Source organism: Sus scrofa, chromosome 3, assembly GCF_000003025.6.
Source record: "Sus scrofa isolate TJ Tabasco breed Duroc chromosome 3, Sscrofa11.1, whole genome shotgun sequence".
Classification (NCBI taxonomy): domain Eukaryota; kingdom Metazoa; phylum Chordata; class Mammalia; order Artiodactyla; family Suidae; genus Sus; species Sus scrofa.
The window spans coordinates 8,290,889-8,429,274 of NC_010445.4; the positions used below are offsets into that span (position 1 = coordinate 8,290,889).

At 49.0% G+C, this 138,386-nt stretch overlaps 8 protein-coding genes and 1 pseudogene across 32 annotated transcripts; 5 read left to right on the forward strand and 4 right to left on the reverse strand.

The window, feature by feature from the left end:
• Nucleotides 14,886-31,845, forward strand: PILRA (paired immunoglobin like type 2 receptor alpha). 4 transcript variants are annotated; one of them, XM_021086220.1, is made up of 7 exons: nucleotides 14,886-15,141; nucleotides 15,456-15,845; nucleotides 27,311-27,508; nucleotides 30,084-30,114; nucleotides 30,981-31,030; nucleotides 31,236-31,267; nucleotides 31,438-31,771. In XM_021086220.1, the coding sequence occupies exons 1-7, from the start codon at nucleotides 15,069-15,071 to the stop codon at nucleotides 31,558-31,560; spliced, it is 897 nt and encodes a 298-aa protein (XP_020941879.1). In that variant the 5' UTR covers nucleotides 14,886-15,068; the 3' UTR covers nucleotides 31,561-31,771. The 4 variants fall into 4 exon arrangements, with proteins under 4 accessions (XP_020941879.1, XP_020941878.1, XP_020941881.1 ...); XM_021086219.1 differs by having other exon boundaries at nucleotides 14,927-15,141; nucleotides 30,871-31,030; nucleotides 31,438-31,845; XM_021086222.1 differs by lacking the exon at nucleotides 31,236-31,267 and having other exon boundaries at nucleotides 14,927-15,141; nucleotides 31,438-31,567.
• On the forward strand, nucleotides 22,200-25,962 carry LOC110259880 (annotated as a pseudogene).
• Nucleotides 27,795-65,307, reverse strand: ZCWPW1 (zinc finger CW-type and PWWP domain containing 1). Of its 7 annotated transcripts, none has more exons than XM_005661906.3 (18): nucleotides 64,843-65,307; nucleotides 62,448-62,548; nucleotides 59,537-59,591; nucleotides 58,041-58,291; nucleotides 57,426-57,504; nucleotides 56,279-56,393; nucleotides 55,616-55,773; nucleotides 55,283-55,402; nucleotides 47,823-47,939; nucleotides 46,588-46,708; nucleotides 45,898-45,973; nucleotides 45,347-45,451; nucleotides 44,498-44,581; nucleotides 43,528-43,594; nucleotides 43,013-43,119; nucleotides 34,150-34,210; nucleotides 33,367-33,501; nucleotides 27,795-28,291 (listed from the first exon to the last, which is right to left on the reverse strand). In XM_005661906.3, exons 3-18 carry the CDS (start codon nucleotides 59,562-59,564, stop codon nucleotides 28,242-28,244), a joined length of 1,674 nt encoding a protein of 557 aa, XP_005661963.1. In that variant the 5' UTR covers nucleotides 59,565-59,591; nucleotides 62,448-62,548; nucleotides 64,843-65,307; the 3' UTR covers nucleotides 27,795-28,241. The 7 variants fall into 7 exon arrangements, with proteins under 7 accessions (XP_005661963.1, XP_013850891.1, XP_013850885.1 ...); XM_013995437.2 differs by lacking the exon at nucleotides 27,795-28,291 and adding an exon at nucleotides 28,407-28,850; XM_013995431.2 differs by lacking the exon at nucleotides 27,795-28,291 and adding an exon at nucleotides 32,284-32,821.
• Nucleotides 65,714-70,910, forward strand: MEPCE (methylphosphate capping enzyme). Its single transcript, XM_003124352.6, has 4 exons — nucleotides 65,714-68,444; nucleotides 69,690-69,908; nucleotides 70,082-70,208; nucleotides 70,324-70,910. Exons 1-4 carry the CDS (start codon nucleotides 66,771-66,773, stop codon nucleotides 70,374-70,376), a joined length of 2,073 nt encoding a protein of 690 aa, XP_003124400.1. The 5' UTR covers nucleotides 65,714-66,770; the 3' UTR covers nucleotides 70,377-70,910.
• Nucleotides 72,117-87,463, reverse strand: PPP1R35 (protein phosphatase 1 regulatory subunit 35). 11 transcript variants are annotated; one of them, XM_021086225.1, is made up of 8 exons: nucleotides 85,053-85,154; nucleotides 83,961-84,051; nucleotides 77,846-78,053; nucleotides 74,475-74,560; nucleotides 73,846-73,964; nucleotides 72,688-72,940; nucleotides 72,467-72,603; nucleotides 72,117-72,362 (listed from the first exon to the last, which is right to left on the reverse strand). In XM_021086225.1, the coding sequence occupies exons 5-8, from the start codon at nucleotides 73,957-73,959 to the stop codon at nucleotides 72,189-72,191; spliced, it is 678 nt and encodes a 225-aa protein (XP_020941884.1). In that variant the 5' UTR covers nucleotides 73,960-73,964; nucleotides 74,475-74,560; nucleotides 77,846-78,053; nucleotides 83,961-84,051; nucleotides 85,053-85,154; the 3' UTR covers nucleotides 72,117-72,188. The 11 variants fall into 11 exon arrangements, with proteins under 11 accessions (XP_020941884.1, XP_013850879.1, XP_013850878.1 ...); XM_013995425.2 differs by having other exon boundaries at nucleotides 73,846-74,056; XM_013995424.1 differs by lacking the exons at nucleotides 77,846-78,053; nucleotides 85,053-85,154 and adding an exon at nucleotides 86,657-87,463 and having other exon boundaries at nucleotides 73,846-74,056.
• LOC110259879 (translation initiation factor IF-2-like) lies at nucleotides 97,550-99,980 on the reverse strand. The gene is made up of 2 exons (XM_021086226.1): nucleotides 99,455-99,980; nucleotides 97,550-98,209 (listed from the first exon to the last, which is right to left on the reverse strand). Exons 1-2 carry the CDS (start codon nucleotides 99,803-99,805, stop codon nucleotides 98,117-98,119), a joined length of 444 nt encoding a protein of 147 aa, XP_020941885.1. The 5' UTR covers nucleotides 99,806-99,980; the 3' UTR covers nucleotides 97,550-98,116.
• On the reverse strand, nucleotides 100,057-115,352 carry LOC100514038 (TSC22 domain family protein 4). 2 transcript variants are annotated; one of them, XM_013995454.2, is made up of 6 exons: nucleotides 114,675-115,288; nucleotides 113,200-114,227; nucleotides 110,714-110,880; nucleotides 105,422-105,470; nucleotides 102,499-102,825; nucleotides 100,057-100,519 (listed from the first exon to the last, which is right to left on the reverse strand). In XM_013995454.2, the coding sequence occupies exons 2-6, from the start codon at nucleotides 113,944-113,946 to the stop codon at nucleotides 100,286-100,288; spliced, it is 1,524 nt and encodes a 507-aa protein (XP_013850908.1). In that variant the 5' UTR covers nucleotides 113,947-114,227; nucleotides 114,675-115,288; the 3' UTR covers nucleotides 100,057-100,285. The 2 variants fall into 2 exon arrangements, with proteins under 2 accessions (XP_013850908.1, XP_003124405.1); XM_003124357.4 differs by lacking the exons at nucleotides 100,057-100,519; nucleotides 102,499-102,825 and adding an exon at nucleotides 104,333-105,011 and having other exon boundaries at nucleotides 114,675-115,352.
• LOC110260075 (translation initiation factor IF-2-like) lies at nucleotides 114,339-115,562 on the forward strand. Its single transcript, XM_021087973.1, has 2 exons — nucleotides 114,339-115,074; nucleotides 115,213-115,562. Exons 1-2 carry the CDS (start codon nucleotides 114,339-114,341, stop codon nucleotides 115,560-115,562), a joined length of 1,086 nt encoding a protein of 361 aa, XP_020943632.1.
• Nucleotides 117,810-127,611, forward strand: NYAP1 (neuronal tyrosine phosphorylated phosphoinositide-3-kinase adaptor 1). Of its 5 annotated transcripts, XM_013995448.2 has the most exons (8): nucleotides 117,959-118,174; nucleotides 118,545-118,675; nucleotides 119,209-119,360; nucleotides 120,860-121,209; nucleotides 121,663-123,180; nucleotides 124,000-124,218; nucleotides 124,412-124,521; nucleotides 125,018-127,610. In XM_013995448.2, exons 3-8 carry the CDS (start codon nucleotides 119,293-119,295, stop codon nucleotides 125,273-125,275), a joined length of 2,523 nt encoding a protein of 840 aa, XP_013850902.1. In that variant the 5' UTR covers nucleotides 117,959-118,174; nucleotides 118,545-118,675; nucleotides 119,209-119,292; the 3' UTR covers nucleotides 125,276-127,610. The 5 variants fall into 5 exon arrangements, with proteins under 5 accessions (XP_005661966.1, XP_013850902.1, XP_013850904.1 ...); XM_005661909.3 differs by lacking the exons at nucleotides 117,959-118,174; nucleotides 118,545-118,675 and adding an exon at nucleotides 117,810-117,938; XM_013995450.2 differs by having other exon boundaries at nucleotides 117,959-118,675; nucleotides 124,003-124,218; nucleotides 125,018-127,611.

A 138,386-nucleotide genomic window follows, 5' to 3' on the forward strand; every position in this document is an offset into this window, starting at 1 on the left:
ACTGCTCTGGCTTGGGTTTCATCCTTGGCCCTGAAACTTCTGCACACCATGGACGAGGCCAGGGGGAAAAAAGAAAAAAGAAAAAAAGAACTGATCTGGCAGATTTGGGGGGGGGGGAAACACAAATAGAAACTGAACTAATGTAAAATATAAAAATTCAAATAAAAAAGTAAATGAATAAAATAAATAGGAAGTTAATATAGCTGAAGATAGAAGTAGTGGGTTTGCTTAAGAGAGGTCCAAAGATAGTGTCAGAATGAAGATGAATCCATAGAAGGAAAAATATAAAGAAAAAAAGTCAAACATAAAAGAGTAGGAGTTCCCATCGTGATGCAGTGGTTAATGAATCCGACTAGGAACCATGAGGTTGCAGGTTCGATCCCTGGCCTTGGTCAGTGGGGTCGAGGATCCGGCATTGCCGTGAGCTGTGGTGTAGGCTGAGCTATGGTGTAGGTTGCAGACATGGCTCGGACCCCGCGTTGCTGTGGCTCTGGCATAGGCCGGTGGCTATGGCTCCTATTAGACTTCTAGACTGGGAATCTCCATATGCCACGGGAGCGGCCCTAGAAAAGGCAAAAGACAATAAAATAAAAAATAAAAATAAAATAAAAAAGACAGTAAAAAATCTGACCTGTCTAATAATTGGACTTCAGAAAGAGAGACTAGAGAAACTGGGAAATAAACATTATTTGATGAGATGATGAATTTTCTAGTGTTGATTCAGGATGTCCCCAAATTCCAAGCATAATAAATAAAAATAAGTCCACAGCTGGAAACATTCTAGTCTAACTGTAAAATACCAAAGACAAAGAAATGCTAATAGTAGGCGAAATGAAAAACCAGTATATACAGAAGAGCCGCAAATAGACAGCTAATCTCTCAATAGAACTCAAAAGACAGTGCACGGGGGAAGGGGAGGGAGTGGGATGGACTAGGAGTTTGGAGTTAGTAGATGCAAACTATTGCACTTGGAGTGGATAAGCAATGAGATCCTGCTGTACAGCACGGGGAACTATATCTAGTCACTTGTGATGGAACATGATGGAGGATAATGTGAAAAAAAAGAATGTATATATGTGTATAGCTCAGTCACTTTGCTGTACAGCAGAAATGGAGAGAACATTGTAAATCAACTATAATAGAAAAAAAAGAAATCTTTTAAAAACACAGTGCAATGCTATCTTTGAAGCATTAAGAAAAATACTATATCAGCCTAGAATTATGTACCCAGCCAAGTTATTTTCAAGAACACTAGCAAAATACAGACATTTCCAGACAAAATAAAAGTAAGGGAAAGAAGTAAGGTCTGAGATGCAAAATGGAATGGTGAGGGGGAAAAAAGAAGCAGGTAGGTAAATCAACACTAATACTGAGCTTATAAAACAATTACAATGATGCCTAATTTGTAGGATTGAAAATATCAAGGTAGGAGTTCCAGTTCTGATTAAAATGAATACACACACTCCATCCTATCTCTCCCCCACAGATGAGAACCAAACACACGAATCAACCATCTCAGGACTCTGAAAATAAGAGCAGAGAGGTTGGAGAGAGAAATCAAAACTCAGTGAAAGGGAAGACAAACAAAAAAAAAACAAAATGGAGTTCCCGTTGTGGCTCAGTGGTTAACAAATCTGACTAGGAACCATGGGGTGGCAGATTCGATTGCTGGCCTGACTCAGTGGGTTAAGGATCCGGCGTTGCCATGAGCTGTGGTGTGGGTTGAAGACATGGCTCAGATCTGGCATTGCTGTAGCTGTGGTGTAGGCCGGCAGCTACAGCTCCGATTAGAACCCTAGCCTGGGAACCTCCATGTGCTGCAGGTGTGGCCCTAGAAAAGACAAAAAAAAAAAATTCAGTGAAAGAGGAGTTCTTGTTGTGGCTCAGGGGTAAAAAACCCGACTAGTATCAGTGAAGAAACAGGTTCAATCCCTGGCCCCACTCAGTGGGTTAAGCATCTGGCATTGCTGCAAGCTGTGGCATAGGTTGAAGATGCAGCTCAAATCTGGTGTTGCAGTGGCTGTGGCATAGGCCAGCATCTACAGCTCAATTAGACCCCTAGCCTGGGAAATTCCATATGCTGCGGGTGCAGCCCTAAACAAGCAAACAAACAAATAAACAAAACCTCAGTGAAAGGTATGGCAGCAAGTTTATGGCTTTATTTTGTTTTTTTATCCTCCCACCTCTCTTAGCTCCAACTCAGAGCTTCCTGAATCCCAGAACTGCCCAGGAGGCTCAGGAAGTAAAAGCTCCAACAGAAACCCTCTTTTCTTCTCAGAAGCCTAGGACAGAGTAAGAGGAGAATTCCGGCTTTATTTGTAATTCCACCCAACCCTGCCCTGCAGCCAGACCCACAGATGCCCCATCATGGCAGTAGTGGCAACCAATCATGATCAGCCTGATGGAGCAGCTAGGAGAGAGGAAAAAACCCTCTTGCTGACCGCAGACTAGGAAAGGGAACCCTTGTGGTTGAAAGAGCCTGGGGAAAATCTCCTTGCTTTTCTCTCTCCCCTTTCTCTCACTGCTCCCCCTAAGAGACAGAACTCAGTCATAGGAAGTATATGCAAGAAGTGATGAGGAAGCTAAAACCTCGGCTTTCTATCTTTAAGAGGAAAAAGTGACCAAGAGGGAGTCCTTCAGCTGCATTTGGAGCCCACATCCAAGATACATGTACATGGACTTGATCCTAAAAACACGCTAAAGGCTTTGACAACTAAATTGTGATGTAGCACCCCACTCAGTCCCAGGATGACTCAGGGAAGCGTGGGGGGTGGGGTGAAGGAGAAGAAGGGAGGAGTACACACACAGGACAGATGCAAACTCCACAGCCAAGTTTCTGGAAATGGAAATGGCTTTGGAATCACAGCCCATGAAAGGTATGTTGGGACTTGGGGTCTGAACTAAGAGAAACAAAGAAATGAACACTCTCCAAAATATTTTAATAGGGTCCAGCCTGGCATAGAACAATAATTAAAAGGTCCAGGATATGATCTAAAATTAATTGACATAGAAAGAAATGAGAAAATCTCAACAACCCACAAGGCAAAAGACACCTGCCGTGAGATGACACAAAGGTTGGAATTGTTAGGCAAAGACTTAACACAGCAATTACAAACATGCTCCATAAAATAAAGGTGAACAGTCTTGAAATAAACGGAAAGATAGACATTCTCAGCAGAAAATAAAACCCATAAGAAAGAACCAAATAAAAATTTTAGAGCTGAGAAAACATGAAATTGCTGAAAGAAAAGGTTAACTGGAAGAGTTCAGTAGCAGAATTGAGATGACAGAGGAAAGAGTCAGTAAACTTAAAAAGAGATCAAAAGAAATTATCCAACCTGAATAGCCAGGAAAAATAGGATTTATAAAAATGAACAGAGCCTTAGACACCCAGGAAGTGATATGAAAAGGTCTAACATATGCGTCCCTGGAATTCTGGAAGAAGAGGAGATAGAGATCCATGCAGAAATATTTGATCAAACAATGGCTACAAATTTCTCAAATGCTTGAAAGTGATAAAGATTTAAGAAGCTCAGTGAAGTTCTTAAACTCAAAGAAAACCATGTCCTGACATGTCATAATCAAAGTAATAAAAATTAAAGATGAAGAGAGAGAGCTTGAAAAAGAATCACAAAGCATTCCACACAGGGAACAATGATTCGAATGACAGCAGATTTCTCACCAGAAACCTTGGAGGCCAGAAGGCAGCAGAACTACCCGTTTAAAGTGCTGCAAGGAAAGAACTGTCCACCCAGATTTGACATCCAGCAAAAACATCCTTCAGTAATGAAGATTAAATAAACATTCTCAAATGAAGGACAACTAAATGAATTCACAGTCAGTAAATCTACTCTAAAAGGAATGTTAGGAGTTCCCTGGTGGCACAGGGAACTAAGAAAATGGCATTGTCACTGCTGTGGCTCAGGTCTCTGCTATGGCACAGGTTTGATCTCTGGCCCTGGAACTCTATCTACATGCTGCAAAGGCAGCCAAAAGAGAGAGAGAGAGAGAGAGATGCTAGAGGAAGCTCTTCACAGGGAAGAGAAGTGATACCACATGGAAACTTGGAACTTCTGGGATGCAGGATAAGCCACAAAAATGCTAATTATCCAGGGAGTTCCCATTGGAGCTCAGCGGATTAACAACCTGACACCTGTCTCCGTTAAGATGTGGGTTCAACCCCTGGCCTCGCTTACTGGGCTAAGGGTCTGGTCTTGCCACAAGCTGTGGCATATAGGTTGCAGATGCAGCTCGGATTTGGCATTGCTGTGGCTGTGGTGTAGGCCTGCAGCTGCAGGCCTTTACCCTGTTTGGCTCCAGGAAGCACAGCTGAGTAATGCTTTGAGATTTGGTACCTTTTCCAGATTTTGGAGTCAGACTGTTGGGACAATGACTTCCCTTCCCTAAGCCTCAGGTTTCTCATCTGTAAAGTGGGGGTAAGACCAGTACCTCCCTTGGAGGGTCTGAGTACGGATAGAATAAGGTAGCACAGATTATCCTGAACATAGCCTGGAAAACTACCTGGATCTTCACCCTGATACCCGTCCTTTAAAGATCTCTCCTTCCTTCTGTAAACATTCAGTGAGCACTGACTGCCTAACGTACTCTGCCACATGACAGGGACTCAAATCTCCATAAGTCAGTGCCCTAGTCACTCCTCAAGCATCTCCCTGTGTATCAGGAAGACAACACAGGAAAGGGAAGCCTTGGTGTTACTGTGGTCAGAGGGTGTTGACCATTTTCACTGCATGGGGAAGTGGTCAGGAGCACGGGCCCTGGGCTGAGACCCAACACCACAGCAAACATTTGCATATAATGTGAACTTGTCCAGTCTCATAAACTCACTTGGGGCCTGAGTCTCTTCTTGCATAAGATAAGGGAGCTTCGCAGACCCTGCCTACTTCCTGGGGTTGCTGGGAGAGTTAAGAGCTATTTTAAAATATAACCTGGATTTGTTTTAATTATGCATGGTAAGACACACAGACATGAAAATGATTGTTATGAAGCCAGCAGTTTATATTCATGAATCCATAAAAAAAGAGGGCACAGCACTCCACACAGGGCCATGCACAGAGGCACCAGAATCAGTCAGGAGGCAGAGGGAGGGAGGGGGAAATGCGGGCAGGAGCCTGCCTCTCTTGTAGTCTCCACAACAAAAGTAAGGCTAATATTTTGTTGAGGATTTATGCATCTATGTTCATTAGTGATATTGGCCTATAATCTTTCCATGATATCTTTGATTTTGGTGATTGTCAGGCTGATGGTGGCCTCATAGAATGATCTTGGGAGTTTTCCTTCTCAGCAAGTTTTTGCAAGAGTTTCAGAAGAGTAAGTGTTAACTCTTCTCTGAATGTTTGACAGCATTTGCCTGTAAGCCTTCAGGTCCTGGACTTTTATTTTTTGGAAGTTTTAAAATCACATTTTGTATTTTAGTACTTGTGTTTAGTCTGTTCACATTCTCTATTTCTTCCTCATTCAGTCTTGAAAGATTGCCCCTTTCTAAGAATCTGTCAGTTTCTTCAATGTTGTCCATTTCATCAGCACAGAGCTGCTTATGAGAGTCGTCTCTAATGATCTTTTGCATTTCTGTGGTACCAGTTGTAACTTCTCCTTCTCCATTTCCTTTGGTTTCACTCATCTTCTCTGTTGTTTTTCTTTGTCTCTGCTTCATTTATTGCTGCTCTGATCTTTATGATTTCTTTCCTTCTATTAACTTTGGGCTTTGTCCTTCCTTCTCTAATTGCTTTAGGTGTAAGTTTAGTTGTTGATTTGAGCTTTCTCTTGTTTCCTGAGATAAGATTGTATTGCTATAAACTTTCCTCTCGGAACTACTTTTGCTGTGTCCCATAGGGTTTGGATTGTTTCATCTGTTGTCATTTGTCTCCAAGCATCTTTCGATTTCCTCTTCAATTTCTTCTGTGATCCATTGGTTGTTCAGTAGCATATTGTTTAGCTTCCAGGAGTTTGTGGGTTTAGCTATTCTTTTGTTCTTGTAGTTGGCTTCTTGTCTCATAGTGTTGTGGTTAGAAACAATGCTTTATATAATTTAAATTGTTTTGCATTTACCAAGGCTTGATCTGTGGCCCAAGGTGTGATCTATCCTGGAGACTGTTCCATGTTCACTTGAGAAGAAAGTATATTCTGCTGCTTTGTACTGGAATGTTCTATAAATAGTTAAGTCTCTCTGGTCTAGGGTGTCATTTAAGGTCTGTGTTTCCTTGTTTTCTGTCTGGATAATACGTCCATTGATATAAGTAGGATGTTAAAGTCCCCCACTATTATTGTACTACTGTCTCTTTTATGGCTGTTAGTTTCATTATATGTTGTGGTGCTCCTTTGTTGTGTGCATATATATTTACAATTGTTATATCTTCTTCTTGGATTGACCCTTTGATCATTATTGACAGATGGGATTAAGATGTGGTACATGTATACAATGGAATACTACTCAGCCATAAAAAGGAATGGAATAATGGCATTTGCAACAACATAGATACAACTAGAGATTCTCATACTAAGTGAAGTAAGTCAGAAAGAAAAATATCACATGAGATGATTTACATGTGAAATCTAAAATAAAAATGAACATATCTACAAAATTTAAACAGACTCACAGACATGGACAGCAGACTTGTGGTTGCCAAGGGGTAGGAGAGTATGCTGAACTGTGAGGTTGGGGTTAGTAGATGCAAACTATTACCTTTAGAATGGATAAACAATGAGGTCCTGCTGTATAGCACAGAGAACAATATCCAGCCTCTTGGGATAGAACATGATGGAAGATAATATGAGAAAAAGAATGTATACACATATATTTGTATGTATGATTGAGTCACTTTGCTGTACAGCAGAAACTGGCACAACTATACTTGAATTAAATCAACTATAAAATCAACTATACTTGAATTTGAAAAAAAAGAAGAAAGAAAGAAAAGCAAGGCAAGGTAGAGCAGGCAGGTTAGATGGTTTGAATAATATCTGCAGGTTCTGGGGATCAGGGGCTGTCCTTAGTTGCCTGGTTCCTGGCCCTGGGGTGAAAAGGAACATGGGCCTCCCAAAGCACAAGACCTAGGTGGTCGGGAGTGTGGGCTCTGGACTGATTGGTTTGCATATTAAAAAGCGAGCTTCTGGGCAAGTCCATTTCTCTAAGAATTGACAACCCTGGGAAGGACAGTCTCTCCCTTTTCAGTGAGGCCTTGATTCTTGAGCATCAAGAATACAGCAAGTAAGGAGGGCCCTGGTGGCCTAACAGGTTAGGGATCTGACATCATCACTGGTGTGGCTTGGGTCATTGCTGTGGTGTGGGTCCAATCCCTGACCATGGAACTTCCACATGCTGTGGGTGTAGACAAAAAAAAAATTAAGAATACAGCAAATAAGAAATCATAGTTAATATGAATGCAAAGCACCTGGCACACATTTAGTGGGGGATGTCATCGGGCTTGTTTCAATACTAATATTTGTGGGGCCTGGGTCTCCTTCTACTTCTTTCACATGGTGAGTCTTCCCTTCCCAGCTGGACTCTAATTCCTGGGGGGCTCACTGCAAGCCTGCTACCCAACCAGGGCAAGGCAAGCTCTCTCTGGGCCCCTTCTCCCTTGGAAAACAAGAGGAAGTAAACAGAGTGCTAATGTCAGCAGAGGCCCCTAGTCCCTGGGAAAAGAGTGGAAACCAAGACCTTGGCCGGCCCTTGTCTCTCCTTTCCTGTCCCTCAGAGAACCCCTTGATATCTTTCCACACCTCATGTATCCTGCCTCATCCTAGGGGCCACACTCACACCCCTCCTGCCTTGGTTGCCCAGACCCTGATAAGTGGCCAGCTGAATGAAGCATGACAAGTGACACCCTCTAGGATGGGCTGTGGGAGGAAGGGGACGTGAGGGGGGTTAACTGTTGGTGGGGAGGGGCAATCATTTGGGTAAGCACCAAGCTCCCAAGGCAGACAGACCTGAATGTGGTTCAAATCCAGAGCCGGGCAGTGGAGGGAACTAGAGAAAGTGAGGTAAGCTCTTCTTCCTCTGACAAGTGGGAATCAGATTCCTTTATCTCACATGATGTCTGTGAAAAGTAAAGTAACACACAAGGCTGGTTCTCAGTGTGTGTCCTTGCCCTGGGCAGGGGCTCTCAAACTTCAGCAGGTTGGGCTGGGACCTGAGAACTGGCATTTCCCACAAGTCACAGATTGATGCTGCTGGTCAATGCTGTGATACCTCTGAGTGGTGTGACTAGGTCATATGGTAGGTATGTGGTCAATTGTTTAAGGAATGGCCATTTCACATTCCTACCAGTTGTGTATGAGAGCTCCAGCTGCTCCACATCCTTGCCTAAAGTTCTTATGATCCGCCTATTGATTTTAGTCATTTAATAGATATACAGGAGTTACCATTGTGGCTCAGCAGGTTAAGAACCCACCGTAGTGTCCACGATGCAACAGGTTCAATCCCTGGCCTTGTTCAATGGGTTAAGGATCTGAAGTTGCCACAAGCTGTGGTGTAGGTTGCAGATGCAGCTCTGATTTGACTCCTAACCCAGGAACTTCCATAAGCTGAAGGTTCAGCCCTACAAAAAAAAAAAAGAGAGAGAGAGAAAGATGATGGTAGGGTAACTCATTGTGGTTTTTATTTGCATTTCCCTATTGACTAATTATACTACACATCTCCTCACATGGTTGTTATCTGCATATCTTCTTGATAAAGTATCTATTCACATCTTCAGCCCATTTAAAAATTTTTACTTTTATTTCTTTATTTATTGCTTTTTAGGGCCACACCTATGGCGTATGGGAGTTCCCAGGCTAGGGGTTGAATTGGAGTTAGAGCTGCTGGCCTACACCCACCACAGCCACAGCCACGCCAGATCTGATCTTTGTCTGAGACCCACACCACAACTCATGGCAATGCTGGAACCTTAACCCACTGAGCGAGGCCAGGGATCGAGCCCACATCCTCGTGGATACTAGTCGGATTCATTTCCACTGTGTCACACTGGGAACTCCCTAGTTCATTTTTTTAAGTGGAATTTTGTTTTCTTATTAAATTTTAAGCATTTACTGTATTTTCTAGATACAAATCCATTGTCCATTGTGTGATTTGCAAATATTTTCTCCCTGTCCATATCTTGTCTTTTTGTTTCCTTTATAGTATCTTTTGAAGAACAGAAGTTGCTAATTTTGATGAACTCCAATTTTTCAATCTTAACTTTCATGGGTAATGCTTTCGATGTTGAATCTAAGAAATCTTTGCCAAACCCAAGGTCACACAGATTTTCTCCTATGTTTTTTTCTGGAGTTATATAATTATAGGAGTTACATTTAGGCCTATGATTCATTTTGAGTTCATTTTTTAATATAGTTCAAGTTCTTTTTTTTTTTTTTAATAAATATGAGATTGTTCTAGTACCATTTGTTTAAAAATCTATCATTTCTTCACCAAACTGCCTTTGCATATTTGCTAAAAATTAATTGATCATAAATGTGTGGGCCTACTTCTGTACCCTCTATTCTGTTCATTGATCTATTTGTCTATTTTGATGCCAATATATCTTGATAACAGTAGCTTTATAATAATAAGTCTTGAAGTCAGGAACTCTCCAAATTTGTTCTTTAATTGCAAAGTTGTTTTGTTTTGTTTTTGCCTATTCTCAGACTTAAATTTTTTTTCTTTTTCTCACGTGGAAGTTCCCAGGCCAGAGATCAAACCTACTCTACAGCTGTGGCCTGTGCCCAGCTGCAACAATGCTGGATCCCTTAACTTGCTGCACCACAAGGGAACTTCTTTTTTTTTTAGGGGCCACACCCATAGCATATGGAGGTTCCAAGGCTAGGGGTGGAATTGAAGCTGTAGCTGCTGGCCTACGAGACAGCCACAGCAATGCCAGATCTGAGCTGCATCTGTGACCTACAACACAGGTCACGGCAACACTGGATCCTTAACCCACTGAGCAAGGCAAAGGATCGAACCTGCATCCTCATGGATGCTAGTCAGATTCATTTCTGCTAAGTCATGCCGGGAACTCTTTTTTTTTTTTTTTTTTCTGTCTTTTTAGGGCTGCACTGGTGGCATATGAAAGTTCCCATGCTAGGGGTTGAATCAGAGCTGTAGCTGCCAGCCTCTGGCACAACCACAGCAACGCCAGATCCAAGCCTTTGCCTGTGACCTACACCACAGCTCATGGCAACACCAGATCCTTAATCCACTGAGCGAGGCCAGGGGTTGCACTAGCGTCCTTATGGATACCAGTCAAGTTTGTTACTGCTGAGCCACAAGGGGAACTCCCACACAAGGGAACTTGTAAAAAAAAAAACAAACAAACAAAAAAACCGGAGTTCCCGTCGTGGCGCAGTGGTTAATGAATCCGACTAGGAACCATGAGGTTGCAGGTTCGGTCCCTGCCCTTGCTCAGTGGGTTGACGATCCAGCGTTGCCGTGAGCTGTGGTGTAGGTTGCAGACGCAGCTTGGATCCCGCGTTGCTATGGCTCTGGCGTAGGCCAGTGGCTACAGCTCCAATTAGACCCCTAGCCTGGGAATCTCCATATGCCGCAGGAGCGGCCCAAAGAAATAGCGAAAAGGCAAAAAAAAAAAAACAAGGGAACTTGTGATACTTAATTTTCTATAGGAATTTTAGAACTGGCTTGTCAGTTTCTACAAAAAGAACCCAAAACCTACTGGAATTTTGATTGAGACTATATTAAATCTACATGTTATTTGGGAAGAACTTACATATAAGAGTATTGAGTCCTCTCATGTATGAAATCATTTATTTGTATTTTTTAATCTCTCTCAACAATGCTGTAATTTTTATAATCCGGGTTTTGCACAACTTCCATCAAATTTATTCCTATATACTTCATATCACTGATAATATTGTGTATAGCATTGTTTTCATTTCAGTTTTCAATTCTTCGATGTTAATATAAGGAAACAGAATGGAGGAGTTCTCTTGTGGTGCAGTGAGTCAAGGATCCATCATTGTTACTGCAGCAGCTTGGGTCACTGCTATGGCACAGGTTCAATCCCCGGCTTGGGAACTTCCATATGCCCTGGGTGTGGCCATAAAAAAGAAAAAAAGAAAGAAAATTGATTTCTGAATATTGAGCCTGTATCTTGCAACCTTGCTTAACTCATTAATGGTTCTAGCAGCTTTTTTGTAGAGTCCATCGGATCTTTCTTCTATATAAACAACCAAGTCGGAGTTTCTGCTGTGGCTCAGTGATAACAAACCCGACTAGTACCCATAAGGACATGAGTTCGATCCCTGGCTTCGCTCAGTTGGTGTAGGTTACAGATGCGGCTCAGATCTGGCATTGCTATGGCTGTGGTGCCCGCCAGCAGCCATAGCTCCGATTCAACTCCTAGCCTGGGAACTTCCATATGCCATGAGAACAGCCCTAAAAAGACAAAAAAAAAAAAAAGATCATCTGTGAATGAAGATAGTTTTTACTTCTTCCTTTCCATCCAGATGGCTTTTATCTCAATTATTGTACCTGCGGGACTTGAATTTCAGGAGGTGACTGAGTGATGACTCAAGAGAGGTTAATGCCATTACAGGAAGATTTTTACTACTTACATTTCCCAAGGGGAGGGGGTATGTCACCCTTATAGGTGAGGAAGCACAGGAGGCAGAAACAAGAATGAGCATAAAGCAAGCACAGTCTTTATTACGTTTTCTGCAGAAAAAACAAGGCAGGACAGGGAAATAGCTTAGGATTGGCTAGTTAAAATAATTCCGGTGGGCTTCGGGCTATAGATATTGTCCCTAGCTGTCTAGCACCTGGCCCTGGGTTGATTTAAGGCAGGAAAAATATTGGCTTGGTATGGGGAAGTTAGATAAAGGAGATAGGTTAGAGTATGAGCCTTGGGGTAGAGCGTCTGTATATGAAAAGCATGTTCCCAGGAAAGTCCTCTGCTATCTACCTCTAGAAATTAGCTAGATCTGGAAGAGGCAGTAACTCCCTGGTCCATGAAGCCCCTGATGTCAAAGCATTAAGAATTCAGAAAATAAGAAAATATAGTTAGTAGAGTTGGCCAAGTGGTGAAAGCCAAACCTAAATACAGCATCTAAGAAAATATAGTTAGAAAAATTTTACTTCTGGTTCTTGCCTGATTGTATGGGCTAGAACCTTCCATGAATAAAGGTTGGGAAAACACATGTCTCTGCCTTATTCCTAATCTTGGGGGAAAAGCAGGAGCAGGATGAGGTGCCATGCAAGAGGAAGAGGCTGGGGCAATGGTGGATGTGTTCCATGAGGGAGGAAAAAAGGATGCTTGGTAGAAAGTGGGGAAGATCTAAGCCAGTGGTTCTCAAAATGTGGTCCATGGCTCACAGCCCTCACTCTGCCTCTGCTCTTAGTCACACCGCTTCTGACCTCTCCCTCATGGCCACCTGCTGAGCTAAAGTGCTCCACTGAGGCTCTACCCATCTTGAACCACAAAACCCAGGGCTTCCTCCCCCTAGAAAGCTCCCCTGTGAGTAGAGCCACAGTCGGGGTGATTCCCAGGCCCTCCCATTCCTGCTCGGGAAGGGAGAGTGAACAAACCAGGAAACCACGTGCCATCCCTGAGCAGAAATCACACCTCACAAATCCTAGCTCATGGAGGTCCAACAGGGTCCAGGGATTTGAACATGAAGTGATATGTCCAATGTGTGTCTAGGGAGACCTACTGGGGAAGCAGCAGGGTCTGAGGGCACCTGGACAGGAGATACTCTGCAGAAGTTACCCAGAGCCTGTTTTGTAAAACTTCTGTGGTGTCTCCTAGTGGGTGGCCTGGCAAGGAAAAGACCTTCCAGGTGCCAAGCCCAAAAGGCAGGAATGGAACCCAGATGTCACTCCATACTTGGGAGGCCCTGAAAAGAAGCCAGTAGGTCCCTGTCCTCCTCTGCCCACCATTCCAGCTGTTACCAATTCATCCCAAACATCTTACACAGCCCAGAGGACTCCATGGTATTAAGGCTCCGTGCCTCAGTTTCCCCCTGGGTAACATGGAAATGAGCACACATTCACCACAGTATGCGGTAAAGCTGAAAATGAGAAAATGGGTGAGGTCGGACTCTATAAGAGGGTTCCATGAAAATGCAGACTCTCTCCTCTCAGGCCTGGGAGGAGGGGTGAGAAAAGCAGAAACACATAGAGGTTGGGGGCTGCCTAGCTGGCCGTGAGAAAATCACAGAAGAAAACTATAAAAATTGGGGGGGGGGAGTTCCCACTGGGGCTCAGCGGTAACGAATTCGACTAGTCTGCATGGCCTCACTCACTGCATTAAGGATCTGGCATTGCCGTGAGCTGTGGTGTAGGTCGCAGACACGGCTCAGATCTGATGTTGCTTGGGAGCTGCCATATGCTGCAGGTACAGCCCTAAAAAGACCAAAAAAAAAAAAAAAATGGGTGGGCGGAAACTGAGAAAAGGAGAAAACAAGTCAGTCAATTCACTTCCACTTCCAGAACTAAGGCCACTTCCTCTGATAAAATCATGTCCCCACACACTCCTGGTCTACTCAGAAAGCCAAAGCCAGCTTCAGCCTGGGGAGGGGGAGAACAGAGCCTCCTTCGCAGCCAGCCCTGTGGGTCACCAAAGGTCTCTCAATCTCTCACCCTTTCTACCACCAGTCACAGGCTGGCAGTGCCTTCTGTCAGAGATGGCCCCAGGGACTGCCATCTGGATGGCTCATTACTGCTCTTTCATATCCCTCTGTTCAGGGAAAGCTCTGGTTGAGACAGGGTATCACAGCTGTGGATGGAATCCTCTGAGCTGTGTTATAAAAATATAGCCCCTCACAGAGTTCCCACTGTGGGCCATTGGGATCAGCAGCATCTCTGGAGCAGCGGGACATATGTTTGATCCCCGACCCAGCACAGTGGGTTAAGGATCCAACATTAACAAAGCTACTGCATAGGTCGAAACTGCAGCTCGGATCTGATCCCTGGCCCAGAATTTCATATGCCTCAAGTTGACAAAAAAGAAGAAAAAAATAAACACACACACATATATATCTATCCCCCAGAGCTCCCTTGTGGCACAGCAGGTTAAGGATCTGGTACTTTCACTGCAGTGGTGCAGGTTCTAACCCTGGCCTGGGAACTTCCACATGCCTCAGGAGCAGCCAAAAACAAAAAACAAAAAAACGAAAACAGACTTCACTCCTCAGAGCTCTGCAATTAGAGATTCTGGGGTGCAAACTGGAGGAAGCATCCAGAAGAACCAGAAGGCTCTGTGGGCTCAACAGCCTGGAGTTCAAGTCCTGGTCCTGCCACTTTAGAGCCCAAGATGTGGCAACCGCTTCTCTGAATAGAGAAGTGTAAGGACAGAGGGCCCTTCAGATCCAGTCTTGCATCTGGGGGTGGAGGCATGGCCGCCAGAAGGCCCACTGGCTGGGGAGGTGGGCATGGGAGCCCACCCCCCTCCTAACCTTGGGGAGGTGGTGAGACTGCACACAGGGAGCAGACCAGGGCAGGAGGGGGCCTGGCAGGCCTCAGTTCTGCCTGGGGACTGCAGTGGGAGGACTTCAGGGGAGCCCCTGCCTGAAGGGAAAGGGACCGGGAGCAGACTGGGTGCCCCTAGGCCTGGGCTGGGGGCTGGGGCTCGGACCACCAGCAGCCCCCTCCTCCTCCTCTCTGAGGGGCAGGAGCTGGGCAGAGACTCATGGCTGCCAACCCCTCCCTCAAAGAGCCTGAGCTGGTCCTGCTGCCAGTCCTTCCCCTGGGAGGAGAGACACAGAGACTGACTCCTAAGGTGACGCCGAGGGGTGGCAGAAGCAGGGGGCTGAGGGGACAGAGGACACGCCCCTCAGTGGGAAGATGGGGGCTGAGAGCCCTGGGTCACGGCTCCCTTTGCACTGACCACAGGGAGGACCTTTTGAAATACAAGAAAAGAAGAAGCAAGACTGATAAAGGAAGTGACGGTCGCCATGGGGGTGGTGAGTTTGGGGAAGGCTGTCACCCCCCTCGGTCCTCTGAAGGAGCCTGGTCCTCCCTATCCTGGGGCCCACACTCTCCCCAGCAGCCACCCCAGAGGCCTCTCCTCCAGCCTCGAGGGCTCTGCTTGTCTTCTCATCCCCGGGAGGAGAGCGAGGCCATGGAGCTGCCCCTGCTGCTGCCCCTGCTGCTGCCGCTGCTGCTGCTGCTGCCACCAGCATCTCTGCAGGGTGGTGAGTGGCCAGAACTGCCCGGCTCTGCCCAGGACCTGGGGAGGGGCTGTGGCCAGCTGGCTGTGGAAGGGGTCCCCTGGGGAAGCCGGCCAGGCCTCCCACCCCCAACAAATAAAGAGCTGGTCCCACAGTGCTGGGGCCCCAAACCCCTCACCTGCCTCCCTGCCCCAAGCCTGGAGAGGGGCGCATCCAGGCCGGAGGGCCAGTCCTACCATCTGTCACACTAATGCCCCTGGTGCAGGTGCCAGATGGTCTGGGGTCACCTTCACTGTCTCTCCTGGTGGCTTCAGAGTCTCTCCCTCTCCCTCTTCTAGATCACTGGGCACAACCCAAAGCACGCTTTCACTCTGGGATGAACCAGCAAAAACAACTCTCAGCCCCTGAGGGTGGCTCCATCCGCATCCCCTTCTCCTTCGACTACCCCTGGGACTCAGGCAGGGTTTCCAATGTGAAAATATCCTGGAGATGGAAACACTTCCATGGGGATTTCATCTACAACATAACCCCCCCATTCATCCATAATAACTTCAAGAACCGGCTCCTCCTGAACTGGGAAGAGGGTATGAAGAAAGGCTCCCTCCAGATCTCGAACCTGCGGAGGGAGGACGAGGGTTCGTACTTCTGTCGGGTGGAGATGATCACAGAGAAATACGGTGAACAGAAGTGGCAGTCCATCCAGGGGACCGAGCTCACGATCACACACAGTGAGTCCAGCTGTCCTGCCTGACGCTCCTGGAGGCCACGGGTGCCTCAACCCCAGGCCTGGCCCCTCTTCCTGGCTCTTCTCGCAAACTCCTCTCCCTGCCCCTCCAGCTCCTCTCTAGGCCTCTGCCAACCTTCCCCTTTTCCCCTGCATCTTCCCCCAAGCAGGGCTGCCTTCCTTGCCCATCCCCCGCAGCGCCTCCAGATCCAGCCCCTCCCCCAGCCCCAGTCCCCAGCACCTTCCAGGCCCCCAGCTCTCCTCCCTCCTGCTGCCCCTGTCCTCGCCCCAGTCCTCCGAGTGGACGGGACACCTTCAGGATGCGGCTGCCTCCCCCGTCACGAGTTCCTATGCGGAGGCCCAGTTACCCCATGTCTGTGTCTCCCCCACAGCCCTGAGCTCAGCCTGGCACACAGAGTAGGTACCCACCGGTGGCCTGAGGAGCCCCATCTCCTGGCCACTCCCCATCACCTGCCTTCCCAACCTCCCCCGCTCTGCCCCCAGAACCGGCCCTCAGCGCTCCGCCCCCAGCCCCCCTCTCCCCTCTCATCTCCTCTCCCCCGCCTCCGTCCTCTCTACCCTCCTTGCCTCTCACTCCCCCCACCTCTCCCTGGGTTGTTCTAGTCACACTGTCCCCCTCGTCCAGCCTGGCCTTGCTCCTCTGTCCTGGTCATGAAGCGGCAGCAGCAGCAGTAACGACAGCTCCCGCCGACTGCGCTCTGCGTCCTGGCTGGACAACAGGGGGCATCGCCCCAGCTAGCCTTCCCCACGACCCCCAGTGACAGTCGGCACTGCTGCCACCCTCCTGTTACGGGAAGGGAAAGTGACGCCCGCAGAGCAAACTCCTACCCAAGGTCACTCCTGGTCACTACTGACACCCCCCACCACCACCCCGTTTAACCCCAGAGCCTCCTCTCTCAACCACTGGCTGCTCAGCCTCACCTGCTGACCTGATCATCTATCTTGACCTATTTTAACCTGCTAATAGATGTGTAGCATCAATAGATCTTCCTCTGTCACTCAGTGAGGCATCAGAACTTGAATCTTAATTTATCTGTCTCCAGAGCAGGGGGCAGGGGGTTTCTCCCAGGCACAGGCAATAACCAGGTGTGTTTTCTGTTGATAAATTTCTTTGAAAATTAAAAATTGATTAAGTTGGTTTGATTTTTATAATCACTCGTGCTGGCAAGTTTAAACAGCATCACGCTGGATTACTGCTCCTGGCCAGGAGAGACCCTCTCCCTGTCTCCTCCTTGGAAAACCCCTGCCCCGTCTTGGCCACCATGCTGGTTTGAGAGCAAAGAGACAGTGACTCACAACGTACGTGAAGCAAGACAGACGTGCATTAGTATTTCCTGCACCTCCTGCATATTTCCTTAAGTAACATTTTTTGGGCGACTCTGGTTCTCCTTAAATCCCTCCTCTTCCTTGCCTAATTCTTCCTTCCTTTTCTCATTTCTCTGTTTCAATCACATTTACTATGAGTTTTTCCATCAATAAGTTGTCAATTAATTGAGCATCTGTCTGTGTGTCATGTGGCGGTGAAAAGAGAAAAGGAGGGGAGCAGAATCAGTGGAGAGAGGTGCTGGGGGTGCCGCTTTGTTCAGATGGAACCGGGAGGGCCTCTGGGACAGCTGCTCAAACAGGGTAAATGAGGAGAGTTTTGAGGGGATGCAGGGTACGGAAACCAGTCAGGGACAGGGAGACACCTGGAAGCAGCCACAAGCCTAAGGAGCAGGGGAAGAAGTAGGTCCTGGAGCCCAGAAAGGAGCCGTGGGCTCTGAGGAGAGAGAGTCCGCATGCCTGTGACAGCTAGTTTTATGTGTCCACTCAGTTGAGCTAAGGGACCCCCAGATCGCTGGTAAGACATTATTTCTGAGTAGGTCTGTGAGACTGTTTCCAGAAGAGATGAGCAGTAGGTGGGCACCGTCTGGTCCCTTGAGGGCCTGGACAGAACAATAATGGAGAGAAAGGGCACGGCTGCTCCCCCCTTGAGCTGGGATAGCCAGCCTCGCCTGGCCCAGACCTCAGCGCTCCTGGTTCTCAGGCTTTGGGAATAAGACAGGGATTTACACCCTGGCCCTCCTGGTTCTCGGGTCTTTGGGTTTGGACTAGAACTACACCACCCACCTCCCCCCCTTCAGATGCAGACGTTGAGACAGCTCAGCTCTCAGAGTCACGAGAGCCAATCCCTCACAAGAAAACCCTATTTCTCCATCTGTACATATGGTATTGGTTCTTGTTTCTCTGGAGAACCCTGACTAATACAACGCCCATCAAGGAAGCATCCAAGGGCTAGGCTCTGACCTGCATCTCCCTTCTTCTCCGGCTGGTGACTCCCACTGGCCAGCAAGGCCAGAAAGCCCACAGCTGGACTCCACCAAGACCTGCCTCCACGGGCACAGAGCACGATGGAGAAGAGCTGGGAGGGGACCTGCAAAAGCCAGCAGAAAAGTCCAGCCGAGGCACAGATGTGTAGGAAGTGAGAGAAAGTTCTGAAAAAGAAGTCCCAGTCAAGAGGTAGCAGCAAGGGCCAAGGCCGTGAGGTGGGACAGGTGTGGCTGAGCAGAGGAAGAAACTCAGGTGACCGGAGGTGAGGGCAGGACAGGCAGGTCCAGTGTGGCTTTGACAGCCAAGGAGAGAACTTGCCCTCTGAGGATGATGGGGCTGGTGAGGCTTTCCTGCAGAGGAGCCCCGTCATGCGATTTATGTCCTAACTGTGTCCCTCTGGCTGTTGTGTGAAAAATAAGACCACACAGGTGAGCCAGGTCACAGCAGGCAGACCAGTGAGAGATGGTGCGGCTGGATGAGGGTGACAGCAACGGCGGGTGAGAGGTCACCAGAGGCTGGTTATATTCTGAAGACAGGGCAGACAAGATGTGCACATGATGGGAGAAGGGCATCCTGAAGGAGAGGGTTTCACTTACTGAAAGTGGGAGATGGGGAGGAACAGGTTTGGGAAGAAATCCAGAGTTCTGTTCAGGACGTCTTCCATCTGAGAGGTTACCAGACAGACAAAAGGAGGCGTGAGTAGGCAGTGACACATGACAGTCTGAGGGCTGGGGGAGAGCCGGCCAGATGTGTACCTTTGGGGGTTTTCTGCATATCGCTGGTGGTTGATGCCATAGGAGCGGATAAGATTACCTGGGAAGTGAGTGTAGAGAGAGGAGGTCCCAGGACTGAACCCTGATGGTTACAGGTGGGAGGATGAGAAGGAATCAACAAAGAAGACTGAGAAGGAGCTGCTAGTGAGGCAGGACAAGAGCCAAGAGAGACAGTGGTCCAGATGCCATGTGAGCAGCCCCTCTCATGAAAGGGAGAGTATCAAACGCTGAGACATTGAGCAAGTTGAAGACAAGGGGTGTAAGAGACCCAAATCCTGGATTTCCGTAGTAAGAAATGACCAGGTACTACCTAAAGCAGCAGAATCACGGAACAGCAGGAAATGCCTGTGATCAAGAAATATGAGGTTAATGCCAAAAAAACAGCCAAAGGGCCTGAAAACAGTTGCCTCTGGGGAGTGAGAACGAAGTGAGGAGGCTTCTGAAAGGCTGCTTTTATAAGCTGTGTGGAATTCGATACTTCTTTGAATCTGTGCCCATACAACTCATCTAAAAACACATGCTATGTTTTAAAAATAATAAAGGTATAGGAAATACATTCTTGCACATAGTCCAAAAAATGGTCAAAAATGCAGATGGGAGTCAGATGAAAAGTTCACTCCTCTCTCTCCACTTTATCTCTCAGCCACCATCTCTTTCTGCAGAAACGTTCTCTTTACAGATATAGATGTGGATACAGATATCCAGACACAGATCACATAAAATCAAACTGCATACTTTTTTGTTCCTCAAATTGCTATTTTTACTTCCTAGACTTCAACTGTCTTTCCCCTTCAGGACACACATATCTATGCCTTTTTTTTTTTTTCCCCACTGTACAGCAAGGGGTTCAAGTTATCCTTACATGTATACATTACAATTACATTTTTCCCCCACCCTTTCTTCTGTTGCATCATGAGTATCTAGACAAAGTTCTCAATGCTATTCAGCAGGATCTCCTTGTAGATCTATTCTAAGTTGTGTCTGATAAGCCCAAGCTCCCGATCCCTCCCACTCCCTCCCCCTCCCATCAGGCAGCCACAAGTCTCTTCTCCAAGTCCATGATTTTCTTTTCTGAAGAAATGTTCATTTGTGCTGGATATTAGATTCCAGTTATAAGTGATATCATATGGTTTTGTCTTTGTCTTTCTGGCTCATTTCACTCAGGATGAGATTCTCTAGTTCCATCCATGTTGCTGCAAATGGCATTATGTCATTCTTTTTATGGATGAGTAGTATTCCATTGTGTATATATACCACATCTTCCGAATCCAATCATCTGTCGATGGACATTTGGGTTGTTTCCATGTCCTGGCTATTGTGAATAGTGCTGCAATGAACATGAGGTTGAACGTGTCTCTTTTAAGGAGAGTTTTGTCCAGATAGATGCCCAAGAGTGGGACTGCGGGGTCATATAGAAGTTCTATGTATAGATTTCTAAGGTATCTCCAAACTGTTCTCCATAGTGTCTATGCTTTTCTTTTTAAATGACAGCATGGTCTCCCACTGTAACAATGTATCATAGTCTATTTCATCAGTCTCCTTTTTAAAAAATATTTAGGTTGTTGCCACATCAGAGAGCACAGTTAAATATTAAATTCAAAGGCACTGGGGAGTTCCCATGGTCGTGGCTCAGTGGTTAAGGAATCCAACTAGGAACCATGAGGTTCAATCCCTGGCCTTGCTCAATGGGTTATGGATTCGGCATTGCCATGACCTGTGGTGTAGGTCACAGATGCGGCTTGGATCTGGCGTTGCTGTGGCTCTGGCATAGGCCAGTGGCTGCAGCTCTGATTGGAACCCTAGCCTGGGAACTTCCATATGCCGCAGGAGCAGGCCTAGAAAAGGGAAAAAGACCAAAAAAAAAAAAAAAAAAGGCACTGGCCTTTGAATATAGGGCCCAGTATTTCCTAGCACAGAAATCACTGGGTCAAAGGGCAGGGATGACTTTTTTTACTTTTTTCTTTTTTGTCTTTTTGCTATTTCTTGGGCCACTCCCACGGTATATGGAGATTCCCAGGCTAGGGGTCCAATCAGAGCTGTAGCCACCGGCCTACACCAGAGCCACAGCAATGCGGGATCTGAGCAGAGTCTGCAACCTACACCACAGCCCACAGCAATGCCAGATCGTTAACCCAATGAGCAAGGGCAGGGACCGAACCTGCAACCTCACAGTTCCTAGTCGGATTCGTTAACCACTGCGCCACGACAGGAACTCCACTTTTTTACATTTTGATAGATATTCCCAAATGCATTCCCCAAAGCTGTGCCAACACATGCTCCCCTTGTGCCAACACTGGGTATTTTCTTCCACTCAGATCAATGAAAGAAACAGACTTTTGTTGTTTTAATCTTCATTTCTAAAAATTATGAACAGATATTAGCATCCGAGTTATGTCCTCATTTTATGAAATGAGTCAGATTTGCAGTGTTTTTTGTACATTTCTCTTCTAAAATCTTCTGAGAATTACTTGTTTCTTAAATTTTTGCAAGAATTTATCTTTAACTATCCTGAGCTTAGGCTCTTTATGAAAGGTATTTCTTTACAATAATGTTCTCACTTCTCAGTCTACCTATCAGTTAAAGTTTACAATGTCTTAAATCCATTTAAAAATTTTTTTGTTAGTATCAGAAAATCATCCATTTCACAGAGGTTTTAGGTTAGCAACGTGTTACTGAGCACACACTCCCAATTTCAACAGACTCTTTATCCTTGTTGTTTACAAGAACTTTGCTTTCTTGTTTGTTTTTTTCTATAAATAACCACTTCCTGCATTTATTATTCCTTCTGCTCTTTCATTTCCTAAAAAACTTATTCCTACACAGGATTTCAATACTTTCAAACTATGGGTTTATTTAAAGCTGGTTCCTCTCTGTTTGGCCTTTTTTTTCATTGGAAATTCACTATTTCATTCATTTAAAAAATTTCTTCCCATTTTAAATAATAAAAGCATTTAATACTATGAATTTAGCTTAGAGTGTATCTTCAGTCAAATTCCACAAGTTTTTTTTTACACGCAATGCACCTGTTTTCTTTTTTCTTTTTTTGGCTTTTTAGGGCTACACCCACAGCATTTGGAAGTTCCCAGGCTAGCGGTCGAATCAGAGTTACAACTGCTGGCCTATGCCACAGCCTCAGCAATGCAGGATCTGAGCCATGTCTGTGACCTACACCACAGCTACAGCAATGCCGGATCCTTAACCCACTTAGCAAGGCTAGGGATCGAACCCACATCCTCATGGATACTAGTTGGATTGGTTACCACTGAGCCACAATAGGAACTCCTTGTTTTATTTTCCAAATAGCATCTTATTATATATATTTCTTTGACTAAGAATTTAAAATTTTTATCTGATTGATAATAATTCATTATTACTAATTTCTAGTAAGAATGGACAGAATTTGGTCCACACTAAACCTGAGGATTTTATTGGAGTTGGTTTTTCGGTATGTGGCTTAGCATTAAGTCAATTTTTTAATGATGTCTTAAACATCTACAAAGATAATTTTTCTTGCAGGACATAAAGTTCAATATATAGTCATTTAACCTTAGTAATATACTTGCAACTTATACTAGGTGCTTCACAAATGTCTTCTCACTTACTAAAACAATCATGTAGAATAGCTGCAGCTGGCACTGGGCCCACCTGGAATGCAGGAACAGGCTGTGCACCAGGACTTTTATGGAAACTTGCTGCTGGAGACGGTGGCAGCTGCCAGAGGGTTCACAGTGGATGGAGCGGTGGCAGCCAGAGCAGCAGGACCCCTGCCCACACACCGGCGCCTGATGCACGCAGCCTCCCCTCACGCACTCCGGACCTCTGTCACCACCTCAGGGCGGGTGCAAAAAATTACAAAGCTTCATAATCACCCCAAGGCCACAGAGAGCAAATATGAATGTTATTTCCCAAAAGGCTGAGTGAGATTAAAGAAATGCTTGCTTCTGACAATGAGGAAGAGGTATCTTCTAAAGTAGAAAAGGCTTATGTCCCAAGGCTAACAGGAACTGTTAAAGGTAAATTTGCTGAAATGGAGAAACAAAGACAGGAGAAACGAAGAGAATGGAGGAGAAAGGAAAAGGCAGAATTGAGCAGGATGTGTTAGAAAAGAGGAAGACTCAACATGAATTAGCAAAAAGGACCAAGCTGAACGATACAGAACTGATTCAGCACCAGAGGAAGGAGATGATTCACTACTCCTAACAGTGGTACCTGTCAAGTCACACAAAACATCTGTAAAAACAAAAAGGAATTTCCAAGATCTAGAAAGAGAGCTAGAAGAAAAGGAAAAGGTCAAGTATGAAGAAGATAAAAGAATAATATACAAAGAACAACACTGATCTCTCAAAGAAGCCAGTGTCTTTCGTTGGTCATGGATGAAGAACTGGAAAAGGAGGCAAAAAAAAAAAAAAAAAAAGAAGAAGAATCGTTTTCTCCTGAAAAATTGAAAATGACTTTGAAGAATCAGAAAGACAAAGATAAGAAAACCGAAGGAAGCAAGCTGAGGAGGAAGCAAGAAAACCTTTAGAAGAGAGGTGTGCTTTTGAAGAAGCAGGGAGGCAAATGGTAAATGAAGAGGAAGAAAACCAAGACACAGAAAACATTTTTAAAGGGTACCACAATGGTACACTCAGACTCCGTTCTGAAGAAATAGACAAAGGAGGGAAAATGAAAAAAGGAAAGCAGAAGAAGAAGCCAAAAGCAGAACAGAGGAAGAAAAGAAGGCATTTGCTGAAGCAAGGAGAAGCAGGGGAGTAGATGATGACTCCCCAGAGATATAAAACATTATCTCTCAAGAACCTCTTACACTGGGAAACCTGGAAATTAATTTTGACGAACTATTAAAACAAAAATGGGGAGCTCCCATCATGGCGCAGTGTAAATGAATCCGACTAGAAACCATGAGGTTTTGGGTTTGATCCCTGGCCTCGCTCAGTGGGTTAAGGATCTGGTGTTGCAGAGAACTGTGGTGTAGGTCGAAGACGTGACTTGGATCCTGTGTTGCTGTGGCTGTGGCGTTGGCCGGCAGCCTAGCTCCAATTTGACCCCTAGCCTGGGAACCTCTATATGCTGTGGGTGCGGCCCTAAAAAGAAAAAAAAGATAAAAAAAAAACAAGAAGAAAGAAGTTGAACAGAGTAGGAACAGAAGCATAAACTAGTGATGGAAAAATAGGAGTATGAACAACTGAGGCAAGAAATAGGTGAGAAAAGAGGAAGAAAATGAAACTTATGAACTGAGCAGGGAATATGAAGAATTAAAAAGGAGTGGCTCTATTCAATCTAAAAATCTAAAAAGCAAGTTTGAAAAAACTGAAACCATTGTCTGAAAAAGAAATACAGCAATAGAAGAACAAGCAAGAAGAGTGACTGACCTTGAAATTAAAAAATGAGAAGCAGTGGAGTTCCCAGTGTGGCTCAGCTGTAACAAACCCAACTAGTATCCATGAGGTTGCAGGTTAAATCCCTGATCCCGCTCAGTGGGTTAAGGATCCGGCATTGTTGCCAAGAGCTTTGGTATAGGTTGAGACTGAGCTCAGATCTTGTGTGGTAGACACAGCTCTGACTCAACCCCTAGCCTGGGTACTCCCATATGTCGCAGGTGCGGCCTTAAAAAAGAAAGAAAGCGGTGGGGGGGAAAGGGAGAGAGAGAAGCAGAAAACTTTCAAGACCAAGATGTTGCTATTTCAAGACCAAGATGTTGCTATTAAGCCTGAAAAAAAAACAGTGAGGCTCCATTTACTCATAAAGTGAGGATGACAGCTGGACTTGAATGAATGGCTAAGGCAAGAAAGAAGAACAAAGAAGGATTGAAGAGCAAAGGTTACTATGCATGCAGTTTGAACAAAAGGAAACTGCTGCAGCACTACAAAAGAAAAGAGGAGGAAGAAGAGGGTAGCACCATGAATGGCTCCACTACCGAAGATGACGAAGATGACGAGCAAACCAGAGGAGGAACTCTGTGGCTTAAGAAATCTCTAAAACACACAAGGACTGTAGACAGTGAGCCAGTGAGATTTACTGTTAAAGTAACAGGAAAACCCAAACCAGAAATTATTTGCTGCTGTGAGGAGAGATAGTGCAGGATGGAGAAGTTTATTGAAAGAGAAACTTACTGCCTCTATTTACCAGAAACTGTCCCAGAAGGAGGAGATTAAATACGCAAAGCAGTGAACAATAAAGGCTCTGCAGCTGGTACCTGTATTCCTACCCTGAAAGTAAGAATTAATCACTCTTTTAATCTGGAACTTTTATTCTATTAAAAAAAATTTTTTTTTCCTTTAAAAAAATCACTTTTCTTCTCTTTTTTAGTTGATGACTACTAGGTCCCCTTCTCTGTCCCTGGAATGAACTCCCCCTCTCCCTCTCTCCAACTTTCTCACCACATCCATCTTTTCTGGGCAGGGCCAAAAAAAAAAGGAAACCAAAAGTGCCACTAGGTTGACTTCTTATTCCATTCCCTAACAGTCTTCGAAACAAACGCTCATGTGATTACCAAAGTCTTCCTTTTCAAATGAACACCAGATTCATCACCATATTATGCAGAAGTTAATGTGTAATTTAATGGGGCAAAGTGGGAAATTCACTCAGTTATTCTATTAGAGCCTGTTACAAAGGCTATTTCCCATGTTTACAGCAATTGTTTTTAAAAAAAACCACAGACATATTATTTTGAGTGAAAGAAGACCATTTATGAACTATTCACACCTAAAAGTAGTTTAAAAGAGCTGAGACTTAATGAATTTGGAACCTATCAATTTCATTGGGTTTTTTTTTTTTTTCTCAGTACTATATCATTTTGGTTGCTGCAGTTTCAAAGTCTTTCTGAAGCAGAGACATGAGGGAGTAGGGGTATCATTTCTCCCTCTGTGTGGAGGGAAAAAAGTTAAAAGACGTTTAAGAAACAACTACCAGAGTAAATCTGATGGAAACCACTGCCTATTACCCTTTTATATTTTGTCTTTTTTAGGGCCACACCAGTAGCATATGGAGGTTCCCAGGTTAGGGGTCGAATCGGAGCTGTAGTGGCCGGCCCACAGCAACACGGGATCTGAGCCACATCTGTGACCTACACCACAGCTCACCGCAACGCGGGATCCTTAACCCACTGAGTGAGGCCAGGGATTGAACCTGCATCCTCATGGATGCTAGTCGAGTTTGTTAACCACTGAGCCATGACGGGAACTCCCACGGCCTGTTACATACAGAGTTCTGAGTGCTAAGAACATTAAACATGTACTTTTCAAATGTTCATCATATTAAAGGTTATAAAGCACAAATTTATGTTGTGACCTTGTCTGAACAAACTATATTTTAATGAGGAAACTTTGTATTAATAGTTCATGCAAGAGAAAACACTTCCAACATAATCAAAGATTTCAAGATCCAAGCGAATTAGATTTAGGGAAAATGGCACAATCTTAAATTTTAAGTTTTTAAAGTCAGTTTGTAAATAATGAACTACCATGTTCTGTTATCGAACTGTTTTATATTTTAATTTTCTGGGAAATCAATTTTATTTTACAATGTAAACCCATAATAAAGTAACTTCTGTGTTTTGAAAAAACATGTAGTAGTTCCCATCGTGGTACAGTAGTTAATGAATCCGACTAGGAATCATGAGGTTGTGGGTTAAATCCATGGCCTTGCTCAGTCGGTTGGGGATCTGGTGTTGCCGTGAGCTGTGGTGTGGGTTGCAGATGCAGCTCGGATCCCGTGTTACGGCTCTAGCGGAGGCCAGTGGCTACAGCTCCGATTAAACCCCTAGCCTGGGAACCTCCATATGCCATGGGAGTGGCCCAAGAAATGGCAAAAAGACAAATAAATAAATAAATAAATAAAACATGTAAAGGACAAACACTGTTTGAACCCACTTCTATGAGGTACCTAGAGCAGACAAATTTTTAAGTTTCAGAAAGAATGGTGGCTTCCAGGGGCTTGGGAAGGGGAACGGGGAGTTAGTGTTTAATGGGGATAGAATTTCAGTTTGGAAAGATGAAAAAGTTCTGAAGATGGGACGGTGGTGATGGCTGCACAATAATGTGAATGCACATCATGTCACTGAACTATACACGTAAATGTGATTAAAATGGTAAATTTTATGTTATGTAGATTTTACAATTAAAATTGTTTTTTGATTCTGTGATTGGCTGCTCCCTATTTGTAGGTGATGAAATGAGGTTCTGAGGTCACAGCGCTGGCTAGCGGTAGAGTCAGGATTTAAACAGAGTGAAGTAGATCCCAAGCTTCCAGCATTTCTCCTTGTGGGAAAGCCTCAGAGACTTGCTCCCCTCCAAACTAGCAAACAGCTGTCACCCAGATACCTCCAATCTTTAAATGGATAATTTTATTTTTTCTTATGTCTTCCTAGCCCAGACAACCACCCTGGGCTCCACCACCACTGCTGCCACCACCACTGCTACCACAGCTGGCCTCGGGACCTCAGAGAACCAAAGGCATTCGGGGTCTTGGCCCCTGAGTACGGAAGCTACAGTGGGGATAGCAGGCGCTGTGCTTGTAATAGCAATTGTGGGACTGATTTTGTGCCTCTGGTGGAAGAAGAGGAAAGGTAAGTGGTCCAGGACCCCTAATCTCTCCCTGAGATTCCCAGCTGGGAGTTGCTCAGAACCTACGTGCCTCAGAATGAACCAGGTGTACTTAAATAAAAATGCAGATCCCTGCTGGGCTTAAGGTCTGGGCTTGGGAACCTGCATTTTGGTTCATGGGAAGGGCAGAGTCTGCACCCTGGAAAAAGGCAGGAGAGAGCAGAAGGGAATAGGAAGTTGGAAACACTCAAAGAACACTGGTTGGGTGCCCATTTTCCAGAGCCTGGCTTATAACTGGAGGTACAAAAGTATGTAAAGCACTGCTTTATTCCTGCTTTCAGGAAACTCAGAGGGAGACCGGGGGTAGGGTGGGAGTAGGGGGACAACTGCCTCAAGGGCTGACTGACTCACTTGGAAAGAGATACAGTAGGCTGGGAGGAAGGAAGGATAATCCAGGAGGACTTCGAGAGGAACAGACATCTGCAGAAACTCTCAAAGGATGAAAAAGAATTAGCCAGGTTGTATGGGTGGCATAGAAGTCACTGTCCTTCAACGGGAAGGACACCATTCTGGGAACTTTGAGTAACTTATTGCTGTGTCGGAGGCAGGAGATGACAGAAGAGCTTGTGAATCACATCTGAAAGCCTCTGCTCCCAGAGGCAACGCGAAGAAGCAAAGTGGCAAACTTGGCTTGGCCTTGCAGATATATGCCAGTCAGCGATGCAGGGGCCAAAGATGAGCCAGGCTGGAGTCAGTCTAAAATGGTTCTTTTAGCTCTGCAGGGCAAAAACCACAAGGCTTGTCTCCTGAGAGAGAGGATGAGGGTTAAGAGAGGAAGAGAAAATGTGACAAAGGCACTGAGGAAATACAAAATGGTATTTGACAATCAACACGAATGAGAAGCCATAGAACTGTAAAGGCATTATTCACATGGTTATGTTTTTTCCCAGCAGCATTCCACCATGCAGGTTTAGAAACCCTTAGAAATTGTTCGTCGGAGGTTGTATTCAGCTGCTAGCATCAGAAGGTAACAGTGTGGTAAACAACACAGAGGGCTTTTCCTTCCTCACCGAAAAGGATCCGGACAGAGTTCTCAGTGGCTCAGCAGGTTAAGGACCCAGCATTGGCACTGCAGTGGCCTGGGTCACTGCGGTGGCCTGGGTTCCTTCTCTGGCTCAGGAACATCCACATGTTGTGGGTATGGCCCAAAAAACTTAAAAATAAAAGGACTGGAGCCAGACAGCAGAGGCCACTTAAGCACGCAGGCTCCTACCTTTCTGCTCACTGGGCCAGATACCGGCTTCTACCCTGAATGTTGCTCCACGCTCAAAAAAGCTGCTGGGACTCCCGCTGTTATTTGAGAATCTAAGTGGGAAAATGGAAGAAGGAGGCATGGTCAAAAAGACTATGCCCCAGCTGTCTGTCCTGTTCCAGAGCCTCTCTCCAAGTCCTACCCACAACTTCACCTTACTTCTTACTGGCTAGATTCAGTCATAGGTCCCACATCACCCTACAGAGGGGCACTCTGACATTCCCAGTCAAGTCAAGGTTCCGCAACTGGAAAAGAAGTGAATGGGTATTGGGTAAGCAAAGCGCATTCCCATCCAGGACTGGAGATGCGTCAAGTAAGTGTGACAGAAGGACAGGGGAACACAGAAGGTCAAGGAGCCAGTGAGAGGGCCCAGATGGAGAGTAGAGGGCTCAGCAGGGAGTGTGGATCATCTGAAAGAAAGTAGATCCTCAAGGGACAAGAGTTCAGTGAGGTCAAAGCACAGCTACAGAGGGATGGTGACAAAAATCAGCTGGAAGGAAAGACAGTGGAGCCTAAAAATGATGCTAGTATTTACTAAGTCAGAGTTCTCAGGCTCGGTGATTTTTTTTTTTTTAAGCCTAATTGTGGAGTGGAGGTCTCTGGAGTTGGCAGGGTGGGGAGACAGGAGAGTCCAGTGTGTTCAGAGGGTCATTCCCATGAATGATGCGATCTCCCAGGGTGGTGCTGGCTGGTGGAGAAGAGGTGTGTGAACCAGGGGCCAAACCTTTGGGAAATGCTGCGGAGACTTGAGAAGGATGTAGAGGGAGAGGGCTGCGGGGAGACAGCACAGGTTTCAAAGGGTACAGAGGAATGGGCTGCAGGGCCAACACGGATTCCAGCCAAGAGGATCACAAAATGGATAAGTACAACAGCCGCCACTCAGAAGGGCAGCCAAAGAAGCTGGCTTATGAGGACAGGAGGGAGCAGTGGTGCCTGTGACAAGGGGGCAGGGGCAGGTCTCAGCAGAGGAAGGACCAGGTTGGGGGATGCCCTGGACTCCAAGGAAGGGAGAGGAAGCAACGGGAAAGCTCAGGAGAGAGCAGGTGAAGGGGCTCAGGGTGCAGGGAGGGCTGCTCTCCCGATTGCTGCCAAGGACAAGGCAGGACAGGTATGGGTGGCCTTAGGGTGCCAGCTGGGTCCGGCTCTGAGTCCCAGGTCCTTCCCAGGTGGGTTTCAGCAGCTCTGGTCCCTCCAAGGATGGACTCAGAGTGGGACGGGGCAGGGGAGGCAGGGAGGGCACAGGCCTCCGTGGATGGCACACTGACAGGCTGTCCGTCCCCCTGCAGGTCTGCAGACTAAAGCCAGAACCCCCGCCAGGTGAGCACTTGTCCTCCAAGGGGTGGGGGCGGGGGGTCTGATTTCCGGAGCCTCTCACAGCCGCTGCCCTCCTGGCCGCTGCATCCCCTGACCGGCCAGGCCCTCCCCTTCCTGAGCTGCCACCTCCTTAAGAAATCAAGAGCAGTGGACCAGCACTGTCACTGGTGCTGTCCCGGAATGGCTCCCCTTGTCCTCCTCTGGTCCCCGTTTCTCAGCTTTCCTCCCTTTCCATCCTGGTTCTCTCAGCCTTGAACGTCACCCCGCCTGGACACACCACTTCCACTCCTCCCACTCTGGTTCCTCCCTCCTGCACCTCTTCTAACCTGTCCTTTCCCCCTGTGTCGTGGCAAAGGGCCTCTTCCTTTCCCGAGCACGCGCCCTCCTCGCCCACCCGCCCTTCTCCTCTCTGCCCCCGCCCTCCACCTCCACTCTCTTCCTTCTCACAGCCCCTCCCTCCTCCTCTCCCTCCTGACTCTTGCCAGCTGCCCTCCTCCCAGGATGCTGCCTCCTCCAGGGACCCTGGCCTGAGCACCGCCCACAGACCCGGATTAGCTTCCTGGGTTTCATCCTCCACTTGGAACCGAGGCGCTGCAGCAGAGAGGACAGCAGCTCCCCCCACCCCATTTCTCCTCCCTGTGCCCCTCAGATAAAGCCATTTCCCTAGAACAATCCACCTTCAGTCAGCTCACAGGGACGGGGCTACACCGCAAATGGCCCCTCAACCCCGGCCTCAAACCTCTGCCCTCATCTTCTCAGTCAGTCCAGGAGGTCACAGAGCCCCCCACAAGGAGAACCAGCCCCAGGTGGGTGTGAACTCTGTCCTGCCCAGCCTCTAACCCATCACCCACCCTCCTGTTCCCATGCAGAGGATCCTTCCAGAATCTGGAGGAGAAATACGAGAACATTGGGAACAAAGGTAAGTCCCGCCACCATGGTTCCTGCTCTCCACCTGGGCCTTCCTTCCTCCCCACACCCCCTCCCCACACACCTGCCCTCAGCATCCTCCTCTCTCCCCTGCCTCACCCACCTTCCCCCAGACGACCTCACCCCTGGAACCCCCTGCCCATTTCTCTACCCTGCCTGCCAGCCCACCTGACCCCAGACATTTTCACTTTTTCCAGTGCAACAGACAAACCCCAAGCTGGACCAAAATGTAAGCAGCTCAGACTTGGCCTGAAATATTACAGGGAAGTTTGGAGAAGGTGGGGTGGAAGGAATAGAGGGACTGTGGTGTGGGCAGGGCACTCGGCATAGGATCCCTACTCTGAGAGGGGACAGCCCCCACCCCCTGTCTAACCCCCTTCCCTCTCCATTCTCACCCAGAATGATGGCATCCTCTATGCCTCCCTCACCCTCCACAACCTGCCCTCACCAGCCGCACCTCCATGCCCTCCCGCCCACGGGGGCCCCCAGGAAGAGACCGTGTACTCTGCCCTGAAGACCTAAGGACTGGGACGAGTGATGACCTCCTTAGGGTCAGCCATGCACGGGGATCTCACTTCCCCATAATCAGAGCCAAACAGAGACCACTCAGAAGCCAGCAGGTGCCGAAGGCCACCGAGGACCTGAGCACCTACCTGCTCCAATTCCTCTTCGACTTCCCAGCCCTTGACCACACGAATAAAAGTGCCTGTATGATTTGCCCGATTGCATCTAAGGAGAAAGTGGTGTCACCCGTAACTTCTGTCCCTCTGTCCAAAAAGGAACCATAATATACAGCTCACACCCAGACCCCTGCCCTTGTTCTTTTGCTCAGTGACTGCTCAGGCCAGGGACCAGTACGTCCCCAGCACTAGTAGCCCATCTGGAACCCACGTCTGCCCTCCTGATCTGACCATTCTACTTCCCTTATGATAACAACCAGCATGTACTGTGTTTTACAAGCATCCCCCACGTAAGCATCATCAACAGCCTCATATGGCACTGGATGTGCCCTTGGAGGCAGGATAACAAGGACCTGAACAGGTACAGGGCCTTTCCCAAGGCCACGCAGCTAGTAAGTGGCGGAGCCAGGATGGGACCCCAGAGCCGCCCTCTCAATGTCCTTCTCCCGGGACTCGGGTGTCATCACCTTCCCAGGTTCCCATACTGACAGGCCTCCCACCAGAAAGCACAATGGGCTACAGTGACATGGAGGAGGATGGGAAGAAGCCAAAAGAAAGCATGTGGTTAGAGGTGAACCAAACCCACTAAATCAGTAACCTGGTTTATTAACACATCAACTGGACAACTCTGCCTTTCGCCATTTAACCTCATTGTGAACGAACAACCCCAACACTTCTCAGGCTCTCGGGGACCCTGGGAGAGCCGGCCCTCCTGCTCCCGGGGAAGGGGTGAGAGCACAGGGAGGAGGTGTGAGCACACGGCTATTCCTCAAAGAAGGCCATGGCGAGCTCCCCTGCGGCGTCTCTGCGCTGCGGCTCCTCCCTTGGCTCCGGCTCTTTTCCAACATCCTCCATGAGCTGCTCCAGGTCCAGGTCCCTGGAGGCTTCATCGTCAGAGGGGACACTTCCAGCCTCCAGAATCCGTGGCTCCTGGGGTTCAGGCCCCTCTTTCCCCACCACGGGACAGGCCCCACAAGGAGCTGGTGGAGTCAGCCCCTCAGACGCTATTCTAGCTTCTTTTTCCTCAGACGAGCTGCTTAGTGAGACCTTGCTTTGGGGACCTTTAAATTTTTTCTTAGGGCCTAAATGAAAAAGTGACAAAACTAAGAGTCCTGTTTGGCCATCTGTTCTCACCTTTTACAAGTCAAACTCCTAATTTTTTTTTCAAGCAATCTCTAGGAAAGATGACCTTTCTCAACAGAAAGAAAATGGGCTTTGGAATCAGAAAGACCTAAATTCAAGCCATGAATCAGTCATATGGTAGACATGGTTCTTGAGCACATTTTAAACCTTTTTAGCCTTAGTCTCCTATCTCTAAAACGGCTAATATTCAGTCATAGAGCTATTGAAAGAATTAAAGGGAATAAGCGTAGAAGTATCTATCTAGCCAGCTCATGGAAAGATCAAAAAATGTTAGTTCCCACCTCCTTACCATTCTCTTACCCCTGAATCAAATCCAATAACAACCATTACATTTCTGCAAAGTATGTTGCTTTCTACAATTTGAAAGATGCCCTTTCGGCCTAATTTTAATTTTTTCTTAAAGTAATAAAAAAAACTGTAGAATTGTTAAGAAATGACACAAGGAGGGGAAATGTGGACATGAACCTCACTTTCCCCACAGTTTTTCCCAAGTCTTGAGCCTTACCTGGCTGCTCTGGATCTGAATTCCCAGGCCCTTCCTTCCTTCTCATTAAGGGTACAGGAGGAGCTGCAGCTTCATTTCCCCGAGATCTCTTCACTCTCTTCCTTTGCAGGGTCGCATCTCCTCCATTTGCTACACCTGCATCACCCCCACCCCCCAACCAGGAAGGACGATGGTTTACTTCTCCCTGAATGACAGCAGAGCTAGGATCCAGAGAGTTCCCACATTTAGTCTCTGCTCTCCATCTTCCACTCATCCACAATCTCATGAGCCCCCTCAGTCCCTTTCTTTTTCCCAAATATTTCCTTTTTTTTCCTAGGTCTTCTTCTTTTGTTTTTTTGTTTATTTATTTATTTGTCTTTTTAGGGCCACACCTGTGCCATAAGGAGGTTCCTGGGCCAGGGGTCGAATTGGAGCTGCAGCTGCCGGCCTACACCACAGCCACAGCAACATGAGATCCGAGCTGCACCTGCGACCCACACCACAGCTCATAGCAACGACAGATCCTTAACCCACTGACAGAGGCCAGGGGTCAAACACGAATTCTTATTGATACTAGTCAGGTTCTTAACCTGCTGAGCCACAATGGGAACTCATAACCTAGGATTTTATAATTCAACACACAGAAATGAGAAAGTTCCAGCTTCCCTGATGACACTAGCATGAGTCTTACCCATCTTCTCAGGTTCTGGAACTGACAGCCAGTAAGGCCCACCTATCTGCAGACCCCTCCCACTCTCTCCTGCCCTGCCTTAACTGTGCACATGTCCCATTTATCTTGCTTACCTCTTGCCTTAGGCTTTCTGGTTTGAATTTTGGCTGGCTTCAGACCAGGCAAAGTTGGATCCTGAGAAAAATAAGGAGAGAAAAAAAATAAAATGTAAATGAAGTCACAAAATTTTGAATGTAATAGAATAGGATGGTACAGAAATGATGGGTGTACTTAAGGAAGTCAAATTAGGTTCTGTGAGCCTAATACAACTTAAAACAATGACAGCAAAGATAAAAATGTTCATCCTTCTTATTCGATTTGATATTAGTCAATGCAAAGCTCTACGCACGAGAGAAGGAAATAAAGCTAGGCTACAAACATGATAAAAATTGGTAAATTAAAAAATAAAAGAGAGCGAGTTCCCATTGTGGCAAAGCAGAAACAAAACTGACTAGTATCCATGAGGATGCATGTTCAATCCACTGGCCTCGCTCAGTGGGTTGGGGAATCTGGCGTTGCCATGAGCTGTGGTGTAGGTCTCAGAGGCAGCTTGGATACTGTGGTGCTGAGGTTGTGGTGTAGACCAGCAGCTATAGCCACAATTCAACCTCTAGCCTGAGAGCTTCCATATACTGTGGGTGCAGCCCTAAAATCAAAAATAAAAGAGAAAATAAAAAAGAAAGTGAAACATACATTTCAGAACTTTCAGTTTCCACTTCTACATGTAAGGAGCTAAGTCATAACTGTTCTAACGACAATTTTTTAAGCTGAACAGGAGTTCCCACTGTGAAATAACAGGATTGGTGGTGTCTTGGGAGCACTGGAACACAGGTTTGATCCCTGGCCCGGCACAGTGAGTTAGGGTTCCGTCATTGTAGCAGCTGCAGCTTTGGTCACAACTGCAGCTCAGATCTGATCCCTGGCCTTGGAACTTTATAATCCGAGGGGCAGCCAAAAAAGAAAAAAAAAAAAAAAAAAAAAAAAAGGCTAAACAATGTGCAAAATCAACATCTTTTTTTGGATCCAAAAGACACAGGGCAAACCTCTGCCCTCGAAATTGAAAATACAGAGGCAAATATATATTGGCTTACCAGAGCAGACTCAAAAGCAGAAACTACCAGGAGAACTATTGCCAGGACAAGAAAACCTCAATAGTAATAAATGAATTACTCAGTTTAGACAAGTCTGAGAGACAGAGATACCCAGTCATGGGGCGGCAGTGGGGGGCGCTTCCAGACTTTTGTGAGTTTTACACCTCTGAAAGCCCAACCAGATTCTCCCAGAAAATATCAGAGAAAAATTCCTTCATGCTTCCAGCAGGGAGAGGGAAGGGGAACCATTCTGAAATACACCAGAGTACTCTCTTCTTCTTAACAAGGCTTGCCCTCAGGAGAAACTAGTTAACCAGAACCTAATCTATTAGAGTGTGAACAGAACCTTTGGGTCTGGGCAGTAAGGAAATAACCACTATAACCATTCTGTCCCACCTAAGGGGAGAAAAAAAAAACTAAAAATACTGGGAAGTTCACTGTCTAAAGGAATAGGTCCATTTACAGACATAGACCTAGAACACTTCCCCTCCCTCAAACCTTCCCAGCACATTACTAAAGATATATTTACAGCAGTTCCTTTTACTTGGTACATCATGGCTGTCAATCAAGAAAAAACTACAAGGCATATCAAAAGGCAAAAACACAACCTGAAGAGACAGAGCAAGTATCAAACCTAAACATGAAATGGGTATCTCAACAGAAACCTTCAAAACTGAACATCAGGAGTTCCCGCTGTGGTGCTGCAGATTAAGATCTGACATTGTCTCTGTGGTGACACCAGTTTGATCCCCGGCCCAGTGGAGTGAGTTAAAGGATCTAGCACTCCTGCATCTGTAGCGTAGGTCCCAGCTATGGCTCAGATTCAGTTCCTGGCCCGAGAACTTCCTTGCACCATGGAAAAAATTGCCATAAAAAATTTTTTAAAAAACCTGAAAATCAAAGAGCCCAAAAATTGAAAAAAGAAAAAAAATGAATACAATATCCAACGATTATAGGACAACCATAGAACACATATGTAACTGGAATACCAGGAGGAGAAGAAAAAGAGAAAGGAACCAAAGAAATATTGAAAACAAAAATGACTAAGAATTTCCCAAATTAATGTCAGACACCAAACCAGAGATCCATGAAGTTCAGAGAACACCAAGAAAGAGGAATGCCAAATAACCACACCACAGCATTTTTCAAACTACAAAAAAAACAAAGATAAACTCCTTAAAGAAGATTTAAAAAAAATCTTATATGATAAGCTAACAAAGGGAAGAAAATGGAATCATATAAAATGCTCAATCAGGGAGTTCCTGTCATGGCTCAGTGGAAATGAATCCAACTAGGAACCATGAGGCTTCGGGTTCAATCCCTGGCCTTGCTCAGTGGGTTAAGGATCCGGCATTGCCGTGAGCTGTGGTGTAGGTCGCAGACGTGGCTCAGATCTGGCGTTGCTATGGCTATGGTGTAGGCTGGCAGCTGTAGCTCCAATTAGACCCCTGGCCTGGGAACCTCCATATGCTGCTGGTGTGGCACTAAAAAGCAAAAAAAAAAAAAAATGCTCAATCAAAACTACAAAAGAGAGGTAAAGAATGGAAAACAAAAATAGGAAGAGGAGTTCCCATCATGGCACAGTGGTTAACGCATCCGACTAGGAACCATGAGGTTGCGGGTTCAATCCCTGGCCTTGCTCAGCGGGTTAAGGATCTGGCGTTGCTGTGAGCTGTGGTGTAGGTTGCTGACGAGGCTCAGATCCCGAGTTGCTGTGGCTGGGGTGTAGGCTGGCGGCTACAGCTCCAATTAGACCCCTAGCCTGGGAACTTCCATATGCCCCGGGATCGGCCCTAGAAATGGCAAAAAGACAAAAAAAAAAAAAAAAATAGGAAGAAAGCGGGTTCCCATTGTGGCTCAGCAGGTTATGAACCCAACTAGTATCCATGAGGATGTAGGTTCAATCCCTGGCCTTGCTCACTGAGTTAAGGATCTGGAGTTGCCATGAACTGTGTTGTAGGTTGAAGTGAGTTAAGGATCCTGAGTTGCTATGGTTGTGGTGTAGGCTGCCAACTGCAGCTCCAATTTGACCCTAGCCTAGGAACATCCAAATGCCACAGGTGCTGCCCTTTAAAAAAAAAAAAAAAAAAAAAAAAGGAAGAAAGAACAAGGGCAACAAATAGAAAACAGTAGGAGTTCCCGTCGTGGCGCAGTGGTTAACGAATCCGACTAGGAACCATGAGGTCGCAGGTTCGGTCCCTGCGCTTGCTCAGTGGGTTAACGATCCGGCGTTGCCGTGAGCTGTGGTGTAGGTTGCAGACGCGGCTCGGATCCCGCGTTGCTGTGGCTCTGGCGTAGGCCGGTGGCTATGGCTCCGATTCGACCCCTAGCATGGGAACCTCCATATGCCGCAGGGGCGGCCCAAGAAATAGCAAAAAAAAAAAAAAAAAAGAAAACAGTAGCAAATACTGTAGATATAAATCCAACTGTATTAATAATTACTTTGAATTTAGACAGTCTAAATAAATGTCTAAAATGACCAATTAAAAGGCACAGATTGTCAGAATGGATCAAAAAAATAAGACCTAACTATATACTGTCTATAAGAAACCCACTTTAAAGCATATATAATGTATATATAATAAATGGATGAAGAAATATATTAAATGGATGACAAAAAATATACCATGCTAACACTGATCCAAAGAAAGCAGGAGTAGCTAATGTATTAATTTCAGACAAAGCAGACTTCAAAACAATGAAAGTTAGGGAAGAAGGGCAGTACATAATGATAAAGGGGTTAATTCTCTGAGAACACATAACAATCCTAAGAGTTTATGCAGCTCACAATAGAACACCAAACTACATGAGGCAAACAATGACAGAATTGGAAAGAAAAATAGTTGATTCCACTATCATAGTTGGAGACTTCAACACCCTTCTATCAGAAATGGACAGATCCAGCAGGCAGAAAATCAGTAAGGACATAGCTGAACTAAACACCACCACCAATTAACTGAATATGATTGACATCTTTAGATTATTACTTCATCCAACAACAGAGTACACCTTCTTCTCAGGCTCATATGGAACATTCACCAATATTGACCACAGTCTCAGCCATAAAACACAACTTAATTTCAAAAGAATAAAAATCCTATTATATCTGCTCTCAGATCCCACTGAAATTAAACTAGAAATCAATAACAAAAAGGTAACTGGAAGGAGTTCCTCTGTGGCTTAGCAGGTTAAGGACCCAGCATTGTCACTGAAGCAGCTCAGGTCACTGCTATGGTGCAGGTTTGATCCCTGGCCTGGGAACCTCCACATGCCACAAGCACAGCCAAAAAGGAAAAAAAATGGAAACTCCCAAAACATGTGGATATTAAACACCACATTTTTTTTCCTTTTTCTATCACCCCCACGGAAGTCCCCAATCCAGGAATTGAATCCAAGCCAGAGCTGCAACCTTCACCACAGCTGCAGCAACACAGGATCCTTAACCCACTGCACAGGGCCTGGGATGGAACTAGGCACCTCCACAGAGACAAACCAGATCATTAACCCACTGTACCACAGCAGGAACTCCAAACGACACTTCTAAATAACACATAGGTCAAAGAAGAAATCTCAAAAGAAATTTTTTAGTGTGTTGAACTAAATGAAAATGAAAATACAACTTACTAAAATATGTGAGATACAGTGAAAGCAGTGCTTAGAGGGAAATTTATAGCATTGAATGCATATATTGGAAAATCAATCACCTAGGAGTTCCCATTGTGGCACAGTGGAAATAAAGGGAAGAAATTATACCAATTCTGGAGTTGCCGTCGTGGCTCAGTGGTTAACGAATCCAACTAGGAACCATGAGGTTGTGGGTTTGATCCCTGGCCTCGCTCAGTGGGTTAAGGATCCGGCATTGCCATGAGCTGTGGTGTAGGTTGCAGACGTGTCTCGGATCCCGCATTGCTGTGGCTCTGGCGTAGGCCAGCAGCTACAGCTCTGATTAAACCCCTAGCCTGGGAACCTCCATATGCTAGCCTGGGCCCTAGAAAAGGCAAAAAGACAAAAAAAAAAAATTGTACCAATTCTCTATAATCTGTTTCAGAGACTAGAAGCAAAGAGAATATTTCCTAACTTATTTTATGACTATCATCTCAGTTCCTATTGTAGTTCTTGGTTCTTACTGGAGCAATTTCAGAGAATAGCAGGTTCCTTTTCTTTACTCTCCTTTCTTCCTTGTGTGGATATTAGGATATTCACTATTTTATTTCCTAACTCATTCTATGAGGCCAGCATTACCCTAATACTGAAACCAGACAAAGACAATACAAGAAAAGAAAATGATAAGCCAATATCTCTTAGAAAGAGATGTAAGATGTAAAAAGTCCTCAACAAAATATTAGCAAATCAAATCCAACAATGTATAAAAAGAATTATACACCATGAACAAGGGGGATTTATCTAATGCATGCAAGGCTGGTTCAACATTTGCTTTTTTTTTTTTTTTTAGGGCCACACCCATGGCATATGGAAGTTTCCAGGCTAGAGGTCAAATCAAAGCTATAGCTGCTGGCCTACGCCATAGCCACAGTAACTCAGGACCTGAGCCATGTCTGCAACCTATACCACAGTTCATGGTAATGCCAGATCCTTAACCCACTACATGAGGCCAGGGATTGAACCCTCGTCCTCATGGACACTAGTTGTGTTCATTACCACTGAGCCACAACTCCTGGTTCAACATATGAAAATCAATTCATGTATTCCATCACATCAACAGGCTAAAAAAAAAAATCATATGATCATATCAATAGATGCAGAAAAAGCATTTGACAAAATTCAACACTTATTCATAACAAAAATTCTCAGTAAATTAGGGATACAGCTGAACTTCCTCAACTTGATAAAGAATATCTACAAAAAGGCTTCAGCCAACCTCATACTTAATGGTGAGAAACTAGAAATCAGACACAAGGCAACAATGTCCCCTTTTGCCACTCCTTTTCTTTTTTTCTTTCTTTTTCTTTTCTTTTTATAGCTGGACCTGTGGCATATGGAAGTTCCCAGGCCAGGGGCTCAATCGGAGCTGCAGGTGCAGGTTATGCCACAGCCATGGCAATACCACATCTGAGCTGCATCTGCAAACTATGCCACAGCTTAATGACAATGCCAGATCCTCCACTGAGCCAAGCCACACAGAGACAACACTGGGTCCTTATCCTGATGAGCCACAATAGGAACTCCATCACCACTCCTTTTCAACATCATACTGGAAGTTCCAGCTCATGCAATAATATAAAGGAAACAAAAAGTATAGAGACTGAGGATGAAGAAATGAAACTGTCTTTGTTTACAGGTGACATGACTACCTATGTAGAAAATCCAAAAGTAACAAATAAAAACTCCAGCAGCTAATAAGCAATTGTAGCAAGTTTGGAGGACACAAGATTAATATACCAAAGTTAATAACTTTTCTATATACCAGCAATAAACAAGTGGAATTTGATATTTAAAAGCACATTTAGGGAATTCCCATTGTGGCTCAGCAGGTTAAGAAACTGACATAGTGTCTACGAGGATGCAGGTTCCATCCCTGGCCTTGCTCAGTGGGTTAAGGATCTGGCATTGCTGCAAGCTTCAGCATAGGTTGTAGATGTGGCTTGCATTTGGTGCTGCCGTGGCTGTGGTGTAGGCCAGCAGCTGCAGCTCTGATTCAACCCCTATCCCAGGAACTTCCATATGGTGCAGGTGTAGTCCTAAGAAAAAAACAAATAAATAAAAAGCACATTTATGGAGTTCCCGTCATAGCGCAGTGGTTAACGAATCTGACTAGGAACCATGAGGTTGCAAGTTCGATCCCTGGCCTCGCTCAGCGGGTTAGGGATCTGGCATTGCCGTGAGCTGTGGTGTAGGTCGCAGACTCGGCTCGATCTCGCGTTGCTGTGGCTCTGGTGTAGGCTGGCAGCTACAGCTCCGATTCAACCCCTAGCCTGGGAACCTCCATGTGCCGCGAGTATGGCCCTAGAAAAAGACAAAAAGACAAAAAAAAAGAAAAAAAAAAGAAAAAAAGCACATTTATATACCATTTATATTAACACCCTCCAAAAATTAAATACTTAGGTATAAATCTAGAAATATATATACAAGATATACATGAGGAAAACTACAAAACTCTGATGAATGAAATCAAAGAAAAACTAAATAGATGAAGAAATGGTTCATGTTTGTGAGTGGAAAGACTCAATATTTTCAAGACGTTAGTTTTTCTCAGCCTGATCTATAGAATCAATGCAACTCCAATCAAAATCCCAGGAAGTTATTTTGTGGATATCAACAAACTGATTCTAATGTTATACGGAAAAGCAAAATACCCAGAATAGCCAACACAGTATTGAAGGAGAAGGACAAAGTTAAAAGACTGACCCTACCCAAATTCAAGACTTACTGTAAAGCTACAGTAATCAAGACCGTGTGGTACTGGTAAAAGAATAGACAAATAGATCAATGGAACATAAGACAGAACCCAGAAATAGACTTACATCAACAGAGTCAGCTGATCTTAGACAAAGAAGAAAAAAGGCAATAAAGTGGAACAAAGATAGTCTTGGGGTAGGGACTTTGCCCACAGTATGCAGAAGTTCCCAGGCCAGGGATCAAATCTGCTCCACAGAAGCAACCTAAGTCACAGCAATGACAACAGAGCCTTAACCCACTGAGCCACCAGGGAACTCTCACAAAGATAGACTGGTTTTTTTGGTTTTGTTTTTTTTTTTTAGGGCCGGATCCTTAATCCACCGAGCGAGGCCAGGGATCGAACCCACAACCTCATGGTTGCTAGTCAGATTCACTTCCACTGCACCATGATGGGAACTCCATCAGTTTTAAATAAATGCACCATTCTGGTGGGGGATATTGATAACGTGGGGCAGGGGGATATGGGAACTCTTTGTACCTTCCTCTCAATTTTCCTTTGAACCTAAAACAGCTCTTAAAAGTCTTTAAATATGAAAAAATATATATATTTCATATGCATGAAAACACTCAGGAAATAAACTAATGAATATCCTAATATCCACACAAGGAAGAAAGGAGAGTGAAGAAAAGCAACCTGCTATTCTCTGAAATTGCTCCAGTAAGAACCAAAGAACTACAATAGGAACTAAAATGATAATCAAATAAGTTCTGGAGTTTCCATTGTGGCTCAGTGGTAACAAACCCGATAGTATCCATGAGGATGCGAGTTTGATTCCTGACCTCACTCAGTGGGTTAAGGATCTGGCGTAGCAGTGAGCTGTGGTGTAGGTTGCAGATGTGGCTCAGATCCCATGTGGCTGTGGCTGCGGTGTAGGCCAGCAGCTGTAGCTCCGATTTGACCTCTCCCCTGGGAACTTCCACGGGCCACCCCCTAAAAAAATAAAGTTCCTAGAGATGTGAAATATTAGACTGAGTAAAGAGGAGACTCTCCTTCCCCAGAAACCCCTAAGAAGATAAGACCAGCCAGTCAGGATGACCCTGAGGCAGGGGCCGGACAGTTCCTTAGTAAATATAAATCCGGAGTTCCCATATCATGGCTCAGTGGTTAATGAATCCGACTAAGAACCATGAGGTTGCGGGTTCGATCCCTGCCCTTGCTCAGTGGGTTAAGGATCCAGCGTTGCCATGAACTGTGGTGTAGGTCGCAGACGCGGCTCGGATCCTGTGTTGCTATGGCTCTGGTGTAGACCGGTGACTATAGCTCCGATTGGACCCCTAGCCTGGGAACCTCCATATGCCGCAGGAGTGGCCCTAGAAAAGGCAAAAAGACCAAAAAAATTAAAAAATAAATAAATAAATATAAATAAATCCATGCTAACCAGATGCCCTACAGCAATCTCCTAAAAGGAATCCCCAAGATCAATCTTACTTTTTTCTCTTGCTCCTCCTCCACTTCCTCCTCCTCCTCCAACTCTGACTCTTCCTCTTCCTTCTCCATGCAGGAATCTGAACTGTTAGCCCTAGAGAGCATTAAGTCTACAACAGGAATAAGAAGGAAAGGCTAAAAAAATTATCCAATAAAAAAATTGATTCATTAGTGGAGCTGATTCCAAAGAATCAGTTTTCAAACTTTTTCATATCCAAGTGGTATTTTCTCCATAAAACACGATCCTAGATCATGGTTCCACCCCTTGCAAAGACCTGTCACTATGCAACATGCACCCTCCCTCCTTACTCTCTTTTCTCCTCCACTTCTCTCTTTACCCCTCTGTCTATCCATACATCCCAGATACTTGGTCAATGGCATCCATGGAGAACCTCCTATTATAGAATTCAGAACTAGGCTGATGACATTAGATACACAATAAAGAAATGTTTAAGTTGCTGCCCTCATGAAGGAATTCCTCTCCACCATCTCTAGTCCTTAACTCCTACTTATCCTACCTTTTCCTTCCCCACCATGGTCAGATCCACTGTATCGGCTCCAGAAACCAAACAAATTAACCCGCTCCTGAGGGAACCAAGAAACAAAGGCATTATCCACTACTCTCCCAGGAGCTATTTGTGCTTTCTTGTTTTCAAGATTTTTTTGTTGCAGAATTTTTATACATATTCCACACCATTTTCACTTTAAATTTCACATTAGGGAGTTCCCGTCATGGCTCAGTGGTTAACGAATCTGACTAGGAACCATGAGGTTGCGGGTTCAATCCCTGGCCTTGCTCAGTGGGTTAAGGATCCAGCGTTGCCATGAGTTGTGGTGTAGGTCGCAGGTGCGGCTCAGATGTGGCGTTGCTATGGCTGTGGCACAGGCCAGCAGCTACAGCTCCGATTAGACCCCTAGCCTGGGAACCTCCATACACCGCGGGTATGGCCCTAGAAAAGACCAAAAAAAAAAAGAAAAAAGGAAAAAGAAAAATAAATTTCACATTAGGTTTATCTATATTTTTATGGAGATTAACCAGTATAATATATTACATTATAATACATAATATTATTATTATTTCTTTTTCTAGTTTGTTTACAGTTCAGTTAATAACTGGAAAGGGGAAATGCACTATTTGTAGTGCTCTGCCCCACCCAAAGGCACAATTTGAGAGTAAAAACTGACTCCACATAAAAGAACGGATAAGATACATACAACTGAGACCTGAAATTAAACAGGAAAGTAAGATGCTCCCTACCACAAACTGACTCTGCCTGGGTTTAGAAAAGATCCCATTTGTCCAAATATAAGGAAACGAATGGACAATTTAAGGAGTCAAGGGAATCTGGCCTGGGAAGAAAAGACTAGTAGTTTTAAGATCAACTATAACGGATAAGAACAAGCCAGTTTTCTATAGTAGGGGATGTATGGTTTGCTTTGTGTCGCAAGTCCCAAAAAGGAGCAGGTATGTGATCTAAACTCTCCCACCTGAATACTGATCTGCTCTGCCTCTTGAGCCATCATCAGGGCTGCCCCAAGTTTCTGGCTGCAGTCCTTATTCCTGCACTTTTTCTGAAATAAAAGGAGATTAGAGTCAATGATAAATATTAGCTGTGAGCTAAGGTGTAGGTCGCAGATGCAACTCGGAGTCTGTGTTGCTGTGGCTGTGGTGTAGGCCGGCAGCTGCAGCTCCGATTGGACCCCTAGCCTGGGAACCTCCATATACTGCAAGTGCAGCCCTAAAAAGACTATGCATATTTTTTTTTGAGAGGTGACCCCAACATACTGCTACTCACCAGACGTTATCTTTACAACCATTTCCAGTTTCTGGTACTGATATGATACTTCTATTCTTCATCTTTTGAGCTTAGAGACACAAACCCCCCTTACATCCAAATAAAACTCTCATCAACTTCTAGCAATACTTTCAACCAACACTTTGGTTTCCTCTCCAAAGTAAAGCCCATGGAAATTTTTAAAGGCAAGATTAAAGGATTTCCAGTGATTGCACTTCTAAGCTTCTCACAAGTTTCTTCAGATCCAGATGTTTGATTTAATACTCACTACCTGATTTTTCTAAGGTCCCAGAGCTTCTGGGCCTCTGATCATTTGTAAGGCTAATCCCCCAATTATAGGGAGAAAATATTGTTTCATTAACCATCCTTCTGCAACCCTGGTAGAAAGAAGAGTCCTTCACGAATAACCACACCCTTGCATACTTGGTTAGACGTGGGACTTTCTCTAAACACAGCTTCCCCTAGCACAGTCAGGTTTAACAATGGGAGATTTAGTTTTTCAAGTTCCCTGTATCACAACTGACCCCGGAGAGTTGCTCACCACTCCAGCTAGCTCCGGGGACAGCTCCTGGAAGTTCTTTAGCATGTTGACTGGGATCCAAGCACGAGAGACTGTTTCTCCAAAAAATGTCACGTGGTACTTGGACTGAAATAAAAGATGGTTCTGTTACGGCCTCTTGTCCTTCTCCATGCTTTGGCCCTCCAGCCAGAAGGGGTAGGAGAACTTAGGATCCACAAGGAAGGGAGTGCTGGGCTTCATCCATTCCCTTAAACTTGACCTACCTACCCCACCTCACTCCACTGTTCTTCCATCCAGACCTCAAGACTAACCAAAGCATATTTATCAAAAACATAAATGTCCTGACAGAACACACTAAATCAACTATAAAAAAATTTAAACCACAAATGTCCTAATAATGAATAAATATTTAATTTAATTAAGTACAAGTTTATTTCCATGTTTGTCACTCCAGCTAAGTATCTGTTTCTGCTCATGTCTGCTGGCTCTGTTTATACTTCTAACTCTGCACATCTGTTAGGATGGATTTGTTCATTACTTTGACCTAGCCACCCTGAACCAAGAAAACTCACCGGTAGGGAATCAAGATGAGAAGCAAAAAGAAAATATTCTCCCAGGTCAGGATCAGATTCTACCATTCCTGGCCACCTGGAGAAGACAGATGGGTAGAGGGGACAGAAGGCGGTTAGATGAACAGAACACAAACTCATCAATATACATGTACAGAAATCAGCAATGTGTTTGGCAAACAAAAGATCCCCAAAACAGAACCCTCTGTAACTCCCCACAGTGGTCATTAACAAATGACTGAAGTGACTTCCATCAATGCACAAAGAACCCCAGGATTTTCCTAGTAAAAGTATCTTATTGTTCTAGGTCTTCTGGAAACTTCACGAACAAAATCTTCTGACTAGTGACATCTCCAAAGAAGAAATTATTCCACTCTTCCTGGTTCTCTTTACTTTGTACATCTCTCAAATCTCAATGTATTAAAAAAAAAAAAAAAACTTGGAGCCACGTTCCTCTTTCTACCCATTCAGGGTAGAATTGTCTGACCCTTTTTCCCAGGAAGATACACCTCCACTGTGAAACTGCTAGAAAATGTGCTCCTGCAAAGCCTCCAAGCTTGATACTTTAGCTTCTCCCCCACCCCGTGAGTTCTATAAGGCAGGTACCACTTCCATTATAAATGCTTTACATTTCCATCCCCTCCTTACTGATTCTACCACTCCCAGTTCATGAGGGACTGCCATGGGCCCTACCAGGGGTAACCGTATTGCTTGGCCCAGATGATGGATCCTGGGATATAGGAGGCATAGGCCACATCACTTTCATGCCCTGTCCAGGTCTCCTCAGGGATATCACAGCGATTATACTCTGCATCTGCCAAAACAGAGGAGGAAAGAAGGGAAGGAAAGCGCCTCATAAGGTGAAAATCTGGATGAGGGCAAGGAGAGGACAAGCAGAAGCTGGCATATGCATCAGGCAGGACCAAAAGGACACCTGGGAGACCGGCACGGAGGAAGAATAACGACCTGAAGGAAATGCAGCTAGAGGCAGGGGAAGCAGGAGTGTTGCCTCGTTATGCTCTGTAGCAAGTGATTACAAACTTCTGCCTATACCCCACAGGTCTGACCCTGCTCCCATCAATGTACCATCACAAAGGTAATTTCTCTGAGACTTTTTTCTTGTCTGTAAAAGAGTTGAGCGAGACTAGATCATCATAATCTCTTTCAAGTAGTTTCAAACATTCTAGAATTCTAAGCCACTGCATCTCTCTCATCTGCTTTTCTCCATGCATCCCATATCCCTTCCTACCCACCTACCCAATACCAACAATCTAATCAGAATGACAGAGTCAAACCAATGCTGAACAGGATGGAATTCACTCAGAATATATGTTTAGATTCTAGGACCCGCCACCCAACATAACTCTTCTCTTTCTAGAAGAAAGGCTGTTTTCTTCTAGCCGCCTCCCCTTTTTGTGGTCTTTTTGCCTTTTCTACGGCTGCTCCTGCGGCATATGGAGGTTCCCAGGCCAGGGGTCCAATCGGAGCTGTAGCCACCGGCCTACACCACAGCCACAGCAACACGGGATCCAAGCCGCATCTGCGACCTACACCACAGTTCACGGCAACACTGGATCCTTAACCCATTGAACAAGGCCAGGGATCAAACCTGCAACCTCATGGTTCCTAGTTGGATTCGTTAACCACTGCGCCATGACGGGAACTCCCTTCTAGCCCTTTTTGCCTGATTCATTCTGATATATCAGGAAGATCCTTTCCTCTCCTCTAAACACTAACACCTGGAATTATAACTGTAATTCTGTCATATTTTGGTCATTGCAGAGACAATGCCAGATCCTTAACCCACTGTGCCCCAGCAGAAACTCCTATTTTTGTCATATTTAATCTAAAGGATGCAAGCAGAGAAAGAAAGGAAGGACCAATAAAAACTGATTTACAAAAAAAAAAAAAATTCTACTCCACTCTACCTGTATTCTGGTCACAGGACCAATTATCTGGAAGGACTGAGGGGTCAATGTTCCCACGTAGCCGCCTCCATTTCTCACAGTTTGGAGAAGAACACTGGACCCAGACTAGACACTGATCTGTCACAGGAAAAAATCTGAAGTAAGAGACTCAAAAATGTGTTCTTCCTTCTTCAATTCAATTAAAATCAATATACTTCCCACCACCGCATCCCTGCTGGAATCACATAGCCTTAGAGATCAACTAGTCCAATCCCTGACTTATAAATGGGAAAACTAAAAGCTCAGAGAAGATAACAAGGAGTTCCCGTTGTGGCACAATGGTTAACGAATCCGACTAGGAACCATGAGGTGGCAGGTTTGTTCCCTGGCCTTGCTCAGTGGGTTAAGGATCCAGCATTGCCGTGAGCCGTGGTGTGGGTTGCAGACGCAGCTCGGATCCCACGTTGCTGTGGCTGTGGTGTAGGCCGGTGGCTACAGCTCCGATAAGACCCCTAGCCCGGGAACCTCCATATGCCACGGGAGCGGCTCGAGAAATGGCAAAAGCCAAAAAAAGAGAGAAAGAGAGAGAGAGAGGGAGAGAGAGAAAGATAACTAACAGCTGAAGATCAGTCTAAATTGGTGGCAAAGCTGAATATAAACCCAGGTCTCACATCTCAAGCTTTCTTTCATACCATGCTATCATCTCCCCTGCCCTCAAGGCAGAAAGGAGTGTTCTTTGTATTGACAGTTCTTTAAAAGGTTGCCTGGCATCCTTCTGGCTAGTGCCTCATTCTCTGCTGTCATGTCACTACTAAAAGTACTTTTGAAGGACTAATCAGCATCTCTTTTGCTCATAACATCCAGAGTTCCTATTTGAATCTCAACAAATTAACCTGACACCAAATCACTAAATTGCAGCCCTTGAGACCTGAGTTCACTCCCCTCCAAAAGACAGGTCTAAGCCTGTTTACTTCAGGCCCTGCTCAAAGGCCAAACATGCCTTTTATCCGTTATCTTCCAAATTTTCTCTATCCCCCCATCTTCTAAGTTGACCCAATGCCCCCCACAGCCTCTACTCGCTCCCTCCCAAACCCTTCCACTACATTCTTTGGAATTCCAGACAAAAGCAACAAAAGTCCACATATTGTCAACCTCTTCTCTGAACCTCTCCTCCTTTTGAAACCTGGTGATGCACTAATGACAAGGCCCCAACCTGACCCCTGCAGCCCTCTAAGTACAGTCTGCTCCTTCTCACATACCCCAGGCCAGAAAGTGGGGCCAGCATCATCCTTGCTCCCTACTGATATTTAGTACCTTCCCTCCTATAAAAACCCTTCCTCCCTTGAGGTCCATGCTATTGGATTACACTGCCCTCTCATCTCCCTCATAAAGATGTTGGCATCTGGCATCTGGTTCAGTCTCCTCCTGTCCACCTCCTACCCTCACACCTTTCCTTCACCTCAGGAAGCCACTCTCATCCTGCATGCCCCACCCAGTCATCTGCAGAGACCTCACACTCCCCTAAACACACTTATCCAAACATCCCTCTCTGATAAAAATGCCCCATCCTTCTACCTCACCTGCTCAAAAACAACCACAGCAACTTTCACTTTGTCTAGATCTCCAATCCTACCTTCCTCTCAATCTAGTAGCAACCTCTTCACTCTGTATTTACACAGATTTATTACCTTAGACTCTTTTGCTGATATCTTTAACTCCCTTCCCCTCTGTCCTCCCTCCCTCCTAGCTGGCAAAACACAACTCTGAATGAACCCACTCTGCCTTTTCTGTGCCTATACCCATTCAGTGCCTGTTGCTAGAGAACAATCACACAATCAGGCACATAAGTACATTTATATTCATAATAAGCATCAATCAATACGTTTCTCTACTAAATTCACTATCAAATTCTACCTTAAATGCTGAAACACACAGGAGGCCCTCCATCTCACCAAAATCAGCCCTCAGAAAAGCAAGTGAATTACATTCAGCAGTTGAGGATATTTGCATCATTTCAAAATATCTCATATTATGGTTCACTTTCTAAATGACTTTATTTTGGAGAATATAGCACTGGTGGGGAATGATGTATTAGTCTGAAAAGTGCCACTCAAAGTTTTGGATGTTTATGGAGGTGACCTGGCAAGACTAGAAAAAAAGAGTGGGGAAAGGGCCAGGGACCTTAAAAGTGAACAGAGATGAATAAAATAAATGGTGGTTGTGAAAATAATGAATATTCATGAGGAAATAAGTGGGGGGAATCATCCTAATGCTATAAAACTAGGTATTTGTGGTTTAGGATGAAATTTCCAAGGACAGTTTTTAAAGACATTCAGTTCCTTAAAGTTTCCTTTCAAACAACTTAGAAGGTGTGTTTGAAAACTGCGTTTGAGGTTCCTGACGTGGCTCTGTGATAATGAGCACTGATGTCATAGACACATGTCAAAAGCATTTCAGTTGACTGCTCATTCCTGAAATGCTAGTTTCCTTGGGTTCTGTGATTCTTCATTCTCCCGCTTCCCCGCCCATATTTCTGGCACCTCCCTCCTCAGTCTCCTTTACTGGATTCTCCTTCTTCTCTGTCCAATCTCCAGGCCTCTAGTGTATATCTGTGTGTCGTTACATGTGAAAATGGATTTCAAGGCTAAGGGGATGAGTGAGCTGGCCTCAGGAGAAAGTGCCGCATGGGGAGTGAAGACCCGTGATCAGGCTTTGGAACCTCAGCTCAGAGACCCTAGAATGTTTCAAGAATGAGCAGTTAACTGAAATGCTTTTGACATGTGTCTATGACATCAGTGTTCACTATCACAGAGCCACATCAGGAGCCGTGCTGAGCTCCCCGTTCCTGCAGTCGGCTTGCTCTCTAACATCTCTATGTGGATGTCTCACAAGTCTAATGAGCCCAAACCCAGATGCTTGATCTTACCCTACAGAGCTGCTTTTTCCCACCTTCTTTCACATCCAGTCGTCTCTGGCATACCCTCTCTGCTCTCTTAACCTCCCAATATGCAGTTCATTACCAAGTTCTGACAATTTTACCTCCAAAAATCTTAAAACCATCCACTATCTCCCTTTCATCATCCTAATCCATACCACAAAAATATCTAATCCTGGCACTAACTTCCTAACTAGTCTACTCTTGTCTCCCCATACTCAATTCTCCACTTAATCACCAAGGGGATCCTTTTAAAACATCAATTTGGAGTTCCCGTCGTGGCGCAGTGGTTAACGAATCTGACTAGAAACCATGAGGTTGCGGGTTCGGTCCCTGCCCTTGCTCAGTGGGTTAAGGATCGCCTTGCTGTGACCTGTGGTGTAGGTTGCAGACGCGGCTTGGATCCTGCGTTGCTGTGGCTCTGGCGTAGGCCAGTGGCCACAGCTCAGATTGGACCCCTAGCCTGGGAACCTCCATATGCCGCAGGAGCGGCCCAAAGAAATAGCAAAAAGACAAAAAATAAAATAAAAAATAAAACAAATAAAACATCAATTTGATGGTGTCACTTCCCTGGTTAAAACCAACCAGTGGCTTCCCATTGCACTTAAGATAAAATGCTCACTATGTAACATGGTCTTTGATCTAGTCACTGCTTCCCTCCTTACACTTATCCAGAGCCACTTTTCAGCCTTGCTGCCCTTCCTATCTGAATCCCAATTTACACTGGCTTTCTTTAAGTACCTGCAATATGCCAAACTTCACCTTACATAAAACTCTTCCCCCCAGGAGTACCCGTCGTGGCGCACTGGAAGTGAATTCAACAAAAAACCATGAGGTTTCGGGTTCGATCCCTGGCCTCGCTCAGTGGGTAAAGGATCTGCCGTTGCAGTGAGCTGTGGTGTAGGTCACAGACGCAGCTCGGATTTTGCATGGCTGTGGCTGTGGTGTAGGCTGGCGGTTGTAGCTCCAATTGGACCCCTAGCCTGGGAACCTCCATATGCCTCGGGTGCAGCCCTAAAAGACGAAAAGACAAAAAAATAATTAACTAAATAACTAACTAACTAAGTAAATAAAACTCTTTCTCCTATGCTTCACTCCTAACTTCTACTCTTTCTCCAGGTTTCAGCTTGAATGTTATTTCTGTACAAATGCATTTCCCAAATGGCCAGATCTTAATTAGGTCTCCACCATTTCCTCTCATGACATTCTTTTCCTTCCCTTCACAGAACTTAATGCAAATTTTATTCACTGGATACTCCCTTTCTACTTCCTACTGCATGAGCACCCCCCCTCTCTCCTTGACAACTATGAGAAACAGGAAGAAAGGGTCACTGATAGTAAGAGGCTCACCCTGGGCAGCCTTTCCTCCTTTTCACTACAATCACAATTCAGCTCCCTGCCAAAGTGTGAACATCCAACTCCCAGCCTAAAATCAAATCCTCACCATAATTTTGAGAGTTATAGGAGATGGAACACCAACATCCAGACTACCAGCCTGCCCAGATGAGACTTATACCTCCAGCTCTTTACATTTCCACATCAATACAAGATGAAGAGTGGTTTACTGCCCTAGATCATCTCGTTTGGCACCTGCAGAGTCTTTCTAGAGTTTTCTTTCAAGTGTGTACAAACCATATTATGATTTTATAATCAAAATCATATACATACACACTACATATTAGATACTACATGACTGTTTCTTCCACTGTTCTTTAAACTTTGTGTTCTGTTTTGTTTTGTTTTTTGGTGCAAGCCTGTTTTCCCCCAGACTACTTATTCAAAATTTTAAACATACTAATATATAACTTATTTTATTTCTCATACCAAAATTTCCCATTATTATTATCAAGATTATTTCATACACTGTGTTTATTATCTAACACACTAAAACTGTAAACTCTATGAAGACAAGGATTATCTACTTTGTTTACCACTGTTATTTTCAGTACCCAACACAATGCCTGGCACATAATATAAGGCATTAAAAACTATTGTTAAAAGAATAAATAAATCTATATCAATCCTATTTTCCTCCATCCAATCTGAAAAAGCTAAGGTGTCCTTTCTGACTAAAAATAAACATTCTGATTCTCTTTTTTTTTTTTTTTTTTTTTTGTCTTTTTGCCATTTCTTGGGCTGCTCCCGCGGCATATGGAGATTCCCAGGCTAAGGGTTGAATCGGAGCTGTAGCCACCGGCCTACACCAGAGCCACAGCAACGTGGGATCCGAGCCGCGTCTGCAACCTACACCACAGCTCACAGCAACGCCAGATCATTAACCCACTGAGCAAGGCCAGGGATCGAACCCGCAACCTCATGGTTCCTAGTTGGATTCGTTAACCACTGCGCCACAATGGGAACTCCCTGATTCTCTTCTTATTCACTTTAATCTCTCCCACTCTATAAACAATTTTTCCCTCAGCATATAAATATGTTGATAATATAGAGGTCAAGTGTCTTTCTTTTAAAAGAAAGCTAAAAACAGAAAAATCTTTCATTAACTTTATACCCACTCGCATTGACCATTTTTCCCCTCTTAGTTTTCACATCTAAAATAAGTATTTATTCTTCAACCAACTATAATCTTGCCATTCGCCCTTCCCAACCCTCATGGTTGCCCTAATCAACCTTAATGACTTTCGACATCCATTGAGCATTTTCGAATCTTTATCCTTTTTGATGTCTACGTAGTAGCATTTTTTTTTTCCTTTTGGCCGAAGACGTTGCATATGGAAGTTCCCAGACCAAGGGCCAAATCTGAGCCACAACTTCAACCCACTCCACAGCTGCAGCAACACCAGACCCTTACTTCACCATGTGGGGCCAGGAATCAAATCCAGACCGCCACAGAGACAATGCTGGATTCTTAAGCTTCTGCACCACTGCTGCCAGAACTCCTGTAGTAGCATTTGACACAGCTAAACCCTCCCTCTTTCTTGACTTCTCTCCCCACCTGGCGTCTGTGATACCACGCTCTCCTAATTTTCCTCCTACCTTTCTAAGCTTTCTCTTAGTTCTTAGTTTTCTCCCTGGGCCACTTTCCACTGTTCAACCCTAAATGTTATGTCCCCCTGTGGTTTTTTTATCCAGTGTGCTTCTCTTTTCATTCTATACTCTCTTCCTGGAAAATTTCATCTATTCCTATTGATGCAGGTAACTCCCAAATCTGTATTGTCAGCCCAGACCCCCTTCTTGAGCTTTAAATCTTATCACAGACCCCCTAAATCATCCAAAGCTCAATTCATCATCTTCCACTTGCTCTCTCATCTATAGTCTCCACTTCAGATCATGATTCTTCAGTCACTCAGTCACTCATGCCAGAAAATAGGACTGCCCTTGAAGTTCCCTTGTGGTGCATCTGCTAAAGTATCCCAAGTTGTCACTGCAGAGGCTCAGATGGATGCTGTGGTGTGAGTTCAATCCCTGGCCTGGGATCTTCCACATGCCATGGACACATCAAAAAAAAAAAAAAAAAGACTACCTTAGAGGCCTCACTCTTCCTCGGCTCTCATAACAAAAGGTGATCATATATTGATCCTGCCTCCTAAAGATCTCAAATTTGTCTCTTCCTCTTCATTGCTACTCTTTTTGTCTTCTTTGTACTTATTTTTATGGGTCCAGTCTTGCTCCTGCCAATCCATCTTCCATGCTAGTGCCAGGGAAAGCTTTCTAAAATGCAAATTTATCAAGTTTTCTGGAGTTTCTGTCATGGCTCAGTAGAAACGAATCTGACTAGTAACCATAAGGACACAAGTTGGGTCTCTGGCCTCGCTCAGTGGGTTAAGAATCTGGCATTGCCATGAGCTTCGGTGTAGGTTGCAGACGCAGCTCAGATCTGGCATTGTTGTGGCTGTGACGCAGGCCGGTGGCTACAGCTCCAATTCAACCCCTAACCTGGGAATCTCCATATGCCATGAGTGCAGCCCTAAAAAGACAAAAAAAAAAAAAAAAAAAAAAAAGGTTTTCCCTGCTTAATGTCAATGGTTCCTCTTTACCTTTAAGATAAAATCCAAATTCCTTATCCTGACTTGTAAGGTCCCTTATGATCTAGTCCCATCCCTACAACATCCCACACCCAAAACACCCAAGAACTACAGCCATTAGCCCTCCTCCATGACTCTGCCAATAATTATCACTCTGACCTCCAATTTCATCTTAGTTCACCTGACTAAATTATACTTCAAGATCTGGCTCAAGCCATATCTTTTTCTTGGAAACTATTCCAGGTCTACTCTATTTCTTGTTGGCCTTCCTCACAAACCTATCTCTCTTGTGGTAGGCTTACATTTGTTTCCTCTGCATTTATTCAGCACCTCCTAAAATGTCTGGTATATGGTAGTCACCCGTTAACTATGGATTATATGACTGAATAACTGAATGAATGAAACAGTTCTCTCTCTTCCTCAGCAGCATATATCTAACAAGTAACTGTGAGAGAGAAATTACAATCTTTGCAGAATTTCTTCTAACACCCTAACCCTTACCTCTCTCTCCCACCTTCCATTTTCAAGCCCAAGCAGATTTTTCACACCATGGCTGAACTCACCAAAACCACTTCCCTCTCCTTTTTGTTGGTCCCTGAACTGAGAATGATCCTGAACCACTTTCTTCAGTTGGTCTTTCTGTCTGTGCTCATATCCACTTTGGGTTTTCTCCATTTTCAGATCTGGGAATGTAAAAAAAAAAAAAAATTGTAGGGTAGGGAGATAAAGAAGAGAAACTTTGTAGATACTACGGGCCAGTGAAATAAGGAAGAAGAATCACAGCTAAATAGTTTCACATCTTGGGCTGAAAATTCTCAGCATGCCCCCTGTCCCATTCCCTAATTTCATGGAGTAAGTACTTAAGCCAGATGTCAAAGTATATCTGATATACTTACGAGCTTTCTTCTCTCTTTTGCTTAAGGAAAGTCTACTGAATTTCTTCTCAGAGGGTGCAGGATCTGGCTGGCCTGGCTTAGATGTCTTTATCTCAGGAATTATTCCATCTTCCTGAGAGGCTGAAATCTCTAGATTATGAGGTACCACTACCCTCTCTCTGAAAATAAGATTTTTTATTAAAAGGTAAAAGGGAGGAGTTCCCGTCATGGCTCAGCGGTTAACAAACCCGACTAGCATCCATGAGGACTCAGGTTCGATCCCCGGCCTTGCTCAGTGGGTTAAGGATCCAGCATTGCTGTGGCTGTGGAGCAGGCCGGCAGCTACAGCTCCGACTGGACTCCTAGCCTGGGAACCTCCATATGCTGTGGGTGCGGCCCTAAAAAGACAAAAAAAAAAAAATGGTGAAAGGGAGCAACTTGTAGTAAACTTCTTTTGAAAAAACCCAAAGATAAAAGTTAGGACAGAAGAATCACAGGTTCTCGATGGTCTCCTGAGGTCATTTTATCCATCTACTGGCCTGTTTTTCCCAACTCAACTTCCTAAGGTGAGGGAAATCTATAGAGATATTAAAAATGACTAGATAAATAGACAGCTAGATGGATAATCACTTATCAATGTTAAGTCTACCCTATGATCAACTCAACTCACTGGGATAAACTTACCCATCAGCATTTTCATTATCTGTAGTAGAAGTAATTCCTGGTTCCTTGTCTAATTGGGTACATCTTGTAGGCTGGGCAGAGGAAGTCTCTGCAAAATCAAGGCTAGATTCCATCCCTCCCAAAACATAAGCAGAGAAGCAATTAAAGAAAATAATCACATTATTTCCAAACTATAAACTTTCATTAAAATATCTCTTGGTTGCCTTTGGACAACTTACCTTTGGACTTTTGTCACACCATAGAACTTTAAGTTTTTTAATTCTCAGGAAAAACCACAAATCTGTATCCTTCTGCAAGCCTTTCCAGACTGAGCTGCCTATTCAAGGGTAGCTAGGTAATGTTCATTTTATTTAGTGTACATAACAGAAACTTTATATATTATGTGCTATATCATTTATTTCTCAAACTTTCTCTAGGAGCAGAAGTATACCTAGGAATAGCTTAGGTCAAACCACTGTGCTTAGTTTCATGACCTTATGGAGAAGGCCTCAGGGGCTATGCTATAGAATTCCTTATTCTAAAAATCAAATTTCTCAGCACATGTTAAAACAGTATTGGAAACAGAAATACACAAGTGTATGTATGAAAGAACATGTGTATGAAGACTAAGTTCTTCAAATCAGGGAAAAACAATTTGTCTTTTCTAAACAGATCATAAACATATAAAAATAAATTTAAATTACATTTTAAAAATTGAGATGAGGACTTCCTGCTGTGGCTCAATGGGATCAGCGGCAACTTGGAAGTGCTGGGACCCAGGTTCTATCCCCAGCCTGGCACAGTGAGTTAAGGACTGAGTGTTGCCGCAGGTGCTGCTTAGGTTGCAACTACGGCTCAGATTTGACCCCTGGCCCGAGAACTACATGTGCCGCCAGGTGGCCAAAAAAGGGGGAAAAAAAATGAGATGAGACTATATATTCTGGAGTCAATGTAATCTACTTTTCTAAAAACCTATACCCCCTGTCTAAGGTGGTTTAGCTATAGTCCTGTTTATACATAAAGTATTTTAAAATATTTCAAAGTCCCATCTAATATTTCCTTACTTAGAAAGATGGAGGAAAGGAGAGAAGCCATGAGCTTACTCAACCCCTCAGATAACAGTTTCTTTGCCTAACTGAAACTCTTTTTCTCTCCCTATGAGCCATACCCAAGCACTCCTGGAGGGACTTTTGTAGCACAATCTGGACAATCTCCTCAAATTCTGCATTGGTGAGACTTGATTTTTCCTGCAGAGAGAGAAAAAGCAGGGGAGAAAAACTGCTCATCTTTCCTCAGTGCTCCTCTCTCACTAGTCAAGGAAGCCTCCTTCAGATGAAGCAGTAAGTTCACAAGGCTGAGAACATGAAGTCAACCTAAGGATTCCATAAATTCTATCCCAGATCTTCTAGGAACAGAGAATTCAAAGAAAAAGAAAAAGTTTATAAGGTCTCTGTCCACTTCTACTCTCACATCCATCCCATCTCAGCCCCTACCTACCCAGTATTTTCTGCTAAAAGCTTTCATCAAAGCATGTTCTACAAAACAAAACAAGACCAAAAAAAAAAAAAAAAAAACATGTTTTGCCTCTTTGAAAAGAAAACAGAAGCACCCCTTAAAAGGAATAAAAACTGAAACTACAGAATGAACTTCCCCTGTGGTATTTACCACATTCAAATCTATGTTATAAATATTTAAATGTCTCTTCCAAAATGAAAGGATTCTGTTTGTCCAGGCTGGGTGACAAGAAGAAACTGTACCACTGGAGCTCGCCCCTGATTTTTACCTTTTCTTTCTTCTCTGCTTTCTTGTTGTCTTGAGCCTTTCCTTTTATCTCCTGGCCACTGTCTGGACCATCCTCTGTGGTCACTTTCTCCTTCTTCTCTAACCCGGCCTTTTGCAGGCTTGGCGGGGCCTCTGCCCCTGGGGGACTGATCTCCAGGATCTCCTCCTTGGCTGAGTTAAGGCTATAGGGCATCAGGCTACGAAATTTTTGTGCAGGTGGGGCAAAGGTTTTCTTTGCTCCCTTCCCGCATCCTGAAAGAAATTTGATCATCAAATGGAATTTTTGAAACATGGAATCTAACACAGAAACTGTCAAACATTACCCAGTGACTGACCATATCAGATTTATCTGGAGAGAGCTTTTAACAAATTCAGAGTCCTAGGCCTCTCCTTACCCAGCCCTCCCAGTACCCTATCCTCTCACCCCTGTCCTGAGATTCTCTTGTTTTGTTTTGGTTTAGTTTTGGTTTTGTAGGACCATACCTGCGGCATATGTAAGTTCCCAGGCCATGGGGGTCAAATTGAGCTACAGTTGCCAGCCTTCACCACAGCAACATCAACACCAGATCCAAGTCTGTGACCTACAGTACAGCTCATGGCAGTGCCAGACCCTTAACGCACTGAGCAAAGCTAGGGATCGAACCTGCATCCTCATGGATACTAGCTGGATTTGTTTCCACTGAGCCACAATGGGAACTCCCCTGCCCGGAGATGCTGATAACGCAGCTTGAAGTGAGGTCCAGGAATCTATAATTTTACAAGGCTATCTAAATGATTCTGATGCACTTCCAGGTTTAGAAACCACTGAGTAACTTAAAGGTGATAAATGTAAGTATGCGGGAAACTGAATTATTCAAATGTGAATAATTTGTTTCAACTTTGCACAAAAATTTTACAGGAAAATAGAGAAAAGCTTTAAAACCTACTCAAAATCTACAAATGATGCAATGAAAATTATACTGATCCTCACAAGTATAAACAATGTATCTTTCTTCCCAGTTTCCATAATACTCTGTACCTGTCCTGTAACATTTCAAATTCAAATTTATAATATAAATGTTTAAATGTCTCTTTTCTCCCTACAAGTACATTCTTTTCTTAAGCAAGACTGTTTCTCTTTTTCTCCTTTTATTTTTTTAAGTGCCACACCTGCAGCACACGGAAGTTCCCAGGCTAGGGGTCACATTGCAGCTGCAACTGCTGGTCACAGCCATAGCCATGTGGGATCCTAGCCACGTCTGTGACCTACCAGATCCTTAACCATCGAGCAAGGCCAGGGATCAAACCTGCATCCTCATGGATACTAGTTGGATTCTTAACCCACCAACAAGCCACAAGGGGAACTCCACAAGATTGTTTCTAAGTCATACATATTTCACTCAAAGTGTCTTCAACAAAGTAGACACAAAATGTATGTAAACTGAGCTTCCCTTTGGTGGGAAGGATGTCCAGATGACAACGGTCTGAGAAAGAAGAGGAAAATGACTGTTGACTTACCTTCTTTATTCTGCAAAGTTGTCATCATTGAGCTCAGAAGCTATACTTTATGTCTCTGTTAGAAAAAAGAATTGAAGTGCTATGACTCTGATTGAACATGATTTTAAACTTTCTCCCCTTCCCGCCTTTTTTTTGGGGGGGGGGCGCACCCATGGCATGCACAAGTTCCCAGGCCAGAGACTGAACCCATGCCACAGCAGCAACCCAAGCCACAGCAATGGATCTTTAACCTGCTGTGTGTCATAAGGGAACTCCTCTCCCTGTCTTCTTGGGCTCAGGGACTCTTTGCCTGGGAAACCTAAACTACATTTTCTGCCTTATGGAATACAATTCTACTTCTCAGCAGTGTCAATTAGATGCTGGAGGATAATGAGTTAACTATTTTAATTTTTTGCCACGCCCATGGCAAATGGAAGTTCCCATCTGGGGAGAGTTATTATTTTAAAGATAAGCAACAATCCTTAGTATTTTAAGTGCCTAGACTCATGTCCAACAGGAAGCAGGCACTTATAAGCAGATGGAAATGATAGTGGTTAAAAAACACAATTCTGTTAAAAAACAAAATTCAACTGAGTAAATTTTGAGGATCTCATTGGCTTTATTCAATGATTTATGAATCAGGCAGCATACAATCTACTAGAAAGATAAGAGCCTCAAGGACCGCTACAAAATTAAAAGAGTTTTATATAGGCAGAAGGGCACAGGAACAAAGAAGTAATACTAGGCCAAAAGAAGCAGATTGGTTATACAAGGTTACTTTCTTTTAGGGGATTACTGGGGCCTATCAAGCAGATTACCCAACTAGTGCTGATCAGGCAATTCCTGATTGACTTTAAGATTCCACTACTGGGGAGTTCCTGTCGTGGCTCAGTGGAAACAAATCTGACTAGTATCCATGAGGATGCAGGTTCCATCCCTGGCCTCGATTCATGGGTTAAGGATCTGGCGTTGCTGTGAGCCGTGGTGTAGGCTGGTAGCTACAGCTCTGACTCATTCGACCCCTAGCCTGGGAACCTCCATGTGCCGCAGAAGCGGCCCTAAAAAAAAAAAAAAATTCCACTGCTGGGAGAGCCATAATTGTAATTAGGCTCTTTTAGTTTGGTGACATGGAGCTTAGCATAAGCAACTCTATTTGGTGCCTCTTATTAAAACAAGACAAATTTTTAAGAGATGGAAGTATAAGTAGTAGTAGCAGGTGGCTCTGGTGTAGGCCAGGGGCTACAGCTCCGATTAGACCCCTAGCCTGGGAACCTCCACATGCCAAGGGTGTGGCCCTAGAAAAGAAAAAAAAAAAAAAAAAAAGTCATAGCAGCAGTAGTACTAGTAGTAGTGGCAGTAGGATGTGGTCAGTCCTAGGAGTCAAAGAGTGAGAGTTTTCTTCAGAGGGATAACCTCCTTTCACAAGGTTCTCCTAAAGCCTAAAACACAAACTGGAAATTCTCTAACCTAATTCAGAGGTCCCTATGCATAGAGAACCCTCTTTTAACATCATTATAATGTATATCTTCACTTCACTTAGATCTTCTAGTCCAATAAGTTTCCCAAAGGTGCTGGATGCTAACAATTTCTCTTCATGGTTCAGGAATATTTGGTAACCAGCAGAGGTCCCAGAGAAGCTAGAAATAAGAATCTTGCATTCTCACTCTATACGCATAGTTTATCTGTAGCTATCTACTCACAGATGTTCTACACATGACATCAATATGCTTCATAATTTCTGCCAAAATTGTTACTAATAATAGTGAATAACACTGAGCACTGACTGTATCTTTGAATATGTCATCTCATTTAATTCTCCCAATAAATCTGAGATTGATATTGTTTTATACTTAGGGAAAATGAGGCTTAGAAGGATTTAGAGAAATTAAGTAATTGATAAGCGGCAAAATCAGGATTAGAACATGTCTGATTTATAAATCTGTGCTATGAACTGTGCTACACTACACCCCAATAGTCTAGTTCAGTAGTTCAGCACTTCACATTCATTTTAATATCACAGCACAGGTGTAAAGCATATACTAACGTAGGCACTGAAATACACAGAAAATATTTCTGCGTGCTCTAGGGTAAAAGGACCAGGCTACTAAGAGCCATATAAAACCAAGGGGTGGGAGTAGGGGGCCTCCAGCCACATCAAAGGCCGAAGAGGTTAGCATCTCTACACAGCTTTATACATCAAGTGTGACCCAGCACAGTGCCAAGACTGATGAGTTATGATGTTCCAAGACTTATGATGTTCCAAGAATTTATACATTTTTCCAGTCGTACATATTGCACTATTGATATATTTCTACTCAGCTGTTAGAACTACCTTTTATTTTATCAATAAACCTCTTGTGATTCTTTTACCCAATTTTCTTAAGGCTTAGAGCACTCTTATTTTTGTAACAATTATAACAAGCATTACAGCTCTAGCAAAGTCTTCGGAGGTCATAACGTGCCATATCCCCTTTTTACAGGCAGTTTCTGGGAAGTGGGTGTGGGTGGCTAGAGGTGGCAGGGCGCTTTCTACTGTACTTACACCACTGTGTGATCCTAGTGTTTTATATATGCATCACCATGTTCAAATTATGTAATTAGTGTTTTATATATGCATCACCATTTTCAAATTTAAAAAATCATTTTAAAAATGATTTTTAATTCTAAATTTTTAAAAGAAAATAAAAAGAATATTTGATCAACTTAAAAAGGTAAAATTTTTTCAGTATTTAGGTTCAAATCATTATCTAAACATATACTGACCTCTCTAGGCCACAATGTGTTACTAGCACCCCAAATAACTAGAAAAAATTGTGGATTGCTGTTGAGTTCGTAAGATTTAGGAAATCTACAAGCAGCAATGAATGTTGGCTTCCCTTAACCTAGAGTGAGAATGTAATGAAGAATATTACTTTTAAAGAAAATCTCTAACCTGGTCAATAGAGAAGCCAGGAAGTCACTGTCTGACAACTCAAGCTTCCGTTCCTCCGTTTCAGATGTAATATTTTCTTCCACAAAAACAAATACTGAAATCTAATTCAGAGAGAAAAAAATAGTTTTAAAGACAGTTAATAAATATACAAAATACCACCAACTTTCATCTGACCAGCTACTAAATGACTGGGGGCTCTAGGAATAACATTTGAGGTTTTAGGTTTTAGTTTCTCTTTTCCTACCTTAGATGAAAAAGAGAGATAAAAAAATATATGCAATAAAGCTTTAAGTGTGAACGTAAAAGAGAGTTCCAAAACCAGATCCTAACTATTTGACTGACATAGAAAGAAGGGTGAAGAAGGAGGGGAAAAAAATAACTAGAAATATTAAGGGGAACCAAGGAAAGGTAAATGTGGTGTTCCAAAAAATAGTTTTCTTTCACTTAGAATACTAAAAATCATCACATCTATTTTACAATGAAATCACCTAGCTCAACAGTTCTCAAAATATGATCCAAAGACTCCTGGGGGTCCCCTCTGTTTTCCAATTACTTATCTGTGTTAGGCTGGGTTTTCTCATACACTTCAACCAAAACAAGATACCAATACAGACTGAATTCAGAAACAGATGAAAATCCAGGTGTTTTCTATTAAAGCAGACATGAACGAGATTCGCAGAAATGTAAAACACCATTCTTCATACCAAATTTTCTTCCATTTAGGAAGATATATTTTCCCTTAAAATGTTATCTACATTAACATGTAATGGGTTTAGTATTTTAAAATAAATGTTTAACCTTTCTCAGTTTAATTTCTAGTATATTAATATTAATAGATAAACAGATACAAACCAACATTTGGAGTCCTCCATAATTTTTAAGGATATAAAAGTGTCCTGAAACCAAAATGTTTGAGAACTGATCTAGCTAAATAATTTAGCTTTATCAATATTTTCAAAAGCATTAATCCTCCTTCCTCCATCCCCCATTTACAACATGTTCACAAATTTTCCCCCTCTTAACCATCCAATTATTCCCTCTTTATATTGTCCCTGGAATCCATGGTCTAAGAGCAAATGTACTCTTTAGAACTATCCTCTAACAGACTCCATGAGCCTTGGAAAAAAACAAAAACTGGGAGTTCCCACTGTGGCTCAGCAGTTAAGAACCTGACACAGTATCCATGAGGATATGGGTTCAACCCCTGACCTTGCTTGGTGGGTTCAGGATCTGGCATTGCCATGAGGTTCGGTGTAAGTTGCACAATGTTACTGTGGCTGTGGCTTAGCCAGGCACCTGCGGCTCTGATTCCACCCCTAGCCTGGGAACCTCCATGTGCCATGGGGGTTCATGCCTAAAAAGAAAAAAAAAAGTGAATAATTTAAGAAAGACTCTATTTAAAATTTCTTTCAAGCTGGAGTTTGATTTCATTCACATTCCTAATGGCATGTAGACCCTTGCTTATTTTCATCAGTAGTAGTTTTTTCTTTCTTCCTGTTTCCCTTTCTCCTTGCCTTTTCTTTTTTGGGTGTATGAGCACAGAATGATTTCAAACTTTTAACAAAACTGAAAGGAAAAATCATCCCAGCTACCCTTACTTCTCACACCTAACAAGGCATTTACTGCCATAAACTACTTGAACTAAACCTTTACAGAATCATATAAGGAAGTTAATGGTGAACTAAACCGATTGCTTCAGAACGCCAGGCAACAGGGACAGGGCCACTTATCACCAAAACAGACTTTTTTTTTCGGGACCCTGATCTTGGTTCAGACCCTTTCTATCTAACTCCCTGAAATGCTTCCACACGTGCCCCTGTTGCTGACTTTAAACTAGCTCATGTTGTTTTCCCTTAAAGGGCACACAGCCATGAACTCCCACATCGCTTCACCATCTGCCCTCTCAAAGAGCCAAGGCTTGGAACAGTAAAAGGCCTACTTCCACCTTTAAAACCAGAAGGAAGAATTTTGGGCGACCTACATTTCCCTTCTCTCTTCCCTCACCAATTCCCTCTTAAGGACGGCAATTAACACCAAAGGTACCACAGGCAAAAGTTCTTCACTCCCCTCAATAGGTAAAACAGTGACTGTCTCTTCCCCATCAAGAAACTCCTCGTGAATTTCCCCTCAGCTCCCTCTCCCCTCCCCCAGCCCGCGGAGGCACCAGGATCCTCATTCTCTCCGGCCCGTCGTCGCCCGCCCCGATACTACTGGGTTACTTTTGTTTGTTTGTTGGGTGCGAGTTTGCTGTTGGAGATTCTGAGGAGAGAGCTAAGAGTTGGTCCTCGTCCTAAAGAGAAAACTTCTCCTCAGGCTAAGAGTTGGTCCTCGCCCTAAAGAGAAAACCTCTCCTCAGGCAACAGGTACTAGGATTGGCCGCGCCTAGCACCTTCACCTGCAACCGGAAAAGCACCAGCAATCTTCTGGAGCGAGGAGGACCTAAAGGCCAGGAGCAGAATGAGCTACCGCAGCAACTCTGCAAACCCCTCCAAAACTCGAGCCAGTTTTCCCGCCACCAAGCAAGGTAAGGCGCGAGGCCACACACAAGCTCCACCCCACCCCTCCTACAAGCGGCGTGCTCGCAGGACTGCTGCGCATGCGCAGCTGGAAGCTAGTTCGGCGCTTGCGCAGCTGAGTTATAGCGCCATCTTCCAAACAAACGCCCTGTAAAACTACAAGTCCCATAATCCTGGTTGGCCTCACTTTTTTTTTTTTTTAGGTGGCAGCAGCAGTGCCTGATCGTTCATGAAGCCCATCTTCCTTTTCCTAACTTTTTTCTCTGCCCTAGACTTCCTTCCTGATTCCCATTCTCCCTTTGAGTCTCCTTCAAACCCTTATTTTGATATTTTGAGACTACCCTTAACACCACTCCCGCCTCTTTCGCCCTCTTCGCAGCCACAGGACCCAAACCCCAATCGCTGTGGGCCCGGAGAACGGGCCCCCTCTGAAAAGGGCATCGAGTAGCTTGTTCCCCATTGGCTGAGGCCGGGGCCCCCAAAGCCGACCGAAATCTCTTCCCTGCCCACGTTCGTTTTTATATAAGGCGGCGCAAACGCGCCGCGGGTGCTCGGAAAAGCCTGCGTGCAAAGGGGGCGGTGGTGGTAGATATACTGTTATTGGTGGCTGTGGTGGGCGTCTGGGTCGCCGTTCCCTAACGGGGGGAGGGGCTCGCGAGCAGGCGTCGGGTGGTGGGTGTGGAGGCGGAGAGGAGGGCGTGGTGTCCCCAGGTGATCGCGATTGAGGGAAGGCGGAGGAGCGAGAGAACGACCTGGCCGTTTCGGGGAAAGAGGAAGTTGGACAACATCGCCTTAGTACTTTTTTTCCCCCAGTTCATCAGAGAATATTTTCCAGGGGGGTGAGTTAAAATGACCTATTGTATTATACTGAGAACAGTAGTTAGGAAGACAGTGGGTACACTCCGCTCCTTTCCTTCTCCTACTTCTAGGTTCGCCCCTCTTTAGAAATAGGTGGGCCAAGAGGGCCACCACTTTATGAATAATTCACGAGGGCCTCCCCGTTCTTTAGCCACGCCCCTCCGAATCGTGCTGACGCATGTTGCGCGTACCAAACCTGAGGAAGCGACGTAGCAGTCCCCGCCTCTAGGACGGAGGGAGGGGCGTCATCTCCAGCACGTGCTGCATCTACCCGCGCAAGCCCAAAAGGGTGTGCGCAGGCGCTGCCCGCTAGGGGGAGGAAGGAGGCGGGGTAGGGAGGTTGCTGGGTTTAGAGCCGGGCGGAGACGGCAGAGACTCATTCCTCAGGAACAAGGGTCGGGTGTCAAGGAGACCTTTTCACACCAGCTCCCCGTCCCCCGCCTACGGTGGGTGGGATCGCGCGGCAGAGACAAAGGATATCACTAGGGACGGACGTAGCTGCGAAGGGAAGTAGGGCGTCAGTTTGGGGTGGTGGGCTTTGGTTGGGGGGGCTTAGGGGGGCTATATTTAAACTCCCGGAGCCGTTAAGTTGGTTCGTACTCTGATGCGCGCGCAACCAGGGTGGTGGCTGAGTGCGCATGCGTGATTCCGGGGCCAGAGGAACGCGCTCCAGCAGTGCGCGCTCGCGGCGAAGCGGTAGTGGTAGAGGAGAAAGGAGTCGGCGCACGCGCGGTTGGTTCCTCGAGTTCGGGTCTCGCGGGCATCTTGTTTTGGTCTCGCGGGCGAGTGGGGCGCGCTTCGGGGGAGGCGCTTGGGGACGAGACTAGGCGAGAAGCGGAACTGCGCGCGCACTCAGGAAAGGGGGGAAGGGAGCGCGGTCTTAGGAAGGGGGGGTTAAGCCCCCTGGTCCCCCTGGTTGCCCTCGACTGGGACGGAATAAGGGGAGGAAATGATCGAGATGGCGGCGGAGAAGGAGCCGTTTCTGGTGCCGGCCCCGCCACCGCCGCTCAAAGATGAGTCGGGCGGAGGGGGCGGCCCCACGGTGCAACCACACCGAGAGGTCGCCTCCGGGGAGCTCCGCGGCGGGACGCAGCGTGGGCCGGGCCCGCGCGCACACTCGGCGGGGTCCCCAGCTTCTGGGGCAGGCAAGGAGAGCCCCGGGGCTACCTCCACCCCTCGGGGCGGCCAGTCGCAGCAGCAGCGAGGGGGCGGCCCCCAGGCCCAGTCGACCGGAGAGGCCTGCTTGTCGGATCCCCAGGGGCTAGCCGCTCCCCCGGACGTGGGGGAGGAGCGCCGGGGAGGGGGCGGAACAGAACTGGGCCCCCTTGCTCCTCCTCGACCACGTAATGGCTATCAGCCCCACCGGCCCCCTGGGGGAGGTGGGGGCAAGAGGAGAAATAGCTGTAATGTAGGGGGAGGTGGTGGAGGCTTCAAACATCCGGCCTTCAAGAGGCGCAGGCGGGTTAATTCGGACTGTGACTCTGTCTTACCTTCCAACTTCCTCCTGGGGGGCAATATCTTTGATCCGCTGAACCTGAATAGTCTCCTGGATGAGGAAGTGAGCCGTGCACTCAATGCGGAGACCCCTAAGTCATCCCCACTTCCGGCCAAGGGACGAGATCCAGTGGAGATACTCATCCCCAAAGATATTACTGACCCTCTCAGTCTCAATACTTGCACTGATGAGGCCCAAGTAGTCCTTGCTTCACCACTCAAGACTGGTCGGAAGCGGCATAGACATCGGGGACAGCACCACCAGCAGCAGCAGCAGCAGCAGGCAACTGGAGGGAATGATAGCCACTCCGTGCTGCCCACAGCCCCCCTCACTCCCTCACTCCAAGGGGAGGGCACCACACAGCAGCAGCGGCAAAGGGGCCAGAACCGGGACGTCCCCCAACCCTATGAACTCAACACAGCCATCAACTGCAGGGATGAGGTCGTGTCTCCCCTTCCATCTGCCCTACAGGGTCCCTCAGGCTCCCTTTCAGCCCCTTCAGCTGCCTCAGTTACCTCTGCACCCCCGTCTTCCTCCTCACGACATCGCAAACGTCGCAGGACTTCCAGCAAGTCAGAGGCAGGGGCTAGGGGTGGAGGCCAGGGTCCCAAGGAAAAGGGCAGAGGGAGTGGGGGAGGCCGCCAACACCCCCACCCACTACCTGCAGCAGGCTTCAAAAAGCAGCAGTGCAAGTTCCAGTATGGGAATTATTGCAAGTACTATGGGTACCGCAATCCTTCCTGTGAGGATGGGCGCCTTCGGGTTATGAAGCCTGAGTGGTTTCGGGGTCGTGACGTCCTAGATCTGGGCTGCAACGTGGGCCATCTGACTCTGAGCATTGCCTGTAAGTGGGGCCCATCCCGCATGGTGGGCCTGGACATTGATCCCCATCTCATCCACTCGGCCCGCCAAAACATCCGACACTACTTGTCTGAAGAGCTGCGTCAGCCACCCCAGACTTCTGAGGGGGACCCAGGAACAGAGGGTGAGGAAGGGACCTCAACCGTCCAAAAGAGGAGCTGCTTCCCAGCTTCCCTGACCGCCAGCCGGGGTCCCATCGCTGCACCCCAAGTGCCCTTGGATGGAGCAGACACGTCCGTCTTCCCCAACAATGTTGTCTTCGTCACGGTAAGAAGATCTGCAGGCTTGGGATAGGGGCCTGGGAATGAAGATGAGATTAAACAGGAACATGGCAGGGGAAGGTTACGACCCAGAGGGCTTCTGTGCACATGAAGAGCCCACATCCTCAAAAGAAGGGTCTGAATCGGCGACTGATTCCACTGGGTGTCTTTCCCCTCCTATAACCTAGCAAGGTGGGGAAGGTAGGGGCTCTACTTGGAGTCCTTTCTCATGACTACAAGCCCCAGGATAGGCACAGACTCCTGTCCACCTTCCCTTGGGGGCTGCTGCTCATCTGGTCCAAATGAAAACCTGTCCTCCAACCTCCTGAAGGTGCATGGAATGGGGGGAGGATTGAGGAAGTGGCTAATACTCATAGTTTCTGCCCTTCCATAAGGACCTCGTTTACAGTTAGATGCAGAGTTGGTTGAAGAGTGTCCCGTGGCCTTAAATCCTCTCCACACTGACCCTAGATGATGGGGTGGGGGAGAGTCAGAAAGTCCTCTGTAGGAAAGATGACTGTGCCCTCAGTGTCTGTCCCCTGACTTCACGTGGCTTCCCATAAAATGCTCCAGGTAGGCCTTCCACAGGAATAGAGTGTGTTGGGTTACAACTGGAAGAATGGACTTGGCAGACGGTGGTAATAAGCTTATCATCTAGAAAACTTTTCTTGGGATGAAGCTCTTCATTTCCCTGAGAGAAAGGGAAGAATAGGCCTGAAACTTTGTCAGCCCCAACTACAGGAAATGAGCCCACAGGTCTCCCTTTCAAACCTGAGTTAGAGCCCTTTGCATAATGTTGGGTCACTGAGCTCAGTGATTGTGGAGTGGGAATAAGTACTGGACAGGGTCCTAGGAGAACCCAAGCATTCTTTCTTTGCAATTTGACCCCAACTTTGTCGATCTCATGGATAATTTGCTCAACTTAAAATTATCCAGGCTCCCTTTTTATGTTTGATTGGCTTGTTACCAATAGAAAGCAAGAAAATGAGACTCAAAAGAGGGCACCATTTAGAGTTCCCTGGTGGCTAAAGATTCAACATTGTCACTGCTGTGGCTCAGGTTTGGTCCTTCGCCCTGGAACTTCCATGTGCTGTGGGCCCAAAAAAACCAGAGGGCACCGTTTGGGAGTTATTTTGAGGCATGTCAGAGGAGGTTGTGGCCAGGACTATAGTGAGGCTGCAGAGTGGACTGTGGGGGCGGCAGTGGTTCTTGAATGCGTCTCTTGACCTCACCCCTAACTCTTCACCCTCAGGGTAACTATGTGCTGGATCGAGATGAGCTGGTGGAGGCCCAAAAACCTGAGTATGATGTGGTGCTCTGCCTCAGCCTCACCAAGTGGGTGCATCTCAACTGGGGAGACGAGGGGCTGAAGCGCATGTTTCGCCGGATCTATCTGCACCTCCGCCCTGGGGGCATCCTGGTCCTGGAGCCCCAACCTTGGTCAACCTACGGCAAGAGAAAGACTCTCACGGTGAGTTGGGGTTTCTGTGGAAATTGTAGCTGTCCTTCCTTTAGTTGAGGCAAGAAAGGTCTCAAGGAAGCAGAAAGCGGACTTTCTGAAGTGAAAAGGCCCCCTGGGTGGGCATCACTCTCCATCAACAGAGAAGGCACCAAGCTGAAGCGGTCCCTTGCCCTTCTCTCTAGGAAACAATCTACAAGAACTACTATCGAATTCAGCTGAAGCCAGAGCAGTTCAGTTCCTACCTGACATCCCCAGAGGTGGGCTTCTCCAGCTATGAGCTTGTGGCCACACCTCACAACACCTCCAAAGGTAAGGCTGGCTTATTTTGTTGGGGGTGGAAGGGAGGCCTGTCCTGGTGCAGGGTAGACCCTGTGGAGAGTCTTAAGGTCCTGCCAACCCCTCCTGATGGCACACTCTTCCTCAGGCTTCCAGCGTCCTGTGTACCTGTTCCACAAGGCCTCTTCCCCCAGCCACTAAGTGGCCTCCTGAACAGAGAGTATGAAGAAGCTGCCCACTGCTCCTGAGGACCTGGGGGAAGAGGAAGTATCCCAAGGTCTTTCCTTTCTGGCTCCAAAAATACTTTCCTTTCTTGGATCTGCAAAGAACGCTTTTCTTATGTTGCTGCCCCAGCCTCTCCCCTACACCTCTGGCACCTAAGCCCAGCTGTGCTGGAGTTACCATCTTCCTCTCCCCCGGCCCACTGGGCTGGATGGCATGGACTGTTTGCTGACCTCTGTTCTCCTAGGGCATGGGAGGTAGAGTTACCAAGTTCTCTAGCCTCTTCTTCCTGTCCTCCCAAGGAGAGATTCCCATTTCTCCTCAGCCCTTGTCCCTAGCTGCGTTTCAGTGGACCACGGATAGATGGACTAAGGGTTAAGAGGGGGAAGGTGGCGGGGAGGCATACAGGTACTGTGAAAATCCTTCCCTCTGCTGTCCCCCACTGGGAGAGGGGTTTGGGTTTGGATTGTGAGAACAGCACAATAAACTTGATGTTTAGGGCAGTGGCCCCCACACCTGTGTATGGGGCATTCTAGTGGCAGGGACGGGGACGGGGGGGGTGCTTCCTCTCTGCCCAAACTATAGTCTTAAGGAAAAGGACGAGTTCTTTTCAGTGGTGGGAAGATTATTGAATGCTACTGAGACCTACACACAAGTATACAGAATCCTAGATCAGGAAAAGCGGGTATAACGTGAATTCTGATGTGAAACAGAAATGTCCCTCTACCCTCCCCAAAAAACCCACTGGCAAAATTTTTTGTGGGAGCTTTGGGCACAAAGCTAACTTTGGAAGCCGAAGTATAACTAGAAAAGGCACTCTTTGGACTGTAGCACCTTCCTACCCACATTTTTTGGTGTGCTGTGAAACCAGACTAATGGGTGATTTAATTAACATCAAATTCTTGGGCAGCTCAGCAGTGTTCCTGGAGCTGTGAACATTCATTCAACAAATATTAAGCACTCTTGGGTTAATGTAAACAAGATGAGTGAGTCCTTTAAGGTGAAAGCAAGGAGATAATTTCACCAAGGGTGCTAGCAGCTACCTTGCAGACTCTTTGAGCTGGGTTTTGAGGGAAGCCTTCCCCAAAGTGTGATGTGGGCTGAGACCCACATATTAAAGTGATCAGAAATAAGTGGTTCAAAGGAACAAATGAGGAGCTCCCATTGTGGCGCAGTGGTTAACGAATCTGACTAGGAACCATGAGGTTGCGGGTTCAGTCCCTGGCCTTGCTCAGTGGGTTAAGGATCTGGCATTGCTGTGAGCTGTGGTGTAGGTGGCAGACGCCGCTCAGATCCGACGTTGCTGTGGCTCTGGTTTAGGCCGGCGGCTACCACTCCGATTAGACCCCTAGCCTGGGAACCTGCTTATGCTGTGGGAGGGGCCCTAGAAAAGGCAAAAAGACAAAAAGAACTAATGAGGTGTCATCAAAAACAAAGGTGGTGGAGTTCTCTGGTGGCTCAGTGGGTTAAGACTCTGGTGGTGGTACTGCTGTAGCATGGGTTGGATCCCTGGCCTGGGAACTTCGGCATGCAAGAACACAAAAAGGTGGTAACTGACTGAAGTCAGGGTATGAGGTGAGAAGAGTATAGAAACCCTACTTGGGCAGTGTTTTCAACTCACCACTACCAAGTTCTTTTAAAGTTTAAGAGAACCAAAACCTTGACTTCAGGCAGCTTGCAACCTGAAACTTGACCTCATCTCAAGGGTCCCAAGAAGAGTCTTGTTAGCAAAACCACTTTATTCTGATCGTTTTAACAAATGTGCACTAGCAATCCAGGGAGCTTCCAGGTCTACGCTTCCCAGCGCCTCAGTGTCCGATGCATGAGGAAGGTGTCCTCTGAAGGGCGAGGCCGGAGTTGAAGCCGGAGAGGGGGCAAGCCTTCCAGGGTCAGGTGTGGAGATTCATAAAATAGTGTTTCTGGATCACACAAAATAGTCATGTCTGGCCCTGGCCCAGGTGGCTCCTGTTGGAGTGGGAACCCAAATCGAGATTACACTCGGGGAGGGGACAGGACCCGCGACAGTCGGGGAGGGGCCGGGATAGGCAAACGCAGGGCAGGTCCCTCACCTTTGGAGGCGGGGCTCGGGCCTGCGGCGGCAGGAGCGCCAGTTTCTCCCGCAGCGCGGCCTTCAGAACTTGTTCCTCGGGCACCTGCAGGCTCACCAGGTCCCGAAAGAGCCGCTTGGAGCGCGGCACGTTCAACCCTGAGGCCGCAGGAGGAGTGGAGGTGAGCGGCGCGTCTCACCCCGACTCCCGCGCCCGGCCAGCCATCTGTCTGCCCCCCTCACCCTCCGCCACGCTCTCCTCCAGGCCGCAGCGGGTCTGGAATGACTTCCTCAGCTGTTCCTCCACGGCCTTCGCGGCATCGAACTGGCCCCTGGCTGCGGCCCGTGCAGCCTGCAGCTCGAGGCTCAGGGCCAGGCTGCTCTGCTGCGCGGGCGCCCCCAGGTCCTGCGACGCCGCAGGTTTCTCGTTCGGTGCGGCAGCGGCCGGCGGCGGCTCGGACCTGACCGGGGAGGGCGGCGCCAGGCGGAAGCGGACCTGGGAACAGAGCGAGGTGGTGAGGAGGTGGGCGCGAGCCGGCGGCTGACTGGCGGCCAGCCCTCCCCCCAGCTCACCTGCCGTCCCTTGCGGGCCCCGCCCCGTCGGTCCGCCCGCCCCTTCCGCCGTCCAGGGCTGCAGTCGGGCCGCCGGTGCCCAGGGCTCTCGGACCGCGGGCTCAGGCTCAGGCTCAGATCCAGGCCGGGCTCCGGCACTGGGGCTCCGGGCTCCGGGGCGCGAGGTGTTGGAGGTGGCCCTGGGGCCGCCAGGGCCTCTCCCCCTCCCACCGACTCCAGCTCTGACTCCCTACAGCCCATCATCTTGGCGGGGGTCGCTGGGGGCCAAGGGTCACGAAGCGCGGCCTCACCACCTCCTCTCCCCCGCCCTTCCTGAAAACCGTTGGCCCCTTCCCCAGGCGGGGGGGGAAACACCCAGCCCCGCCCTGTGGGGGCTCCTAAGCGTCACTTCCCCTGCTCTGCCCACGTGACTCCCTGTCGGCTTCCGCCCGCAGAACCTCGCCCCGCCTCTGGGCTGGGATCTTAAGAGTCCAAGCCTGTGGAAGCCTTACGGGTCCTCATCAAGACCAATTGTCCTCCCGATCCAGTCACCACGACTTCAGTTTGAAAGACCGCTGGAACCTGTCCCTGGACTGTGACGCGAGCCCTGAAGAATACAGGCTTGCATCTACTCTGATCCTTATCTGAGGCCCTGTTTCCCACTCCCTAACCTCATCCTTTTCTCTCTCAAAGAAGGGCACAGTCTTTAAGGCATAAGCCTGCTGTGGCCTCCTTTGCCTGGCAAAGCAATAAAAGCTATTCTTTTCTACTTCGCCCAAAACTCTGTCTCCACTTTTCTTTTTAGCACCAGTAAACAGAAGCCGAGTTTCGGCAACCCCTGTGCAGTACCTCCAGAGCATCTCCAGGTGTCCCATCACCTCTGAACCCCAGCAGAGCTTCCCAGTTTGAGTGAGGACCTGGCTCACTGACGCCAGCCCGTCTCCCTCCTAGGACTCTGGGCATCGTGGCTGCCAGGGCGATAAATAGATAGTCAACAGGCATGTCTGTATACCACTTTTCAGTTTGAGAGTTTTTACATTCTTTATCTTCCCAAGAAACCCTGTGGAAGATCAGAGAGAATGGATAGTGTTACCTGCGTTTTACAAAATAAAGTTTTCTAGGATCTCAATGGTGAAACTCTAAAAGCTTTCCTGCTAAAATCAGGAGTGAGAAAGTATAACCATTCCCTTTACTGCTGATCTTGCTCAACTTATGATGGGGCTATGTCACATTAAAGCCATTGTAAGTTGAAAAACAGCATAAATTGAAAATTCATTTAATACACCTACTGAACATCACAGCTTAGCCTACCCTCCCTTAAATGTACTCAGAGCATTTTCATTAGCCTATAGCTGGGCAGAATCATCTAACAGAAAGCCTATTTTATAATAAAGTGTTGAATATCTCATGTAATTTACTGAATACTGTGCTGAAAGGATACGGGTACAGAATGGTTGTAAGTGTATCAGGTGGCTTACCTTCCTGATGGAGAGGCTGACTGGAAGCTGCAGCTCACTGCTTCTGCCCAACATCACGAAAGAGTATCGTACCACTTATCACAAGCCTGGGAAAAAGATCAAAATTCAGAATCCAAAGTATGGTTTCTACTGAATGTGTATCACATTCACACCATCACCATAAAGCCAAAAAATTCTCAGTCGAACTATTATAAACCAGACCATCTGAATTCTTTGTTTTGTGTTTGTGTATTCTGACTTTGAAAATCTATGCTTTACATGATTATATGGATAAAAAAATAATAATTTTTGGAGTTCCCCTGTGGCTCAGCAGGTTAAGGATCGACCATTGTCACTGCAGTGGCTCAGGTCTGATCCCTGGCCTCGCTCAGTAGGCTTAGGATCTGGCATTGCCAGGAGCCATGGTATAGATTGCAGATGCAGCTCAAATAAGGTGCGGCTGTGATTGTGGTGTAGACCAGCAACTACAGTTCCAATTTGACCCCTAGGCTGTGAACTTTCATATGCTGGGGGTGCAGCCCTAAAAAGACAAAAATACACTGAGAACTATGTCTAGACACTTACATCGCAACACAACAATGGGAGGAAAAAGTATGTATACATGTATGTGTAACTTGGTCCCCATGCTGTACAGTGGGGGAAAAAAAAAAAAAGATGCCAGTGTGGGGGGGAGTAAAATAAAATAATAAGAAAGTAAAATGAAACAGATGAACCTAAATGTAAATCTAGTTGGTGGCCTAACTGCACAGAAAGGAACTCTCCTGAATGACTTTAAAACACAGTAATTTAGCTATATGTCCCAAAGATCTGCCCTGAGGATATTGCCATTAGAAAAGAAAAAAAAAAAAAAAAAAGCTGATGTAAAAATCTTAAATTGAATTCAGCAGTCATATAATTGGGAGTAGGAGGAAATGGATAGAACATAAATGGGAGTTCCCTGGTGGCCTAATGGTTAAAACTCAAGTGTTTTCACTGCTGTGCCCCAGGTTCAATCCCTGGTCTGGGAACTGAGATCCCACATTAAGCTGCTGGACGCCATAGCCAAAAACAAAAAAACAAAAACAAATAACCCATAATTATGTTGATGTTGTCAGAACTGGAATTTTGGCATAGGAGAAAAGACATAGTGGATTATAAAATCAATAATACTACGCAAATTGCCTGTAACCTTAAACTCAGGAAGTATCTTATAAACCCATGGTGTATTTTAGCTTAAATGTAAAAAGTGTAGGAGTTCCTGTCATGGCTCAGCAGGTAAGGAACCCAATTAGGATCCATGAGAATGAGAGTTGGATCCTCGGCCTTGCTCAGCGGGTTAAGGATCCGGCATTGCCATGAGTTGTAGGTCACAGACACAACTCAGACCCAGTGGCTGTGGCGTAGGCCGGCAGCTCCAGCTCCAATTCGACCCCTAGCCTGGGAACTTCCATATGCCTCAGGTGCGGCCCTAAAAAGAAAAGTATATTCTAATCCACTGAAAAGTGCTTAGAAACCATGATGGATCCAGTAAGCACCCCTGGCCTCCAGAATTTGATAGCTAATTCCATATCCCTGGGCGTTTTAAAACCTATACACAAATGTTCATAACAGCTTCATTCATACAGACAAAAACTGAAAACAACCCAACATTCTTCACCAGGTAGAGTTAAACTGTGATCCACTCATACCACAGAATTCTCCTCAGCAACCAAAAGGTGATTATTATTGATATATGCAACAACTTGGATGAATTCACAGGTTATTATGCTGAGCCAAAAAAAAGCCAACCACCCAGAAATTACAAGCTGGATAGTTCCATTTATATGACATTTTAGAAATAACAAAGATTTAGAAATGGGGAGTTCCCTTCATGGCTCAGCAGTTAACAAACCCGACTAGGATCCATGAGGATGTGGATCCGATCTCTGGCCTCGCTCAGTGGGTTAAGGATCCGGCGTTGCCATGAGCTATAGCGTGGGTCACAGATGCGGCTCAGATTCTGCATTGTTGTGGCTGTGACACAGACCAGCAGCTGTAGCTCCAATTCTACCCCTAGCCTTGGAACTTCCATATGCTGCAAGGGTGGCCCTAAAAAGCAGAAAAAAAAAAAAAGATTTAGAAATGGAAGGCAGGAAGTTCCCTCTATGACTTGGTGGGTTAAGGACCCAGCTCAGGTTTGATCCCTAGCCCCGGGAACTTCCACATGCCACGGGCATGGCCAACAAATAAACAAAAACAAATAAAGATAATGCTGGGGTTGGGAAGGGGGCAGTATGTGAGCATGGGTATATATAGGATATAAGATTAGCCAAATGTAGATGATTTTTGAAGCAGGGTGATGTGTACATGGGGGTTTATGAGAATATTTGCTTTTGTATATACTGGAATATTTCTATCAAAAAAAAAAACTTTTTTTTTTTTTAAAGAGGCTGAGGTACCCAGGAAATGCTGAAGCTGAAACTTGAAATTGTGCCCCCACCCCTACCCCAGGCCTTGGCTGTGCTGGTGGACATAAAGGTCCTACAGGAACCCGAGCCATGAATTCAGTAAACTCGATTCCTTAGCCTTAAAAATCTAGCTACTACCTCTTCCTAGGCCTGGACAGAGAGATAAAAACAAGCCATTCTGTTTGCCAGCTTATGTTTATGGGGCTCCAGGAAGTGGAAGGTTTACCAAACAACTTTAAAGAATATGAGGAGTTCCCCTGTGGCAGAGCAGGTTAAGGATCCAGCATTGTCACTGCAGTGGCCTAGGAACTTCCACATGCTGCAGGTGCAGCCAAAAAAAAGAAAAAAGAAACAATGTGAATATGAGGATGGGTCGTTGGAGGTGAGTCCTGCCCCCAGTCTTCCTAAGATTTTTTTGGCTGGACCAGGCTGAGGCCTAGAATGGCTTTTCCTCTTTAAAAAAAAACAAAACAAAACAAAACAAAAAAAAACCTCCACTTAAGAAGGTGCTGGTAAGAGAGGAAGACTCCTCTTTACCTTCAGAGTCTCCTTCTGACAGCACGTTCTAGGGCTATACCTTCTTCTGCAAAGATGGATTCCAAGTACACACCACACCAAACCAAGCACTGACTGGGGCAGTAGAAGGTACAAGAAGGAAACCCAAGAGGAGGGAGTCCAGGAACGGACCCCGCCCCACTCTCCTCAAAGCAAAGGAAGGAAGAACCAGAAGCTTCCCTGACCCCATTAGCTGAGACTGCCTCCTGAGGGGGCCCTGCCCGAGCCCTCATCAACTCGCTCCTCCCTCCCTTCTCCAGGCTGGGGAGGTCCCACCTCTGCATCATCCCCCATCCAGGGAAGGGTGGGAGGGAAGAGGCAATGCTGAAGGAAGAGGGTAAGAGGCCCTGCTTTAGGCTCTTGGGTTTTGTCTTGATGGGTTAGACTCACCAGGTAGTGGCGTTCAGTTTAGTCATCTGGGACAGGCAATCCCAGATCTGGAGCCCGGTATGGGAAAGACAAAGTGCTGGAAGGGGTCATTCAGGGTCACACCTGAGGTTCTGGGAGTTTCAGTTACAGCAGCGGGTTATGGACTAGTGTCCATGAGGATCCGATTTGACCCCTAGCCCGGGAACTTCCGTATGCTGCAGCTGCAGCCCTAAAAAACAAAACAAAACAAAACAAAAAAAAACTCGCAAAGGTTCTGCTGGGCCAGACACTATGGGTGGGTGGGGAGTGGCTAAGGTGGGACAGAAGACAGGACAGGGTCAGAGGTCCTTCCAGGGGCCATGCTGTTGAGTAGCACTAAGATGAAGCCATTGTAGGGCTGGGACTATGGCAGCAGGCAGCTAGGAAGACCTGCCAGGGCTGAGGAGGGAAGAGCAAAGGTTCCATCCAGAGGCGCCCTCCAGTAGGGCCAAGACAAGTCAAAGAGATGAGGCAGAAACCCTCCAGCACCACCCTCTGCAAACCCCACGGACAAGAACCCCTCACTTTCCATCTCCCACTCCCAAATTGGCTGCTGCCTATGGGTCAACCCAGAGACACCTCCACACTGTGTCCCTGTCACATGGGGGGTGCTGGAAAAATGGGAGAGGCTGACCTTGCACTTCAATAGCTGTAATCCCACCTGCCAGCCACACACACATCCAGGCTCGCAGACTCACAGTGTGCTTTGCTGTCCTACCTAATCTCAGGGTTTGGCAGGATAACCCTCCCACAAAGCAGAAAATCAGGCCTGAGCCCACCACTCATTTCTCCCAACCCCGAAGGAATGCACCGAGATCCAGATGGGAGGGCACAGATCTGGCTGCAGGCCAATGCACGGACTCTGAGTCCCTCAGCCTGGCCCCTCCAGCAGCAGGAAAAGGAACAGGAGGGCCAGGATGACGCCCCTTCTGTCCGAGTCTCCAGGGATACCGCATGAGGCCGGCTTCTGGGATGAAGGAGAGGTGAGGGTAGGGAACAGGGAGGCATTTGGAAGAAGTGGTCCACAGTCTGGGTGGTGTGGAGAACGAACAAGGGGAAACTGGATGAAGCCAGAAAAACAGAAACAGATTTTTAGGGTTGGAGGTATGGAGAATTCATGGAGCTAGGTTCAGCAAAGGGAACAGTATTGGACTGAGGGCCTGATCTTGCTGAGGAGGGGATGGCCTGGATGCCAACACAGAACAGAAGTTGATGCCTGTTGGTTACGGCCTAAAAGAGTCTGGGGAGAGGCTGGTCAAAAACCACTGGAGCTATTAAAAAAAAAAAAAAAAAAAAAAAAAAAAAAAGAGGTGGGTATAGAGGCCATGAGCAACTTGGGTGGGGTTAGAGCCATAAAACATGTGGCCAGGAGTTCCTGTTGTGACTCCATGGTAACAAACCCAACTAGTATCCATGAGGACCTGGGATCGATCCCTGGCCTCGCTCAGTGGGCTAAGGATCTGGCATTGCTGTGAGCTTCGGTGTAGGTTGCAGGCGCTGCTTCGATCCTACGTTGCTGTGCTTCTTGTGTAGGCTGGCAGCTGCAGCTCTGATTCGACCCCTAGCCTGGGAATTTCCATATGCCACAGGTGTGGCCCTTGAAAGCAAAAATGAAAACAAAAACAAAAAAACCTTAAGTGGCCATAAACCTGGAGTATGGGGCCGTGGGTGGGGGAGTTTTAACTATGCAGAGGGGACATGTGATAAACTGCTGGCCTTCTCCTGGGAAACAGGTCCTGACAGATCTCCACCTGGCAGGAAGTCAGGGCCTCAAAGAATGGAATGGGAACAGTCTGTTACTCAATGAAGGGAGGCAGACAGGATATGCTGGGGGATCTCTAGGGTGAAGGGTGAGTCCATGGAAACCTCGAGATCAGACAGGGAGATGCCAGTGTCAGATCCTTCCACAGCCCGAGGCTGGCTGGTAGAAAAGAAGGGCCAGAATCCCCAGGACTCCATTCTCCGCAGTGGCCCCAGGACCATCTGCCAAATGCTTTCCCAGTAGGAAAAGACATAGCGGGAGCAGGGGGAGGAGAAGAGGAGGAAAGCTGGAAGGGATGGGAAACAGACAGAGAAAGTTGCCAGGTAGGGGTGAGAGGTGCTCTAGGCAAAGAGGAGAAATGCAAGTCCAGGGAGCAGAGACAAGGTACTGGGAGCTGGGACATCATGGAGCAACCAAGAGGTGCTGTGGTCCCCAGCAATAACCTCAGTTGTGCAGAAACTTGAAGAGGGACCAGGGCTGGGGGTAAAGGGGAGAAGGCCTGAGAGGAAACCGAAGCTCTGAGGTCCTGCCTTGGTCCTAAGGCTGCAAGAGGTTTCCAAGATGGCAAAGAAGGAAAGACCGTCCGGAGCCCACTGGCATCCACTGCTGCTGAGGCTACGGGAGGTGGGGGAGGGGAAGGGGGAACAGGACTCTTCTCCTCAAAACTACTGGGACAGGGGGTCCCACCCTCCACAGACTACCATCCTCTCTTGTCCAGTCTGAACCAGTTCTCCAAACACATTCCCCTTATCTCAGCCTATGTCTCTGCCCCTACACTGCCCCCATCTCCCCCAAGTGCACCCAAGAGGTACCCAGGTGCAGACTGAGCCCTCTCCTAGAAACTGCAACACAAAGAGGATCACAGAGCTTATGAGAGAACCGACCCAGCTGGTAGGTGCAGAGCCAGGACCTGACCCCGGGGCACCCGCCTCTGTGTGAGGCTCTCCCAACCACCTCCCTCTGCGACCATTTGTGCTTAGGTAAGGGGGGACCATGTTCCCCAGAGCCTAGCACAAGTCTGCCACAGAAAGAAAATAAATATTTGTCAGAAAAGTACTCTTGAGGTTTTAAACACTATCCCTGATTCTGACAATTTGGGATTTGATTTAAATGGTGATTTTTTTTTTTTTTTTTTTTTTTTTAATTTTTGTCATGTGGAAGTTCCTGGGCCAGGGGTTGAACCTGCGCCGCAGCAGTGACAACTGCCAAATCTTTAACCCACTGAGCCACCAGGGAAATCCTAAAAGTGCTTTGACATTCCTTCCATTGAGAAGCAAGGTCTATGTCCCTTTCCCTTGAATCTGAGCAGGATTTTTTTATAAGTATAGTTGATTTACAATGCACCAATTTCTGCTGTACAGCAAAGCAGCTCAGTCATATACATAGACACACACACACACACAATATATATATATACTTTTTTTTTTTTTTTTGCTTTTTAGGGCCACACCCGTGGCATATGGAGGTTCCCAGGCTAGGGGTCTAGTCAGAACTACAGCGGCCAGCCTACAGCACAGCCACAGCAACATGAGATCCAAGCTGTATCTGCAACCTACACCACAGCTCAAAGCAATGCCGGATTCTTAACCCACTGATCGAGGCCAGGGATCGAACCTGCAACCTCGTGGTTCCTATTCGGATTTGTTTCCACTGCATCATGACGGGAACTCCAGTATACACACATGTTGAGCAGGCTTCTGACTCAGGTGCACCTTCACTGAAACACCTCTGCTTCCCACAAGCCCCATCACCCCACTAGCTGGGTACTGGAGCAGGAGAGAGGGCAGGTGGAGAGGGCCAGCCTGGGGGTAGCCCTGCTTCCAGTCCCCCAAGGGGCCAGGCAGTCTCCTTTTATTGTGTAAAGTAAGCAGCTCTCCTGGTAACCATCACCTTTCCTCCTCTATGTGGCTGCCAGGTAGCTCAATGTTAAAGCTTAGGCCAGACTGCAGTAACTGACCTCAGCCTAGGTTTTTGCATGTTTAGTTCCTTCTAGACCTTAAAAAATGAATGTAACACCTCCATCACAGGATTGCTGGGAGGATTATAAGAAGACTTTTTTCAGAACTTCTACGTGCCAGAGGTTGAGCTAGATGCTTGAAACAAGACCGGGCGCAGTATTATCATCCCCGTTTCACAGATGGGGAAATGCATTTGCATACAAAAAAGCCAAGGGATTTGCTCAGTCACACGATAAGTAGGAAACGAAACTACACTCTAATGCTCTTTTCATAGATCTAAAAGATAATGCATGTGTGAAAGCACCGGAGTCTACAATGGTTTCCTTCCTTCCATCTTCAGGCTCCCTCAGCCCATCTAAACATTCCTCAGCTGCAGGGACTTCTCACCTTGCACTGAGGCTATCAAATTACCCTCTCTTGATTGTGGACCAGCAGGAGTGAATTACCTTTAAAAACACCACATGCAGGACCTAGCACTCAGTAAATGTTGAGTGAATGAAAACCATAGCACTCGTATTCCATTATTCATTTTAAAGCTCTTTCGCTCATCCCACAAATATGTACTGGGCACCTACTGTGAAGGTCCAGGTACAGGAGTAAGTCCTCCATGGACGTAACTATGTTCAATCCTATCCATCACAGTGTGTTTGCTGTAGGTACTACTGTGCACATTTTTAAATGAGGAGTCTAAGGCAGTGGTTCTCAAACTCCAGCAAGCATCAGAATCTCCTGGAGGGCTTGTCAACCACAGTGCTGGGCTCCACCGTAGAGTTTCTGAATGGGGCCCTAGAAATTGCATTTCTTTTTGTTTTAATTTTTAGAAATTGCATTTCTAATAAATTCCCAGGAGATGCTGCTGCTGGCCCCTGGTCCACACTTTGGAGAACCACAGCTGGTAAGGGGTGAAGCCTCTGTCTACCCCTAGGTTGGTCGGACCGCCCGGGCTCTTACCCACAACCCCTAGTGCTTCCTGACCTGAGAGCAGGGCAAGTGGCATAAAGGAGGCCTTTAGGCAAGTTCTGTTTGCACAACTTGTGGAAAAATGCAGTTGCCTCTCCGGTCTTTCCTGCCCCGTCACCTGACCCCCGAGTGGGCCTGCCTGGAGAATTTGGCCCCGAGTTGGTCCTGGGACCTCTTCTCCTACTTAACTCCTTTCCTGGTTGATTCTACAACTTGTAGACTAAGTGATCGGCACGTGTGTTTGAAGGAAGGCTGGTATAATAATGCGGCCATACCACTGGTCACCAATCATGCTCAGCAGCCTCAGGTTGCCATGGCAACCAGGAACCGTACTCAAGAAATTCAGGCCTGGCGTTCCTATCAAGGCACAGCAGAAATGAATCCAACTAGGAACCGTGAAGTTGCGGGTTCGATCCCTGGCCTCACTCAGTGAGTTAAGGATCCGGCGTTGCCATGAGCTGAGGTGTAGGTCACAGACGTGGTTTGGATCTGGCATTGCTGTGGCTGTGCTGTAGGCTGGCAGCTGTAGCTCCGATTGGACCCCTAGCCTGGGAACCTCCATATGCCACAGGTGCAGCCCTAAAAAGACGAAGCAAAAAGGAAAAAGAAACTCAGGCCTTAGTCACTTGAATTTTAGGAAGCCTAGGCTGCTAGCAGAGCCCTAGGCATCAGGACCTAGCCCCATCCCCACAAGCTACTCCCCACACATACAGTGTCAGTCCTTCAACCTGAGAAAAAAACCCAAACACCCAGTTCATTTCCTGCTGGCCTCCCAGGCTAAGGAAAGGCTGCTACCCCGGCAACAAACGGCTGAGGCTGGGTTGGTTCTGGGCTGCAGGAACAGAGGGGGCTGCAGGCGAGGATTGGGTGGCCCAGCAGAAAGTGAACTTGGCAGAGAAAGAGGCCTTTGACACCAGTCACCAGTGTACTATGACCACAGCATTGAGATTACATTGGCAGTCCCAGGTCCAAAGTCTGCTCCTGGGACGCAGCGGAGCAGGAGGGACTCACATCCCACAGAGGACTGTGCCTGGGGCCAGAAGTCAGGGGATTCCACCCACTTCGCAGTGACACCATCTTTTTCCTCTTTGGGGACTCAGTCTCATTATCTATAAAATGGGGAGAGGGCTTGGAGAGGATATACCAGTTGATCTCTGCACAGCATCTGTTCCAGGCTGTACATCCCCACCCCTAACATCATACACACACACTCTTCAGTCTTTTGCCACAATCCAAGGATTGGTCCCCTCTCCTGCAGCCAGCCCCTTCCTTCCTCCCTCCTGCCCAGGATTCCAGGATCCCCCCCATCTCCATCACCCAAGGCAGCCTCCCCAACCAGCCTCACTCCCAGCATCAGCAGCAGCTCAGGATGAGCTGGGTAGAGAGCATGCCCACTATACCCAGGCCTACCACGCACCACAGGAAGCAGCAGAACTCCTGATGCAGCGCAAAAGTGGCAGGTCTGAAAGACGCTGGAAATGAGCTACTCCTTGGCGGTAGAGAAAACCCTAGAAGCATAAAGTGAGTGCATTGAGAACTGGAAGGGTGAAGCAGGTCACATCCCCTGCCAGGAGCATGTTCTGTGCTAGGGGGAAGAGGAAGAAACACAGGGAGATGGCTACAGGGTCAGCAGAGCAACGCAGAAGGCTACTTTGTGCAAATGAGAAAACTGTGCCCCTTCCTCAAAGCTCTTTACTGCCATCTGATGGAAAATTCCCTTAATGGTTCTATATATCGGTCGACTGTGGAGCTGTGCAGTGCACAACCTACACAATGTGAGGGGTGGCCATGAGGGATGCGGGGGAGCTCTGAGAGAAAAGGGGGGAACCCCTGGGTGGGGAAGGCACTGGTCCCTGAACACCCATTCCCACTCTAATGTCACTAACTGCCGGCGTTACCAAACTCCTTGAACCACAGTTTACTGATTTGGGAAGTGGGGTGATGCCCTAGGGACCTAAGGGACGGCCTGCCCTTAGGACCAAATAAGAGGTCGATGCAAAGCCCGCTGGCCATGACCTAACGCCCTAATGGTGGTGTGGCAACCAGGACAGCAGCTGACACAGAGAGGGAAAGGGGAGTGAGAGGCCGGCTGCTCCAGGCCACCGGACATGGTTTCACCAGCTTGTTGAAAAGTTGTTTTAACTAGAAATGAACTGTCCTGTGAAACTGGTAACACCAATGACCCTGTCACCACGGTAGGTGACCCTAAATGTTTAAAGGTACGGGGTAGGGGTTCTCCGTCAGCTAATCCTCCACTGGTTAACGCCGTCGGGGCTGACGGGCTCACGAAGGGAAGCCTGTCTGGAGACACCGCCCCGCCTTCCCCGCAATCCTGAAGCCGAGGGAGGCGCAGCGAGAGGCCCGGGTTGTATCAGGGTCCAGGCGGCGCTGCGCCCCCTGGCGCTCAGGACCGGGAGGTGACAGGTCGTCCAGAGCCACCCCCGCCCCCCTTATCGTTCCCACCCAGCACTTAGGGTCCTTGAACCAGGGTTCTTCGTCCAGCACCCACCGAACGTGGAGCGACTTCGGACTCGACCGGGGGCGGGAGAAACTTCGGACTTGACCGGAGGCGGGGGCGGGGGAGACGTCGCCTCTCAGAGGCCACGCCCCTTTCGGGCGGAGTGCGCGGGCTCGGCTCGTGGGGTGACGTCACTGGGCCGCGTAGGGCACGCCCTTCCTTCCTTCCTTGCGTACTCCTCCTCCCCAGCCCTCGGTGATTTTAGGGTAAAGTCCAAATTCGTCCCTCCTCCAGTTTTAGGTCCCCTCCTCCACCCTTGGGGAGCCCTCAGCTCCCTGGACTGGAACCTTCTACAACCCGAAGTGCTTTCCACGACCTTCCCTCGGGACAGTCTCTAGTGCAGGGGCCCCTACCAAACTCATTGCCAGTGAAAAAGTAGATTCTCAGGTCCCACCTCAATCCTAGCTTTGTCGCCAGGAATCTATAGTTTTTAACAAGCTTCCAGGTGATTCTGTTGTCTCCTAGGCTTCGGAATCTGATTGCCTGCATTCCCAAAGTGATTCTCAAACTGCAGTGGGCTTGTTAAAGCAGGGTGCTGGGTGACTGCCCTCAGAGTTTCAGGATTCAGGGGGTCTGGGGTGGGATCCGAGAATTTCTATTTTTACCTGTCTCCAGGGATGCTGATGTGGCTGGTCCAGGACCACACTCAGAGAACCACTTCTTTTTTTTCTTAAATTTTAAAAATTAAATTTTATTGGCGTATAGTTGATTCACAGTGTTGTGGACAACCACTGCTTTAATGATACATTTAGAAGAGTTTTCACCTGTTGCCAATTCACTGTGTCCCAAGCCTTGTACAAGGCACTTCACATTCATACCCGTGGTGTGAAATAAGTATTTACCATATTCTCCAGATAGGGAAAGGGAGATTCAGACATGGCAACTCACTTGCTCAAGGTCACACAGCCAGGCAGGGCAGGATTTGACCCAGGTCTTTTGGAATCCAAAGGTTGGGCTGGTTGGGCCTCCTGTGCACACTGCTAGTTATCCCCTCCAAGGGGCTTGTGTGGTCTCTAGAAGTCAACTAGGCACTTTTCATAAGCCTGAGAAGGTGCAAGATGGGCTTTGAAGTCCTCCCTCCCTCATTGCCCTGGGTTCAGGGGACTGGCTTTGTTGGGTACCAGTTTCTCTACCCCAGGTGTTCATGGAGACAGGACAGAGAAGCCTAATCCTCATGTGGTCCTGACCCCTCATTCCCTCACGCCCACGCTCTTTGGCACAGAAGGCCCCTTGACTTCTGATTGGCTCCAGAATGAGTTTCCTGAATGGATCACAGGGGACTAGGAGAAGGGAGGACACTTGGGTGCTGCAAGAAGAGTAGGAGGGAGGCAGGGCCACCGGGTCCTGCGAGGAGAAAGGAGAGGTGATGCCGCACAGGTGCCCTGCTGCCTGGTCAGTGCAGTGCCGCCTGGAGGTTCTGCCCAGAGAGCTCCCCGGGGGAAGCCTGTCCTTAGGGACGGGCTCACATAGGTCAAGCCACAGCTCCTGGCAGGGTGGAGAGTTGAGTAGCACATCCGAGCGGGCCCTCAGGTGAAGGATAGTGTGGTGAGGAAAATAACAAAGCTAGGTGGGCTGCTAGGGATGAGGACTCCTACCTGTGACTTCCTAGTCCTGTCGCCCTCAAACTTCCGTGGAGTGGGCCTGATGCAGGGGTCAGCAGCCCCTCGGGAGAGTGTTCATTCTCCTCTGCCTCTTCATCACAGCCCCCAGCTTTCTGCTTCTCCTCACTGGCTCCGGGGGAAGGGAGCATGGCCTGGACAGGGAGCACAGCGGGAGAGCCAGAGACAGTGATAGGAATGGAGCAGGACAGTCAACACAGGTAATTGTAGAAGGTCCCAGTAAGGGACCGTAGACAGAGGGACACCGAGGGAGGGGGTGACCACCATCAAGAAAGCCATCGGAACATCATGGAACAAAGCTGGCTTGCTCAACTATAAAACCACAAATAAAATCACAAGAGGTCGTTAAAGTGAAAGATAAAATGAGGCCTGCCTTCAAGTTCAGCAACATAATGATCCTTAGGACCAAGGACACAAATTTAAGGGAAAGATGACATTTCAGAGTAGGAGACCTTCATGAGCCGGGGAAACCTGAGATGATTCAACATATTTTAGCATCGGTTACCGCCCTTCTGCTGATTGAAGAAGCATCACGACAGTCCTAGTTTACCTCATAGGGTCAAACACTCTCTTACCTGCTATGGAGGAGGAGCTGGGGATGTGAGCCTGACATCTACTCGAAGAATCAGGAAGAAGGCGGTCTTTTCCCACTTTCCTTGGATTATAAAAATGTAGCCCACCTAATCCTCGGAGTCCTCTCACAGGGTCCTATCTTAATAAATCTACTTCTTGCCTTTCACTTGGCCTCTTGCTGAATTCCTTCTACACTGAGATACAAACAACCTGAGGCTCAGTAAGTCCAGACACCAGATGAGTGATTCTAATTAAAAAACAGGGTTCGGGAGTTCCCATCGTGGCTCAGTGGAAACAAACCGACTAGTATCCATGAGGTTTGGTCCTGGGGAACGAACCCGACTAGGAACCATGAAGTTGTGGGTTCAATCCCTGGCCTTGCTCAGTGGGTTAAGGATCTGGTGTTGTTGTGAGCTGTGGTGTAGGTTGCAGACTCTGCTCAGATCCCACATTGCTGTGGCTGTGGCGTAGGCCGGCGGCTATAGCTCCAATTGGACCCCTAGCCTGGGACCCTCCCTATGCCATGGGTGCAGCCCTAGAAAAGACAAAAAAAAAAAAAAAAAAAAAAAAAAACCACACACACACACACAAACCTTTGGGTTTAGGGAGGATTTGAGTCAGAGGTGTTTCTGTTTCAATAGGACCCCAAAGAGAGGGAGTCTGAACCCATCAGGTGGGCAGGCCAGGATGTAGTACCTCCTACGTAAGTTATCCTTCCCCACCCCAAACACCACTGTCCTTTGCATGACAGGCACTGTGCTGACATCAGCCCTGGAACACAGGAGTGAACCAAGCCCAGGGGACAGGGAGGCGGGGATTCAGGGAAGGCCTCTCTCAGGTGGTTAGAGAGTGTATCTCAAGGAGAAATGAAAGAAAGCCATGTGAAGAATGTAGAGGAACCACTTTCAAAACAGAACAATCAGCATTTTCGAAGGCCCAAGGGAAAAAGGAAATGAACCGAGACTAGCCAAGCACAGAGAAATGACCACGAAGGGACACTTGGAGAGACAAGATCAGGCAAGTAGGCAGGGACCACAGCCAGGTGCTAGGGCAAGGAGTTTGGATTTCATCCTAAATGCTACAGGAAAAGATCTTAAATGGAGCAATGACATGCTCCAAGTCACACTAAAATATCTATCACACCCCATAAAAATTTTCCAAAATATATCTGCCTGGTAAAAAAATAAACATAATCTCACATCTACTAGAATGGCTATCATCAAAAAGACTAGAAACACTGCTGTAACAGTAGAAAATTGACAGAACACTGTAAACCAACTAGAATGGAAAAAATAAAAATCATTTAAAACAAAAAAAAGATAAGAAATAGGTATTCCTGCTGCAGTGCAGCAAGTAAAGGATCCAGTGTTGTCCGGCCAGGTACAGTGGGTTAAGGATCTGGCCACAGCTGAGCTGGGATTCAATCCCTGGCCAAGGAACTTCCATATGCCACGGGTGCAGCAAAAAAAAAAAAAAAAAAAAAAAAAGAAGGCATTCCCCTCATGTCGCAATGGGATCAGCTGTGTCTCTGGAATGCTGGAACGCAGGTTCCATCCCAGGCCTGGCACAGTGGGTTAAGGATTTGGCATTGCCACTTGCAGCACAGGTTGCAACTGTGGCTCAGATCTGATCCCTGGCCTGAGAACTCCATGGGCCATGGGGCAGCCAAAAAAAAAAAAAAAAAAAAAAAAAAAAAAAGGGTAAGAAATAATAATTGCTGGCAAGGATGTGAGAAAAGGGAACCCTTGGGCACTGTTGATTGGAATGTAAGCTTGTGCAGCCACTACAGAAAACAGTATGGAGGGTCCTCGAAAAATTAAAAATAGAACCATATGATCCAACAATCCCACTTCTGGGGATTTGTCTGAAAAAAATGAAAACACTAACTCACATAAGATATTTGCACCCCAATGTTCATTGCAGCATTATTTACAATAGCCAAGACAAAGAAGCAACCTAAGTGTTCACTGATGGATGAACAGATAAAGAAATATATACATATATAGGGAGTTCCCGTCGTGGCGCAGTGGTTAAGGAATCCGACTAGGAACCATGAGGTTGCGGGTTTGGTCCCTGCCCTTGCTCAGTGGGTTAAGGATCCGGCATTGCTGTGAGCTGTGGTGTAGGTTGCAAATGCGGCTCAGATCCCGCGTTGCTGTGGCTCTGGAGTAGGCCGGAGACTACAGCTCTGATTAGACCCCTAGCCTGGGAACCTCCATATGCCACAGGAGTGGCCCAAGAAATAGCAAAAAGACAAAAAAAAAAAAAAAAGAAAGAAAAAAAATATATACATATATAAAAATTGTGTATATAATGAAATATTATTCAGCCATAAAAAAGGAAATCCTGCCATTTGTGACAACATGGATGGAACCTGAGGGCGTTATACTAAGTGAGATTAAGTCAAACAGAGAAAGACAAATACCATATGATCTCACCTACATGTGGAATATTAAAAAAGAAAAAAAAAAAGGAAGTTCCCATGTGATGCAGCAGGTCAAGGACGATACGCTGTTGCTACATTTGTGGTGCAGTTTGCAACTGTGGCTCAGGTTCAATACCTGGCCCTGGGAACTTCCACATGCCATGAATGCAGCTAAAAAAGAGAAAGACAGCAGTTCCCATCGTGGCGCAGAGGAAATGAATCCTACTAGGAACCATAAGGTTGCGGGTTCGATCTCTGGCCTCACTCAGCAGGTTAAGGATCCAGCGTTGCCATGAGCTGTGGTGTAGGTCACAGATGCAGCTCAGATCTGGTGTGGCTATGGCTGTGGTGTAGCCTGGCAGTTGTAGCTCTGATTAAAGCCCTATCCTGGGAACCTCCATATGCTGTGGGCGCAGCCCTAAAAAGCTGAAAAAAAAAAAAAAAAAAAAAAAAGAGAGAGAGAGAGAGAGAAAGACAAACTCATAGATATAGAGAACAGACTGGTGGTTGCCAGAGGCAGGGGGGTAGGGAGTAGGCAAAATGAATGAAGGTGGTCAAAAGGCACAAATTAAAAAACAAACAAAAAAACAAACAAACAAAAACAAAGGCACAAATTTCCAGTGATAAAATAAGTAAGTCCTGGGGATGTAATGTACAGCATGGTTAATGATACCATATTGTGTATTTGAAAAACAAAATAACAGCTAAAGCAATATTTGAAAAGAAGAACAAAATGGGAGGAATCACTCTACCCAATGTTAGGGCCTCACTGTAGTAATCCAGACAGTGTGGTACTGGCAAGGGACAGACACATAGTTCAGTGGAACAGAGTAGAGAACTCAGAATTGGATCCACAGACCCACAGGAATACATCCAACTGTTTTTTGTTTGTTTGTTTTGCTGAGACCACAGTGTGTGGAAGTTCCAGGGGCCAGGGGTCAAACTTGCACCACAGCAGCAACCTGAGCTGCTGCGGTGACAACCCTGGATCCTTCACCCACTTTGCCACAAGGGAACTCTGCAACCAACTGACTTTTGACAAAAAGGTGCAAAAGGAATTCAGTGAGGAAAGGATGACCGTTTCAACAAATGGTGCTGCAGCAACTGCACATCCATAAGCAAAAACATAACCTTGTCCTAAACCTCACACCTTACACGAAAAGTTAAAATGGGAGTTCCCGTCGTCGTGGCGCAGTGGTTAACGAATCTGACTGGGAACCATGAGGTTCGATCCCTGGCCTTGCTCAGTGGGGTAAGGATCCAGAGTTGCCGTGAGCTGTGGTATAGATCACAGATGCAGCTGGGGGAGTTCCCATCGTGGCGCAGTGGTTAACGAATCCGACTAGGAACCATGAGGTTGAGGGTTCGATCCCTGCCCTTGCCCAGTGGGTTAACGATCCGGCGTTGCTGTGAGCTGTGGTGTACGTTGCAGACGCGGCTCAGATCCCGCATTGCTGTGGCTCTGGCATAGGCCGGGGGCTACAGCTCCGATTAGACCCCTAGCCTGGGAACCTCCATATGCCGCGGAAGCGGCCCAAAGAAATAGCAAAAAGACAAAAAAAACAAAAAAAACAAAAAAACAGATGCATCTGGGATCCCGAGTTGCTGTGGCTCTGGTGTAGGCCAGTGGCTGCAGCTCCGATTAAACCCCTAGCCTGGGAACCTCCATATGCCACAGGAGCAGCCCTAGAAAAGGCAAAAAGACAAAAAAAGAAAAAAAAAAAAGTTAAAATGTATCACAGACTTCAATGTAAAATATAAACTATAGGGGAAAAAACAGAAAAGCTTCAGAACCTAGGGCTAGGGGAAGTGTTCTTAGACGTGACACCAAAGGCACAATCCATAAAAGGAAAACTTGATAAATTAGACCTCATCAAAACTAAGAAATTGTACTTTGTGAAAGACCCTGCTAAGACGATGAAATGACGGCTACACTTTGGGAGAATACATTTGCAAAAGACATCTCCAACAAAGTGTGGAGATATATATAGAGAGAGAGAGAACATTTTTTTTAAGCTCTCAAAACTCTAAAACAACAACGATCCAATGAGAAAATGGGCAAAACTCATCAACAGACATTTCACTAAAGAGGCTATAGGGATGGCAATTATTTGAACATAAATGAAAAGATGTTCAACAGCATTAGTCACCAGAAAAATGCAAATTAATACCAGAATGAAATATTACTACACACACGTGTCAGAATGGCTAAAATAAAAATTAGTGATAACAGCAAATGCTTGCGAGGATGGGGGTAACTGGATGTTCAGTCCAGCAAGTCCCATGGCTGTTCTCTTGCTCTCCATACGTGCACACCCCCTGTTCCAACAGGACCTGGTTCACCTACACCCTATGCACATGACTGACCTTCCTGTGTCCTTGGCCCAGGCCCCAGCAAGGGGTATCTTATCAAAGAGGGGGTGAGGGGTCTGCGCCTCTTGGTTTCCCTGGTAACTAAGCAGCCAACCTAATCTCCACTGCCACCCCCACCCCATTAAACCACTCACATCTCTGTTGCTGACTCTGGGCTCCTCCTCCCATCTTGAAGCTGTGCAAGCAGAGTACCTGTAGGCCTGCGGGGTGCAGCCGGGCCCTGGATAACTCACACATGACAGGTGGGAACGTAGAAGGTACAGCCGCTCTGGAAATGAGTGGTAGTTTCTAACAACATCAAACAAGCACTTACCTTATGACTCAGAAATTGCACTCTTGAAATGCACAAAAATCTGCACACAAATGTCCATGGAGGCTTTATGTGTAAGAGCTTCCAACTGGAAAAACCCAAATGCCCTTCAGCGTTGTCTGGTTAAAAACAAACTGTGAAACATCCACACCACAGAAAACTACGCGGCAATAAAAAGGAACATGCGATTGACACATACGACTTGGATAAATCTTAAGGGCATCATGGTGCATGAAAAAAAGCCAATCTCAAAAGGCTATCTACTATACAATTTCATTTATATAACTTTTTTTTTTCTTTTTTGGCCACCCCGTGGTATACCGAGCTCCTGGGTCAGGGATCGAATCCAAGCCGGAGCTGCAGCCTATGTCACAACTGCAGCAGTGCCAGATCCTGAACCCACTGTACCAGGCCAGGGATCAAACCTGCATCCCTGCCACTGCAGAGGCACCATCGATCCCATTGTGCCACAGCAGGAACTCCTATATTACATTCTTTTTCTTTTTTTTTTTTTTTTGGTCTTTTTAGGGCCACACCCCACCCTGGAGGTTCCCAGGCTAGGGGTCGAATTGGAGCTGTAGCTGCTGGCCTACACCACAGCCACAGCAATGCCAGATCCGAGCTGGTCTGTGACCTACACCACAGCTCAGGGCAATGCTGGATCCTTAACTCACTGAGCAAGGCCAGGGATCGAACCTGCATCCTCATGGATGTATACTACATTCTTGAAATCGCAAAATTACAGAGAGGGAGAACAGGCTAGTAGTTGCCAGAGGTTGGGGAGAAGAAAGGGAAAGAGGTGGAACGAAATACCCCTGTGGAACTGTTCTAAATCTTGACTGTGGTGGTGATCACAGGAATGTATACATCATAAAATTACACGAAACTAAACACACACACACACACACACACAAAAATAAGTATGCGCAAAATGGGTGAAATCTGAGTAAGATCAGGGGATTGCATTAATGTCAATTTCCTGGTGGTGATATTGTACTATAATTATGTAAGGTGTTACCATTGGGGGAAATTGGATGAAAGGTATACAAGAGCTCTGGATTCTTTTTTAAAATTGCATGTGAACCCATATTATTTCAAAATAGAAAGTTGTTTGTTTTTTTTTTTAAAGGAAACGGGGAGTTCCCTGGTGGTCAAGTGGTTAGGACTCAGTGCTTTCACCGCCGCAGCCTGAGTTTAATTACGAGTCTGGGAACTGAGATCTCACAGCAAGCCAAAGGGGAAAAAAGAAAAAGAAAAAGAAAAAGAGGACTGTATTAAAATATATGCAACTCATATCATAAAGAGTTAATGTCCCTCACATATAAAGAGCTTCAAGGAGTTCCCACTAGGATGCGGGTTTGATCCCTGGCCCTGCTCAGTGGGTCAGGGATCCAGCTTTGCTGTGAGCTATGGTGTAGGTTGCAGATTCGGCTTGGATCCCACGTTGCTGTGGCTGTGGTGTAGACCAGCAGCTGCAGCTCCAATTCGACCCCTAGCCTGCAAATTTCTATCTGCCATGGGTGCGGCCCTAAAAAGGAAAAAAAAAAAAAAAATAGCTGCTAGACATCAAAGAAATAATAACAAAACCAAACATGTATACGGTACCTAATATGTGGCAGGTACTGTTTTTTTGATGCATTCATTCATTCAATGCTCACAACAATCCTATATCATCTCCATTTTATAGGTGAGGCAACTAAGGCACAGAGAGGTTAAGCAACTCGCCCAAGGCCATGGAGCTAGTAAATGGTAGAGCCAGGATTCAAAACAGAATTGAAGTTTGGCTTCAGAATGCAAACTCTAAAACTCCATATTCAACTCTGAAACCTCATAGGTCTCTAGAAAAGACCCAAAACCCAGAGGAAAAACTGTCAGAGCATATAAACAATAAAGGAAAGACAACTGGATGGGATTTTTATTTTTGTTTTTGTTTTTTGGGGTTTTTTTGTTTGTTGGTCCATGCCAGTGGACTGGGAAATTCCTAGGCCAGGAATCAAAAGATTGAACCTGTGCCACAGTAGTCACCAGTCACAGCAGAGACAATGCCAATCCTTAACTGGCTGAGCCACCAGGGAACTCCACCTAGGTCTTAAGTTTAAAGGAAGGGCGATAATACCAGAGTAGCGCCGTCAGACTTCCCTGCACCCCTCGAACCAGCCTTCTGATCTGCCCCAGCTTAAGCAAGCCAGCCAATGCCACACCTCACTGCACAAAGCACAGACTCCTCCTTCAACACACATCAAGCCCTGCCTTCCAAAACCTGCTCCTCTGGGCCGCCCCCTCCAGGAGGCACTGAAGAAAAGGGAGACAGGCAGAAGACCAGGCCTCAGCTTTAGCAGGGAGACAGACAGCATCCCAGACGAGCTGGGTGCCAGGTGTCAGGCAGGTGGGCTCAGCCTCTGAAACAAAGAGGACAGAGAAGGGAAAGGGAGAACCCCTTCCTTAGTCCATCTTCCCCTTGGAGATCTCACTGGCCATCTAACCCAGTCCCCCAGACTGACCCGTGACTGGAGAGGCAGCTCCAGTAAAGAGTGGACAGCTGACAATCTGGCAGCAGGGACCAAGGGGGCAAAGAACTCAGCATGAGGCCACCACCAGACACACCTGCTCCCAGGCCTGCAGCCCTCCTGGCTCCTTGGAAAAGCTCCCGCCCTCTGAGTCCCACCGGGGCTTCTGTCTCATGCCCCTCCTCCCTCAAATCCTGTTGGACCACCGGCACATCTTGCAGGGAGTGGGGGCAGACAAAGGAAGCGACCCCCACAACACCCCTAGAGACTAACATCTCATTTGACAGGTGGCTTCTTCCCTCAGGCAGAGGGTAGAGAATGCCAGCCCTGCCATCCTACAATCTTTTCCTCTAATCTCAGTCCTGACACAACTGAGAAAAAAACAGGAACAAGTTAAAATATAACTGCAGAGACCCACAAGTACACCCAGGCACATGCGTCTGCGTGCTTCCAGCTGTCTGCATGCTCTGCCTGCATGTCTGAGGCCAAGGCCTTCATGCCTGCGGTGGGGGAAGGGTGGCTCAGGCGGGGCTGGCTCTCCTCCCCATGGGCTCAAATATGAAAGTGGGTGAGGCTGAAGGGGAGGGCCGGACCTGGGCAGAAAGAAGATCCGGTGTCCAGGGCTGGGACTTTGTCTCTGGGATCAAAGGCTTAAGACCAACAATATTTTCCCCAGGTCAGCTCTCTCTGTGGCAGCTTTGAAGAGTTAGGAAGCAGAGCTGAGGGAGTTGGGGGCACTGTGTGTCCCCAACACTGAAAAGTATGCAGTGGATAAAGGAGCACAGGGCCCAACTAGAACCCCTGGAAGCTGGCAGGGAGCAACCCCCCCTTTTTTTTTTTTGCTTTTTAGGGCTGCACCCTTGGCATATGGAAGTTCCCAGGCTAGGGGTCGAATAGGAACTACAGCTGCTGGCCTATGCCAGAGCCACAGCAACACGCGATCCGAGCCGTGTCTGTGACCTACACCAGAGCTCACGGCAATGCCGGATCCTTAACCCACTGAGCAAGGCCAGGGATCAAACCCGCAACCTCATGGTTCCTAGTCAGATTCATTTCTGCTGAACCTAGACAAGAACTCCCCCCTTTTTTTTTTTTTAAGCCACACCTGCAGCATGCAGAAGTTCCCAGGCCAGGCCTGAGCAACCAGAGCCACTGCAGTGACAATGCCTGATCCTTAAGCCACTGCACCACAAGAGAACTCCCCAACCCATCATTTTCTTTGAAGAACCCGAGGCTCAAGGAAGGTGAGGGCCTCACCAGCAACCTGTGACCTGCACCAAAGCGGTAGCAATGTTGACGCCAGGACCAAGGTCTCCTGACTCTCTCTCAAAAACTGTTCGGGCTACTCAGGGACACGGCATTTCTTGTCACTTCCAAAATGGTGTTCCCTGCACCGCACAGCTGCGTGGAGAGTGCGTCCCACACCCTAGGTGAAGGTTTACTTTCCGGTTCCTTCAGCACTGTTTTAGGCCACAGAACGAGTTCGCCGTAAACCGTAGATCAGAACCAGCATCATAATAACAGCAGCCAACTTTTCGTGAGCCCGGAGGGTGTGACAGCCATCATCTCCCTGACCGTCAGGACAGGACGCCGGGACTGCTGCTTCGCCCACTTGACAAATGAGGAAACCAAGGCTCAGAGAGGTTAACCAATTAACCCAAGGTTACGCATCCAGGAAGTGTTTGTTCAAACCACTTCCCATGCTTTCAACTACTGCACTGCACTGCTGCCGCCCAAGAATACGGGTTAACAAATCGATACGGTAATTTCAGACACTGCTAAGTACTATGAGAAAATAAAGCATGATGAGAGAGGATGGCCTCGACAGTGGCTCTCTCTCAATCTCTAGGGCAAGTGCTTGGGCAAAGAATCCACAAAGATGGAGCGACATGCGTACAGAACCCAGACAGGCAAGGAGCCCACCATGCCAAGAGCTGAGAGAAGGACATTTTATTTTTTTTTTATTTTTTTCTTTTTAGGGCTGAACCCTAAGCATATGGAGGTTCCCAGGCTAGGGGTCAAATCGGAACCGTAGCCACCGGCCTACGCCACAGCCACAGCCACACAGGATCCGAGCCGCATCTGTGACCTACACCACCGCTCACAGCAACACCAGATGCTTAACCCACTGAGCAAGGCCAGGGATCAAACCTGCAACCTCATGGTTCCTAGTGGGATTCGTTTCCGCTGCACCATGACAGGAACTCCGAGAAGGGCATTTTAGACAAAGGGGACAGTTTGAGTTTTTTCCCAAGGGTGATAGGAAGCCCTTGCAGGGTTTAAGCAGGGCAGGGACATGTTCCGATGTGTGATGAATAGATTGTAGGGAATCCCAGGGAAAAAGATGAGATTTGACACTGTCGGTAAATCACGATGATGAAGGGAAGGAAGGGAGATGGGGCGGAACTGAGAACTGAGCAAGAGCATCTGGGACCAGCACTCTTGTTGGCTCCCCACATCCCCAGGGACCCCTTCTCTAATAGGGTAAGTGGATTTTGAAAATAAAGAAAGACCTCTGGAGTTCCCATCATGGCGAGGCGGAAAACAAATCCGACCAGCATCCATGAGGACATGGGGTTCAATCCCTGGCTTTGCTCAGTAGGTCAGGGATCCGGCATTGCCATGAGCTATGGTGTAGGTCACAAACGAGGCTTCAATCCCTTATTGCTGAGGCTGGGGCTGGGACTGGCAGCTGGAGCTCTGATTTGACCCCTAGCCTAGGAACTTTCAAGTGCCGTGAGTGCAGCCCTAAAAAGCAAAAAAAAAAAGCAGACCTCTATCCCAGCCGAGCCCACCCATAGCCCTACCAATTCTGCCACAGGGAGTGGAGCAGCCTTGGGAGAGGGGAGGGAATGCCTGGGGTCTGATGGGGTCGGGGGAGGTGTCCAAGGTAGGATTTGTGCTCTAGTCTGTCATTGGGAGGCAGATTTCTCCAGGGGTCACGCCATCCTCCACTGCTCTCTAGGAAGAGAGGGCTGGGTGGGTAAGAATTCCGCCCCCCCCCCCACATCTCCACCCCAGGAGATCCTATATGCTTTCCTTCCAGTTGGGAAATTCTTCCTCATGTCCCAACACAAGTTTTCTCCAGGGGTGTGGACTGAATTATTTAGGATGGGGAAGAAGGAGGCCACCCGGGTGCACTGAGACATCTAGGAAAAGCAAGTTCTATGGACTTTCCCCCTCCTTCCCATCCTCTTCTCTCCCACAGGTCTCCAGCCCCCGCTTGGCCAAGCCCAGACAAGACTCTATCATGCCTGGGGAGAGAGAGACAGATGGGAGGTGCCAGCTTGGCTGCTGGCTGAACTCACCTTTCTTTCCTCTCTCCTCACATTCCCAAGACGCTGAAGAAACCAAAGAAGAATGGAAGCAGTATTCCTTCCCCCAAGCCCACAGCCTCAAGACCATCGGCTCCTGGGCCTATAGCTACTTGCAGTGACCCTCAGGGGGCTTTACCCTACCCTACCCTCCTCTCACTGGAACCCTAAGTCCCCAGTAGGAAGAGGAACACATCTCTAAGGACTTGGAGGGGCTGATGCTGGATCTTAGACAGAGAGGCACTACTCCAAAGCCCTAAGACCCATTAAATCTCAAACTTCCTGGGACACAGACCCTGTACCACCTTTTCAGCCCCAGAAAAGTTCCTGGCACTTATGGACAGGTGGTGAATAACCAGTAAGTGAAAGCCCCAGATTTGAGCCCCCCGGTATTACAATATTTTGAGGCCCTGCCTGGCTTCAGGCTAAACTCAGCACTCATTCCTGGCGAAGTCACCGTGTTCATGTATGGAACACCTGCTATGTTACGTGTGTGTACCTGTAATATGTCCTGTGGGAGCCAGACTCATTCATAGGACGAATGAAAAGCTACATGACCTTAAACATACCCCGTTCTGTCCCTCAATTTTCCTCGCGAAAAAATGGAAGTGATAAGACTTCATCATAAAGCTATTGTGAGAGTTACTTAGAACAAGATATAAGAATAGTCACGGTGGGTGTTTGATAAGTGTGAGCGATATTACCAGGACTGTAAATGTTGGGGCACCGTGCACAGCTAACAGGATCAGGGTAGCAGAGCTGCAGGGCATAGGGCTGGGTAGCCCACTGCTACTCCGGTCTTTTGGGAGAGGCCACCCAGATTCCCAGCAATGGAGCCCAACCCTGCCAGAGTTGCGGATGAGGGAGATGGCGGCAGGAGAATTTGCTGACTCTTCTAGTGAACTGGGTGCTGGGAATCTGCAAACCGTCCCTGCTGTTCCTCTCTGGCCCCCAGCCTTGCTCACGCCCACCACCTGCTCCTCAGGGCCGACCTCTCCCGGACCAAGACCCAGCGACACAGCAGTCCCTCCCTCGGTCCCGGGGCCTCTGCTGCCCTCTAGGCTCGGGACCTGCTGCCAACCTTTGCTCTCCCCCACCTCCAAGCCCTGTAACTCTGACATCCCAGAATTTTGCCGTCTGGCGAAATATCCACGCTTTTCCTTGGCGAACCACCTCTGCGCCTCCGCGTGGCCTGGGTAAGCGGGTGAGCTAAGCCGTAGAGGGAACTTGCGGCTCCTCGGTCTTCCCTTGTGTTGTCCCCTTCCCCTCTACCTCCCTCCGGAAGGCCAAGGCCTCCCGCCCGGCCTTCGCTCCCGCGGCGTCAGGCGGACACCCTCCCGAGTCTTCCGACTGCGACCCCGGCGGCCCCGCCCCCAGCCCGGGCCCTCTGCCCCCGGCAGCGCCACGTCGCCGCGGGGAACCCTGGGAAGTGTAGTTTTCCGCAGCTCTCAGTGGGGGCGTGGCTAGACGGCCCGCTGTTTGTCCGCCGACCCCAGGCGCAGGGCACTGACCCTCGCCCTGGCCGAGCCGGGGAGCGCCAGAGAGGCAGGGCCGTGGGCTGCGGAGGCGGAGTTTCCTGCGAGGTGTCATTCGCTGTGGGGTCTTGGACAAGTCCCATAACATCTGCAGCAGTCTCACTTGTGGGATTTCCAGGGAGAGCGTGGGCTCCGCATCTGGTACCCAGCGTGTCCTCGATGGATGGGCGCCGAAGCTATTGCTACTGGCCGGGCAGAGTTGCCAAAGGCAATCAGCTCCTAAAAGGCTTGTGGGCCCAACCCCGCGCCCCCCCACCCTCCCTGTTCTCAGGTGACTCTCCCTGTCCCACTCAAGTTCCCCTCTTTGCCTCTGGTCAACCACAAACACGCTTCTACATCTACTCAGAAATATCTGATATTTATTTCCCAACAGTTTGATAATTTTTTACAAATTGAATAAAAGGAATGAAGGGGAATATGTGTGACCCCAGGCCAGGCCTTGGGGTCCTGATAAGAGGTGACAGTATGAAAACTTCTCCTCACTCACAACCCGTGGCCTGCTGCCCCAACCTCTCCTATCAACCTTACCTAAGAGTGAGGTGAGGGCTGAGGATGTGGGGTTCCCACCTTAGAGGGGACTCCGGGCATCCTGTTTCAGGCTCTGAACTGGGTCAGTTTGGGGGCAGGTGTGGGCCCGGATGTGGCGCCGACGCCGCCTCTCCTGCCTGCGGGCCAGCTGCCGCAGTTGTTTCCGAATGGCCCACAGCACCAGGTACACTTCCCGAAGCATCTCAGCCTCTCGAGACTCCAAAGGGGAACGAGTCTTCATTTGGGAGGCAACTGAGGTAGAACTCACAGATGACTGTGAAAAAGAGAAGATGAGCGCAAGTGAATAGCACAGTCTAGGGAGAAACTGCTGGTGGGACCACCTGCAGATAAACAGCAAAGCCTTGTCTAATTCCACCTCCTCTGTCAGGCCTTAGCTTGGGCACTGCCTCCTCCAGGAGGCCTTCTCGGGTTGTCTCTGCTCTTGTGTTTGTCCATATCAGGTTTTTCTTTTTTGTCTTTTTCTTATTAGGGCCGCACCTACAGCATAAGGAAGTTCCCAGGCTAAGGGCTGAATCAGAGCTGCAGCTGCTGGCCTACGGTACAGACACAGCAACACCTGATCTGAGCCACATGTGCAAAACTACGCCGCAGCTTGTGGCAATGCCAGATCCTTAACCCACTGAGGAAGGCCAGGAATGGAACCTGCATCCTCACAGACACTGTGTCAGGTTCTTAACCTGCTGAGCCACAATGGAAACTCCCCATTTGTTTTATATGCTATTTGTTTTATAGACTCATCTGTTCTCAATACCAGCATATTATACATTTTATATGCTATTTGTTCTCTAGACTCATCTGTTTTCAATACCAGCATACAAGCTCCTGGAAGGCAAGGACCATGTCTGACGAACCTTTGAGTCCCCACTAGGATTTCATGAGGAGTGTATTAAAATGAAGGACAGAATGACACCTTGACCTCTGTCTCCAACCCAGAGCTCTCTCCTGGCCTCCAGGCCTGTATATCCCACTGCCTCCTAGACATCTCCCTGCACATGTCCTTCCAACATCTTCACTCATCCTGCCGCATTTCCCTAAACTCATCACTTTCTCCCCTAAGCCTGCTCCGCTCCGAGCAAATGGCTCCAGCCTGCTTGTACTTCCGTCTCTCCCTCTCCCCTCACCACATCCAACCACCTGGTACAACAATTCTACCTCCTAAATACCACTCCAGTCTCTTAACTTGTACTTCCCAGTGCCTCTCCCCCCATCCAGAACATCCTTCCCTCTTAGCCTGGACCACAACCCTCAGTGGATCTTCCTGCCTCTCTCCTCTTGGCCCTTTCTGACCTCCCTCTACAGGGCGGTCAGGTGAACTTTTAAAAAATTATTATTGGAGTGCCTGTCGTGGCACAGAGGAAACAAATCCGACTCAGAACCATGAGGTTGCGGGTTTGATCTTTGGCCTTGATCAGTGGGTAAGGATCCGGCATTGCCGTGAGCTGTGGTGTAGGTCGCATACATGGCTCGGATCCAGTGTTGCTGTGGCTGTGATGTAGGCCAGCAGCTGTAACTCTGCTTCGACCCCTAGCCTGACAACTTCCATATGCCGCAGTACGGCCCTAAAAAGAAAACAAAAAACAAAAAAACAAGAATGGTGTATATAACAAGGACCTACTGTATAGCACAGGGAACTCTACTCAACATTTTCTAATAAACCTATATGGGAAAAGAATATGAGAAAGAATAGATATATGTATACGCATACATGAGTCACTTTGCTGTACACACAAAACTAAAACATTGTAAATCAACTATACTCCAATATAAAATGAAACTTTTTAAAAAAGAATGGTATATAATATAAATGGAATCTTAGGCAATATAACCTTTCGGGATTGTTTTCACCCAGCATTATTCCCTTGAGATCCATCCAAGTGGTTGCATTTGCATCCACAGAGCTCATTTTTAGGGTTGAGGAGCAGCCCATGGTATCAGTATATCACTGTTTAACCATATTCACCCACTGAAGGGCCTTTGGGTTGGTGTGGGCTCTTATGAATAAAGCTGCTGAGAACATGCAGATGCAGATGTGTGTGTGAACATAAAATTTCATTTCTCTGGGATAAATGCCCCAGTGTAGTTACTGGGCCACATGATAATTGCATGTTTTCTAAGAACCGACCAAACCATTTTTCCGGAGTGGCCATACCATTTTACATGCTGTGAGTGAATCATGGGGGGTAAGAGAGGGTGGGGGGCGGCCGCCGGGGACAAGGTGGATATGGCGCTGACCTTCCAGCTGCACATCCGCCAGCCAGACTGTAGGGCTGAGACCATGAGCGTGGAGACAGACTTGACGGCAGTCCGGGGCAGCTGCAACAGCGATCGCCTCCCCTGGCCCGCCTCCTTCTCGGCCCGGCCCGTGGTGGTCTTGGCCACCACGCAGGGATCAGCCACCTTGGAGGACACATCCACTTTGGAGACCTTAGCCTCTTTGGAGGCCTCGACCACCTTGAGAGTCTCAACCACTTTGGGTATCTTCTCCACCTTCGATGCATTTTTCTTGGAGTCGCTGTGTTCCCCGACGGCTGACTTCGCTTGGTGTCTCCAGAAGAAAACCTAAGAGCCAAGACGGGGGAGAGGAGAGACAGAGAGAAGGGCAGAGCAAGAGACACCAGTCAGGAGAAGGGAAAGCCCCGAGGAAACGGGGCAGTGGGTGTCCCTGCCCGCTCCCCAGCCCTCCTGTCCCTGACCTCGTCCCTTCCAGTCTTGTCTGGTCCCAAGAGGCCAGGAGGGGAGGGAAGTCAGGTGAGGGGGTGGGCGGTTTCTGCTGACCAGCATCTCCCACCCCCTGTCAAGAGGACGGGGCGGTCTCTGAAACTCACCCAGCGACTAATCTTGCTCCAAATCCATCGGAAGAACCTCACAACCACAGCCATTTCTCCCGACACACAAGCCCCAAGTAGGGGGCAGAACCAGCATTTAGTTCAGGGGGGAAGGGGAGGGGGACAGGCTGCGGGCCAGTGGCCGCCACCTAAGGGGTCTCTCGGGAGCTTCACGTGCAACAGGGAAGAAAGAAATAGAGAATCCAGGAGGAAAGATCCCCCCAATGACTCATCCTCGGCCCTTCCTCCCCTCCCTGGGACAGGGAGAGGAGTCAAAGTGGATGAGAACCCAGAGGGAGGGAGAGTTCTAGCCCATTGTGAGCGCCTGCCGGCCCTGACCCCAACCCCCGAGGCCCTTCCAGGACCCCCGGAGCCAATCCCTGCACCCTCAGCCGGGCTCCCCCTGGACGGAAACTAACACTGAGCGAGCACCTGGAACTCCCTGGACTCTTCCCTTGGATGACGTCATGTAATCCTCGCATCTGCCCTTCGTGTAGGTTATTGCCACCAGGGCCTTTTCACCCAGGAGGAAACTGAGATTCAGAAAAACCAAAGAGCCTGCCCAAGTCGTAAATCCGCACAGGGCAGGGAGTCCAAACTCGGTAGGCCTCCGGTGTCCCGCTCTCCAAAGGTCCCGTCTAGTAGGACCTGGGTTCTCCTGACGTGGAGGCTGCTGCTTTCCCTCCTTGCCCACTAGATGGGGTCCCTCTCCCTACCTGCCCTTCCGTCTGGGACCGAGCCGAGGCTGCCAGGGAGGGGCTGCTCACCCACTGGGCTTCATCCTCAGCCAGCTGGGGGTGGAGGCCACGGAGGCCGGCCAGCCCTGGCGAGGGCACCGTGTGCCCGGGGAGCCTGGCCCACACCCAGCGTGGAGACAAGGGGCCCATTCAGGGCCCCCCGCCCCGCCCCCGAGCAGCCACCCGGATCCAGCCCGCAGAGGGGACACGCTGGGAAGCTGGGGGTGGATCCCGCACAATCACCAAAGGCCTCATTGTTTCCCTGTCCCCCACCAGCACGTGGGCCGACGCCCCCCTCCTCCCTCCGCCTCGCCTCGCCTGCCCCTTCCCAGGACCCAGGCCATTGGCTCCCTTTTCCTCCCGCATCTCCACTCTGAGCCTCGTTAAACCTCCCCAGCCCGGACAAGATCTCCAGGGGAGCCCACAGCCTCAGTTTTTCTCGCACAAGAAGAACCTGTTGGTGCGGGTCCCCTGTCTGGACACAAGCAACGAGATGCCAACCTCCAGATTCAAGTTTCTCCGGATTTTTTAATTATAATTATTATTTTAATAACAACCTGAATCCCAGAACTTGCAGATACTGTCCATACTCCCTCCCCTGGGCAGAGGAGAGGGGGGGCACTCGGGGAACAAGGAGGGGATGGGATGTCTGCCAGGGAGCCTCCTGCTCCCCAAGCCATCTATTGCCGGGGGTCCCAGAACACCGACGCCCAGGGAGGGAGGAGGGGGGCTCCATCTAACACCCCATCCTGATACCCTCCCTCCTTCATCAACGCCTAGGGATGCCCAGTCCGGTCCCTGGGCACTGGGGGGAGACGGAGGAAGGGTGGGGGACAGGCCACTTCTGAGCCTTTGACTCCCATCCCCGGGGATCAAGGGACATTAAAGCTGCATAGGAAGAGGGGGCAGGCAGCTGGCGCAAGGTCTAGCAGCTGTGACAGCCCCCAAAGGCACATTGTGAGGGAAGGGAGGCTCAGACTGAGGGCCCGTTGGGCGCTGGGGGCCCGAGCCTCGGGACCCCCGAGGAAGGCAGCTGGGCCAGCTGCTCGGGGCTGGCCAAGGCACGCAGCAGTCCATTCTCCTGCTCCAGCGCGGCATTCCGCTCGGCCAGGTCCCGGATCTGCTCCTTCAGCACCTCCACCTCCTCCCGGACCGCAAACATGAGGTGGGACTTCACCAAGTCCTGGGGGTCCGGGGACAGGCAAAGCGTCAGGGGTCCCAGGCCGCCCCAGCCTCAGCCCCTGCCCAGTGTCTTAAGGAGCTGGGTGTGAGAGAGCCTCCTGCTCCAAGACGATGGGGACCCTCTGGGGAAGAAGTAAAACAGGGAAGGGACAGGCGTGGGCTGCGGAGGTGAGCGAGGATGCCCGACAGAGGCCAGGAACCAAGAGACGCCAGCATTCGGGTTAGACACAAGAAAGGGCGGAGGCTCCAAGGAGCCCAGCGGGGAGCAGGTTAGGGTTAGGGTTAGCTGGGAGTCGGGATTCCCTAATAATGAGGACAGCAGGGATGGAGCATCAGCCAGCTGACACAGGCAGGGGCCTGGGCAGCAGCGCATGAGCCGGGACGTGCTGGGACCAAGATGGCTTCTCTTACCATGGCTTGTTCGATCTTGTTGTCAATGCCAACGAGGCTTCCGGAGCCACTGGAGGGACACGGGGAGACGAGAGGTGAGGAGGAGGAGGAGCGGGTGTCAAGCCAGGTGTCTGGACACCCAGCCTGCCGCCTCTTCTGCAAGCCTGTTCGCTGCAGCCTCCCACCACACCCCTACCTGTACCTGTGACAGTAGAGAATCAGGGAGAGGAGGGTTTTGTCCATCCCCCGGCGGGGTGAGGGCCGCTGCCCAGGCCCTCCCAGGCCCCGGTGCGGTGGGGGTCCAGACGCCCCTCGGATGGGGGATGCTCCCCGAGGGGAACAGGGAGAGGAGACACAGCCCCTTTTCCGGGGAGGCCCGGGAGCCGTCCCCCCAACCCGGGTCTCATACGAGGACACCAGGGACTTGACAGAGACCCCTGGCTGGGCCATCCCCAGGGGGGAAGGGGTCCTCAGGCCTCCCCAGAGGGAGAGGGCTGGTATCAGAAGGGCTGCCTGGGGGGCGCAAAGCCCCCCGGGGCAGAGCAGGGTCTGGCTGGTGCCAGGCAGGCAGAAGGGAGACAGTGCCTAGGGGGTGCTGGCCTGAAAGATATACACCGCCCCCCAGGGCAAGGCCTGGCTGCTATTGGTTCCTCAGGGACACGGGGACCCCCTCCCGCTGGCTCCACGGTGGGCGGGAATTCCCAGACACGGTCAGTGCCAGTGTCCCCTTCTCACCCTGGCACCAATCCCAGAACAGAGGGGAGAGGGCTGGCTGAGGAAAGTCAGCTGGTGGGCAGGGTCGGGGGAGGGGCTGCAGGGCCAGAGGCCTGGGTCAGGGAGGGGTGTGAGGGTGAGGGACAGCCTGGCACTGGGAGGCCCTGTCCCACCTCTGACCCCATCCTGCCCCCTCTGGACAAACACTGGCCTCTCCCTTAAGGCCTCGGCAGCTCTCAGTTGGGAGGTAAGGGGATGGAGGGGATGCACCGGGTGGGGTGGGGAGGGGGTTTCTGATGTGCTCAGGGTCTTCCTTGGACTACAAGCACTTCCCTGAAACACAAAGCCCACATCCTGGGTGACCCCTGGGGCCTAGCCAGAGGGTCCCCTACCTGCCAAGGTGAGGGTGAGGAGCAATGAATGGGAAAGGTTGCCATGATGATGAAAAAACAGAGCCTCAAAGACAAGTTCGGCCTATGGACCTGGGACTCGAGCCTGGTGTCTGGGATCTTGGAGGGAGCAAGGGCTTGCGGGGAGCTGAGAAGGTGAGGCTGGAGGTGGGGTACTGGGAATAGGAGCAGGAGTTCTGAAGACTCCTGGGAGCGGAGACAGGGAGGTGAGAGCAAGCCTGATGCAGTTTGTGAAGTGGCCACCAGAGGTCGACTCACGCCTGGCTCAAGAGTCCCTCAACCTGGCTTTCCCTCAAGCCAGTCTCTCCGTGGCCCCGGGCCTGTGCCGTCCTTGGCACCCCATTCTGTCCTCCAAGGCTTCATCTCCCCACCAGTCAGGCCCCTTCCTCACCCCAAAGCTCACCACCCGCCCCTGTCCAGCTTCTGCCTCAGCTGCCTCAGCCCCGGGGCCAGCCCTGCATGCATGCCCTCCAGTACTGCAGGATCAGTAGTCCTGACCTCCAGCCCCCGCTGCACCCTTCCCCGAAAAGGTGGCCCCAACACACCACATCTCTTGCCCTGTGCTCCCTTGTCAAGCCCTCTCTCCTGGCTGTCAGTTCCAGCTCGCTTCCCTGTGGGGAGAATCAGCACTCAATCCAAGGTGACCCTTGGATGAGGCCTTGTAGCCAGGAAGGGAGCACGAGGGTGCTGGGAATTTTCCACTTCCCATCTGAGCTCAGGGTGCAGAAGGTGCTGGCAGGTGGAGTAACCAAGAGAGGGATCAGGCCTGAGAGAGCAGGATGGGGTTGAGGGGGAGGACACCTGGGACTTGGGGGAGAGGACCAGTTTAAGGGTGGATGGGGGGCCAGCCAGCTGGAGAGTCAAAGTAGTTTTCACAATGCTGCAAACACCTGGTGGCGACCAGGCCACCACAGAGCCCCAGGACACACAGCCACACAGAGACCAAAGAGGGGGCAGAGTCACAGGAATGGGAACACCGGCCTTGCTGGCAGACACTCGGTAAAGATGCCAAGTAAATCGTTCCTTCTTGCCAGAAATAAAGGAATAATACAACAATAAACAGTTGTTGGCTGATTGATGATTATCTCCTGTTTGTCTACCGCTGGAGAGTTTTTGACAGCACTTTCCACTGGCACATTCTAACATTAACACTTCAAGGGGCCAGGACTCTGGCAACCCAAACCCTCCCTTTGAGAAACCCCAGGTGAGGGACGGCTGGCACTGTGCCGGAACCCTGAGCAGCATGGGATCAGCCTGCCCCAAAATCCCCTACAGCAACTTTGGGTGAGTTAGCATAAAGTCCTTCAAGGCACTTATTGCCATCTTCTTGAAAACCATCGTGACTTCCAGTGTCAACAATTCGAATGCTGAGTGGTGCCCCCTGCAGTTGTGCAGGGCACAGCAAGCACAACTGGGGACTCTGGCCCTGCAAGACTCTTAGGTCCTGGGGCAGAGACAGCTGTAGACATTGGTCTTCCTTTTTGAAGGTCAAATGAAACAGCCTCAAAATGAGGATCAGATGAAGAATCAGGACATCTGGGAGAGCTGGGGAGGGTCTGATGCCAGAGACAAGGGCCAGCCCTGCTCCCTCACTGTCCTGAGGAACCCCCAGGGGCAGGGCCTGAGGCCAAGAAAGTGGCACCCGGCTGCCCTGTCTACACTCCCTCCGGATCTGTGGTGCCTTTGGGGCGGGGCAGGGCCAGGGAGGCGGGAGAATAATGGCTCCTGGCCAGGGCTGGGAGAGCTGTTCCTGCCTCTGTCCTGGAGAGAACGGGTATCCCAAAGAAGGTTGTCTCTTCGGAAACGAATCTGACTAGGAACCATGAGGTTGTGGGTTCGATCCCTGGCCTTTCTCAGTGGGTTAAGGATCTGGCGTTGCCATGAGCTGTGGTGTAGGTCACAGACGCGACTTGGACCTAGCGTGGCTATGGCATAGGCCAGCAGCTACAGGTCCGATTAGACCCTTAGCCTGGGAACTTCCATATGCCGTGGGTGTGGCCCTCAAAAAGACAAAACGAAAGAAAAAAAAAAAAAAAAGATGGTTGTCGCTTGGGACACAGGCATCCTAGTGGAGAGAAAGTGGTCTGGGGTCAGACCCAAGCTCCAACAGCAGTCCTGCCACTTACTAGCTGGGTGACCCTGGGCAAGGCTCTAAAACCTTTCTCCTCTGAGTCTCAGTTTCTTCATCTGGAAGGCCGGGATCATGGGGCTGCTCTTAGAATTATGTGAAATAAGAGGTAGCATTTAACCCCAAGGAAACACTGGATAAATAAATACACCTTTTCTTTCCTGAGTGCCTGGAATTCATTCCCTAGAACGCCTGGATCCCCATGCTGGCCATCCACCACTCACCCATCCACCCATTCCTTCATCATCCATCCACCCACTTATTTAAGTACCTCCCAAAAACCAGGCCCTGTTGGGGGCATGAAGGTTCTTGCAGCTGAGGTACATATGAAGAGTTTGAATTTACCATGCACCCTCAGTTATCTCATCCCCAGATTCTACGATTGGTCAGACATCCCTAACTCCCCATAAGATGGGGTGATCCAAGCACTTCACACCCCAGGCCACTTTCCCTCTAAAAGGAAGGTCCCATGCCACTCAGACCCTGTTCTGCCAGCTCCTGGCACACCAGAGAGGTGAGGTGGGGGCTACGCACCTCATTCCAGGGGGCCAAGGAGGTGGCCCAACCCAAACCCGCTGGCCCAGCAGGGTGGAGCACGAGGCGCTGGGCTGGGCCTGAGCCCCAGAGGCTTGGAGCTCGGCAGGGTAAAGTGGAGGCTGGGAGGCGGACCGGTCAGACTGGGGTGTTCGAGGGGGTGGGACAGAGGGAGGGAGGGGGCAAGCTAAAAGAATAGAGCTGAGGAGGCTTCTGGAGGTAGAACTCTCTAAGGGAAAGCAGGAGGCTGGCTTCTGAAATCAACAGGGCTGGGGGAGGGACAGGGAGCCCTCCAGTGCCAAGGAACCTCCTAAGTGGGAGGTGGGGCGGCTGGGAAGCTCTGGGAACAGCACATAGGGGGCAGGTGCCCTGGCCAACCTCACACCTCACACATTCCTTAGAGCTGGGAGCCCGGAAGCAGCCCTGCCCTGTCCAGCCCCCCTCTGTCCCCCCATTCTCCAAATGCTTCCACCAGGCCCTTGTCCTCCATCCCATTGGCTCCTATCACTTCTCTTTCCACTCTGGGTCCCCCAAGGGCCCAGGCCCTTTTCACAGGAGGAACTCAGTCCCTGATTTGGGATTGGGGGGGAAGGTGGCACCAGGAGAGCAGAAGGCTGGAAGGAGAGACTCCTCTGGAATAGGTCCCCCCAAGCACACACTAAGCCCCGCCCCTAATGCCTTTCAAACAGGAAGTCCCTCCCCCAGGGCTTCAAACAAGAAGTCCCACTCCTCCCTCCAAAATAAAAGTGGCGGCTCCTTGGCTTCTCTCCTGGGTGCCTATCAGTCCACAGCCAGGAGGGAGCTGCTTGGCTATCTGACTCGCGATTTTGTTCCTCCCTTTCAACTTGCTGACATTCCTATGTTGAAACCTGGCCCTTGAAACAGGGAAGTTCTGCCCACCACGCCGTGAACAGGACATTCTCCCCTGAAGGGCAAACCCCAGCAGATCCTGCTCTCCTGTGCCTTCCCTGTGACCGATAGCCAGCCTCTCGACGGCTATGGCTTGGCCTTGGCCGCCAGGAAGGCTCAGCCCCCGTGATGTCCCTAGCACAGAAAACAGAACCTTAGGGACATGCTTGCTTGTTACTAGAGGTCCCAGGATCCTAAAGTAGACTGCACGGACTCCAAGGATGTTACCTCTAGAAGCAGGAGTCCCATTCCCCTGGAGAGGGAGGAGGAGGACTGGGAGGAGACCGACTCCCTATTCTGGTCTCCAGCACATTTGCCAGTAAATTCTTAGGGCTGGCCAGATGATCGCTAAATCTGCAAGAGCTCTGGAATTTGACAACAATGACTCCCTTCAAACTCTAAAAAAGTATGATTTGACAATCCTAAGCCAGGGAGTCCCACCCAGCACTCTCCACAGAGAGGGAGGAGGTCTCAAATCAGCTTTGCCCAGTGTGCTATGCCCAGGTCAGGCTTCTCTGTTTAAGAGGTCCTCTCCAAGTTCAAGAGGGGGAAGGACACCTACCAGGCAGTTTCACGCGGCTATCCCAGGTGCTGGGTGAGGAGCCGGAGCCCACCTACCTATCGTCATCGCTATCCAGGTGGCCACTGATGGCCAGCATGGAACGGGCGAGGCTGAGGCTCTGGGCAGCTGCTGCTCCAAAGGGGTCTGGAGACTTGCGAACCAGACTGGCTTCGGGGAAGAAGTAGAGGGCAGGGGAGCCAGGGCGAGAGTCGAGTGGGGGCACCTGGAGAAAGGCAGGTAGGAACCATCACATTGAGTGAGAGAAAGGATCCAGCCACCTCACAACTTTCCTAGTAGCTTCCTCCCTCCCCACCTCTCCCCACACACCCTGTCCAGTTTCTGAGGACTGGGGACCTCCCCACACACCCTGTCCGGCTTCCGAGGACTGGGCACCCAGGTGTCCTGCCCCCATACCCCTCTGGGGGAGTGGCTTCCAAAAAGGTGCTATGGGGTATCAGAGAGGGGCTCTGGTCTGCACTCCAGCACCCTTCCACCACCAGAACCAGGACCCTTCATCAGAGGCTAGTCAGAGAGTGTCCACCTTCTATCATCGGACTTCCTGTGGCTACTCAAACATCACGTCTCCAGAGAGGCATTTCCCCATCCTTTGACTTGTGAGTTCCATTGCACCGTTCTATTTTTTCTTTTTTACAGCACCTAATATTATGTGAAATTAAAGTATTTTTGCCTCTCTGCTACTGGAAGGTAAGCTCCAGAGGGCAGAGCTTATAGTTTGTTCAATAGCTATTTGTAGAATGAATGAATCCTCAGAAACTGGTCCTCCACCTCCTCCCCCCCTCAACCCTCCTCTACCCGTTCTAGCCTCTCCTCTCAAACTTCTCAGACTCAGGTGAAGTTCTGCTCCTGAGCCTGGATCTTCGGGGGGGGGGGGTTGCGGAGATGGAGGGAGGCGGAGCCTGGGCGTGGACCCACACGGCCCAACAGGCGCTGGGGGTGGCTGCAGAAGGGCGGGGGCCACAGGAACAAGACGCCTCTGTGAGGCCCCAGGAGGCCCCAGGTTCTCGGAAAAGCCAAGAACAGGGAGTCCAGAGTGGTTAGAGGGACAGCACAGGGGAAGGGGGCCCAGGTGGTGCCCCCAGCCCTCCTCGAGGCCCCTGTTCGAGGCAACCCAGAGACAGGGGGTTGTGTAGAAGGAAGAGAAGAGACAGGGGGAGTGTAGAAGGAAGACAGACGCCAAGGCAAGGGAACAGCAGCACAGATGCACACACGCAGGAAGAGACCAGGAGGTGGGGGAAGGAAAGGGAGCTGGGGGCTCCGAGGAGAGCAGGGCAGGGTCTGTGGGCCCAAGGGAAGCTCAGGCAGGGCTTAAGGATAGGAACAGCGGAGGCTGGGGGCAAAGGGGGCTTGCTTTGGAAGAGTGTGGGGACAGGGACCAGTAAAGGAAACACATCTTCTCCCCTGGGGTAGGAAGTGAATGAAAGAACTCAAGAAAGGGGGGGGCGGTGGCATGAGAGATGTGAGTCTGAGGCCAGGAGGGGGTGGGGGGGAGCCAGTCCTGACCGGTCCTGACAGGGCCCAGACGCACAGTCTCAGGTTATTTTTATACTGTGGTTTGTGCCCAAGGCCAGGAAGGGGAAAAGTTCTCATCCTCACACTCGCTGCCTTTCCTCCTGCATCCAAGGTGTTATTTTCTCCTTCAGGACAGACACATCCAACATCCCTGGCTGCCCACTCCCCACCCCGAGGACCCAGGCATCCTGCCCCCCAGCCCAGACTTGTTCCTCTTTTGGAGACAGGAAGCAGAATGAGCAAAGGATTTAACGCTTTCTCAACTGTTTCCCACTGTTCTCCTACTCCATGGTGGCCACCCTCAGTGACGGGTCCTGGAGAGGCCCAGAAGCAGGGAACCCGGACAGTCAACAGGGTGTACAAAGGACGGGACGAACCAGCCAAACCCCATCCTTGTAAGGGGCCCCCTCATCTCCACCCGATTCCTCAAGGTCTCAGAGACGTTTGGTTTGGGACACAGCTGGAGATGAGGCTGCAAGGGCGGCTGGTGGGAAGAAAGCAGCAGCCCCTTCCCCACTTGGAGATGGGACTGCAGAGGAGAGATTTAGGGTGGAAGGCCTACTTTCTGCCCCTCCCCCCAGCCCCAGCAGCTCCTCTCCCAGAGGCCCAAGCTCGCCAGCCCAGCCTGGGGCCTCCCCCTCAATGCCTGAAGAAGTGAGACCCAGACAGAAGGGGAAGGCCAAAGGGAGGTGGTCACAGCTTCACGATCGAGAGGGGACATGGGCTCCCCAGACACGGAGACGGGGGCCCCAGGCAACACGTGAAAGGCCAAAGAGCAAAGAAAGTGCAGAATGCGGGGCAGACAGAGCCTGAGAGAGAAAACACGGGCCAGGCGAGGAGCAGGAATGGACCCGCAAGTGAGATGGCAGGAAGAAAAAAGGGGGGCTGTCTGAAACGACAGACAGGTGACGAGGGAGCCAAGGGAGGTCAGTATGGAGGCGGAGGCCCAGGTCCGGATGGACAACCTCCACCCCTCAGGTGTCCCCCCCCAACCCTGGGACCCGGCTCTTACCTGCCCTGTCTCCTCCATCCTCAGTCGCAGGGCTCCATCCTTCGTCCAGGGCAGTGGAGGGGTCCCCGCTGTTGAGCCCCCTGCCTCCACTTCTACCCTCAAGGAGGGCAGGGGCGTGGCAGCCCGGGATGTGCCCGTGCTATCCCCTGTCCCGGGCTCTGGGGGGCGCTGCTGGGGTGGGGAGACTGACAGAGGGGGTGTCTCCACCTTGGCCTTGCTAGGCACTGCCAGCTGGCCCAGCCCCCCAGTTAGGGAGCGGGCCTGAGGTCCAGGGGAGGTGGGGGGCGGGCGGAGCCAGGAGGTGGGGCCCTGAGACAGGCCTGGCTGTGGGGCAGGGGCGCTCAGGCCCAAGCTGGCCAGCTCCAACCTGGAATCCAAAGACCTGCCCCCTGTGCCCCCTGAGGCCCCTCGAATTCCCTCCAGGAGCCGGCCAAAGCTAGGGGGCTCCAGGTCTCTCTCGTAAACATCCACACAAGTCCAACGGCCTCGGCGATAAGGCTCTCCCAGGCCTTGGGGTAGCTTCACCACCCGGAAGCGGGAGGCTGGGGCCCCAGGCGGTGGGGAGCCATTCCGGGGGGTGCCCCTGCCCCCTGGCTCGGGGTTTGGCTCCCCATTGGGCAGGCGGGGCGGTGGCCCAGTGGGGGCTGGCAGGGCAGGAGGATCTGAACCCCCTGGGCTCCCTGGACCCTCGTAGTCCGTGGTGACGCTGGTGATCTGGAAACTACTCTTCTTCCTGCCCCCACTCATGGTCCCTGGGTCTCAGGACTGGCCAAGGTGGGCAGGCGGGTGGCGGGGGGGAGGGAGCTCTTGGAGAGGCTCAGGCACCCCTAGAACAGGGGGGCCACATGGCGGGGACATCAGGGCCCCTGGGGACGTCTGGGTCCGACATGGCAGGAGGGCCCTGCAGGAACTGGGGGTGCCTGGTTGCTGAAGGAACAGGACAGGGGAGGCAGGGGGGAGGGAGAGGGCAGGGGCAGGTTTTTCCTGCTGCTGTCGCTGCCTCCAAACTCCAGAGCTGAGTTTGCAAACTGGAAGGAGAGACGGGGAGAGAGAGAGAGAGAGTGTGTGTGTGTGTGTATGTGTGTGTGTGTGAGAAAGCAGTGGGCAGCACCTCCGGGGCTTCCTCTCTGGGGAGCAGAATGGGGGAGGAAGGGGAAACCGCCAGAGACCCAGAGACAAAGATACAGGCAGAGATGACAGAGACCAGAACAGAGGGGACAGATCCGGGCGGGCACAGAGAGCAGGAAGAGGCGGCCCAGACCCAAAGTGGGGCATTTCTAGCTGGGATTCCAACTCACGGGACCCAAGTGGTCCCACCCAAAGCCTGGGTGAACAGGGGTGAAGCCGCTCCTCAGCCTGGCCAGGCTGCCAGGAGGCCTGTGCTCGGCCTGCGAGGCCCCCGCACCCCAGCTCCCCTATCCCTGGGGCAGGCCCTGCCCCACCGCCCCAGCGCCCCGCCCAGCCCAGAGCCCTACCTCTCGGCCGCGGCCACCGAGCGGGGCCGGGGGCGGGGGCCGGGGGGGTCCCGGCCGCCTAAGACGTTGAGCTGTCCTTTCCCTGGGGCCCCCTGGCCCCAGGAGCGCGGGGGGCGCAGGCGGCGCTCAGAGGCTGTCCGGTCCTCTTCGGGGGCTGCACCTCGCCCCGCAAGGCATCTCCGCGGAAAGTTTGCCGTCCAGAAAAGGAACCCCCGCCTCCTCGGTGGGGGCCCAGGCGCGGCCCGTGAAGCCCCAAGGGTGTGCGGACTGCTGCGGAAGAGGGCGGGTCAGCCCCCCGATCCTCCAGATGGAGCCGCCTCGGTGGTCGCGGCGAGTGGCCCTCCCAAGTCTCCTCCCGCGTGGCACCGCTGGGTCTCTCTCCGCTACTCCGCTCCTCTCGGTCTTTCTCTTCTGGGCTGTTGACAACCCCCACACCAGGAAGTCCTGCCTCCTCGGGCCTGCTGACGGCTCCTCTCCTCCTCCTTCCCCTCTTCCTCCCCTTCCTCCGCCCTCTCTCGCTCCTGGGGCTCCCGGCCAGCTGGCCCGGGGCCAGGCCTGCCACCGCCGCTGCTGGTGCAGTTGCTGCCGCCGCTGCTGTTCCAGGGGCCCGGAACGGGCTGCCTTAACCCCACACCTGCTGGGCCCCAGCCCAGCGCTTCCTCGGAGGGCGGGGCCGCGGAGGGCGGAGAGAGAGGGGAGGAGTTTGCGGGGAGGCCAGGGATTCCCTTACTTGTAGGCACTTGCTGCCATTGGCCTACAGGCGCGCAGAAGAGTGGGAAGGAAGTTACCAGGATCCTGCTGGGTGCCTGCCACCCCATAAGCGCCCGGCGAGTCGTTGTGGTGCTGCTGCAGCTGTTACTGTCCTCTCTCCCCTGGTTTTCACAGTGACTGTATGAGGAAGGTACCATTTTTTTCTCCCCGCCCTTATTTGTTCAAGTGGATCCTTGTGACAAATTTCCAAACATGCCTCGAAGTAGAGAGAATGGTACAGTGAACTCCCAGGCAGCCCGCATGCAGTTTCAACATTGACCCACTCACAGCCAATCTGCTTTCATCTATCCCTACAATATCTTTTGTTGTATTGTGATGGCGTATTTGAATCAAATCCCAGGCATCGTATTATTCCTCAGTGAGGACATGGAGACCCAGGAGGTTCAGCAAGGTCCACAGTGATAGAGCAGAGACATTTCTCACACTCAGGTGTGTCCCTGTCTGGCTCCCATGGAGAGAAACAACGAAGACACACTCAGGAAAGTGCTGACTTGCATTCTCTCTCCAACTCCTGGTCACACACAGTCACCCAAGCAGACGTACAGACAGACCTGAGGAGGAACCACCGGGCAGGCCACAAGCATGGACTCTACCCTCGCCCCCTCCCACCTCTCCCACGTCTCACCTCCCCACCCCATCCCTTCCTCACCACAGAGAATCCACACACACTCATAAAGGACCTACTATGTGCTTGGCATGAAAAAATAAACCTCCAGCTGCCATTTTCTCTTTTTTGGTCCCCCAAGCAACATTCTGAGAGGAACTGTTTTAGCAAAAGCAGTGTCTAATGACCACATCTGCCTTCATTCCCAGGTTCAGAAGGAAACGGAGTCTAATTGATTTTGGTCATATGGAACTCTTTTCAAACATATTAAAATTCTTCGTATTTGTCTACTCCACACAATTATCTCATGAATTTTCAAAACAGCCCTGGGCACAGTTGGGGTGGGTTTTGCTCCAGTGTTTCTCCTAAGGAAACTGAGGTTCACAGGCATTGGGTTATTTGCCCAAGGCCTCAGCGCTAGCATTTGATGGCATTGAGACCAGCTCTGGGCTGGCTGGCTGACACATCCTTCCTTCCTCAGCTTTAGCTCATGGAAATTTTTAACCACTCGTTAGGGTTAGGCAAACACAAGACAATGCAAAAACCCTTGCCCCCAGTTTATATATATTTTTTCTTTATCTCTGTTAAAACGAACCTGCACTCCTCTCTCTCTCCCTTCTTGGCAGCAAAGGCTACCATAGCCAGAGCCTGAGGCCTCCCAAGCGGTGGGGTCCAGGAAGCAGCCTCCCACACAAAACCCCCACCCCCACCCCAGACTCTCTCCCCTCTGGCGATGTTCAGAACGCAGCCCCGCTGCTCCGCCCCCAGATCCTCCTTCCTTCGGCGCTGACTCGCTACCAACTATTCAAACTTAGCTTTGGACCCTCCCCTTTCCACCAACTCAGACACTCCTGCGTACCTACAGTCCTAGGGGCATTTTGGTCTCCGTATTCTAAATACTTGTAGAATGAATAAATAAAGTTTATTCACATTAAGGTGTGAATGTGAAAGGACTGTTACGTATTTTAAGGTTACCTCTCCCACGGGCGTATATAGTCGCCTCTAAACATACGGAGCCATTTACAATTTACGAAGCTCTTTGTATTCATTATTTTGCGGAGTCAAAGGTTACTGGGAGGATGACTTGGGCCGTGGGGGCGGGCCGCCAAAAGACTTTGAGCCCAGGCGGTGAATCAAGGTCTGGACGCCTGGGAAGCAGGGGGCAGAAGCAACAAGCACCAAGCGAGCCAGCTCCGGTGCCCTCCCTGTACCTGGGGGGGCGTCTGGAAGATGGGGCGCGGCCATGGGAGCACGCCCTCTGCTGGACAAAGATGTGGATGGTCCGGCTCCCGACTCTCAGAGCCCCTCGGCCCCGGAAACCGGCCCCCCCTGCCGGCCTCGCCGCCTCACTGCACCCAGAGCCCCGCAGCCGCAGCCTCGCCCCGGCCGGACGCGGGGGGCGCACCCGGGGAGCGCCGGGCGCACGCGGTACGCGCGTGGGTGCATCCCCGGGCCGCCGGTGGGGGGCGTCGCTGAGCGCTGCGCCCCGCCTCGCTCCGCCGGGGCCTTGGACACCAAAGCCAGCACGGCCCGGTCGGGCAGGGGGCGAGGGACGGCGAGGAGCGGACGCCCCAAAGCGGGGGCGGGCTGGCGCCGGGTCCCTCGCACCCCGCGACCTTTCTCCGAGTGCCCCCGCGGGCTCCGCTGGCCCGGTGCCGCCCACCCCAGCCTAGCGGCGCAGCGCGGCGCAGCCGCTCCCGCTCCGTCCTTGGAGGGTGTGGAAGGGTGGGTTTGGGGCCGGGGGCGGGTCTGGGGGCGGACCCGGAGGCGGGGCTGTCTCTGCGGCAGGGCCCTGTTCGGCTCCCCCCCGGTCTCTCTCTGTCTCTCCTCCTCCCTCCTCCTGCTCCGGGCGGAGCCCGGCATGGGGGGGCCGGCGCCCGACAGGCCAGGTACGGTGATGTTGAAATTGGGGAGGCTTGGTGCGGGGAGGTGGGATGGGGGGACAAGGGGTAGGGAGGATTGGCGGGGCGAGAGACGGAGAAACCCAGGGTAGCAGGACAAGGAGAAGGGGAGGGGTGCCCGGGAACCTGGGGCCCTTGGATGGAGAGGGGGATGAAGCCGGCCAGGTTTGGAGCAAACAGGGAAGGGAGAGGACGGCAGTGAGCAGGGGCGCCTTGGAGGAGAGGTGAGGCTGAAAGCGCAGAGGAGAGTGTGTTTGGGGGAAGGGAAACCAGAGCAGGTATGGAGGCCGCAGCTCAGAAGGTAGCTATGGGGCCAGACTGGAGACCCCTGGGTGGGATGGAGGGGCGGGGACTGGGGGAGGGAAGCCGGGAGCCTCCCAGGTCCTGAAAGAGGAAGAAGGTGATTTGGGCCATCAGCGAGGGAGGCGGAGACCACCGCTAAAAGGCCGGGGTGCAGGAATAGGGGTGGACCGAAGCCCGGGCCCAGGCGAAGGACTGGAGAGGGGGACGGGGGACGGCAGGGCAGGGAATGGAGATACAGGGATGGGTGGTCTTCCAGATGCCCAACTCACAGTGCCCCCACCCTTTCTCCAGCATCCCCGCCCTGCCCTCATGACACCCCCCAGCCGCAGGCCCCAAGAGGGGGTGGGGAGTCTGACTCTTCCCCCTTCCCCAGCGGGGTGCAGTGTAGGCAAGTAGGCCCTGGCATAACTCCTTGTCTATAGGTACGTCCAGTTCTCTGCAGCTGATCTGTGTGGGTCTGGAGGTCTGTGTGTGCTGTGGGTGTGTCGGGGTGTTTATGTCTGTATGTCTGGCTGTTCCTAGGTTGTGTTTACCTAGCCAATCTCTGTGTCTGGTCCTCTGTTTGTAGATATGGGTCTGTGACCTGGTGGTGTGTGTGTCTGAATGTGTGTTTGTGTAGCTGCCGGGTTGCTGTACGTTTGTGGGGCCTGTCTATGTGGTAGATCAAGATGTATTTACAGGATGGGATTCTGTGTCAGTCTGATCTCTCCAGAGTGTGTATTTGTGGCTCTGAACACCTTTGTCAGGGTGTGTGACTCTGTGTATACATGTCTGTCCATGTCTGTTTGTCTGTGGGTCCTGGAGGCGGTGTTGGGTTTTCTGAGCCTCCATCTGTTTTCCTTTCTCTGAGGACCCGAGTCACATCTCTGCTCCTTTTCTTCCCCCCCCCCTCATTCATTCCTGGCCCCCACCCACCCCACATCTTTCTTTTCTTCCTTTCCATCCCCCCCCCAAGTGGATCCGGGACCCAGGGAGGGCCGCCCCCCGGGCCTGGTGGCGCTGAGCAGGGCCCCCCAGCCCCCACCTCCTGCCCCGCGACATGAACCTCCTCTACCGAAAAACCAAGCTGGAGTGGAGGCAGCACAAGGAAGAGGAGGCCAAGAGGAGGTAAGGCTGCAGTCCCAGATTGCACCCTGCCTGTCCCACCTTGGCTTCTTCCCTGGCTGGACCACATCCTTCTGCCCTTCCTGAGTCCAACAGCCTGGTCATCAGTCCAGTCTCTGAGTCTGTGCTCAGTACAGAAGACCTGGAATTGCACACGCCCTGTCCCTGCCCTGCTCCTGGCTTCTGGCTTCAGCCCCTGCCCTGGCCTCTTTGGCAGCTTCCAGCTCAGGGGCACCTGTCACCTCCTCCCCATCCTCGGAGGCCCAAGTCACTCCTTCCTGACTCACCTCTGGCCTGTAATCTCCTCCCCTCTGTCAGTGTGGGGCTGGCTCCTGGTTCCCCTGTCACCTGACCTTGGAAGGGGCAGGCCCTGCTGCCCTCCTGGTCCAGGGACAGGGTCATTTGAGGGGCACCAGAGAAGATCCATTTGGCCCCCTTCCTGTGACAGGGCTGTGTGTGTATGGAGGCTAACAGAAGAGCCAGGGCCAGGGCCCCTCCCTGCTTGCCCCCTCCCTTGACCCTTTCCCCGGCCCTGGGGCCTGGCCTCTCCCCTCTTGCTCCCTTCTCTTCTTCACTCCCCTTGATGGCACAGCCTCTTGGAGCCTGAGTCAGAACCACCTCCCTGCTCCCTTCTCCCTCAAAACTGTGGAGTTTAATTCTTGTTGTTAATTAGATTAATCAGAGCTATCACTGCAGTGATCTCTCCCTAATGAAGGGTTAGTAGACAGGGCCTTAATACGAGCCCACCCCACAGCAGCTCTCCCCTCTTCCCTGCCAGCTGCCCCCCTTTCCTTCACACAGAAGCTCATGGACAGTGAAAGGGAGTGGGGGTGAGTCTGGGAGGGTGACAGAGAAGACAGCCCCGAGGGAGAGAGAGAGAGGGAAAGAAAGAAAGAAAGAACGGAAGGATGGAAGGAAGAAAGAAAAAAGGAAGGAAGAAAGAAGGGAAGGAAGAAAGGATATGAGAGAAAAGGATCAGTGGCAGGGGGGCTGCTCTGATGATGCGGTGCAGCTGGGGTCTGGGAAGGAGGCGCGGTGGGGTGTGGGAGCGTAGGCCGCAGTAGCTGGACACAAGGGGAGGCCAGAGGCCAGGTGTGGGCCAGCGTGAGAGTGAGAAGCAGCAGAGCTGTGGTGGCAGGTGCATGTGCCAGGCGGGGCTGTGCCGCCTGGGTTTGCATCTCCACGTATGAAGCGGTCCGCACGTCTGTGTGCCGGAGCTGCCCAGGCTGGGATCGGCCACCTCCAGTGATGCCGCTCTGAGCACAGGCTCACCCCTTCTCTCATCCCTGCCCTCAATTTCCTGGCCTTTTTTTTTAAAGCCTAGGGATTCCGGCTGAAGCTTCTACATTAATGCTTTGGACCTTTGGGCTCCCCCCGTCCCCACCCAGCCTCCTTCCTCCTCTCTGGGGGGCCACAGGGTTGCAAACCCCTCTTAGGATGGAAGAAAGGGAGGCCCAGGCCTCAGGCCCGACCTCTGCTCCATCTGGGCCTTCTCTCCTCAGCTCCAGTAAGGAGGTGGCTCCCTCAGGCCCGGCAGGGCCCGGGGCTGGCCCAGGGCCCGGGGTGCGAGTGCGGGACATCGCCTCTCTGCGCCGCTCCCTCAGGATGGGCTTCATGACGATGCCCGCCTCCCAGGAGCACACCCCCCACCCCTGCCGGAGCGCCATGGCCCCACGCTCCCTCTCCTGCCACTCGGTGGGCAGCATGGACAGTGTGGGGGGCGGGCCTGGGGGCGGCGGTGGGGGCCTCACGGAGGACAGCCGAAGACCCCCGGCCAAGCCCCGGAGACACCCCAGCACCAAGCTCAGCATGGTGGGGTCGGGGGCAGAGATGCCCCCCAGCAAGAAAGCAGGTGAGACACCCGTGTCCCTCCCCAGGGGGAGCTGGGAGGATCCATTCCAGGCCAAGGGAGGCCTGCCTGGAGGGTTCATTCAGGGAAGAACCAAGGAAGTGGAAGGTTCCATTCTCAGAGGGAGTGGGGGGTCCTTTTTGGAAGGGCCTGAGATGAACCATCCAAGGGCAGGGGAAGCTCCTTGAAAAGTTCATTCTTGGAAAATGGGTGGCCTCGGAGGGCCTGGCGGGTGGGAGAGAATTTAAGGTAGGAGCTGCAGATTCTGGGGAGCTCATTAGGACTGGAGGCTCACTGGTAGGAAAAGAAGCCACTAGGGCTGCAAGTTGAGAGCTGTGGGGAAAATAAAGCGGCAGAAATGTCCTTGCAAATGAGTCAAGAGGTCAACCATGAGTCTCCCCATTTCCTTTCCCGACTACGACCCCGGTTTCTTTTTCTCTTTCACGTCCCGCCCAGGCTCACAGAAGCCGACCCCAGAGGGCCGCGAGTCCAGCCGGAAGGTTCCACCACAGAAGCCCAGGCGGAGCCCCAACACCCAGCTCTCTGTCTCCTTCGATGAGTCCTGTCCCCCAGCCCCATCTCCTCGAGGGGGGAACCTGCCCCTTCAGCGCCTCAGTCGGGGGTCCTGCGTAGCTGGGGACCCTGAGGTGGGTGCCCAGGAAGAAGAGCCTGTGTACATTGAGATGGTGGGGGATGTCTTCAGGGGAGGAGGGCGAAGTGGAGGGGGCCTGACTGGGCCCCCTCTTGGGGGTGGGGGCCCGACCCCTCCGGCTGGTGCCGACTCGGACTCGGAAGAGAGCGAGGCCATATATGAGGAGATGAAGTACCCGCTGCCCGAGGAGGCAGGGGAAGGCCGGGCCAATGGGGCCCCTCCACTGACGGCAACCTCCACGCCACACCAGCCTCACGCCCTTCAGCCTCACACCCACCGCCGTCCAGCTTCTGCCCTCCCCAGCCGGAGGGACGGGACGCCCACCAAGACCACCCCTTGTGAAATCCCCCCGCCCTTCCCCAACCTCCTCCAGCACCGACCTCCACTCCTGGCCTTCCCCCAAGCCAAGTCTGCTTCCCGAACCCCTGGCGATGGGGTCTCGAGGCTACCAGTCCTCTGCCACTCCAAGGAGCCAGCCGGCTCCACCCCAGCTCCCCAAGTGCCTGCCCGGGAGCGGGAGACGCCTCCCCCACCGCCTCCGCCTCCCGCTGCCAACCTGCTGCTGCTGGGACCCTCGGGCCGAGCCCGGAGCCACTCGACCCCGTTGCCACCCCAGGGCTCTGGCCAGCCCCGGGGGGAGCGGGAGCTCCCCAATTCCCACAGCATGATCTGCCCCAAGGCAGCAGGGGTGCCGGCAGCCCCTCCTGCCGCGGCTGCCTTGCTTCCCGGACCCCCCAAGGACAAGGCCGTGTCTTACACCATGGTGTACTCAGCAGTCAAGGTGACCACGCACTCTGTCCTGCCAGCTGGGCCGCCCCTTGGTGCTGGGGAGCCAAAGACGGAGAAAGAAATCTCAGTCCTCCACGGGATGCTGTGCACCAGCTCGAGGCCCCCCGTGCCCGGGAAGTCCAGCCCCCACAGCGGGGCCATGGGCGCAGCAGCTGGGGTTCTCCATCACCGCGCCTGCCTGGCTTCCCCACACAGCCTTCCGGACCCAACTGCAGGCCCCCTGACCCCCCTCTGGACCTACCCAGCTGCAGCAGCTGGGCTCAAGAGACCCCCTGCCTATGAGAGCCTCAAGGCTGGGGGGGTGCTGAATAAGGGCTGTGGAATAGGGGCGCCATCTCCCATGGTCAAGATCCAGCTGCAGGAGCAAGGGACCGACGGGGGGGCCTTTGCCAGCATCTCCTGTGCCCACGTCATCGCCAGCACGGGAACACCAGAGGAGGAAGAAGAAGAGATGGGTGCCTCGACATTTGGGGCAGGCTGGGCTCTGCAGAGGAAGGTCCTGTATGGAGGGAGGAAGGCAAAAGAGCTGGACAGTGAGTGAGGAGTGCGGAAAGGGGAGGGGGACCAGGGATGTCTGTGATTTGGGGGAGGTGCTGAAGGGGTTACTTGGAAGCCATAACCCATTGTCCTGAACTGGGAACTTCATTGGGAGAGCAGAGGGATGGGGGCCCCATGTGTGTGCTGGATGGGCAGGAAGATCTGGGAGGGGGACAGGGTAGAATCAGGCCCCAAGAGCAGCCTCCTCCTCCTGCCCTGTCCCACTCGACTCCCTGCCCCTCCCTTTGCTGGGCTGCAGGGGTGTGTTTGTGAGTGTGCGCACACTAGGAGCTAAACACAGCTGCCTCCCAGCTGTTACCATGGCAACCCATCCAGACAGGAGGGAGAGGAGAGGAGAGGGAGGCCCCTACCGTTGCTTGGCAACGCAATGCTCTGCCAGGCCTCCTCTCAGAGATGAGCTTAGCTCACATGCAGCCCTTCCCCCAATGCCCCCCACCCCAGGATTTGGGATTTTTCTCCTTCCTGGGGAACAGCACCCCTGGTCTCTGTTCAGTGTTAATTCTGGCCCTGTCTAGGGCTGGAGGGGCTCTAACGGCAAAGCTGAGGTAGGGGAGATCCCTCTGAACAGGGAAAAGGGTTTGGCAGCAGTAAATAGGACTCTTAGCCCAGGAGTGGTGCCAGGACTGGAGTCCCTCCTGTGTGTGTATGTGTTGGGGGAGCGTGAAGCAGGGGCCCTCCCTTCCCTGCTGTTACCCGAGGTTACTTCTGGTCCACCCAGGCCACGGTGGGTGTAGCTGGGGGGACGGCAAGTCCCTTTCCACTGTACAGACTCTGAACTCTCCTTGTCACCCCAGCAGCAGTTGGGGACAATGCCCGGGCCTGGAATGGCAGTGCCGAGGGTCCAAGCAAGGTGGAGCGTGAGGACAGAGGCCCTGTGACATCAGGGATCCCAGTGAGGAGCCAGGGGGCAGAGGGCCTGCTGGCCAGGATCCACCACGGAGGAGACCGAGGAGGGAACCGCACGGCGCTGCCCATACCCTGCCAGACCTTCCCCGCCTGCCACCGCAATGGAGGTGACACTGTCTGCATAGCCGGGTGCACAGATGGGGCGGGTTGGGGGGAATATATCCTAATACCAGGTCTCCATCCCCTTTCCTCCTCTGATGAGTGGCGGGGAGGGGGCAGCCTGGCAGGGGCTGTCCTCAAGGAACTGGGGGAGGGGAACCCGGAGGTCTCGTCTTCTCACCCCTCATTCTTTGGCCTCAGACTTCACGGGAGGCTACCGCCTGGGGCGCTCCGCCTCCACCTCAGGAGTCCGGCAGGCCGCGCTCCACACTCCCCGGCCCTGCAGCCAGCCCAGGGATGCCCTGAGCCAGGTGAGGAGGGAGATGGGGTTGGGCTTTTTATTCGTGAAGGAGCAGGTAGGGAAGAAGGCCCGGGTGTGGAAGAATGGGAAGAGTTCAGGCCGGGACCGCCGTGTAAGGAGTGGGGCGTGGAGATCCTGGGAAGAGGCTGCTTAAGATGGGTAGCCTGGCAGGGCCGTCACTGGCCGACGTGCGCCTTTGTGCGTTTAGAAAAAGACATCCCCTCTGGATGAAAAAAAAAAAAAAAAAAAAAAAAACCGCACCCTACTGGGAAGCCAGTGTTTAAAAGGCGCCCCTTCCTGGGGTGAAACAGGCCCTGCCTGCACCAGGGTGCGGAGTGGGGGTGGGGGAGAGGACGAGGCCTTGGCGGCCGGCAGGCGAGGCCTTGCTTCTGGGCGATGCCCCGGTCTCGGAGGTGGGGACAGGGCCTGGTGTCTCTGAGGTCCTTGACCCCCACCCCTGTATTCCTTCCTCCCCCGTCGGGCCGGCGGCGGGAGGAAGGCCACAGACCCACCCTGCGCTGCCGCTGCCGCTGCCCCTGCCGCCCCAGCCCGCCCGCGAGCGCGACGGCAAGCTGCTGGAGGTGATCGAGCGCAAGCGCTGCGTGTGCAAGGAGATCAAGGCGCGCCACCGCCCGGACCGCGGCCTCTGCAAGCAGGAGAGCATGCCCATCCTCCCCAGCTGGCGGCGCGGGCCCGAGCCCCGCAAGTCCGGCACCCCGCCCTGCCGCCGGCAGCACACCGTCCTCTGGGACACTGCCATCTGAGGAGGGCGGGGGGCTGGGGCACCCGAACTGGGGTCGGGGCGGGGGTGCCTGGGCTCTCCCCGGGAGACTTGCCTTGAAAGAGGGGCGCTTGAAAGACCAGGTGAGAGAGAGCCAGGGAGAACCCCTCCCTCCACCCTACCCCCCCCCCGAGATGGGGGGGGTCTGCCAGGCCCACCGCGTTTGGGGCGCCAAGCGGCACCCCCAGAAATTTGGGGGAGGGTCTGCTTGAGGTCGGCAGTGAGGCCCTTCTCTGCTCTCCCCACTGAGCAAAGTGGACCCCTCCTCTTGAAAGGGCAAAGGGCAAAGGCCAAGCCGGAGGCCAGCATGGGGGAGGAGGGAAGGGTTAGGGAGGAAGAAGGGGGCGGGTCAGTGACCGGGACTAGAGAGTGAGAGATAGAGGGACTCTTAGAGAGTGGGGACTGGGGGAGGTGGTATTTATTTTGTTATTTATTTTAGTCCGGAAGGCAATTCTGGGCCCTTCTGACCTACTCCTGCACAGGGAGCGGGGAATGGCAGGCAAGTAAAGGGAACCAAGTTGGCACTCTCCCCGGTGCCTAAAGCGCCGCCCCCCACCCCGCATCCATGCCAGTCTCAAAGCTGGGGACTGGTCTGGCGTGGGGAGTGCAGCAGAAGAGAGGGGCTCCGGTGAGCTGAGGGTCAGAGGACTCATTTACAGTATTTACAAGTCGCCAGTATTTGGTAGTGAGCGTGGCCTGCTCTGAAACAGGCATCTTACTTAGCTGGGGGGTGAGGGTCTAGCACCAGGGATGGGTGGGGTGATGGGGAAGGAGGGAAATTTTAGCGGGTGGGGGGCGGGCAGGGTATTTATTTAAATTAAAAAAAAAAAACAGAAGAGATGTCAGGAATTTTTTTTTAATTCCTTTCTTTTCAGAATAATATATTAAAAGACTAACGATCCTAGAGCTGGCTTCTTATATTTCAGTGTGTGTGCTGCCTTTCTTACACCTGTTTCGTTCTCCCTCTTGCCCTTGGTTGGTGGGAGTTGGAGGTGGTACAGGGAGGGTTACTATGACAAGTGAAAGGGAGAGGTGAAATTGGAGGTAAGTCTTTAGGAATGCCACCATGCAGTGACTCAGCAAGCACTCACTGAGCATCTGATGACATGTGCGTGGCCATGCACCAGTGCACAATGAACATTCAGACTGCAGCCTGTCCTCAAGCAGCTTATAGTCTGTTCAGGGAGATGAGCTCGACACAAGGCAGTGCTCCAGGAGTGAGAGAGGGAAAGGGCTGGACTCATCTGACAAGGCTTCCTGGACAGTGAGCCTCAAAGTACAGGTAAGGTTTGGATGAGCAGAGGGAGAAGGGCAAGTCCCAAGCTCACAGTGTGATTATCTGCCGGGATGGGGTGGGGGCAGCATCTGTGTTTAAATAATGCAGAGGGCAGTGAGTCAACCTTGATGAAGCTGGTTCACAAAGACAGGCCTCAAAGCAAGATGCTGGTCTTCAAGAATGAATCCAGGGAGGAGGATAAAAAGAGTGTCTGGGAGAATGGGGGGGCAAGGGACAGTTTGCAAGATACAGCTGAAGAAAACATCCTGTGGATGGGGATGAAGGATGTGAATGGGGCATCTGAGAAGCTCAAGGTTGGAGCTCAAGTGATGGAGGAAGTAATCAGCTTGACAAAGCATGGAAAGTGGAGTTGAGAGGGGCTTTGAGGGAAGAATGTTGACTCTGAAGCAATGATGAATACTCGGGGTGAACGATTTGTTATCAGCTAGACCAGAGATTCAAAAAATGTAAGAGACAACACCAGAGGTGTTTTTAAATGGTAGGTATGAAGGACATTTTTAAAGCATTAATAGCTTTGAAATTATTTTCACGCACATTAGAGACGTTATAATCAGGACATCAGGCTATTTGTTATTTCATGGCCATTATTGCACGAGATAAGGCTAAATTTATTTTTAATGAGTTGGTTTAAAGAAAAATAGTAAATAATAGTATAGGTGGTATAGAGAATATGAAAAATTATGACAATGGTATGAGAATTTTTGAAATTTAGTAGATACCAATTTAGAGATGAAATGATGATGGTTTGGGAGAGACAACCAGGAGTCATCACGATAAAACTGGTACACAAGGCCAAGAATGAGCTTCATAAGAGAGGGTGTGGACAGAGATAAGAGTTAAGTGTAATAAAATCCACTAACTAATTTAAATAAATAAATAAAGTAAAAAAAGTTAAGAACAAGGAATAGCTTTTCAATGTTTTACTTATTTTTTAAAAATTGAGCTATAATTGACATATAACACTGTAGGTGCACAGCATGATTTGATATATGTATATATTGTGAAATGATCACCCCAATAAGTTAACATCCATCACCACAAATAGTTAAATTTTTTTTTTTTTTGTGATGAGAACTTTTAAAATCTACTTTCTCTTAGCCACTTTCAAACATGCAATCCAGTATTGTTTTTGTTTGTCTGTTTCTTTTTTTTTTTTTTTTCTTTTTACGGCCGCACCTGCGGCATATGGAGGTTCCCAGGCTAGGGGTCCAATCAGAGCTACAGCTGCCGGCCTACACCACAGCCACAGCAATGAGGGATCCGAGCCACACCTGCGACCTACACCGCAGCTTACAGCAACACCGGATCCTCAACCCACTGAGCAAGGGCAGGGATCGAACCCGCAACCTCATGGTTCCTAGTCACATTCGTTAACTACTGTGCCACGACGGGAACTCCACGATCCAGTATTGTTAACTATAGTTACCATGCTATACCTCCCCAGGACGTAGTAATTTAACTGCAAGTTTGTACCATCTGACTACCTTCCCCCATTTTCCCCCACCTCTGGCAACCACCATTCTGTTCTCTGTAACTATGAGATTGGCGAATTTGGTTTCCTTGTCTTTCTTTTTCTTTCTTTTTTTTCAGGCTCCACATTAAGTGAGATCATACAGTATTTATCTTTCTCTCTCTGACTTATTTAGCATCGTACCTTCAAGGTCCATCTATGTTGTCAAAAGTGGCAGGATTTCCAACAGCTTTTTAATAACTAGTTAGAAAATTAACAAGAGGAAATACTTCGTTTATAAGAGTGACAAGAATCATAAAATATCTAGGAGTAACATTTAACAAGAAATGTACAGGACCTACCTTCGGTTAATCAATAAAACTAAAGTCCTTTGAGTTACTCAACCAAGGAAGACTTGACTAAGCAGAGTGATAACTAGTTCTTAGGTAAGGAGTCCATAAGCTAAGAGATGTAAATTTCCTCCAAATTCAACTTCATCTCTAAATCCCAAAAGGATAATTTGGGAAACTTGATAAAATAATTCAAAAATTTCATCCAGAATGATAATGAGAAAAACCAGAACATTCTGAAACCTATAAGTAACGGAGGTGCCTGGCCTACTAAATACTGAAAGTTGAAAAGAAAGCACAGTAATCTGGGATTGGCACAGGACGGGCAACATCATCAGAAGAGAGTCCAGGAATAGCAGCAAATGCACCTGGGAATTTAGCTGCACCTGGGATAAAGATGGCACATGCGTGGTGGGGAAAAAGATCATTTGATAATTGTTTCTTGAACAATTAGCCAGTCAAGGAAGCGTGTGGGTAGCTAGATTTCTAGTTCATTCATTACACCAAACGATTTAAATGTAAAAACAAAACATTAAAAGGGAAAAGTAGGTGAACATTCTTAGAATCTTGGAGGGGAGGAGGTCCTTCTAAAGTGACATGAAAGTCAGAAACAAACCAAAAAGGTTTACATTTGATCCCATTCGGAGCTAATACTTATATACGGAAAAGTCAAACTATAAGCATTAAACTAGGAAAATATTTCTAACACACATGAAAAGATTGATACAGTATATATAAGAAAGATTTATGAGTTGATAAGAAAAAAAAGCAACCCAAACAAATGTGAACAAAGGATGCGAATAAACAATTCACCAGAGAAACAGAAATTACTAACAAATGTGTTCAACCTTAACAATAAGTAATGCAAAATAATGCAATAATAAAATACTTTTCACCTATCTGACAAAACAAAAAAAATTATAGCATCAACCTGGCAAGTATGTGCAGAAAACAGGTGCTCATTGTGTAAGTGCAAATTAATACAGTCCTTCTGGAGGTCAAAATATTTATTAAAATTTTAAATGTGCATGGTTTTGACTCAGAAATTCCATTTCCAGGAATTTAGCCTACGGAAATAGTTACACAAGTGTGCAAAGCTAGATGCACAAAGGTGCTAATGGCAGCATTGTTTGAAATAATGAAAAACTGGAAACAACCCTAAAGTCCACTGGAATGGCACTGACTACATAATTTATGGTAACAATGGAAAAATGAAGCTGTTAAATAGAATGAGAAGATATAGGAGTTCCCACAGTGGCTCAGCAGTAACAAACCCAACTAGTATCCATGAGGATGCAGGTTCAATCCCTGGCCTTGCTCAGTGGGTTAAGGATCCAGCGTTGCTGTGAGCTGTGCTGTAGGTCACAGATTCCAATCTGGCATTGCTATGGCTGTGGTGAAGGCCGGCTGTAGTTCCGATTCGATCCCTAGCTTGGGAACTCCCATATGCTGTGGATGTGGCCCTAAAAAGACAGAAAAAAAAATGCAGAAGATATAGATGTTCTAAATCCAAGAAGCAGTTCACAACAAATTAATAAGTGAATAAAGCAACGTGCAAAAGAGTACAGAGAAAGCCCCCCCCCCTTTTTTGGTCATTTCTTGGGCTGCTCCCTTGGCATATGGAGGTTCCCAGGTTAGGGGTCTAATCGGAGCTGTAGCCGTCCACCTACACCAGAGCCACAGCAATGCGGGATCTGAACCGTGTCCGCAACCTACACCATAGCTCACGGCAATGCCGGATCCTTAACCCACTTAGCAAGGCCGGGGATTGAACCCACAACCTCATGGTTCCTAGTCGGATTTGTTAACCACTGAGCCACAATGGGAACTCCAGCACATTTTTAGAAAAATTCATAAATGCCTACAGGTCAAAAGGAAATACACAAAATAGTTGATGGTGATGATTTTGAGGTTGAGGAGAGAGGGGACTTAATTTTATCTAAAAAAAAAAAAAAACAAAAAAAACAAAAACAAAAAAAACAAAACAGTAAGCATTCCCTCATGACACAGCAGGTTAAAGATCTAGGGTTGTCACTCCTGTGCCTCAGGTCGCTGCTGTGGGACAGGTTCGATCCCTGGTCTAGGAACTTCCACATGCCTTGGGCACAGCCAAATAAGTAAATAAATAAAAATAAAAAATAGGAGTTCCCGTCGTGGCGCAGTGGTTAACAAATCCAACTAGGAACCATGAGGTTGCGGGTTCGATCCCTGCCTTCGCTCAGTGGGTTAACAATCCGGCATTGCCGTGAGCTGTGGTGTAGGTCGCAGACGCAGCTCGGATCCCACGCTGCTGTGGCTCTGGCATAGGCAGGGGCTACAGCTCTGATTCGACCCCTAGCCTGGGAACCTCCATATGCTGCGGGAGTGGCCCAAGAAATGGCAAAAAGACAACAAAAACAACAACAACAACAAATAGTAAATTTACATTGCTTGGAATTTTATGTGTATGTCTTCATTGTGAAATCAGAAAAATAGATATTTATGATTTTTACAAAAGAAGTAAAGTGTTCAAGGAGAATGAAGATGGGGCAGGGGTCATGCTGAGTGACAAGCAGAGGCAAGCTCTTGGTGCCAGGTACTGGGGAGCTGGCATATGTGGGTTCAAATTTGAGATCAGCACTTAGAGCTGTTTCTCACTTTATCTATAAAATGGGACTGAAACAACCTCAATGTCCATTGACAGAGGAGTGGATTAAGAAGATGTGGTACAATGTTCATTGCAGCACCCTTTGCAATAGCCAAGACATGGAAACAACCTAAATGTCCATCGACAGAAGAGTGGATCAAGAAGATGTGGTACATATATGCAATGGAATATTACTTAGCCACTAAAAGGAAAGAAATAAGGGCATTTTTAGCAACATGGATGGACCTAGAAATTATCATGCTAAGTGAAGTCAGCCGTACAATGAGACACCAACATCAAATGCTTTCACTGACATGTGGAATCTGAAAAAAGGACAGACTAAACTTCTTTGGAGAACAGATGCTGACTCACAGACATTGAAAAACATATGGTCTCTGTAGGAGACAGTTTGGGGGGTGGGGGATGTGCTTGGGTTGTGGGATGGAAATCCTGTGAAATTGGATTGTGATGATCATTATACAACTACAGATCTGATGAATTCATTGAGTAATAAAAAAAAAAGATGTGATAGATATACACAGTGGACTATCACTCAGCCATTGAAAGAAATAACGGCATTTGCGGCAACATGGATGGATCTAGAAATTATCATGATAAGTGAAGTCAGACAGTGAGATACCAACATCAAATGCTATCACTTACATGCGGAGCCTAAGAAAAAAGGACAGGAGTTCCCATTGTGGTGCAGTGGTTAACGAATCCGACTAGGAACCATGAGGTTGTGGATTCGATCCCTGCCTCACTGAGTGGGTTAAGGATTCGGTGTTGCTGTGAACTGTGGTGTAGGTCGCAGACAGATCCTGCATTGCTGTGGCTCTGGCGTAGGCCAGCGTCTATAGCTCCAATGGGACCCCTAGGCTGAGAACCTCCATATGCCGCAGGTGCAGTCCAAGAAAAGACAAAAATAAATAAATAAAATAAAATAAAATAAAATAAAGGACACAATGAACTTCTTTGCATAACAGTACTGACTCACAGACTTCGAAAAACTTATGGTTTCCAAATGAGAAAGATTAGGGGGTAGGATGGGGGTTTGGGATGGAAATGCCATAAAATTGGGTTGTGATGATCATACAACTATAAATGTAATAAAATTCATTAGTAATTTTAAAAGAAGAGCAACAATAATAATGGGATTGGTATTAAAGCAGCTACTTTCTAAACCTATTTGTTCCCTCGATAAAATTTTCAACTATTGGAAGCACAAATTTTTAAAAACATGGGGCTGATTAGAGGGTTCTTGCGGACACTGACTCAGATAATGCAATGCCTCCTTTGAGGCTGAAGAGAGACGGGTAGGGATAGAGACAGACAGGGAGATGAGAACCTCAGCAAGGCTGGTGTGAGAGGCAGGAGTAGACAGTCAGGGTAGGAGGGGCTCAGACAAAGGCAGGGGTTGGGGGCTGCCCTGAGCCAGGCCTACACAGCCCTTCTAGATGCACAAGATCAGAGGCTGCAGAGAGTTAGAAGTTGAAAGAACTTAAGTAGTGCTGTAACTATAAACCTCACACGGGGGCTGGAGGGATGAGCGTCCCCTGGGAAGTCAGTCTGGGCGCAGCCTTGCCACCTGGGACTCCACATCCCTTCCTGGGGACACTAAGGCACTTCCAGCGCTGACTTTCCACCTTTTGAAACCCCAGCAAAGCAGGGAACTCTAGGGCAGCACAGCCAGAGGTGAGAGGGTCCTGGAGCATTCAAGTTAAGAAGGAGACAGGAGCTGCGTAGGGGAGAGCTTCTGGGAGGGAAGGAATGCTTTCCAGCCAGAGGGGAGAGAAAAGACCTTGAAAATAACATCCTGCCTTATCTTTCATGGCCCATTCTGCCCACTGAGATATTTCAGCTCCAAAGAGAGATTTCTATCAAAGATTATTAAGATCATGTCAAAAAGACTCAGGAGCAAACTTGAAGAGGCTCCCAATGGCCAAAGGACGGGATAATTGGAGCATCAAGAAGGATAAGAACGGCAACGGACTGAGAAACAAACATGGTTAAATTCATGATGACCAGAAAATTGCTCACCTTTGGAGGATGCCAGAGAATCAACTCATTATTTTGAAAACTGGTAAGAAAAGGGGAAAATCGAGTACCTGTCTACCTTTATCAGATGGCCGAGGAAGGGAAGCTTTTCTTTATAGGACGCTTCCAGTTAATAAATGAAGATAGAATTTTAGAATTGGAGCATTACCCCCAAGTAATGGATCCAGGTACTGGACGTCACCAGCAGCTCACAGCACATGCGACCGTATAAGAGACAACCAGGCGTTATATGCCTCCCGATGGAAGAATGCACCACCACCTATGACGTGTTCTTGCCTTCCACCCCCCCAGTCGAATCCAGGAGAATAAGCAAGCCTCTAGATGCCTTTACCAATTACTGGAAATACAGAGGAGAGGGGAACACTTGAACCACGGAGGATGCAATCAGCAAAATCGGTACTGTGGGAAACACCTCCAGGCAAACCGCCTGGATTCTTCCACAGATACATCTCCAGGGAAGAAAATGAGATGGAAAAAGAACCTGCAGATTAAAAGAGACTAAAAAGGACTCTCGCCCATTGCAATTGATGGGCCTTATGTGGATCCTGATTCAGTTACATTTAAAAAACAAACAAACAAAAAAAACAGAGAGTTCCCGTTGTGGTGCAGTGGAAACAAATCTGACTAGGAACCATGAGGTTGTGGGTTTGATCCCTGGCCTTGCTCAGTGGGTTAGGGATCCAGCGTGGTCGTGGGCTGTGGTGTAGGTTGCAGATGAGGCTCAGATCCCAAGTTGCTGTGGCTGTGGTGTAGGCTGGTGGCTACAGCTCCGATTAGACCCCTGGCCTAGGAAGCTCCATATGCTGAGGGTGCAGCCCTAAAAAGAGACAAAAGACAAAACCAAAAACCAAAAACCAAAAACCTAACTTCTTGCATTTATGAGACAATTGTGAGTATGACCACTGACTGGATATTTGATGATATTAAGTAAGGGATTATTATTCATTTGTGAGGTGTGATAATGTATTGTGGTTGTGTATTTTTGAGTCCTTAAACAGACAGTACTGAAATGTTAATGGGATAAATTATATGAGGTCTGGGATTGCTTCAAAATAAAAATGAAAGGTGTTCCCGTCGTGGCTCAGTGGTTTACAAAAAGAATCGACTGGGAACCATGAGGTTGCGGATTCGATCCTTGGCCTTGCTCAGTGGGTTAAGGATCCAGCGTTGCCGTGAGCTGTGGTGTAGGTTGCAGACGCGGCTCGGGTCCTGCCTTGCTGTAGCTCTGGTGTAGGCCGGTGGCTACAGCTCAGATTCAACCCCTAGTCTGGGAACCTCCATATGCTGCAGGAGAGGCCCTAGAGAAGGCAAAAAGACAAAAATAAATACATAAATAAATAAAAATGAAAGGGAGAAAGTGCATGGGGGGATTGGGGGTGGGGGCAGATGAAACAAGAACAATCAAGTTGATCATTGTTGAGGTCAGTTGAATATTTTGTCTCCGCTTGGGTCTGTTTGAAATTTTCCACAATAAAAAGTGTTGTCTTTTTGGTAGGTTTTTTTGCTTTTTGTCTTTTTGACTTTTCTAGGGCCTCACTCTTTTTTTTTTTTTTTTTTTTAAAGTCAATGAGATGAGTCAAAAATCTTCCTCCTTTGGAAAAAAAATGAGGGTTGGGAGCAAACAATCTAGGAAGCCCCTCCCAGATCACACTCCCTCTCTAATTAAAAACAATCTTTTATTTTTACAAAGCAATATAGATGCATTGTAGAAAGTCATCAAGTACTGGAAAGAAAAAATAAACACCATGTTTCCAGCATGCAGAGATTATTACCATTTCACAGCATACATATAACATTACAGGACTTTTCCTATGCATATATATGTTTTCTTAACAAAATGAGATTCTCTTGCACATGCTGTTTTGAAAGTTGCTTTTCTCTGTTAATGGTCTCCACTTCCCCATGTCAGTAGATTTTCATCTTATCTAATATTCAGGCTGTATATATATTTCCCTAACTGTGCCCCAAAGTGTCCCAGTATCTTAGTCATTGTGGGCTGCCACAACAAGATACCATTGACCAGGTGGCTTCAACAGCAGACATTTAGTTCTCACAGCTTTGGAGGCCAGGAAGTCCAGGATCAATTCCGCACCTGGGGAGAGGCCTCTTCCTGGCTTGCAGCCAGCCAGCCGCCTTCTTACTGTGTCTTCAGTGGTGGACAGAGGGCCTCTGGTCTTGCTCCTGAGAGGACACTAATCCCTTTAAGGATTAGGGTCCCACCCTCATGACCTCATCCAAACCTAATCACCTCTCAAAGGTCTCCTAAATGCTATCACATTAGGGCTTCAATTTAGGATTTTCATTTCGGCTGTATCCAGAAGTCGCACTGCATCTGGGGGTGGGGGGGGTATTTCTTTGTCTCCTCTAATTTGACACATTGTCTTTGCTTCCCTTATTCCCAGTAACTCTGCCTTGAGGAAGAGCCTGAGCAGGTTGTCCTGTAAAATGCTGCACTCTGTGCACTTGCTCGTTGCTTCCGCAAAGTGCCTCTGAAGTTTACAGGCACAATCAGAGCCTCCTGGCACCTGCTATTCAGACCTAGGTACCCCTAAATAGATGCACCTTCAGGGGGTAGCCTGTTCTGAGGGTCCAGCTTCCATTGCTCTGCTGCCACCTCCAAACTGCCCTCCGGGATGAGTGAGTGAGGAGCATGTTGGCTGGGGGCTCATCGGTGCCACCCACTGGCCTCTGCCACCACCGCAGGGCAGTCTTTCGTCACCGAAAGATGGCGGGGCGCCAGAAACCACAAACCGGAGACACCAGAGATGGTGTTGCCGCCATTTAAAAAAGTTTCCACTGACCAAGTGGTGACCTTACACTGATTGTGTTTGACATTCAGCCCAGGGGTGGGTGGGACGGTGAGATGTACACATTCCAGAAATTTCAGAGTCATGAGGGGAAACTTTGTGGAAAAATTAGAAAACCAGAGGGAAATTTTTAAATATGTATATATTATTTATTTCCCTGCCCATTCAGATCTAAAGTCATTTTGTTTGTTTAGTAACATAAAATGCATTCTTGCCTTTGGGTGATAAAACTGTCAGGGTTGGTCTACTTAGAGATATGGAAATCTAAAGAACAGAGAACACGTCCCCACTCCATTTGGGGGTTGGGCCCAGGTGAGTGGAACGGCCTACAGGGAAAAGCTCCCCTGCCTCCTTTTTCTTCCTTCCTTTCCCACCTAGCAGGTACTGAGGCAAGAGAAAGAAGCCCACTCCTAATAAGAACTTCTTCAAGAGGCAAAGCCATTCGCTGGGGTGGGAAGGGCTGCTGACCACAGAACAGACCTGAGGGAGAGTCAGCTTCTAGAATTCCCTCTTGGGGTGGGGGCAGCAGGTGTCTACCTCTTTCCCAGGAAGAGAGATAGGCGGCTGCCCACCCAAACCTTGCCACTCTTGATCACTGTTCTGAAAGAGGCCTGCCCTGCCCTCCCTTCCTGTGATGGAGGGAGGACTCCCCTTCCTTTGCCTTTCTGAGGAAGAGGTAGGGGAGCAGGCTTTGGGAGAAGGGGCATTGCCCCTGTCCACCAAGAGGCCACTGCTCTTCACACTTTGGAAGGAGAGACCACTTGGGTTTTACAGTGTGTGCAGTGGGGAGGGTACAAGAGGACCGCAGAGAGGCCAGCCATCGCTCCCGGAGGTGCAGAGGAAGAAAAAGTGTAAACCACCAGATGGGTGCAGGGAGAGGATGTACAGGGCGCATCATGGGGGTATCCTGCCCAGGAGGCAAGCAGAAGCTGCCCCTCCCAGAAGGGTGAATGGGATGAGCTCAGGTGGCCAGAAAAGTGACCGAGGAATGCTCGGCACCCTGGGAGGGTCCCGGGGACAAGAGTCCCTGACTCTAGTGGTACTGCAGCCTAAAAGGAGACTCTACCACCCAGGGGAATGTGCTAATGGGTAGCTAGAGCCTGGTTCTCAACTGGGCGATTTTGTCCCCCAGGGGACATCTGGCAATATTATTGGTTGTCACAACTGAGAATGAAGTTTCTCCTGCATCTAGCAGGTAGAGGCCAGAGTTGCTGCTAAACATCCTACAATGCACAGGACAGTCCCCGCACCAGCACCTGGGATGGAACCCGCACCATAGCAGTGACCCAAGCCACAGCAGTGACAACACCAGATCTGTAACCCACTGAGCCACAATGGGAACTCCTCCAAGACTTGTTTCTAATTCAGATTGGGTGGGGGTGAGGAATTACACAAAACCTTCCTTCAGTTCTAACTTTATCACTTGCTAACTCTTTAAGGTTATATTTTCTGTTAACAAGTGGTTATTGACCCCTGATGCATGCACAATGAAAACAGCTCTGAAATCACTTTTTTTTTTTTTTTTTTTTTTTTTTGCTGTACCCAGTGGAAGTTCCTGGGCTAGGGATGGAATCCTAGCTGCAGCTTCAACCTACGCCACAGCTGCAGCAATGTGGGATCCTTAACCTGCTGCGCTGGGCCAGGGATCAAACCCATGCCTCAGCAATGAATGGAGCTGCTGCAAGACATGCCGGGTCCTTAACCCACTGCTCCACAGCGAGAACTCCACATTTCTATTTTTTTAGATCAGTTTTATTGACGCATACTTGACAGATAATAAAATGAACCCATTTCAAGCCTTCAGTTGGATGAGTTCAGACAGCTCTATATGCCTGCATCCACCAGTTTAAAAAGAATAACAAATATGTTTAGATTTATGGAGTAAAGATGGGAAATGTGGGCTTTGAAGTCCATCAGACATCAGTTCAAATCCCAGATCTGCCATCCACTAAGCCTGTTTTCTGGTGAGTAGAAGTGGATTAATGATAATCACCAAAGGGGTTATCCTGAGGATTAAACTGACACACTTGAAGCATTTAGCACAGAGCCTGCCTGGCACATGGAAAAGTGCTTCAGCAGTGCTCACGATCATCGTGCTCATTCCCATTCTCACAATTTCATGACACACTTGGCTACCGGAGTCCTTTTTTTCCTGCATCTGTAAGTTGTGCCAGAGTGATCACACCTTTTCCAAGATGACAGTAACCGTATACACATGTGATTCCCCACTCCTATGTCCACCCTCTCTCCCAGGTTCCAGAAGAACAGGACAGTTTCCCGCCCTGGTTATCCTCCCCTGAAAGCGTGTGTCCTGTCTCAGGCTGCCCAGCTCAACGGCATCACATCCAGTCTCCAGAGACGCTTGCTTCCTCACCCTTTCACACACACCACACACCCTTTATTCATTAGGATATCAATGCTTCCAAAGAGATCCAAACAACAGTGGTTTAACCTAAATGCTCACATAAGCATCTAGACATAAGCAGTTCATAGCAGAACTGGAGGC

Excerpts from the sequence above, each read along its gene's own strand:
- LOC110260075 (XM_021087973.1), top strand. The coding sequence starts at position 114,339 with ATGGGGGAGGAAGGGGAAACCGCCAGAGACCCAGAGACAAAGATACAG. Across the intron at positions 115,075-115,212 it reads CCGCTACTCCGCTCCTCTCG|CTGGCCCGGGGCCAGGCCTG; the intron begins GTCTTTCTCTTC and ends GCTCCCGGCCAG.
- ZCWPW1 (XM_013995431.2), bottom strand. The coding sequence starts at position 59,564 with ATGATGACAACTTTGCAGAATAAAGAAG. Across the intron at positions 55,774-56,278 it reads GATAATGAAAATGCTGATGG|AGAGAGGGTAGTGGTACCTC; the intron begins GTAAGTTTATCC and ends TCTTATTTTCAG. Across the intron at positions 32,822-33,366 it reads TTCAGATCCAGAGCAGCCAG|TTTTGTCACTTTTTCATTTA; the intron begins GTAAGGCTCAAG and ends CAGGACTCTTAG.
- LOC110259879 (XM_021086226.1), bottom strand. The coding sequence starts at position 99,805 with ATGTTATGGGACTTGTCCAAGACCCCACAGCGAATGACACCTCGCAGG. Across the intron at positions 98,210-99,454 it reads CCTTGGCCTTCCGGAGGGAG|CGTCTTGGGAATGTGAGGAG; the intron begins GTAGAGGGGAAG and ends TGGTTTCTTCAG.
- PILRA (XM_021086219.1), top strand. The coding sequence starts at position 15,069 with ATGGAGCTGCCCCTGCTGCTGCCCCTGCTGCTGCCGCTGCTGCTGCTG. Across the intron at positions 30,115-30,870 it reads AAAGCCAGAACCCCCGCCAG|TCAGTCCAGGAGGTCACAGA; the intron begins GTGAGCACTTGT and ends TCATCTTCTCAG. Across the intron at positions 31,031-31,235 it reads CGAGAACATTGGGAACAAAG|TGCAACAGACAAACCCCAAG; the intron begins GTAAGTCCCGCC and ends CACTTTTTCCAG.
- PPP1R35 (XM_003124342.4), bottom strand. The coding sequence starts at position 73,260 with ATGATGGGCTGTAGGGAGTCAGAGCTGGAGTCGGTGGGAGGGGGAGAG. Across the intron at positions 72,941-73,017 it reads GGGCCCGCAAGGGACGGCAG|GTCCGCTTCCGCCTGGCGCC; the intron begins GTGAGCTGGGGG and ends CTCTGTTCCCAG. Across the intron at positions 72,604-72,687 it reads GGAGGAGAGCGTGGCGGAGG|GGTTGAACGTGCCGCGCTCC; the intron begins GTGAGGGGGGCA and ends CTGCGGCCTCAG.
- MEPCE (XM_003124352.6), top strand. The coding sequence starts at position 66,771 with ATGATCGAGATGGCGGCGGAGAAGGAGCCGTTTCTGGTGCCGGCCCCG. Across the intron at positions 68,445-69,689 it reads ACAATGTTGTCTTCGTCACG|GGTAACTATGTGCTGGATCG; the intron begins GTAAGAAGATCT and ends CTTCACCCTCAG. Across the intron at positions 70,209-70,323 it reads ACCTCACAACACCTCCAAAG|GCTTCCAGCGTCCTGTGTAC; the intron begins GTAAGGCTGGCT and ends ACTCTTCCTCAG.
- LOC100514038 (XM_013995454.2), bottom strand. The coding sequence starts at position 113,946 with ATGAGTGGGGGCAGGAAGAAGAGTAGTTTCCAGATCACCAGCGTCACC. Across the intron at positions 105,471-110,713 it reads CTGGATAGCGATGACGATAG|TGGCTCCGGAAGCCTCGTTG; the intron begins GTAGGTGGGCTC and ends GTGTCCCTCCAG. Across the intron at positions 100,520-102,498 it reads GGCGGATGTGCAGCTGGAAG|TCATCTGTGAGTTCTACCTC; the intron begins GTCAGCGCCATA and ends TCTTTTTCACAG.
- NYAP1 (XM_005661909.3), top strand. The coding sequence starts at position 119,293 with ATGAACCTCCTCTACCGAAAAACCAAGCTGGAGTGGAGGCAGCACAAG. Across the intron at positions 123,181-123,999 it reads GAAGGCAAAAGAGCTGGACA|CAGCAGTTGGGGACAATGCC; the intron begins GTGAGTGAGGAG and ends TTGTCACCCCAG. Across the intron at positions 124,219-124,411 it reads CGCCTGCCACCGCAATGGAG|ACTTCACGGGAGGCTACCGC; the intron begins GTGACACTGTCT and ends CTTTGGCCTCAG.